Raw genomic sequence first — 143,209 nt, 5'->3', positions numbered from 1 at the left:
TGAGTTAGGTTTAATGTCCTCAGTGTCTTTAGATATATAGAAGTTGAAATATAGGAAAATTTGTTTTTAGTGGGATTAAGATTAAGCTTGTTTGCTCTTTAAAAAAAGATTAAGTTAATTTGTTTTAGTGAGTGAGTTTGTTTTAATTTATTTTTAAGAGAGAAAAATAAGGGGAGGTTGAAGCAAAAGACACAAAAGGATATAATTTTGATGACATGTCAAAAAATTAAGAAGGGGTAAGATTGTATTTTTGGTAGACATTAAATTTTATAATTAGAGAATAGATATATTATTTGTTTAATAACTCTAGATATAAAATTATTGTAGAGACTTATATTGAGGATATTAATCATAGTCTTTTCTCATAAATTATTATTCTCATAGATTATTACACACTTCCATATCCTTTTATATTATTGTAAACTCATTTTGTAAAAGCAATATGTCAAAATCCTAAAATTCTTAAGAAAAGTTTATTTATACCACTATTCTAAATAATTATAAATGGTATATTTAGACATATCTTATATTATTGCTATTCTTTAATACTTATGGAAGCTTATGACTATTTTCTCTTATATCCTCAGTAATAATAAAATATAAGTCTTGTGTACTTCCGCTGCGTGTAACCTAATCTTTTCTCAAATGTGTGTAAGTATAATTGTAGCATTTGAGTTTTTAGTGAGTTACTAAAATTGTGAATATAGTCTCATATCCTATTTTATAATAATAAGAGACTTATCTCACTCATATGATGATAAATTTTTATATAATCATCATACTCTGTCATATAAAGGTTACATATTTATAAAAATCTTTGAAATTTTAATTGAGAAAAGGAGATTTTGTGTTATAAAATTCTTAAATGAAAATTTACATTGTCCTTAATTCTAAATGCAGAATATGTGGTTAGCTACGAAACCCAATTCTTGATAATATCTGCCATTGATAAAATATGTATTTATGGAGGTTTCATATTATCCTTAAGTTACCACTTGTGTTAATAATTCTGCTATGCTCATGTGCAAAGTATGTGGTTGAGTTCATGAAACTCTGTTAGTTAAAATTATGTAACCACTTATGTTGATAACCTTGCACTAATAATTAAGTATCCCACTGTTGAATATTACATTATTATAATATTTTTATATCAGTGATCACTAGTGAGAATCCCACTCACTCTTGTTTATATATATGTGGGATCAGTGGGAGTGTGTACACAACACTATATATTATGAGCTCAAATGAGAAATCTCACTCTTGTTTATATATATGTGAGATAAAGAGAAATGTGTACACAATATTATTCTCGCCATTGCCATATACTCTTGTGCACACTATAAAATATGACATAGCATAAGAGACTTTAAACATAGTCTCATTCTAATATATTGAGATATATATTAAAATTCTTTTATCTCAATAAGCATCATAATTGGATGCTTAAGTCAATTTTGTTGGAATATGCACAATAACTTCTTAGCATGCAAATATATATTGTGCTTCTCTTTTACCAACATTCCACATTTTATGACGTCATAAATAATAAGTACAATGTATAATATCAATACTCCTATCGAGTATGATATTGTGTTCTTGAAGTACTTATAAACTGAGATAATCATAAATGTTCGTTCATTATAGTCATTCTAGTGGCCACATTAATCCATATTTAATTTTCTTTAAACTAAGTGTCTATGTTGATCCATTTCAGAGATTCTTGAATTTCCAATTTTCTTATGGATTTTCATAGTCACATGTTTTGCTAAAACGTGGATTAATTGAATGTCAAAGAACATTTATTGATTTTGACTAAATGTAATTACTCTCTCTTTATAGGCTATCCCTATAAGTAATTACTATTCTTATAGCTATGTGGATAAATGACTTTTATGGAATTGAAAACTCATTGGCAGAACCACTAACCACAGACTTATATAAATGAGTATTGTAACTCATAATGATTTGATTAAGTCTATGATATTTTGGGTTAGTGGGAGTTTGTTATAGCATTTTTTAAAATGCTTGGGCCATTCTTTAATGACACATTCTCTTTAATTCAAAGTGTCACTATAAATTCATCATTTGTTAGAAAAGTGAGTCTTTGATCTGTATGATTTGTTTTCTCTATCGGATTCAATTTCTGCAGCATTAAAGCTTACTTCTCTTTTGAATGATTAGTGCTTTGGCCATACATATATAATCTTAAAATTTAAATTCTTTATGACAAGTGAAATTTTTATTCTTTTAGTAATTGAATATTGTCATCCAAGTGGGAGATTGTTGGATTAATTATTTAGTTAATCAATTATGGATTGACAATAATCAATTATTATAAGTTAATGTCATAATATAAATTATGGTCTATTGTTAAGCACTAATTAGTTGATGAATATGTGTGATTGGACTATTCTTTCTAAATGGACCATGATGGGTTGGACCATTTAGCTAAGCCCAATGAGAGGTCCCTGCCCTCAGCCGTTTAGCTATTTAAACGTCATCCCATCAGACTGTTAATTTGATTTTTCTGAACATTCTGGTGCTAAACGGAATGAGGGTAGTCATCCCTCTCATCCTTCTGACGGTTATCCTTCATCAACCTAATTCAAAGGTACACAGTGTCTTCATCCTTCTTTATTACTACTCATATGCTATAATCTGTATCTAGTAATCTATGGCTAAATTCTAAAACTTTTATCATACTAGTCAGGAAAGGAGAGTACAACAACAAAATACAGGATCATCAAATTCATTAGTGGAAACAGTAGGTGAAGTGAGGGCTTTTGCTTGCAATCTGTTTCAAATAAGACATTATGCAATCCGTTTGATATTGCACCTCATTAAGAGATTCTAGCAAAGCAATAGTTTCAATTTCTAGAACAGTAGCATATTATAGTAAGTAACCTAATTTTTAGCAATAGTTTTATTTACTTTTTGATAATGGTGACATTTGTAGAAAAATAAAATAAAATTGGTGCATTCATGTGAATTCAATAGTTTTTAAAGTAAATAAAGTACAAAGGATGTGATGATATTATATCTTTATAATTTAGATTAGAATGAGAAACTAACTAATCATCCAAGTCGTCATCTTTTAAAGTTTTTTCTTGACTGGAGGTCATCTTTAAAATTTAACAAAAGACTTTATCAAACTATAATCCCCCATCTACTATCTTGCAAAATTTTCCCTTTCCAATTTGAATGTGTTTGGATGGAAGAAGTTCCTAAGTTGTATCGCGGTTTACGAACGTATCCAGAAATTTTAGTAAATGGGGTCAATGATTTCATAAAAGAAAAATTCATTTTAAAAATACTAGTTATTTTTATTAATGTGCTAGTTACAACATTTTTAATGTGCTATTCATTAGTCTTTTAATCAATACTCTTAAAACACTCATTCATGGACGACCCAATACTATAGAAAGTGTAGGCATTGACCCACACTATGTTGAGATTCTTTTTTTCAATAGTACTATATAATTGATTAATGTTGTCCACACATCTAAAACTATTTAATTAAGAGATATTTGACCATCCATAATGGTAGGTGTTTGACCTATTTAGCATCAAGCTAAATAAGCACTTCCATTGTGGAGTGATATTTATTGGTGCTTATAGAGAATGATACCTACCTATAGAAGGACCTTCATGAATTTCATTTAATATTTTCTAATAAAATAAATGAGTGTTTTAGAAATGTAATAGTATAGAGCTATTAGTGGAACCTATTAATAAATTTTGTTGTGGTGCTGGGTTGAAGGAATTGAATGCTTATTAGATATTGACATTAAAAAATTATAAAATGAATGATGTGTACATGGAGAATCCACTTAAGCACCCAAATAGGGGAACTCTATTGTGGATGATCTTAGTGTTATCTCTGTAAGAATGGTATTTATTTGTTAAAATTATCTTTAATATTACATGTGAAAATTGCAACTACTTAAATAATTTTATGTGTTATGTTATCAACAAACTGATGCAAAATCTTTTGGAGAGATATATTAAAATGTTATGCGTATTTTTTTTAACATAATTTTGTTAAAAAGACTAGTGGTGCAAATATAGCGTAATATAAAGAAAAAATTTGAGAAAATAAAATAAAATAATTAAAGACCCAATCTGGAAAAAAAATCAAACTTAACAGAAAATGAGTGTAATTTTCCTAAATTATATATATGAACATCGCAATTATATGAAAAATTCTATTAACATTACTTTTTAAGTCAATTAATTCAGACTATTTGTTTTTTTTTTAAAGGAAATTCAGACTATTTGTGTTGAACATTTTAACTCATCCGTTGTAACTGTGTTGACGGTCAGGTTCATACGTCGTTATCAATGATCTGAGTTCAATTCTATTCAACCCATACGCTCTATTTGTTTTTTGGTTTCGGTTTCGTAAACAGAGCTGTTGAATTGTGTAAGCAGTGTGCGATTGCTTATCATGGACTGGGATGTGAGCTATACACCCTTTGGGGTTGCTTCATATTTGTGTTTTGTCAGATTTTATGCCCCTTCATATAGGACGCTACAATCCATCTGCACTCTATTTGCCTAAAATAAAATAAAAATGTGTTGAACATTTTACATTTGATGAATTCAAAATGAACCAGCTCATTTTATCATTGATCATAGTTGTGTTCACATTGGAGAAAAATCTCTCGTAGTACTGAATGAATAAAGAATTGAATACAAGGTGACCTTATATAGGCGAAGGGGAAATAATTCAGCCAAATAGAAATTCAACAAAATCCTTTAGTTGAATTTGTAACTTCATCTTCAATGGTTGTTAATTTTATCCATATATAAATTTTCTCTTGTTTTTATATTGAACCATATTTAATATTTATGATATTTTTGTATTTATCTTTTTTAAGAAATAAATATCAGTAGTTTAATGACAATTTTGTAAACGCTAGTGATTTTGATTTGGTGTTGTTGTTAGTTATGACTTTACTAGATGATTTGGTGTTGTTGTTAGTTATGACTTTACTAGAAATAAACATTAGTTGTGCACATGTGTTGGCCAACCTAAGATTTTTAATTAACACTTGTGTTTGATAGAATGATTTACTTATAGATTTGTGGTACTTTACTAAAAATAGAATTGCCTAATGTTAGGTTCTCTTATGATTAAGAAGGTTTTGACCTAATCCCCTTCATTTGTATATTGTTTCTCTTTTCTTTTCTTTTCAATATATTTAGGTTGATGTAACCTTATACATCAACCTTTTCAGCAAAAATAAAAATAAAAAATAGGTATTTTAGAAAGAATTATAATATTTTTCTTTTATGAAAGTATTATAAACTAATTTTTGTCCCTATAATCTATTTTAGATCCTCTATTATATGTCCTCGTGAGCTTAACTCAGTTGGTATGAACAATGCATAATATATGCAAGGTTTGGGGTTTGGGGTTAGAACCCCGGCCACCACCAAAAAAGACCCCCTATTATATATACTACATTGTTATTAGTAAAACTTCACATACACCGTTGAGGCATTCTACGTCAAAACTAACATTATACAACTAAAAATACAATAGCCAACCAATTTAAAATTGATGCTTTAGCGAACAAATAAAGTAAAAAATTGGGCAAAAATACAATAAATGGATTTTAAATATATTCATTGGACATTCTTTATTATAATATAATAATAATTATTTAAAACCTCGTCAAAAAAATTATCATAATTTACAAAGAAAACTACATTCAATCAAAACACATTGTAGAGTTTAATTTTTGCCTAAATTAAATCATGATATATTTTAATCATTATATCACGATATATAAAAACATTATTAAAAAGACTCAAAATAAGTCTTGTCTAATGTTAATTGCTTGAGTTTTTTCTTTCTTATTACCATCATTCATAAAATTCATTACTTCCAAGCCTTGTTCATCATTAAACAACTCTACTAATTCAAAAAGTTTAGCGCTATATTTATGTAATTTTAATGTATTTAGACTTCCTTGTCATTACCCCAAAAGAAAATAAACTATGTACGTGGTCCATGCTAGTCTTTGTCCACTCTCATGCATTCATTTATGAAAAATGTTTGTTAGACATTTTAATTGGTGTATATACTTTGAAAGAGAAAAAAACAAGGGAGATTGATACAATATATGTATGATGTGTCAATGATTTTATGAGAATATATCATATAGAGAAGAAAAAAAATGAAGTGTCGAATGAATGTTACTGGACATTTTGTTTGAGAGGTCGATTGTTGTACATTTATAACACTAAAAACATGTACCATAAATTTATTACTTCTGGTTCATGTATAGATAAGAATCGTCGATGGTATAGCCAAAGTCCAACGAAGTACCAGTCTCACCACACAGGGTCCTCGTGTAGGGTAGGGTACTTCCATGAAGAAAAGATACCCGTCGTAACAAGAACCAAAGACAAAGAGCACATGCACATCAAACCAAGTTACCAATTGCCAACTTTCTATCATAGCACCTCAACTCAGGACCCTAGTTTTAGTCAATATATTAATATTTGAGCTTTTTAACAAAGAAATTATATAAATATTTTTATTTTTGAGAGATATATAAATTTTTTTACTTTTTTATTTTTTTAACAAACCAAAATGATATATATATATATATATATATATATATATATATATATATATATATATATATGGGTTATGATAGAAGACACATTTTATGAAGGTGTCTTTTATCAAGTTACTCTATGAGCATTTGCGAAAAGACACCAACTTACTTTTAGGAAAGTGTCTTTTATCAAAGTTATAACTAAAAAGTGAAAACCACACCTTAAGGTGTGACTTGATAAAAGACACCACCAAAGGGTGACTTGTAACATAACCCAATATATATATATATATATATATATATATATATATATATATATATATATATATATATATATATATATATATATATATAGAGTCAGGATCCGTTGACATCAGGTGTCAACGGATTCGTTGACACTAAATCTCATCCGTCTTCATTTAATCCAAAGGCCCATAATTAATTCGTATTTCTTTTTCTTGTGTATCATTTCTCTCACTCACACACAATTAGTGCTTTTAGTGATTAAAAAACTGAAACCGAAAACATGGAGTAATGATACTCGTTATTCTCTTCTGGGAAAATTGTTTTTCTCTTCCCCCACTCCTATGAATATTATCATTCTTGTCTGTACCTCCTTTCCCTCTTGTTTAACTCCTCGTATGTATTGCAGCACATGAAGGAAATTTATGCCAAGCTTATGATAACAATTACAATTGGAGAGGAACATGGTGAGATTGTTGGATGAGTTTGCTTTTAATTTTAGGTGTTTAACCATGATTGAATATGAATTAAAATAATCCTAGGTTTTTTATCGTTTTAAATTATTAGATTCCTTAAAAAAAAATGATTAGATGTCAACAAAATGAATTGTATGGTATTGGTAGAATGGAAAACCCCATTACAATTTTATTATGATTACGGCATAAACAATTAAATCTCAACAAAGTCACCACAAGTTTGGGAAGGGTTGTGGATTGGTTCAGTTAGCATGTAGGAGAAGAGATCATTCTAAACAATAATATCTTGGAAATATTTAAATTATTCAGATATGGAGTATTTCAATTTTGCAGACAAGAGAATAAGGAGAATTATGATAGGATTATGTTTCCAATTTGGGTTTTGTAATCATTAAAACCAATAATATTGTGTGATTGAAAAGAAGGATACACAGTAAATAAAAATGTGGCACTATTATTAACCTTTGATTAAATAAAATCAACGGATGAGATTTGGTGTCAACGAATCCGTTGACACCTGGTGTCAACGGATCCCAACTCATATATATATATATATTCCGGTCACTATTATAAGCAAAAGTTCACTTTTTATCTTCATTCACTAAATGATGTATATAGTCTATATTTAGACTACATACATCATTTATTGAATGAACCTAAAAAGTCAACTTTTGCTTATAACAGTGACCGGAGGGAGTACATACTAACACCAAATCAGTAATCCCTTTAGCACAAGGTGTAACAACTAAGTTTACATCATTATAATGCAAAACCAACCAATGCCCAAACAAATTTAAATGTTTTGCCACCACATATGATAACCAAAAGGAAAGTTAGTATACTTAGCCTTCAACCACCAAAAAGATATCATTTTTACTTTATGTAACAGTTGCATAATTGACCTTTCTTTAAATTTAAAAGGTTTATTATTTCTTTATGTCCACAAAACCCACACTGAAGCGAGTCATAATAACTGTAAGAAATTACAGCGAGCTTGATAACCTCCCGTGGCGTGAGGATATTGAATAAAATGATCCAAAATATGTTGTGGTTCGACAGAGTAAAAGTCAATCCAAGACCGAACTAACTGCCTAAGAGAACTGAATAATTCGCAGTGAAGGAACAAGTGATGAGCTGATTCAACTTGACCGCATCCACCACACAATAGTGATTTTCTTGAGAAATAATGTCGCGTCTAACCAAATTATCCTTTGTCGGCAACCTATTGCGCAGGAGACGCCAAACACAAATAGATACCTTCAAAAGAACCTGTTTATGCTAAACACTATCCAAAATCGCATCGAAAGTATGATCTTCCTGACTTGTGAGCATTTGATATACTCCACAAACAGTTTAACCATCTCCTTGATTTGGAAGCCATTTCCATTTATCTGGAATATTAACCTGTAAAGAGACATCAAGTAAGATAACCCTACACTCGTCCACCATCTCTTCCTCTCAAGAAAACAACCGACGCCGCCATTTCCAAGCTCCTCCCCCTTCACCCTAACCTAAGGAGAACATCTCAGCCACCGACTTTCCTTTAAAATCAGACAAATGGTAAAGCCAACTAAATCTCGCCCTCAAAGGAACCTTACCCACCTATCAGTATAAAAATGAGTATGAACACCATTACCCACCTTCCTTCTCACAGTCTCCTCAAACCAACTATCCCCCTCTACTCCTCGACCAACTCGAATGCGCCCCACCTCCCTCCACCAAGACGAGCAGACACTGCCCCCTGATTCAGACACCGCCCCCTGATTCAGACACCCTTCTGCCACACCATACCGGGCTGCCGACACCTTAAACCACAACACATCTCTATCAACTAACAACCTCCCACATTATTTGCCTAACAGAGCAATATTAAAATCTTTCATCCGCCTAACCCCTAAACTCCTTATTCTTACAAACAGACTCCCAATCAACCCATGCAATTTTCCTATGATCCTCACACTTGCCCAAATTTTTTTATTAAAGATATATTCAATATAGGAGATGATACCTAAGGGAGCTTTGAAGAAGGAAAGAGTATAGATAGACAAAGAAGATACGACAAACTTCAAGAGAATTAAGCGACCACCAAACGATAAATTACAACACTTCCATTCAAACAATCTAGATCTAATACGAGGCAAAATCGGATTCCAAAAAGACAACCGTCTAGCATCACACCAATTGGAAGACTAAGTTCAAAAAGGGCACCATCTCAATTTTACAATTAAGTACTGTAGCCACCTCATATAACCACGAGTCGTTAATATTAATTCCCACCAACATATTTTTGTGGAACTTAATCTTTTGTTGAGTCATTAATATTTATTTTGTTATTAACCTAGTGGTCAACATACACACAAATAAAACACACATTTAGCCAGAGAAAAATGCTACGATTCAAATTCAAATAAAACACACATATAACCAGAGAAAAATGCTATGATTCAAATTCAAATCGAAATTTCACATAAAATATCATCATATTCACACCTATATTACATCAACAAAGATATATTCAACCTCATTTATAAAATGCCATTCAAATAAAAAACTTATTTATAAAATAATAGTAAAAAAGTACATGTATTGATCTATATTTTCCTTTCTTACAAAATATAAAAAAAAATGCACATGTTTCTTGTCTAAATACGATTAAATTCATATATCAATTTTTTTTAGGTGTGTTTTTTTATTTACAAAATATAAAAAGAGTACACATACCAACCATGTTATTTCATTATTATTTTTTTGACCCAACCATATAATATGATTCAAAAAAAGACTCAACCATATAAAAAAACATTATAAAATCATGTTCAATTGTATATTCCTCAAAAACATTGAATGATTGAAACCAACCATCAAAGGTATATACTGTATTAGTCAAAAAAAAAAAAAAAAAAAAAAACCAAACATAGACATAAATAAATACCCCTGGACACAACAAGGATATTTGAATGAACAGAGACTTGTCATAAAGCAAAGCTCTGTAAGATTTTATTTTGTGTCTGAAATCAATCAAAATGACCCAAACCATGGAGGCGCTACGATTTTCCTCCTCCACCACCTCACAGCCACAACCTCATCTCCTCCTCCGTAACCACCGTCACAGAATGCACCACACTACTCTTCACCCTAACCCTCGTTTCAAACCATTCATAACAACCACCGCCGCCGCAGTCTCCAAACCTGTTGAAATGGTTTCTGCTCCTTTTGTTGAGTCTCCGGCGGCGGCTCCTCCGAGGTTGAAGGTTTCGCCGGATTCACTTCAGTATCCACCTGGTTACGTTGGAGCGGTTCCTGACAGGACACGTGGTGGTGATGAAGGTGATTGTGGAGTAAGTGCTATGGGTTATTTGACTAGTATACTTACTTCTAAGGTTTATGATGTTGCTGTTGAATCTCCTCTTGAATTGGCGCCAAAGCTTTCTGAAAGACTTGGTGTTAATGTTTGGCTTAAACGTGAAGATCTTCAACCTGTAAGTACTATCATCATCTCATTTTATGTTCTTGTTCTTGTTGTTGGTATTCTTGAATGTGATTTTAGTCGCTGCAATTATGTTAATTTTTTGTTTTGTTTTGGTCTTGCAAATTCATTATGTCTCTCATGTCGGTAAGCTGACGTCAGAGACTAAGGGTAAGGGTCCGTTTGGATTGACTTATTTTTGAGCTTATGAAAAATAGTTTATGCAAATAAATAAGCTTTCATGTTAATTCATAAGTTCTTACTAACGGAAATTGCATCTTCATAAGCTGTTTTTTCATGAACTACCTTGACAAGTTTATGAATAATACATAAAAGCTTATTTATTTATATGCATAAGCAGTTTTGCATAAGCTCAAAAATGAGCCAATACACACAATTTTTGAATTTTTTGGCACTGGATACAAACAAAAATACTTGCAGTCTAAACAACAAAGAATGCTGTAATTGCAGGGACTAAAATCATATTTAAAATTGTTATTTTTATTAATTGATTTTTTTTGGGTGTTGTAATTGTGTTGATCATTTTGCTTGAGGATATGTTGTTTATGAAATTGTGGATTGTGTAGTTATAATTGATATGAAATTGTGAATTTTGTGATAGGTATTCTCATTTAAGATCCGTGGAGCTTATAATATGATGGCTAAACTTCCAAAGGATGTTTTGGAGAAAGGGGTTATATGCTCTTCAGCTGGAAATCATGCTCAAGGAGTTGCCATGTCTGCCAAGAGATTGAATTGCAACGCCGTTATTGCAATGCCAGTTACCACTCCTGACATCAAGGTATTCATTTATTCTAATTATCATAACATGTTTGTTTCTAGCCACGTGTTTGATGAGTTTTAGTTAAGATTGAATAGATCGAAATCACTCAAGTTTGATCCTTGGCTGAGACAATCATTAACTAGATTTTACTTACCTCATGATCGAAATTCGGACTACTAAACCCCATTTTCCTTAAGAATCGGAGAGTTAAAACCAGAAAATACTTTGTTTGTTACTTGTTATATCTTGTTGAAGAAATTAATGTGGTCAATTGAGATGTGTTTTTGTTTGTTTTTTACCTTTGCAGTGGAAATCTGTGGAGAGGTGGGGTGCTACTGTGGTCCTTATTGGAGATTCCTACGATGAAGCACAAGCATATGCTAAGAAGCGTGCTATAGAGGACGGTCGTACATTCATACCTCCTTTTGATCATCCCGATGTCATTATGGGTCAGGGAACTGTCGGGATGGAAATAGTGCGCCAGATGAAGCGTCCAGTTCATGCAATCTTTGTGCCTGTCGGAGGTGGTGGTCTCATTGCTGGTATTGCCGCTTACGTGAAGAGGATAAATCCAGAGGTTTGTTTGCATGGTGTTGTCCTGATAGGTTTTTCCATTGCACGTGCCTTTGTTCACTTGGAAGAGTTGAGTGATTAACTAAATATTGGCATTTTTAATGTTCACAGGTGAAGATAATTGGGGTGGAACCCACTGATGCAAATGCATTGGCTTTGTCACTTCATCATGGCCAAAGAGTGGTTTTGGACCAGGTTGGAGGATTTGCAGATGGTGTGGCTGTAAAAGAGGTTGGTGAGGAAACTTTCCGCTTGTGCAAGGAGTTGGTAGATGGTGTTGTTCTTGTAAGCCGTGATGCAATTTGTGCATCGATAAAGGTGAGATGCCCTTTCACTTGTGAAAGTTTGCATTCAGAATCTCTGGTGTTGTAAACAGTTTCCACACGCACACACACCACCGTTATCTATGGCAACTACTTCTCTAGTTTTATGAAATGTAAAATTGAGAATTTCATAATGTCTTGTCAAATGAATTTAAATCTATATACTCATTGTTTTGATGCTGGATTAAATTTTCATTTCCATCTATCTTTCTTGACAGTTTACAGCTGATCATAAGTTTAAGTGCAGAGTAATCAAATTGGTTAAGAAATCAATTTGCTTGACTCACATGTGAGTCTGCAAACAATAACAAATTTGGAATTGATTGATGGAGGAGTATTTTTCATATAATCATTCGAACTAGAACTTTTCCAAATCCGAACTTTTTTTTGTTGTGTAATCAAAGAATTATTTAATGCTTCATTGGTTTATATATACTTGGTGATTGATGATGTTTTTTACCTCTCTGTATTATGGCTAGATTTAGTGAAGCGGGTTGGAGAGAGAGCTGGGAGTGGTAGGAAGAACCAATTACATTACTATTTAACCCGTTAACTCCAGATATATTTTTTTTATCTGGTGCCATTAAATCACAACAGGATGATTATAGGTTCGATTCCCCACGGTGCTGATTTCGGTGGGTTAGTCCATACAGAGAAAACTCTGGCTTTTAACCAACCCTCGCAAGGTGGCCGGTGGGATTGGACCCCTCGGATTAGTCGGTTCTTGCGACAGATACTGAGTTTTCAAAAAAAAAAAAAAGGATGCATGTGGTACAATTATATGAATTTGGGTGTTAATTTTACTCTGTACTTTTAAAGGATGTCTGCTCCATTGTAGAAGCTCTATTTGAGTACACAGGTTGCTGAGTTTGTAAGCTGTCATTCGTCCGAATGGAGCTGTTTTGTTTGTATCCGTGAGAATTGGGAATTATTTTCTGCATATACCTTCGAATGTTTTGTACATTAAATGGAAATTGGAAAGCACTGCAGATTATCTAGGACTTGACATTGGTAAACCTTGTTGCAGGACATGTTTGAGGAAAAAAGGAGCATATTGGAACCAGCAGGCGCTCTTGCTCTTGCTGGAGCTGAAGCATACTGCAAATATTATGGACTCAAGGGGGAAAATGTTATAGCAATAACCTCCGGAGCAAATATGAATTTCGATAAACTTAGGATAGTTACTGAACTTGCTAATGTCGGTCGTAAACAAGAAGCTCTGCTGTTAACTGTCATGCCGGAGGAGCCTGGCAGTTTCAAACAGTTTTGTGAATTGGTATATTTTTATACGACTTAACTGTTATTTTTTCCAAAACAGGGTTTTTCATAGTTGAACTGAATTTCTTCTGACCTGGCAGGTGGGGCAGATGAATATCACAGAATTCAAATACAGATATAGTTCCAAGGAGAAAGCTGTTGTTCTTTACAGGTAAGATCATAGAAATAGAGAAGATGCCGTGTCTTTCCTGTTTATTATCAATTTTTGATATATCGTTATGTTCCACTGCTCAGAATATTGACATCTCTCTTGCACAATTTATTAGTTTTCAATGACTTGCATTTTCTGTGATAAAGATTTGTTGACAACTAAGTGTTATGCCAAGGCCAATAATATTTTATTATTCACTGTGTTGGTGTGCAGTGTTGGTGTTCACACGCCCTTAGAACTAAAAGAAATGCAGGAGAGAATGGAAACTTCTCAGCTTGTAACTCACAATCTCTCAGACGTTGACTTGGTGAAAGATCATTTGCGTCACATGGTAAATTGACTTGCAGAGTTCCCTTCATTTTGAATTTTTATAAATTTCATTTTCCCTTCACTATTCCCAACCGCCAAACAAAGTTAAGTACTAAATTCACTATCCATGCTATTTATAAAGCCCATAATATGAGACGGAGAGTAAGTAACAACACTTGACTAAGAGCTGCCCCATTTGATTTAATGGTCTTGTCTTGCGATAAGCCGATAATGTTTACTAAATACGTCACAATAACTGATCCTGTTTTTGTATTTGACCAAGTTTAACTTTGTTTTGAAAACATTTTTCAGATGGGAGCCCGACCTGATATTCAGAATGAGGTTCTTTGTCGTTTTACCTTTCCAGAAAGACCTGGTGCTTTGATGAAATTTTTAGACTCCTTTAGTCCACGATGGAATATCTCTTTATTCCATTACCGTGCACAGGTTAGAATTTGCAACATTCTATTATTCCTCAAGTCAAATACTGCATGTTTTTTTTTTGGTTATTTTTCCGTTGACCAATGCAATCTAATGGCTTGTACTTGCTGCTTTGGACAGGGTGAAGCTGGAGCAAATGTATTAGTTGGAATTCAGGTTCCAAGCAGCGAGATGGAGGAATTCAACGATCGTGCCACCGGACTTGGGTATGACTATAATGTGCTGTCTGATGACCTTTTCTTCAAGCTTTTAATGCATTGATTGATTATTTTAGGCACTTGTCATAAAAAATTACTGGCGGTACGTGCCCATTTATATATTATGTTTTACTGGTAGTTATTATGTTTTATACTATCGGTTATGTTTAAAATTTTGAATTTGGTAAATTGTGTTGAGGGAAATTTTGTACATAAAAATGTCTGATTAAAATGGGTAGTTTTGAAATTTTCTTTAATTATGGTGTAGATTTCATATAAGTTTAAATTTGATAATGATTTAAGTAGCATGCTCTTATGTTTTAAAATTTGAATTTTCTATAAACAAAAAAATAAATTGAATTTGGATTTTTTTGGTTGTTTAGGGTAAATTTATACAATAATAGAGTTACGTTTTTTTTTTTTTTTGAGCAAATATAGAGTTACGTTTATTTTAGAGATAGTCTATGTTATTACATAATTTCAAAGATTGGGAGGAAGAAATGGTGGAAACGGAGTGGCCTCCAACAATGTGACATTTTGACAGGAGGAACTACCACATTTTATACGATGGAACAAAATAAAATCTTCATTGCATTAGTCTACATAAATTTTTGAAGAAAGTCTAATTTTCTTCTTGTTGTCAAAATTGCACAATTGAATCTGAAAGTGTTCTAAGAAATGCAAGTGAGGGACGGACAAATTAGGTAAATAAAAAGTGGACACTATGTCATGTCATGAAACAAATGCAAAGTAATACGAGAATTAGGGTTCGTTTATTAAAGATTATAAAAAATATTTTGATGTTTTAACTATGTGTAAATTTTTAAAATTCATTTTGTTATGCCAAATATTTCTTATATCGAAAATGAAAAGCCATTTTAATTAGCTTTTGAAGAAAATTATTTTAAATTATAAGAAAGAAAAATACAAAACCAATTTTTTATTTATAAATTATGGGTGCGTTTATTTTTCCTTAAAAGAAAAAAAGATTTTCTCAAAAATAATCCAGATGTTTTTTTAGAAAAATTTAATTTAATTTAAATTTGTTTACCATCATAATTTTTTTCTCCAAGAAAGCTCTTACACTTGAGTTTTTTTTTTCTTTTTAAATTCCAAAACAAATGGACCCTATGTTGATAACCATTTTTAAAACAAATACAAAATTGTTTGTTTTTCTTTAAATTTTAATTAAATTATTTATATCCAAATTATTTTTATTTTAATCTATAACAAACAGATCCCTATGTTGATTGTGTCACGGGATGAAAACTTTTGAATTTTAAATTTGGTGTATGCGAAAAGATATGCCGGTTTCTCTAGATGTCACTAGGTTGAAAATAAGCTCTTCAATCTTGTGAATTTGAGTTTGATACGACACATCGAGAAAATATTATTGTTTATTCGATCATTCATCTAACAAGAGGGATTAGTTATTAAATATTAATTTGGTAAATGATTCCATCTTATAATATTAATTTAGTAAATGATTCCATCTCATATTCTTCAAGTTGAGAAACGAGTAATAAAGAAATTTGAAGGAATGTAATGCTCCATTTTAACAAAAACCTAACAACCCTTAAAAAACCAAAAACCAAACAATGAATGTTTTATTATGTATGATCCATTCGATCTAATTTCCATTTATACCATCCATTCTAAAATACTCACAAGTTATATTGATATTTTAGTCATAATATATTTTTTTTTTTCATAGGTTCTCTCAATTGGAGGTACTTTTGTATGAGACATTGTTGGACAATAACTATGGACAACTCTTTCAATCAGAATTTACATCTTAACTTATTATTAGACTAGTTCCTTCTACTTGACCAAATTTCTGATGGTCGTAATGGAAATCGAATATCAGGTTGTTTATTCTTCAAGTAATCATTATATAATAGTTATAATAGCAAACTAAAACTTATGTTAAAGTTATTTTAAACTTGCATATATATATTTTGCTTGTTAATATTCATAATTGAGGGTCCACTTGAACAATCTTCTTCCAGTTGAATTAAAATGTGATAATTGTGACTACTAAAATAAATTGACATTTTTAGTCATTAACAACCAAATTATAGACGCGTTTCATATGTTTATGTCTCTAATTTCTTTGTGGCAATTTTACTAATATATCACCAAAAATGCTACATCATAATGACTCCCCTTCTAAGTCCAATTATTATTTTTAAGTAATTCTACGTGGGTGTGGTTATGGTGCATAAGGAGATCCTTATGCACCGTGCATAATTGCTTTCTACACCCAACATAATTGCTTTCTACATCCCAAGTAAGCCCACTATAAAATCTATTTATTTGTGGGCCTAATAAAGCAACATATTATAATTTTTTTCTTAACAATTTATTTATGCAAATTATTCGAAATAGTTTATTTATGCAAAACATTTTATTAGAATGATTTTTTAAAAACCGCTTATTCAAAACAACTTATTTATGCAAAACAGCTTATTCTAATCTCATTTTAAAAAACAACTTATTCAAAATAGCTTATTTATGCAAAACAGCTTATTCGAAACAACTTATTAGGATCGCTTTTTTTAAAACTGCTTATTCAAAACAGCTTATTTATGCAAAACAGCTTATTTGTGCAAAACAACTTATTCAAAATAGCTTATTTATACAAAACAGCTTATTCTGATTTCATTTTAAAAAACAACTTATTCAAAACAACTTATTTATGCAAAACAACATATTTATGCAAAACAACTTATTCAAAACAGCTTATTTATGCAAAACAGCTTATTCGAAACAACTTATTTATACAAAATAGCTTATTTGTGCAAAACAGCTTATTCAAAACAACTTATTTATACAAAACAGCTTATTTGTGCAAAACAGCTTATTCAAAACAACTTATTTATACAAAACAGCTTATTTGTGCAAAACAACTTATTCAAAACAGCTTATTTATGCAAAACAGCTTATTTGTGCAAAACAGCTTATTCAAAATAGCTTATTTATACAAAACAACTTATTCTGATTTCATTTTAAAAAACAACTTATTCAAAACAACTTATTTATGCAAAACAACTTATTCAAAACAGCTTATTTATGCAAAACAGCTTATTCGAAACAACTTATTTATACAAAATAGCTTATTTGTGCAAAACAACTTATTCAAAACAACTTATTTATACAAAACAGCTTATTTGTGCAAAACACCTTATTTATACAAAACAGCTTATTTCGATTTCATTTTAAAAAACAACTTATTCAAAACAACATATTTATGCAAAACAACTTATTCAAAACAGTTTATTTATGCAAAACAGCTTATTCGAAACAACTTATTTATACAAAATAGCTTATTTGTGCAAAACAGCTTATTCAAAACAACTTATTTATACAAAACAGCTTATTTGTGCAAAACAGCTTATTCAAAAACAACTTATTTATACAAAATAGCTTATTCGAAACAACTTATTTATACAAAATAACTTATTTGTGCAAAACAGCTTATTCAAAACAACTTATTTATACAAAACAGCTTATTTGTGCAAAACAACTATTTTGCACAAAATAAGCTGTTTTGAATAAGTTTTTTATGAGTTAGAGAGAGAAATGAGTATGGATTATGAGTTTCTTTACTGGAACTTTGTTTAACATGTTATACACTGAAATTATTATTGAAACCATAATTATGGTTTAATGGTTTTGATAATCATGTATGTGAAACCAAGATAATTGTGTAATGGTTTTGAATAATGATTAAGATGTTATACACTGAAATTATTACTGAAACCATAATTATGGTTTAATGGTTTTGATAGTCTTCTATGAGAAACCAAAATAATTGTCTAATGGTTTTGCTATGGCTATGGTTTCTGTGAGTTGGTTTCAAAACCATTTTGCTGTGGAAATGGTTTCCGTGAGTTGTACTCCAAAACCATTTTGCAGTGAAAATGGTTTCCGTGAGTTGTACTCCAAAACCATTTTGCATTGAAAATGGTTTCCGTGAGTAATGCTAACACCAGATCCAAACCGGATTGATCATAAACAACACAATTCATCACAACATTCTCAATAATACTAGTTGTTTATAGTATCTATCATATAATATTATTCATCTTATTTAATTTTTGGCCCAATAATGTTCAATTTAATTTAATTTTACTAAAATTAGGGGTATGGAATACTGAAACCATAAGTACGGTTAAATGGTTTTGATAGTGTTCTATGTGAAACCAAAATAACATCAAATTCCTAGTCTTCAATAACATCAAATTTGTGTTCAAACGAATTACAGATGAGAAGTTTGTTGAACAAAAATATTAATTCAAATCCATCTTCATCACCAAATCCATGAAAACATTGCTGAACAAAAATCATTCATTCACAAGATCCGGCTCGTTTTCCGTATTCAACTTCTTAATAGTAGTTGTTCTTCTTCTTCTCGCTATTCATCTTCTTCAAACCCAAATGGGTTGTTTTCCCATTTCAACAATATTTCTCATGGATTTTTTGTTTCTACTGAAAAAGCAGTGTCAAACCCAATCCCAAACCCAAAATCAGAAAAGGGGGAAAATTCCAGGGTTTTAGATTTTTCCCCTTTCTTCCTCTTTTTCGATGCAGATCTTCAATTCATCATCAATCTTGTGTTTCCAGAATTTTGATTTCGATTTCGACCTCTTTCAACTTCATCCTCTTTTTCGATTAAACACTGTGTTTCCAGAATTATGATTTGGATTTGGTTGAATTTGCAAACAAGAAGGATTTTGATTTGAAGAATATGAATTTCGTTTTCTAGAATTTTGATTTAAAGAAGATGAATTGATGAATGATTGAATGGACGGCGAAGAAGAAGAGGAAAACAGAAGAGATCTGCGAAGAAGAAGAGGAGGGTGAAGTAGAAGGGATATGGGTGTAGTATTTTATTCCATGCGCGCAGTTTCATGGTTATACCATGCGCCTTCAGGCTTGGATCATTAAACAAATCTGACGGTTGTAGTGTCTTTATGCATGGTGCATAAGGAAATGCCTTATGCACCATAATTTCAGCCATTCTACGTCCAATTATCTGTTAACCACTTTTCTTTTTAATAATGTTGACCAGTCTTTCAATTTTGAGTGACTCTTTAGATTAAATGAAGAGTAATGATATTTTGACATCCATTTGATGACAACTTTGTTGACAACCTTGTTTTTTTTTACTTCTTATTGGTCAAAAACAATGGAGAGAGAAAAAGGAAGAAAGAGAATAACAACATCATGTGAGTATGAGAGAGAAAGTTGTCCAAAAGTTGTCAAAAAGTGGTTGTCAAAATATCATTTCTCTTGAATAAACGACTTCCACCGAATTTGTTATATAGTGTTCCTAACTGACATCTCAACACCTGAGTCTTTTCAGTGAGAAAACTGAAAACTATAGACAATGACATTAGTTTCTACCAATAAATTCACTATATATTTCAATCACCATCTTTCTTTATGTTATTCCAACATTTTTCTTATAAATTTAGGCTCCTGGTGCAACAAATTTTTTTAGCTCACTTTTACTCAAAGTCAATTTTTTATAGGAACCAAACACATGTTTAACCCCTAATTTAATTAGTAATATAGTATTAATTTTTTAATACAAACAGAAAGACCGACATTAATTTACGTGTCAGTCTACTTTTCTATTGTTATCGTATCTCGTTATAAATCTTTTAGAATAACACACTAAAAATAATTTTGGTAAACAAAAACAAAATAGGCTCCATTTATACTACATTTGTTTCTGTGTTTTTTATAAGTTATTATTATATTTGGTAAATAAAAGGGGGCCTAAGCCACCCAAAAAGAAACCAGAAACCTATAGGAAAAGTAACACCATCTACATCTGTCAACAAGACTTGAGAAATAAAATACGGAGAAAAATAAAAAATCTAAACACTATTGTCCAAAGACAAATTATGCTTTGCAAAACTCTCTAAACAACCTGATTAGCCTATCAGGAAATATGCTTCTAATTCACTTCATCAATATTGTTATGAATCCGATGAATATTCTCTATCAATGTCCGCTGTGGATGGTAGTAATGCAACCATCTTTTAGAAGATAATTTCATTTAAAGAATCTGCAAAAACCTGAATTTCTTGAATCCTCTACTCGAAGCCAACTTCAAACCATTGAAAATTTCCCAAAGCCCAGCTTCCACGACAGAACACGGATGCAATTTTGCTGCATAAGCACAAATAAAATTACCAAAGTCATCATTAATCACTTCTTCGCAAGATGTCAAACCACCGTTGAGAGTAATTGCACCATCCGTATTCAGAGCCACAACTCCAAGCATCATAAAACTCCAACAGGTTGTAGCTAGAGACAATGTTGTAAGACATATTCATTGAACGATGATGTATTTCCATTTCAGACATGAAAATCAGTGAAAAATAAATTGGTTCCTTCTAAACCTTAGATTGTCCCAACTTTACACCAAAAACCATTGGCCAATGAATATCCATAACAATAACAAAGCAAGTTAGATTCATCCACACCCACTCTCTCCAATCCATTTCTTCGAAAATCGTACGATAGAGACGAGAAGCATTCAGATTCAAACATTCTTAACCAAAGAGCAGTCCCGAAAAGCATGAAAATGGTCTTCATTAAGATCTTCATAAAGGGAAAATATAACTATAGTTCTCATTCTTCTATGAACTTTATTGATATAAAGATGAATGGCTTAACTTTCAGAGGAAACACTGGATCCGAAAAAGACCTTTCCAACTCCAAATGAGATTATGTTGTTTTTGGATTTCCAAACTGTTAAATTTGAATTTCCAAATTCTATCATCTACCGAAGTTGTTACTAGGTTGAGTCACGACCAGGTCGCTCTCTTTAAGACGTTTCGTGGCACTACCCAAAGCTGTGCAAGGTAGACTATCAACCACGCCGCCTCCAGGATAAAACAAGCCCAGCTACAACTGTTCGATTAACTACTGCATTGTAGAAAAATCGTTCGAGAATTACACCCTCAAAATATGGCTCAATCGTTTGATCGAAGACACTCGATACGGTACGTAACTGCTCTATACGAAACCGTTCAAATTAATATGGTATTATTACCATTCTATTATGGTACTGAGACCACTCAATTTAATATGGTATTATTACCATTCTATTATGGTGCTGAGACCACTCAAATATGGTGTTACCACGATTCTAACTTCTCCAAAACATCAATATGGTACTACGACCACTCAAATATGGTGATACCACCATTTCTCCTTAAATAGGAAATTATTAAAATAATTTATATACTGTTAAGATCATTCTTTAATTCCGACGGGACATTAGTATTACGAAAAGGGACTATGATCTTAATAGTACTCTATATTCCGAAGAATCATATATTATCGAAGGGACTATGAACTTAAGACCAAGGGACTATGGTCTTGAGAACACTCTTAATACCGAAGGGACAGAAAGGAGTAGAAGCAGAAGAAACTCGCTATCGCAAGTCGGAGGGAGAAGAGAAGAAAAGAATTCCCGACAACTCAATGAAATTCTTTTCGGTGTGAAGAATGAGTGGGGCGAACTTCTCCTTTTATAGGGAGAGTTTGTAACAAAAAACGAGTGACTTGGGGATTAAGTCTGCTTAATCCTTAAGGAAACGCGTTTTGTTTCTTAATTGGATATATCCGGAAGTTTCTGGATATGCTTTTGGATCGGGTCGGATCGTAACAAATTTATTTGTTACGCGTAGCGCTTACGGATAATGATTTAATTAATTAATTAATTAATTTAACATTTTCAAGAGACAAAAAAATATATATCAATTTTTTTGACCCACGACCCAAGCCCAAGCCCGACCCGGACGGACGGCGGCGTCGTTGTCGCGCGTGTGATATATATATTTTGTAAGCGTTCACCCGTTCACAAAATTGGGTACCCCAAGGGCACACCCTTGGAGGTCACTTTTCCCATATATAAACACTTACTAGTTGGGGTGACCCTCCAATGTGGGACATTTTTAAGTCACACCCACACACTAGTTCTTTCATAGTGTTTTTCTTTCCAATTTTTCTTCACTAGAATTAACTAGTGTTCCAACAATCCCCCACTTGACTTCAAAATGGTTTCGTAAATCGTTTCCATAAGATTTGCTAATATACAAAGGTGTCGCCAACAACTTGAACCTTTGCATAGTGGAAGGTATTCTGATTTAACAAGAGTTGCTTACAGCATTGAACTCTATCTCAGACATAGAATCCACACACAAACCTTTTCATAGGTGTATTCTAAAAGCCCGTGTGTTTTAAGGCCCTGCACGTGTATCCCGGTTTTAACGAATGCTCTAGGAATTCTGCCTCGAAATTCCATAGGACCGGCCTAAGTTCCACATTCGTATAGGTGAGTCTATCAAGGGTACTCATGTAGCTGTGTACCCCACTCAACATAGAGTATAGATCTCATTAAGAGTTACTATTACCTCATCCTTCTTTCGCTGCAGGATCATGCTTTCTATATTCTTTCTCTCATAGCATGTTCTACCACTTCATGACTTGTTTTTACCCATTGAACCTAAGTCTTGGGATCTCCAGTCATATAGGTCGGGTTACCATCATTCAGTGGGCTATAGACATTAGTCCCATCCTACTGGATGTTTCTCGGACTTTCTCTCTATTAAGTCCTTTCGTCAAAGGATCAGCTAAGTTTTCATTCGTACGTACAAAATCAACTCTAACCGCTCCATTAGAGATACACTCTCTAATCGTGCTGTGTTTTCGCCTTATCTGTCGTCTCTTACCATTTGTAATAACGATTCTTAATCTTTGCAATAGCTGCGGTACTATCACGATGAATTAACACAGCAGGTAACAGTTTTTCCCATAGAGGGATCTCAGCTAGCAAGGTTCTTAGCCAACTTGCTTCTTCACTAGTTTTCTCTAGTGTTCTCATCTCAGATTCATTCCATAGTGGACTGAGTCAATATCATTTGTTTTAACAAACAACTCCTCTAGTGATGCTCAATGTGCAAACACTAGTCGCTAAATATTCATCTGAAAGATGTTCTATTTTATATCTTATACCATTTAAGTACAATATGTTACTCGTAGTGAAGTAATCTTAGAGTCATAATCTTCTTAAGACACCTCATGACTCTTTCTATAGCATGACAATGCTTCCCATCCGTCTAATAGTAAACTTGCACAAGAGTTTCACGACATCGACAATGTCGGATCTAATACATTCAGTGGCATACCTAAGTGCTGCCAATGATGCTCATATATTCTGTTTTTCTAACTCCATCTCAAGTGTTCTTACACTTGGATCATAATATATGATTGCAAGTTTAATGTGAAATAATTACATTTCCTTAAGATCTTTTCAACTTTGTGAGATTTATCAAAAAAGTTATCTTTTCTGATCTAGTAATCTTGAAACCAAGAATTACTTCAATTTTTTTTTGTCTAGGTCTTTCTTATCAATGTTGTTGATAAACAATGATTTCACATAATTCATAACATGAATCTTTAAATCAAATATGAGCAAGTCGTCTTCATAGAGACATATGATCGTGCAAATATTATTTGTCACTTTCATTCACTTTATACTCATTTGATAACATTAGAATGTCAAATTTTTCATGCCATTCCTCAGGTGTTTACTTTAGACCATACAAATAATTATCTAACTTACAGACCATGTTTTCTTGTCCATGAATCGCAAAACTTTCAGGTTGTTTCTTATAGATTTCTTCTTCTAGTTCAACATAAAAAGAGGCAACTTTCACATCCATTTGGAGTACTATCGAGTTATGAACGGCGGCTAAAGGGACTAGTACTCTTATGGATATTATTTTCGTGACTGGTGAATGAATGTCGAAGAAGTCTATATTTTTTCTTTCTCTAAAACCTTTGACTACAAGGAAAGCCTTGTATTCATCAACCGTACCATCAGGTTTTAGTTCCTTTTTCCAAAATCCAAATACAACCAATTGATTTTGCAACTATGAGACAAGTCAACCAAGTGTCATGTTTTGTTAGAATCTAGAAAATTCATTTCATCGTTTATTGCTTTTTGCCATAATTCAGCATCCAATGAGGATATAACTTCTTTAAGGCTTAATGAATCTTCTTCCAATGTATAAACCAAGTTCATACTCTTTAGCAAATTTAGCTTTCTTACCTCCTTGAGGTTCTATAACATCTTGTATGATGTTTTCATAACTATTTCTAATTACATGAATGTGATTAGATATAGTACCCCCACTAGTTCTTAATTTTTAAAGGGAAATTATTTTGCCCCCACTAATGTCGTGCTCCCATTAGAGCCCCCACTAGTGCCCCCACTATTCTTTAGTTAAAGGGATAAATATTTACATAGAATTCTATGATCACTTTAACATTTAGGTCATAAAACCTATATGTTTCGTTATTTATCGCACACCCGATGAATACATATTCATAGGCTCTACTAGTGAGTTCAACTCTCTTAAGGTCCAAGATCTAAATATAGTCCAGACAATCCCAAGTTCAAAAAATAAGACAAGTTGGATTGTCTTTTCTTCAAAAATTTCTTAATTAGAATTTTTGTTCTTAGACTTGGGTACTCTATAAATTTCAATTTTCGTTATAAAAAATTGAACATTCAAGCATACCAATTTTATTTTTCCAAAGTTCACAGTCATCAATAAATGTGATAAAAATATCATTTTATGAAATTAACACATATCATTATGTTTAGAGATTCATATCCTCTAAATTCTAATTTATATGAACTTTTGATTCATAAATCTTGACTGCAATAAATAAAATTGTTTAATTATATAACTTTGGAATTAAGTCCAAGTTACTCAAGTTTAAAATTAAACACTTGTTCGTGATCAATTTTGATATGTCAAATATTAAAATCACACAACGAATAACATAGAAGGAGAATTTAATTTTTAACATACCATCAAAGTGCAATCTTTTTCCACAAGAGTGCATGGTACACAAGTCTCTCTTTAAGTCTGAGTCAACTCAGTCTTATTCAATAGAAATCTGAAATTCAGATTCTTTCTAATATTTAGAGTAACTAACTTCCGAATTTTAGCACTCCCTTTGAACTAAAATCATGTTAGTTCCTTCAACCAATTAACCAAGGACACAAATTTAAGAATATTAAATCTGCGCATTTTTTTTTTCCAAATTGTTATTGCAAAGTAGTACAAAGCAATTCCACTTAAAGTGACAACCGAATGAATGCCAAGCAATTCCATCTTCAGAAATCGTTTGTCCATTAGCATCCAATCTTAAATAGTCACCAATATAGGATTTGCTGCAAGTGCTGACTTTTTCAATAGCAACGTGTTCTGATTCAATATTTAAAGTAAACAAGCCATGCCGAACATGGCTTCTAATGTCAAATAATATCAACATTGCTCTTCGGTGAATTTTAGCGTTGTTATTAGAAACAACAAATACTTCATCGTTTCAGTCGAAAGATGCAATTCTATAGCTTGATTTATCCTTAATGTATTTAGGGACAACTTAACCTCAATATGTAACTTCTTCGGTAGACATAGCATATAGAAACGTCTTAAAATTGTTGTTTTTGGATTTTCAAACTGTTAAATTTGAATTTCCAAATTCTATCATCTACCGAAGTTGTTACTAGGTTGAGTCACGACCAGGTCGCTCTCTTTAAGACGTTTCGTGGCACTACCCAAAGCTGTGCAAGGTAGACTATCAACCACGCCGCCTCCAGGATAAAACAAGCCCAGCTACAACTGTTTGATTAACTACTGCACTGTAGAAAAATCGTTCGAGAATTACACCCTCAAAATATGGCTCAATCGTTTGATCGAAGCCACTCGATACGGTACGTAACCGCTCTATTCGAAACCATTCAAATTAATATGGTATTATTACCATTCTATTATGGTGCTGAGACCACTCAATTTAATATGATATTATTACCATTCTATTATGATGCTGAGACCACTCAAATATGGTGTTACCACCATTCTAACTTCTCCAAAACATCAAATGGTACTACGACCACTCAAATATGGTGATACCACCATTTCTCCTTAAATAGGAAATTATTAAAATAATTTATATACTGTTAAGATCATTCTCTAATTCCGACGGGACATTAGTATTACGAAAAGGGACTATGATCTTAATAGTACTCTATATTCCGAAGAATCATATATTATCGAAGGGACTATGAACTTAAGACCAAGGGACTATGGTCTTAAGAACACTCTTAATACCGAAGGGACAGAAAGGAGTAGAAGCAGAAAAAAATCGCTATCGCAAGTCGGAGGGAGAAGAGAAGAAAAGAATTCCCGACAACTCAATGAAATTCTTTTCGGTGTGAAGAATGAGTGGGGCGAACTTCTCCTTTTATAGGGAGAGTTTGTAACAAAAAACGAGTGACTTGGGGATTAAGTCTGCTTAATCCTTAAGCAAACACGTTTTGTTTCTTAATTGGATATATCCGAAAGTTTCTGGATATGCTTTTGGAACGGGTCGGATCGTAACAAATTTATTTGTTACGCGTAGCGCTTACGGATAATGATCAAATTAATTAATTTAACATTTTCAAGTGACAAAAAAAAATATATCAATTTTTTTGACCCACGACCCACGCCCAAGCCCGACCCGACCCGGTCGGACGGACGGCGGCGTCGTTGTCGCGCGCGTGATATATATATTTTGTAAGCGTTCACCCGTTCACAAAATTGGGTACCCCAAGGGCACACCCTTGGAGGTCACTTTTCCCATATATAAACACTTACTAGTTGGGGTGACCCTCCAATGTGGGACATTTTTAAGTCACACCCACACACTAGTTCTTTCTTAGTGTTTTTCTTTCCAATTTTTCTTCACTAGAATTAACTAGTGTTCCAACAATCCCCCACTTGACTTCAAAATGGTTTCGTAAATCGTTTCCATAAGATTTGCTAATATACAAAGGTGTCGCCAACAACTTGAACCTTTGCATAGTGGAAGGTATTCTGATTTAACAAGAGTTGCTTACAACATTGAACTCTATCTCAGACTTAGAATCCACACACAAACCTTTTCATAGGTGTATTCTAAAAGCCCGTGCGTTTTAAGGCCCTGCACGTGTATCCCGGCTTTAACGAATGCTCTAGGAATTCTGCCTCGAAATTCCATAGGACCGGCTTCCACATTCGTATAGGTGAGTCTATCAAGGGTACTCCTGTAGCTGTGTACCCCACTCAACATAGAGTATAGATCTCATTAAGAGTTACTATTACCTCATCCTTCTTTCGCTGCAGGATCATGCTTTCTATATTCTTTCTCTCATAGCATGTTCTACCACTTCATGACTTGTTTTTACCCATTGAACCTAAGTCTTGGGATCTCCAGTCATATAGGTCGGGTTACCATCATTCAGTGGGCTATAGACATTAGTCCCATCCTACTGGATGTTTCTCGGACTTTCTCTCTATTAAGTCCTTTCGTCAAAGGATCAGCTAAGTTTTCATTCGTACGTACAAAATCAACTCTAACCGCTCCATTAGAGATACACTCTCTAATCGTGCTGTGTTTTCGCCTTATCTGTCGTCTCTTACCATTTGTGATAACAATTCTTAATCTTTGCAATAGCCGCGATACTATCACAATGAATTAACATAGCACGTAACGGTATTTCCCATAGAGGGATCTCAGCTAGCAAGGATCATAGCCAACTTGCTTCTTCACTAGTTTTCTCTAGTGTTCTCATCTCAGATTCATTCCATAGTGGACTGAGTCAATATCATTTGTTTTAACAAACAACTCCTCTAGTGATGCTCAATGTGCAAACACTAGTCGCTAAATATTCATCTGAAAGATGTTCTATTTTATATCTTATACCATTTAAGTACAATATGTTACTCCTAGTGAAGTAATTTTAGAGTCATAATCTTCTTAAGACACCTCATGACTCTTTCTATAGCATGACAATGCTTCCCATCGACAATGTCGGATCTAATACATTCAGTGGCATACCTAAGTGCTGCCAATGATGCTCGTATATTCTGTTTTTCTAACTCCATCTCAAGTGTTCTTACACTTGGATCATAATATATGATTGCAAGTTTACGGTGAAATAATTACATTTCCTTAAGATCTTCCAACTTTGTGAGATTTATCAAAAAAGTTATCTTTTCTGATAAAGTAATCTTGAAACCAAGAATTACTTCAAATTTTTTTTTGTCTAGGTCTTTCTTATCAATGTTGTTGATAAACAATGATTTCACATAATTCATAACATGAATCTTTAAATCAAATATGAGCAAGTCGTCTTCATAGAGACATATGATCGTGCAAATATTATTTGTCACTTTCATTCAGTTTATACTCATTCGATAACATTAGAATGTCAAATTTTTCATGCCATTCCTCAGGAGTTTACTTTAGACCATACAAATAATTATCTAACTTACAGACCATGTTTTCTTGTCCATGAATCGCAAAACTTTCAGGTTGTTTCATATAGATTTCTTCTTCTAGTTCAACATAAAAAGAGGCAACTTTCACATCCATTTGGAGTACTATCGAGTTATGAACGGCGGCTAAAGGGACTAATACTCTTATGGATATGATTTTCGTGACTGGTGAATGAATGTCGAAGAAGTCTATATTTTTCCTTTCTCTAAAACCTTTGACTACAAGGAAAGCCTTGTATTCATCAACCGTACCATCAGGTTTTAGTTCCTTTATCCAAAACCAAATACAACCAATTGATTTTGCAACTATGAGACAAGTCAACCAAGTGTCATGTTTTGTTAGACTCTAGAAAATTCATTTTATCGTTTATTGCTTTTTGCCATAATTCAGCATCCAATGAGGATATAACTTCTTTAAGGCTTAATGAATCTTCTTCCAATGTATAAACCAAGTTCATACTCTTTAGCAATTTTAGCTTTCTTACCTCCTTGAGGTTCTATAACATCTTGTATGATGTTTTCATAACTATTTCTAATTACATGAATGTGATTAGATATAGTGCCCCCACTAGTTCTTAATTTTTAAAGGGAAATTATTTTGCCCCCACTAATGTCGTGCTCCCATTAGAGCCCCCACTAGTGCCCCCACTATTCTTTAGTTAAAGGGGTAAATATTTACATATAATTCGACATCTTTTAAATTCTATGATCACTTTAACATTTAGGTCATAAAACCTATATGTTTCGTTATTTATCGCATACCCGATGAATACATATTCATAGGCTCTACTAGTGAGTTCAACTCTCTTGGGGTCCAAGATCTAAATATAGTCCAGACAATCCCAGGTTCAAAAAATAAGACAAGTTGGATTGTCTTTTCTTCAAAAATTTCTTAATTAGAATTTTTGTTCTTAGACTTGGGTACTCTATAAATTTCAATTTTCGTTATAAAAAATTGAACATTCAAGCATATCAATTTTATTTTTCCAAAGTTCACAGTAATCAATAAATATGATAAAAATATCATTTTATCAAATTAACACATATCATTATGTTTAGAGATTCATATCCTCTAAATTCTAATTTATATGAACTTTTGATTCATAAATCTTGACTGCAATAAATAAAATTGTTTAATTATATAACTTTGGAATTAAGTCCAAGTTACTCAAGTTTAAAATTAAACACTTGTTCGTGATCAATTTTGATATGTCAAATATTAAAATCACACAACGAATAACATAGAAGGAGAATTTAATTTTTAACATACCATCAAAGTGCAATCTTTTTCCACAAGAGTGCATGGTACACAAGTCTCTCTTTAAGTCTGAGTCAACTCAGTCTTATTCAATAGAAATCTGAAATTCAGATTCTTTCTAATATTTAGAGTAACTAACTTCCGAATTTTAGCACTCCCTTTGAACTAAAATCATGTTAGTTCCTTCAACCAATTAACCAAGGACACAAATTTAAGAATATTAAATCTGCTCATTTTTTTTTCCAAATTGTTATTTCAAAGTAGTACAAAGCAATTCCACTTAAAGTGACAACCGAATGAATGCCAAGCAATTCCATCTTCAGAAATCGTTTGTCCATTAGCATCCAATCTTAAATAGTCACCAATATAGGATTTGCTGCAAGTGCTGACTTTTTCAATAGCAACGTGTTCTGATTCAATATTTAAAGTAAACAAGCCATGCCGAACATGGCTTCTAATGTCAAATAATATCAACATTGCTCTTCGGTGAATTTTAGCGTTGTTATTAGAAACAACAAATACTTCATCGTTTCAGTCGAAAGATGCAATTCTATAGCTTGATTTATCCTTAATGTATTTAGGGACAACTTAACCTCAATATGTAACTTCTTCGGTAGACATAGCATATAGAAACGTCTTAAAATTGTTGTTTTTGGATTTCCAAACTGTTAAATTTGAATTTCCAAATTCTATCATCTACCGAAGTTGTTACTAGGTTGAGTCACGACCAGGTCGCTCTCTTTAAGACGTTTCGTGGCACTACCCAAAGCTGTGCAAGGTAGACTATCAACCACGCCGCCTCCAGGATAAAACAAGCCCAGCTACAACTGTTCGATTAACTACTGCACTGTAGAAAAATCGTTCGAGAATTACTCCCTCAAAATATGGCTCAATCGTTTGATCGAAGTCACTCGATACGGTACGTAACCGCTCTATTCGAAACCGTTCAACTTAATATGGTATTATTACCATTCTATTATGGTGCTGAGACCACTCAATTTAATATGGTATTATTACCATTCTATTATGGTGCTGAGACCACTCAAATATGGTGTTACCACCATTCTAACTTCTCCAAAACATCGATATGGTACTACGACCACTCAAATATGGTGATACCACCATTTCTCCTTAAATAGGAAATTATTAAAATAATTTATATACTGTTAAGATCATGCTTTAATTCCGACGGGACATTAGTATTACGAAAAGGGACTATGATCGTAATAGTACTCTATATTCCGAAGAATCATATATTATCGAAGGGACTATGAACTTAAGACTAAGGGACTATGGTCTTAAGAACACTCTTAATACCGAAGGGACAGAAAGGAGTAGAAGCAGAAGAAACTCGCTATCGCAAGTCGGAGGGAGAAGAGAAGAAAAGAATTCCCGACAACTCAATGAAATTCTTTTCGGTGTGAAGAATAAGTGGGGAGAACTTCTCGTTTTATAGGGAGAGTTTGTAACAAAAAACGAGTGACTTGGGGATTAAGTCTGCTTAATGATTAAGCAAACGCGTTTTGTTTCTTAATTGGATATATCCGGAAGTTTCTGGATATGCTTTTGGATCGGGTCGGATCGTAACAAATTTATTTGTTACGGGTAGCGCTTACGGATAATGATTAAATTAATTAATTAATTAATTTAACATTTTCAAGTGACAAAAAAATATATATCAATTTTTTTGACCCACGACCCAAGCCCAAGCCCGACCCGACCCGGCCGGTCGGACGGCGGCGTCGTTGTCGCGCGCGTGATATATATATTTTGTAAGCGTTCACCCGTTCACAAAATTGGGTACCCCAAGGGCACACCCTTGGAGGTCACTTTTCCCATATATAAACACTTACTAGTTGGGTGACCCTCCAATGTGGGACATTTTTAAGTCACACCCACACACTAGTTCTTTCATAGTGTTTTTCTTTCCAATTTTTCTTCACTAGAATTAACTAGTGTTCCAACAATCCCCCACTTGACTTCAAAATGGTTTCGTAGATTGTTTCCATAAGATTTGCTAATATACAAAGGTGTCGCCAACAACTTGAACCTTTGCATAGTGGAAGGTATTCTGATTTAACAAGAGTTGCTTACAGCATTGAACTCTATCTCAGATATAGAATCCACACACAAACCTTTTCATAGGTGTATTCTAAAAGCCCGCGCGTTTTAAGGCCCTGCACGTGTATCCCGGTTTTAACGAATGCTCTAGGAATTCTGCCTCCAAATTCCATAGGACCGGCCTAAGTTCCACATTCGTATAGGTGAGTCTATCAAGGGTACTCCTGTAGCTGTGTACCCCACTCAACATAGAGTATAGATCTCATTAAGAGTTACTATTACCTCATCCTTCTTTCGCTGCAGGATCATGCTTTCTATATTCTTTCTCTCATAGCATGTTCTACCACTTCATGACTTGTTTTTACCCATTGAACCTAAGTCTTGGGATCTCCAGTCATATAGGTCGGGTTACCATCATTCAGTGGGCTATAGACATTAGTCCAATCCTACTGGATGTTTCTCGGACTTTCTCTCTATTAAGTCCTTTCGTCAAAGGATCAACTAAGTTTTCATTCGTACGTACAAAATCAACTCTAACCGCTCCATTAGAGATACACTCTCTAATCGTGCTGTGTTTTCGCCTTATCTGTCGTCTCTTACCATTTGTAATAACGATTCTTAATCTTTGCAATAGCCGCGGTACTATCACAATGAATTAACACAGCAGGTAACGGTTTTTTCCCATAGAGGGATCTCAGCTAGCAAGGATCTTAGCAAACTTGCTTCTTCACTAGTTTTCTCTAGTGTTCTCATCTCAGATTCATTCCATAGTGGACTGAGTCAATATCATTTGTTTTAACAAGCAACTCCTTTAGTGATGCTCAATGTGCAAACACTAGTCGCTAAATATTCATCTGAAAGATGTTCTATTTTATATCTTATACCATTTAAGTACAATATGTTACTCCTAGTGAAGTAATCTTAGAGTCATAATCTTCTTAAGACACCTCATGACTCTTTCTATAGCATGACAATGCTTCCCATCCGTCTACTAGTAAACTTGCACAAGAGTTTCACGACATCGACAATGTCGGATCTAATACATTCAGTGGCATACCTAAGTGCTGCCAATGATGCTCGTATATTCTGTTTTTCTAACTCCATCTCAAGTGTTCTTACACTTGGATCATAATATATGATTGCAAGTTTACTGTGAAATAATTACATTTCCTTAAGATCTTCTCAACTTTGTGAGATTTATCAAAAAAGTTATCTTTTCTGATCTAGTAATCTTGAAACCAAGAATTACTTCAATTTTTTTTTGTCTAGGTCTTTCTTATCAATGTTGTTGATAAACAATGATTTCACATAATTCATAACATGAATCTTTAAATCAAATATGAGCAAGTCGTCTTCATAGAGACATATGATCGTGCAAATATTATTTGTCACTTTCATTCACTTTATACTCATTCGATAACATTAGAATGTCAAATTTTTCATGCCATTCCTCAGGAGTTTACTTTAGACCATACAAATAATTTTCTAACTTACATACCATGTTTTCTTGTCCATGAATCACAAAACTTTCAGGTTGTTTCATATAGATTTCTTCTTCTAGTTCAACATAAAAAGAGGCAACTTTCACATCCATTTGGAGTACTATCGAGTTATGAACGGCGGCTAAAGGGACTAGTACTCTTATGGATATGATTTTCGTGACTGGTGAATGAATGTCGAAGAAGTCTATATTTTTTCTTTCTCTAAAACCTTTGACTACAAGGAAAGCCTTGTATTCATCAACCGTACCATCAGGTTTTAGTTCCTTTTTCCAAAATCCAAATACAACCAATTGGTTTTGCAACTATGAGACAAGTCAACCAAGTGTCATGTTTTGTTAGACTCTAGAAAATTCATTTCATCGTTTATTGCTTTTTGCCATAATTCAGCATCCAATGAGGATATAACTTCTTTAAGGCTTAATGAATCTTCTTCCAATGTATAAACCAAGTTCATACTCTTTAGCAATTTTAGCTTTCTTACCTCCTTGAGGTTCTATAACATCTTGTATGATGTTTTCATAACTATTTCTAATTACATGAACGTGATTAGATATAGTGCCCCCACTAGTTCTTAATTTTTAAAGGGAAATTATTTTGCCCCCACTAATGTCGTGCTCCCATTAGAGCCCCCACTAGTGCCCCCCACTATTCTTTAGTTAAAGGGGTGAATATTTACATAGAATTCAACATCTTTTAAATTCTATGATCACTTTAACATTAGGTCATAAAACCTATATGTTTCGTTATTTATCGCATACCCGATGAATACATATTGATAGGCTCTACTAGTGAGTTCAACTCTCTTGGGGTCCAAGATCTAAATATAGTCCAGACAATCCCAAGTTCAAAAAATAAGACAAGTTGGATTGTCTTTTCTTCAAAAATTTCTTAATTAGAATTTTTGTTCTTAGACTTGGGTACTCTATAAATTTCAATTTTCGTTATAAAAAATTGAACATTCAAGCATATCAATTTTATTTTTCCAAAGTTCAGAGTCATCAATAAATATGATAAAAATATCATTTTATCAAATTAACACATATCATTATGTTTAGAGATTCATATCCTCTAAATTCTAATTTATATGAACTTTTGATTCATAAATCTTGACTGCAATAAATAAAATTGTTTAATTATATAACTTTGGAATTAAGTCCAAGTTACTCAAGTTTAAAATTAAACACTTGTTCGTGATCAATTTTGATATGTCAAATATTAAAATCACACAACGAATAACATAGAAGGAGAATTTAATTTTTAACATACCATCAAAGTGCAATCTTTTTCCACAAGAGTGCATGGTACACAAGTCTCTCTTTAAGTCTGAGTCAACTCAGTCTTATTCAATAGAAATCTGAAATTCAGATTCTTTCTAATATTTAGAGTAACTAACTTCCGAATTTTAGCACTCCCTTTGAACTAAAATCATGTTAGTTCCTTCAACCAATTAACCAAGGACACAAATTTAAGAATATTAAATCTGCGCATTTTTTTCTTCCAAATTGTTATTTCAAAATAGTACAAAGCAATTCCACTCAAAGTGACAACCGAATGAATGCCAAGCAATTCCATCTTCAGAAATCGTTTGTCCATTAGCATCCAATCTTAAATAGTCACCAATATATGATTTGCTGCAAGTGCTGACTTTTTCAATAGCAACGTGTTCTGATTCAATATTTAAAGTAAACAAGCCATGCCGAACATGGCTTCTAATGTCAAATAATATCAACATTGCTCTTCGGTGAATTTTAGCGTTGTTATTAGAAACAACAAATACTTCATCGTTTCAGTCGAAAGATGCAATTCTATAGCTTGATTTATCCCTAATGTATTTAGGGACAACTTAACCTCAATATGTAACTTCTTCGGTAGACATAGCATATAGAAACGTCTTAAAATTGTTGTTTTTGGATTTCCAAACTGTTAAATTTGAATTTCCAAATTCTATCATCTACCGAAGTTGTTACTAGGTTGAGTCACGACCAGGTCGCTCTCTTTAAGACGTTTCGTGGCACTACCCAAAGCTGTGCAAGGTAGACTATCAACCACGCCGCCTCCAGGATAAAACAAGCCCAACTACAACTGTTCGATTAACTACTGCACTGTAGAAAAATCGTTCGAGAATTACACCCTCAAAATATGGCTCAATCGTTTGATCGAAGCCACTCGATACGGTAAGTAACCGCTCTATTCGAAACCGTTCAAATTAATATGGTATTATTACCATTCTATTATGGTGCTGAGACCACTCAATTTAATATGGTATTATTACCATTCTATTATGGTGCTGAGACCACTCAAATATGGTGTTACCACCATTCTAACTTCTCCAAAACATCAATATGGTACTACGACCACTCAAATATGGTGATACCACCATTTCTCCTTAAATAGGAAATTATTAAAATAATTTATATACTGTTAAGATCATTCTTTAATTCCGACGGGACATTAGTATTACGATCTTAATAGTACTCTATATTCCGAAGAATCATATATTATCGAAGGGACTATGAACTTAAGACCAAGAGACTATGGTCTTAAGAACACTCTTAATACCGAAGGGACAGAAAGGAGTAGAAGCAGAAGAAACTCGCTATCGCAAGTCGGAGGGATAAGAGAAGAAAAGAATTCCCGACAACTCAATGAAATTCTTTTCGGTGTGAAGAATGAGTGGGGCGAACTTCTCCTTTTATAGGGAGATTTTGTAACAAAAAACGAGTGACTTGGGGATTGTTTGCCAAACGCGTTTTGTTTCTTAATTGGATATATCCGGAAGTTTCTGGATATGCTTTTGGATCGGGTCGGATCGTAACAAATTTATTTGTTACGCGTAGCGCTTACGGATAATGATGTTACGCGTAGCGCTTACGGATAATGATTAAATTAATTAATTTAACATTTTCAATTTTTTTTGACCCACGACCCAAGCCCAAGCCTGACCCGACCCGGCCGGTCGGCAGCGTCGTTGTCGCGCACGTGATATATATATATATTTTGATTTTGTAAGCGTTCACCCATTCACAAAATTGGGTACCCCAAGGGCACACCCTTGGAGGTCACTTTTCCCATATATAAACACTTACTAGTTGGGGTGACCCTCCAATGTGGGACATTTTTAAGTCACACCCACACACTAGTTCTTTCATAGTGTTTTTCTTTCCAATTTTTCTTTACTAGAATTAACTAGTGTTCCAACAGATTATCTAAGAGATGAATATTATGGTTGGTTCCCAATATCAGTCAATTATTGATACGTAGAAGCTCTCATCAATGAAGCTCTTTTTGTCCATGCTTCCTCTCATCCTAGTTGCTGTTGTGGGAATTGTTTCTATACTGATTCCTAAAGAGAGAAGATATTGTTGACTTGAGATCTCAAGCGGGGCAGATTGAGGTGAATAGTAATAGTACTCACATTGCTTTCAATCATTCTTTTCTGACACGGTTGGAAGCGTAGGTTATCGAGGACTAAACCTAGATTGAAAGAAACAAGTTTGCGAGCGAAAAACTTGTGAAAATATATGGTTTCAGAATCGATCAGAAATTGAGAAAACTCTCTAAAATACTATTGAATGAATAAAAACGGTCTCTAAACTTAAATACTAGGGAAATAACGAAATCTTAATAGGTCGAAAATCCAAAATAGAAAATAAAACAGAATTTATTAAAATTGGACTAAAATCAAAATACTATGGAAACTCTCCTACACATTTTTTTTTTCTTCTTTTCTGTTTCTCTATTTTAGTGACTGATATTAAGCTCTGTTTATTTTATTTCTTGAGGCATTGCTTAATTAACACTGTATAATGATTTGAGAAGAGATTTCAAGAGCTATGCTCTTTAATTTGGTACCTCAAAAAGAGTAAAGTCTTTAACCTTTATAGTCTTCAACTAAAAACTTGAATTTAGTTAACTGTTTCTATTCAGGAATAAGATTTTTTTATTAATTACTTTTTGATAAATTTTTTAATTTATATTTCAGTTCAATTGTATATTGTACTTTTACTTAATTCTCTCTTCTTATTTTTCATGAGTCTCTTTTTTAAGGATTGATAATTGAGGGATTAATTCGGAGATCTATTCATAATTATACTAATGTTAATGACTCATCTGTGTTGAACAGAATGAAGCTGAAGTTCTCAACATCTCCAAACCTTGGCTCAATAGTCATTACATTAAGTTTAGCCATTAAACAACATAACATGGCACGTTAGATGAAAATGTCTTAATCTAATGACTGAATTTAATGAATGGACTATTTTGATAGACATATTACAATTTCAGGGACAAATTTGCTTATTCACTATATATTTAACTTATCAAGCATCAAATTTTTCCTGCTCTTCACATTAGGTAGTTGCATATATGCACTTAATATCATATTAACGATGAAACCATAGGAGCTATTTAAGAAATGCAAAAACAGTTCAAACTATTCGTTTACGAAGAAGGGGAACCTCCGGGTTTTCACAACGGATCTTGCAAAAGCATATACTCCATGGAAGGGAACTTCATCGAAGCTATTAAGTTGAATGACCAATTTAGAACTGGAGATCCTCTGAAAGCACACGTCTATTTCATTCTATTCAGTGTGTAACGTTACTTCCGACAAAAACAAAAAACAAATATAGATCAATAATTCAATTGATTTGAACTAAGAGTTGTAGAGTGAGTTTAGAAATATTGGGATCAAACCTAATTAAATGAGTTAATGTTGTAGTATGACTCAAAATTTGGATTTCTGAAACTGCCAAAATCGGGGCCCGATTTGGAGAAATCGAGACCCGATTTTGGCTGAGTGTAGAGACTCCTGTCCGGACATTTTTCGGCATTCGTTAAAATCGGTGCCCGATTTCGCGTAGCAGCAGAAAAATCAAAAACATATTTTTGGGTCTGATTTTGTTCCAATTTTTTAGGGATGCTTTTACTATAAATATAGACCTTGTATCAAATAAAAACGTGAGTAGAGAGTCAGAAAACAAGGGTTTAGAAGCCAACATCAAAACTATTGTTTGTAGAGAATTCTCTTGCAACAAACACTAGGGTTGAGATTGATTTACCTTGGAGAAAAATATTAGGATTGAGTCTCTTGGTCATGGGAAGAGATTCAGGACTTTGGGTAGAATTAGGTTTGAAGACCTATTCTTGTAACCCTTTTGATCTCTTTGTAAAGTTACACATCATTATAGTGGAACAGAGAGCTACTCTCTCCCCCAGACTAGGTCAGTATTGGACCGAACTGGGTAAACAAATTTCGTGTGTTCTCTCTCTCTCTCTCTCTCTCGCTGTTTTCTACTTTTGCTTGTGTTTATAATTGTCACCCACGTTGTTTTTTGGTTGCTTGATTATTTTGCTCCACACATCAAGTATTTTATTGGTGTGATTTTTAACGAATTCACAACAATTGGTGCATACCATGGGGCAAGGATCAAAACGATAATCAGGTACCATGAGTTCAAATTGAGATATTGAGAAATTTACCAAAGATAACAATTTTGGGTTATGAAAGGCAAAAATGGAAGCGGTGTTAATACAACAAAAGTGTGAGAAAGCATTGAAAGGTGAATGTGCTTTACCGGTCACCGTGTAATAAGCGGAGAAGACCGAGATGGTGGACAAGGCTAGAAGTGCCATTGTCTTGTGCCTTGAGGATAAAGTTGTGAGGGATGTTCGTAAAGGAACCTACCGTAACATCGATGTGGTCAAAGTTGGAGTCGTTGTATAAGACAAAGTCTTTGACTCATAGGCAATTCCTAAAGCAAAAACTCTACTCATTTAAGATGGTGGAGTCAAAGGCCATCAGGGAGCAACTTATGGAGTTCAACAAAATCCTTGATGACTTGGAGAACATTGAGGTGCATCTTGAGGATAAAGACAAAGCTATACTCTTGTTGTGTGCTCTACCTAGATCTTTTGAATCTTTCATGGATACCATGCTCTATAGCAAAGAAGGCATTGTCACCTTGGAAGAAGTTCAAGCGGCTTTGAGAACTAAGGAGTTGACCAAGTCCAAGGACTTGAGAACTGATGAAAATGGTGAAGACCTAAGTGTTTCAAGAGGGAATGGTGGAAATAGAGGTAACCGGGGAAAGGGTGGTAACAAGTTAAAGTTTAAGTGCTTTAACTGTCACAAGATGTGTCACTTCAAGAAGGATTGTCTGGAGAACAATGGTAACTCCGCGCAAATTGTCTCTGAAGGTTATGAGGATGCGGGTGCTTTGGTGGTATCTCGTTGGGGTGATGAAGAAGGTGATGTCTCTCACCTTAGGACTGATGCTTTATAGAGCGGTGGTCGTCTGGAGAGATGTTAAACACTCAACAACAGCCTGGAGAGGTAGTGGGAAGACTACTCATGGTCAGTTTGAAGAGGTGGAGGTAAGAATACTCATGATCAACCTTTGAGGTGGAGTTTCAAGGTGAAAGTCATAGTGGATGTACGCATTTGCTAGTTAAGGTAGAGAAAACTCAGCTTGAGGTGGAGTTGATGACACCGAGAATGGTATGATTATGGAGACCTTGGGTGCTATGCTCTAGTTGTGAGCAAGAGAATTCTTCAAGAAGACGGAAGGCATTCCGGAGTTTGAAGAATGTATGGCATGACTTGTGTGATTACCTAAAAGATCAAGGGGGATTGGATGCAAGGAGATTTTCAAGGAAGCGAGAGACGTTCCGTGGTTGAAGAGGGTTTGATGTATACTTGTGGAACTACCTAAAATTCCGAGTGTATTTGGATGCAAGGATGGTCTTTAAGAAGGCGGAAGACATTCTGATGGTTGAAGAGGTTGGGTGGAGCAACTTAATGTAGTTGGAAGCAAGGGAAGATGAATCTTGGAGAAAGCAGCAACGTGATTGATGGTTAAATTGACATCATCATAAATTTAGAGTCAAGGTGGAGAATGTTGTAGTATGACTCAAAATTTGGGTTTTTGAAACTGCCAAAATCGGGGCACGATTTAGAGAAATCAGGGCCCAATTTTGGTTGAGTGTAGAGACTCATGTCTCGACATTTTTCGGCGCCCGATTTTACGCAGCAGCAGAAAATTAGAAACATATTTTTGGGTGTGATTTTGTTCCGATTTTTGAGGGATGCTTTTACTACAATATAGACTTTGTATCAGATGAAAAAGTGAGTAGAGAGCGAGCAAACAAGGGTTTAGAAGCCAACATCAAAACTAGGGCTTCTAGAGAATTCTCCGGGCAACAAAAACTAGGGTTGAGATTGATTCACCTTGGAGAAACACTATTATGATTGAGTCTCTTGGTCACAGGAAGAGATTCAAGACTTTGAGTAGAATTAGGTTTGAAGACTTATTCTTGTAACCCTTTTGATATCTCTTTGTAAAGTTACTCATCATTATAGTGGAACGGAGAACTGCTCTCTCCCCTAAACTAGGTCAGTATTTGACCGAACTGGGTAAACAAATTCTGTGTGTTCTCTTTCTTTCCCTCGTTGTTTTCTACTTTTGATTGTGGTTATAACTGTCACCCGCGTTTTTTTTTGGTTGCTGGATTATTTTGCTCCTCACATCAAGTATTTTATTGGTGTGATTTTTAACGAATTAACAATAGTTAATATTAATCTAACTACTAACATTTTTTTTTGACAAGATCTAACTACTAACATTTATCATTAAAAATATTAATCTTCTTTAAAAAAAATTAAAAATATTAATCTAACTGATTTGTATTTTTTTAATGATAAATGTTTTTTTTAAAAGTTTGAAATAGTCCAATCAAAAATAAAAATCTAAATCTAAATAATCAGCATAGTAAGTATATTTCTTCAAAAAAAAAAAAAAACATAGTAAGTATATTGTAAAAAATAAATAAAATTTAGGTCACAAGTAAGTGAAACGTGAATTTCAAATCCATAATAAGAAGTTTCTCTCTCTTCCTCACACATACTATATATACCCGAGTCTCTCTCTTCCTCACTTTTTTTCATTCATTATCAGGTATGTATATGCTTTCACTTCATTCTTTTTCCTTTTCACAAAATACTTAGTTAAAACTCTGTTCATAATGCCGTTCATTTTATGTTGCATTGTTTAATCATGCATGAATGTGTGATCATTTCTTTTTGTCTTAACCCTATGAAAAAAAGGAGGCGGAGTTCGATCATGATATTGAAACTCATTAACCACTTGAGTATAATTACTTGATTCGTAGGTTTTTCGCACAATTTAGTGTACATATGTGATTACATAGGATCATTAGATATCGTTTTTGATTGTTTGTTTTTTTCTTTTTCTTTTCGATTATGACAATAATGCGTGGTTTTACGTGTCTGATTGATTGTTATTCTGAATCCAGATAGTGTGATATTCGTTTACGTTTTTGAAACGGTAGTTTTTATTTGTTAGGAAGGTAGTTTCTTTTTTAGACATTATTTATGTTTTTACTTTTATTGTGTTAATCGTTTATGTTTTTTGTAATATTTGATGCATAATTGAAAAAGCAGAATGTTGTGATACATGTTTGTATTTGGATTGTAATATAAGCTTGTTGTCATTGATTGTGCATTTATATTGTATTGTTAAATACCAAGATTTATTTTACTTATGTCTTGTTTTTTGTGTTGAATTGGCAGATCTTTTTATGATTTCAAGTTTAAGGAGTAATGGTTAAGGAAAAGGTTCATATTAACATTGTGGTTATTGGTCATGTCAACTCTGGGAAGTCAACCACTGTTGGTCATTTGATCTACAAGCTCGGAGGTATTGCAAAGAAGGAAATTGACACATTTGAGAATGAAGCTTCCGAGATAAACAAGCGTTCATTCAAGTATGCATGGGTTCTTGACAAACTCAAGGCTGAGCGCGAAAGAGGTATCACAATTGACAATTCTATGTTGAATTTTGAGACAACCAAGTACCGCTGCACTATTATTGATGCCCCCGGACACAGGGATTTCATTAAAAACATGATTACTGCGACATCCCAAGCTGATTGTGCTCTTCTTATCGTTGATTCCACTCCTGCTGGTTTTGGAGCCGGTATTGCCAAGGATGGTCAGACTCGTGAACATGTTCTCCTTGCTTTCGCTCTTGGTGTGAAACAAATGATCTGCTGCTACAACAAGGTATTCATATTTTCAGCCCTTTTAAAGCTGTATTTTATTTTTTATTTTTATAATTCATTTATATAACTACTTATCATCTATCTTGACAGATGGATGCCTTTGGTCCCTTATCCTTCAAGCGTAGGTACGAGGAAATGTGTATGCGACTTTTCTCCTTTTTGATGAAGGTCGGCTATAAACCAGACGAACTTCAATTTGTTCCCATCTCTGGTTTTAAGGGATATAACTTGATTGAGCGCTCTACCGACTATTTTTGGTACAAAGGTCCCACCCTTTTTGAAGCTCTTGACCGAATCAACGAGCCTAAGAGGCTATCAGACATGCCTCTCCGATTACCACTTCAAGGTGTCTACCAGATTGGAGGAATTGGAACTGTGGCTGCAGGATGTGTTAGGACTGGTGTCTTGAAACCTGGAATGGTGGTGACTTTTGCCCCAACTGGACTGCAAGGTGAAGTGACCTCTGTGCAGATGGACCATGTAGATCTTCCCGAGGCCCTTCCTGGTGATAATGTGGGATTTTCTGTTAAGAATGTGTTTAATGCGCATCTCAGGCGAGGCTATGTTGCCTCAAACTCCAAGGATCACCCAGCCAAGGAGGCCACTAACTTTACATCTAAAGTTATCATCACGAATCACCCTGGCCAGATTGGAAATGGCTATACACCTGTTCTTAACTGCCACACCTCCCACATTGCTGTCAGGTTTGCTAAGCTTCTTGCCAAGATGGACAAGCTTTCTGACAAGGTAATTGAGAAGGAGCCCAAATTCTTGAAGAAAGGTGATGTTGGCATTATTCAGATGATTCCCACCAAGCCCATGGTGGTTGAGACTTATTACGAATATCCTTCACTCGGCCGTTTTGTTGTCAGAGATATGCGTCAAACTGTGGCTGTTGGAATCATCTTGACTGTGAACAAGAATTATCCTAGTGAAAGAGGTAAGATAATTAAGTCCACATTGAAAAAGCAAACTGTTTTGCAGGTTAAGTGTTAAGTCTGCACCATGATCTCAAAACTTTTTTCTGTTTCCTTCCCGAACTGGGTTCTAGATCCAACGGTGGCAGGGCTATTTCTTTTTTCGCTTTATGCTATATTAGTGTCTAGTTGAAGACACCTGAATTTTGTGTGTATTTTTTAATGTCACTTGCATAATGCTCTGATCATTAGTTATTCTTGGCTAAAATTTACATTTGCTAAGTAGGAACCCCCAAATTTACAGCAGTTATCTTTGCCAAATGCCTATATATTTTTTAACTATTAATCTATTCCTACATATTAAAGGAATACATAGTTTTGTTATAGTACGTTTTCTTCCAATCATACCCTTCATGTTACTAGCCATAATTTCATATTTCTTAACCGATTATTCGACTTCATACTTCAAATCAGTGTGAATTAATGCCAGGATATTCAAGGGATTTTCACTTTATCATGCAATTAGCTTTTCTACATGTATTGCCTCTTATCCTATTAACTGTATCAACAAGTTATTTTTCCAAGCAATCATCTAAACATGGTAACAATTTTTTATTTTCTTTATATATTTTTACTTGTATTAATTTGGGCCAGGATGGAGTGTTGAGTAAGCTTTTTTGTTGTTTTGAAAAATACTGTATGGGAAAATGGTATATCTTTAGAGACACATTTTTTGGAATCTTGAATATCTGGCAGCGCTTAATCTCTAACTAATTTTTTTCATTAACCGTTTCCTTTCTTTTTGTGCTCTTGCTGTCACAGATAAGCTTGAGTCACTTCGCATGGAGTTACAGTGTCGAAATAAAAAGCTGATGGTATTATTCTGTTACATCACTACCTCTAAAACTGATTATGTTACATGGTAGTTGTTATTTATGATCTGTCGAGACTGAGCAGCCTTGTTGCATTTAAGTTTTTCATGTTCAATATTGCATCTCCTCTTCGTTATAATAACGAGTTCCTTTTTTATCACATGAATGTTGTTGAGGATGACTCAAAATTTGGTGTTTTGGAGTTTTGGAGGAACAGAGAAATCGTGACACGATTTCGTGAGCGTGGCACGATTTTGGTATGTCGTGAACATGTTTTCTGGATGTTCAATCGTGACACGATTTTGGGAAAACGTGACACGATTTTCGGCTTGCTGGGCAAGTTTTCAGGATAAGGTTGGTCGTACCTTGGGTCGTACGTATCAACCGTGTCACGATTTGGACAAACGTGACACGATTTTGACAGATCTGAAACACGTTTTAAGCACTCCATGACCCATTTTGTTGGGTAAGCTTGGTGAATCTCATGGAAACCAAAGGAGGGAACTTTTAGGGTTTTAGATACTAAAGGTTGAGGGTCTTTGGGTGAGGTTCAAAGCTTCAAGATGTGAATCTTGGAGAACCAAAAGAGGGGGCTCTTGGGAAAAGGGTTGGTGCCTTTTGGGGAAGATTCATGGGGTTGGGAAACACATGAGTGAAGAGTCTTTTGTAAGCAACATGGGTGAGTCTTGTGAAACCAAAAGAGAAGATCCTTAGTGAAATCAAAGGCTAAGGGTTGGTTCTCTTTTGGGGGTTAGATTCTAGTGTTGGGAAACAATTGTAAACACCTTGGGTGAGTGAAAATTCATGAGTGTCTTGTTCATTGGTGAGATTGGGAAAATGGGTAGAAATTAGGGTTGTTCTTTGTGAGCTTGTTGAAGCTAATTTCTTGTAACCCATTTGTATCTCTTTGTAAGAACTCATTGATAGTGGATTGGAGAGATCAATCTCTCCCCCAGAGTAGGTCAAGTTGGACCGAACTGGGTGAACATTTCTTGGTGTTGTTATTTTTCTTTACTCTCTTTATCTTGTTTATTCCTTGGTTGGATTGTGGTTTTGCTATGCACTTGGTTTATAGTTGTTGCTTGTGGTTAATTTTGGTCGTTGGTTGCCATTGATACTTGCTCCACACATCATAGTTTGTATTGGTGTGAAATTTGAGTCCGGAATTCACAACAAATGTGACTTTCCACCTGGTAGTGTAGTCCGATTCTTTTTAAGAAACATTTTGACTTTGTTATTTGAAAGCAGTAGGATTCATGCTTCATCATTTTCAGGAAGAATGCCAACGTGTATCTAATGCGGGGAAATACTTCAGCCTGGACAATTTGAAGGTAAACAAATTTTACAAATGGATTCAAATTCTGTTATATAATATCACTTATGTGCATATAATATCTATTAACGGTTCATGCACTTCTGCATGTGATTTAAAACGTAGTCTGGGTTGTAAATTTGCTTTAGATGTTTATACATTACTACAATTGTATGTTTTTAAATATGCATTGAATTTCAGGAAGCATTTACAAAGAACAATGATGTATTTGGAACATTTAAACTAGAAATTGAGAAGGTAAACTTAATTTCTCATAAATATTTCATTTGTTCTAATCACATTTGCTTGAATCACATATATCGACTTTGATGGGTATAATTCTAAAGTCATCTTCCTTTTTCATCATTGCGGTTAAAATCAGATGGAAAAATCCATGAAGGACCTCAAGGAGGAGAATCAATTCTTGAAGAGAAAATCAGAGGAATCTGATACTATGCACATGGAGTTAGTTGATGAGGTACATAGCTTGTAGTTCCGGTTTTGTTCTTGACCATTTAATGTTCCATAAAAATAAATGAAGGATTTAGTTCATCCGCATTAATTTGGATTTTTGTTAAGATTCTTTACATCGTCAATCAGTCACATCTGTCAAATAAAATCATTAAAAATGTTTGACTTTAAACTTTTTTTTTTACTCAAACAAATTCAACGCATTTCATTCATGATAATATTCCAAATACAATGAGGAATTCTTGTAAAAGTATTGTGAATAGCGTAATTGATAGATGCTTGTGCTAAAGCATGAACATTACCATTTGCTTGTCGTCTAGTAAATACAACTTTGTAGTTGTTTTTGAAAGATAAAGGGGTCCTACATTGAGAGATAATACATTCCAAATCCATAGACACGAGCCAGTTAAGGGTCTGTAGCAGCCCCCATGCTTCCCCTTCACTAGGAGCCATAAAAAAATGAACACCAAGTGGAGAAAGCCCTTTTGAATTGACCTGTTCCATCCCTAAGACACGCTCCAACACCCACGTGCTGTTTTGACTTGAAAATGACAGCATCAATATTACATTTAACATAGCCATTTGATGGAGGAACCCAGCTGTATAATTGTTCCAGATCTGTTCGGACTGGTACACTCTGTCTATTGCGAGCAAACAACCATGAATTCAGCACCTCGCTTGCTCTCGCCATCACTTGCTTAAAGTCCTCTAACTTCCCTTCCCAAAGTTTTGTAGTTCTCCACTTCCAAAGACTCCACAGAAGCATGCTAAAATTGATTAATTTGTCGCCATCAATATCTTGACATACTTTGAAAAAGAGTTTTGCAAAAAGTCATATATGCCAATTCTTCTCCAACATGCTACACTACATGGACATTCTAAAAAGACATGCCAATTATTCTCCATTTCATCATCACATGATACACACCTTGGAGAGCAATGAACACCTTTATGCTGCAATTGAATCCGATTAGGTAAGCAGTTTCGAACCAAACACCAAAGAAAATATCGAACCTTAGAGGGAACCTTTAACGACCAAATACAATTCCCTGTAATTTTTAGATGAGCTCTGTCAATAATTCTCTCCTCAGTACGCACTTTGCACTGTGTATAAACCTCGGTTGTCAAATCTCCAAATCACACTGTCTCGCTCTGTTACATTTAGCAGAGGTATTTCTAAGATTTCAGCTGCATCCCTCGGTTCGAAAATGTTCCTGATTTAATTCTCATTCCAGCTGCCATTTGTATAATTAATAATTTGACTTACAAGCATATATTGAGACTGTGTTGGTGCTGCTGTTTGGACCCGTGGATTTTCCATACATTGGAGCCAAGGATCATTCCATATACTAACGAGGTGGCCATTTCCAATCTTCCACCGATGACCTTCAGCTAACAACATTCGAGAAGACCAGATGCTACGCCAGACATAACTGGGGCCCCATCGCTTCCCCGATAAAATCCCCTCTTGGAAAATATTTAGCTTTGAAAACTCTTGTAACCATAGCATCCCGGTTGGTCATGAACTTCCAACCTTGTTTCCCCAACATTGCAAGATTAAAGCCATGTAAATCTCGGAAACCTAAACCTCCGTACTCCTTTTGCATAGTAAATTTCTCCCACCACATCCATTTAACGCCTTTGCTGCCATTTTTCGAACCCCACCAAAATGAATTCATCATTTTTTTCAATCTCATCTGCAAGTGTCTCACTCTCAGGCATAAGAAATGCACTCATATAATACGATTTAAAAATAGTGTAAAACTTTTTACATGGGGGCAACTAAAAATTAAACTCAAAAAAATTGGAGATTAATTGGCCATAAATCAATGTGTTAGGCACTATTATATAGGCATAAAAACACGTTTTTTTTTCATCTCAATATGGTAATTTTCACTTTTGATCCTTAAAATAATTCCTTCTCATTTTGCTTCTTTCTGTTTTTGAGTCAACAATGAAATTTTATTTCTTATTGTTTGAGCAGTCTCAGCGCTTGAAGAGAAAACAGAAAATGACAGAAAAAGATGAATAGTCACTTCTGGCAGAGAGGAAGAAGAGTTTCGATGAGAACAAGAATAATAACAGTTACAAACAACTCATTTCCAATATGAAGAATATAAATGTGTATTTTTCTAATACCTTGTTTGTATCAGGCATAGTGGTACTGGTATGCCTTTGTTTATTAGCGAAAATTGCATGCAATTACTTAGTTTTGAGATTCTTTTTCGAATATTAATGTCATTTATCTACGTTGGATATTTTAAGAGGTGTATTATTTGAACAATCATTTGTATGATACTTATGAGACAATCATAGATTTACAAAGAAGAATAGATATTGACACGAAAATCAAAGAAATAAAGAGATAAAGGAAAAACATAACGTGACTATGAGAGATAAAATTGTCATAAAATAGTTGTACAAATATCATTTCTTATATTTTAAACGGGTCTCCTTCCAATGATTGTCCAAAACATGTACTCAGTAATTTTGTGTATGTGTCTGTTTGGTGTTTTGGGGGTTGAGAGGAAAATATTTATCAAACTTTATGAAGTCCAAAGCTTTAAGAGTATGGTATGGGGACGGGGAAGGTAAAACTCGTCCCCATCCCTGCCCCATTGTCATGCCTATAGAGATCCTCACAAAGCACACGTCTATTTCCTTCTATTCGGCGAGGCAATTACTTCTGACAAAAACAAATATGCATGGTAACTCAACTGATTTGAACTAAATGTTAAATAGTAAATTTAGAAGAATTGGGTTCAAACCTAATTAAATAAGTCAATATTAATCTAACTACTAACATTTATAATTAAAAATATTAACTAACTGATTTGTATTTTTTTTAATGATAAACGTTGTTGTAAATTGATTCAAGAATTGGATGTTGAAGTTTTGGAAAAATTGTGGCACGTTTGCAGGGCAACGTGGCACGATTGGATGGTTCAGGTCCGGGTTGCCACTGGAAAAATCGTGGCACCATGCAGGAGGAACGTGGCATGATGCAGACAGATAAGGTATAGTATTGTACTATTAACTGCTCCATTGTGGCACGATGGCAGGAAACGTGGCACGATGTTGCGTGGGTCTAAAAACTATTAGGCTTCATTCTTCAAATTTTGTGTGTGGCTTTGAGAGAGAAACTTGAGAATGCAAAAGAGGTAACTCCAGGGTTGAGTGTCTTTGTAGTGAAGTTATCTTGGGTTGGAAAACATTGTAATCACCTTGGGTAGTAAGACTTCACCATTGGAAGTATCAAAAAGCTTCCTTTTGCGTTTTCTCTTAGGATTCATTGAGAGTGTAGGTGACTTGAAAAAAGGATAGAAATTAGGTTTTGTTCATTGTGAGCTCTTATGCTAATTTCTTGTAACCGTTTTGTATCACTTTCATTTCATCTTAGTGGAATGGAGAGTTGCTCTCTCCCCAATAGTAGGTCATATTGGACCGAACTGGGTAAACAATCTTTGATGTGTTTGTTATTTTATTTCATTGCTTATCTCTATTGCTTTGATCATGCTTGTGGTGTTGTTCTACACGTAGATTTAGGTTTGTTTTTTGTTGTTGTTGTTGCTTGAGGTATTTTGGCTCATTGGTTACTGCTCTCTTTGCTCCACACATCTTTGTTTTCATTGGTGTGATTTGTCCGAATTCACAACAAATGTTTTGTTTTTACAAAAGTTACAAATAGTCCAATCAAAAATAAAAATCTAAATCTAAATAAATAAACAACATAGCAATTTATATTGTAAAAAATAAATAAATATATAATTTAGCGCATGAGGAGGTGGAAAAAGCCGCATGAGCAAGTGAAACGTGAATTTCAAACCCATAATCAAAAGATTCTCTCTCTTCCTTTTCTCAAAAAAAAAAAAAATCCTCACACATACTATATAATTCTATCATTAAAAATATTAATCTTCTTTAAAAAAAAATTAAAAATATTAATCTAACTGATTTGTATTTTTTTTAATGATAAATGTTTATTTTATAAAGTTTGAAATAGTCCAATCAAAAATAAAGATATAAATCTAAATAATCAGCATAGTAAGGGTGCGTTTGTTTCAGCTTTAAAAAAATAGATTTTGTGTCAAAAGACTATATAGATTTTAAAAAGAATTTGAAGTTATTTGTGTTTGCCTATTATCCATAAAATTCTATTTTTTTTAAAAAAATGAGTTCTAACACGCACATATGTTATCTCCTTGTTGAAAAAAAAATAGATTTTGAAAAAAACTAATCCTAATAGCTTTTCATTTTAGGGTCAAAATAGATTTTTTTTTTGATAAAATGATTTTTCTAAAAATCCTAAACAAACACTTTAAAATAAAAAAAGTAATTTTTTTAAGAAAAAAAATAGATTTTTTTTGGAAAAAATCTGAAACATACGGGCCCTAAGTATATTGTAAAAAATAAATAAAATTTAGTTCATGAGTAAGTGAAACGTGAATTTCAAAACCATAATAAAAAGTTTCTCTCTCTTCCTCACACATACTATATATACCCTAGTCTCTCTCTTCGTCACTTTTTTTCATTCATGATCAGGTATGTATATGCTTTCACTTCATTCTTTTTCGTTTTCTATTTAATCAACCATTTCTCAAAATACTTAGTTAAAACTCTGTTCATAATGCCGTTCATTTTATGTTGCACTGTTTAATCATGCATGAATGTGTGATCATTTTTTTATCTTAACACTATGAAAAAAAGGAGGCGGAGTTCGATCATGATATTGAAACTCATTAACCACTTGAGTATAATTACTTATTCGTAGGTTTTTCGCACAATATGTGATTACATAGGATCATTAGATATCGTTTATGATTGTTTTTTTCTTTTTCTTTTCGGTTATGACAATAATGCATGGTTTTATGTGTCTGATTGTTTGTAATATTTGATGCATAATTGAAAAGGCAGCATGTTGTTATACATGTTTGTTTTTGGATTGTAACATAAACTCAATTGCATGCCCTATTTATGCTTGTTGTCATTGATTGTGCATTTTTTGACTTGTCAGAATGTTGTGTTCTTGCTACTATTTTATTGTTGAATACTGATATTATTTTACTTCTGTCGTGTTTTCTGTGTTGAATCGGCAGACCTTTTTATGATTTCAAGTTTAAGGAGTAATGGATAAAGAAAAGGCTCATATTAACATTGTGGTTATTGGTCATGTCAACTCTGGGAAGTCAACCACTGTTGGTCATTTGATCTACAAGCTTGGAGGTATTGCAAAGAAGGAAATTGACACGTTTGAGAATGAAGCTTCCGAGATAAACAAGCGTTCATTCAAGTATGCATGGGTTCTTGACAAACTCAAGGCTGAGCGCGAAAGAGGTATCACTATTGACAGTTCTATGTTGAATTTTGAGACAACCAAGTACCGCTGCACTATCATTGATTCCCCCGGACACAGGGATTTCATCAAGAACATGATTACAGGGACAGCCCAAGCTGATTGTGCTCTTCTTATCGTTGATTCCACTCCTGCTGGTTTTGGAGCCGGTATTTCTAAGAATGGTCAGACCTGCGAACATGCTTTCATTGCTTTCGTTCTTGGTGTGAGGCAAATGATCTGCTGCTGCAACAAGGTATTCATATTTTTAGCCCTTTTAAAGTTGTATTTGATTTTTTATTTTACTTATTTATTTTTATAATTCATTTATATAACTATTTAATATCTATCTTGACAGATCGATACCTTTGATCCCCTATCCTTCAAGCATAGGTATGAAGAAATTGTGGAGCAACTTTCATCCTTTTTGAAGACAGTCGGCTATAAACCATACGAAATTCCATTTGTTCCCATCTCTGGTTTTGAGGGAGATAACTTGATTGAGCGCTCTACTAAACTTGACTGGTTCAAGGGTCCCACCCTTCTCGAAGCTATTGACCTAATCAACGAGCCTAAGAGGCTATCAAACAAGCCTCTTCGATTACCACTTCAGGATGTCTATAAGATTGGAGGAATTGGAACTGTGGCTGCAGGATGTGTTAGGACTGGTGTCTTGAAACCTGGAATGGTGGTGACTTTTGCCCCAACTGGGCTGCAAGATGAAGTCGTGTCTGTACAGATGGACCGTGCAGATCTCACTGAGGCCCTTCCTGGTGATGATGTCGGATTTGCTGTTAAGAATGTGTCTAGTGCGCATCTTAGGCGAGGCTATGTTGCCTCAAACTCCAAACATCACACAGCCAAGGAGGCCATTAACTTTACATCTAAAGTTATCATCATGAATCACCCTGGCAAAATTGGAAATGGCTATACACCTGTTCTTAACTGCCACACCTCCTACATTGCTGTCAAGTTTGCTAAGCTTCTTGCCAAGGTGGAAGGGTTTTCTGACAAGGTAATTGAGAAGGAACCCAAATTCTTGACGAACGGCGATGGTGGAATTATTCAGATGATTCCTACCAAGCCCGCGGTGGTAGAGACTTTTTCTAAATATCCTTCACTCGGCCGTTTTGTTGTCAGAGATATGCGTCAAACTGTGGCTGTTGGAATCATCTTGACTGTGAACAAGAAGGGTCCTGGTGAAAGAGGTAAGATCACTAAGGCTTTGTTTGGGAGTTTGGAGGGGAGGGGAGGGGAGGGTTTTGGAAAAAAGGAAGGAGCAAGTGGAAGAAATAGAAGACATTGGGAGGAGAGGGCTTTGGAGGTTAATTTTTTACTCATAATAAAAAATCCCCCTCATTTGGGGGAACTCAAAAATTGTATTGAGGGAGGGTTTTGGGGGGTTATGGAGGGTTTATATGAATTTTTCAAATTCAATCTATGTTGTTATAATATTCTTAAAATTAAAAGTATATTAATCATAAGTATTAGTTTATCATTATCTAAAAAAATTGTTCTTTCAAAAAATGTGAATTTTTTGTCCATTTTTCTATATATTTCCAACCCCCCAAAGCCCTCCCCTCTCTTCCCATCCAAACTCCCAAACAAAGCCTAAGTCCACATTGAAAACAAGAACTGTTTTGCAGGTTAAGTGTTAAGTCTGCACTGTCAAACTTGCATAATGCTCTAATAATTAGTTATTCTTGGCTAAAATTTACAATTGCTAGGTAGGAACCCCCAAATTTACAGACGTTATCTTTGCCAAATGCCTATATATTTTTTAACTATTAATATATTCCTACATATTAAAGGAATACATAGTTTTGTTATATTACTTATTCTTCCAATCATACCCTTCATGTTACTAGCCGTACTTTCATATTTCTTATCCAATAATTGGACTTCATACTTCAAATCAGTGTAAATTAATGCTAGGATATTCATGGGATTTTCACTTTATTAAGCAATTAGCTTTTCTAACGAGATTGACTGCATTCATATTGCTTCTACATGTAATGTATTGCCTCTTATACTATTAAGTGTATCAAAAAGTTTTTTTTCCATGTGATCATCTAAACATGGTTACAATTTTTTTTATATATTTTTACTTGTATTAATTTGGGCTAGGATGGAGTGTTGCGTAAGCTTTTGTGTTGTTTTGAGAAATACTGTTTGGGAAAATGGTATATCTTTATAGACACATTTTATGGATTCTTGAATATCTTGGCAGCGTTTATTCTGTAACTAATTTTTATTCATTAACTGTTTCCTTTCTTTCTGTGCTCTTACTGTCACAGGTAAGCTTGAGTTACTTTGCAGGCAGTTACAGCGTCGAAATAAAGAGCTGATGGTATTCTTCTGTTACATCACTACCTCTAAAACTGATTATGTAGTATATAAGAATGACAAGATGTTTGATGCCTCAAAATATTTTATCTTTCTTATATGCACTAATACACCTTGATGAATTCTTAAGCTCTTTCGACTGAAGGGATTTGATTTTTATTTTCAGCCCCTTATTAGTTATTTCACATCCTTCCAAAGTACTCCCTCCCTTCCTAGTTAATTATATCTTGATTTTCTAAAACACTCATTGTTTTGAAACAAAAACGATATGTTTAAACTACCAAAGATTCGGAATGAAGGGGGTACTTCCGAAATCTTCCTGGCATCATATTTGAGCACCTTTTTAGTTTCTAATTCACTTTCCTAATCACCCAAAAGGTTCGTTCTTGAGACACCTATTTGGACGTCCAATGGCCACATGTGAATTTTTTTTACCGAATAGATGTACTTCAACATGATTAACTGATGAATTTTTGGCGATATATAGGCCTCACATTTGCATATAGGCCACTTAATCTGCTCTGGAAAATATTTTCGGGATTCTTGCTAGTCATTTTTTGTGCTCCGTCTCTGTCCCTCCTCTTTGGGAAATTCTTGTTGATTTGTTATGAAGGTTTTGGTACCGAGTCTCAAATTTCATGTCATTGTGTGTAGTATTTGTAATTATGTTTACATGTTAGGTAAATGCTCTTCCACCTTCAAGAATGTCTGTCACCTAATCTCACTATTGTACCTTTTTTCCTGGATTTTTGATGTTCTGCTCGCGGTTGTTACATGGTAGTTGTTATTTATGATTTGTCGAGAGATTGAGCAGCTTTGTTGCATTACGTTTTTCATGTTCAATGTTGTATCTCATCTTTCTTATAACGAGTTCCTTTTTTTTTATCACATGAATGTGATTTCTACCTGGTAGTGTAGCAGCTTCTTGTTCATTTTACTAGAAACATTTTGACTTTGTTATTTGAAAGTAGTAGGATTCATGCTTTATTATTTTCAGGAAGAATGCAAAAATGTAATTACTGGGGCGCATAAAATCACGCTGAACTATTTGCTGGAGGTAAACAATTTCTATAAATGGATTCAAATTCTTGGTCATATAATGTCACTTACGTGCATATAATATCTATTAACGGTTCATGCACTTCTGCATGTGATTTGAAACGTAGTGTGGGTTGTAAATTTGCTTTTGATGTTTATACATTATTACAATTATATGTTTTTATGCATTGAATTTCAGCAAGCATTGACAAAGAACAGTGATGTATTTGAAACAATTAAACTTGAGATTGAGAAGGTAAACTTAATTTCTCGTAAATATTTCATTTGTTCTAATCACATTTGCTTGAATCATATATATCGACTTTGATGGGTATCATTGTGGTTAAAATCAGATGGCAAAATCAATGAACGAACTCAAGGAGGAGAATCAATTCTTGAAGAGAAAATCAGAGGAATCTGATACTGCGCATATGGAGTTAAGTGATGAGGTACATAGCTTATATTTCCGGTTTTGTTCTTTGACCATTTACTACTTCATAAAAATAAATAAAGGATTTAGTTCATGTGCATTGTTTTTTTGTAGAGATTCTTTAGATCGTCAATCAATCACAACGGTCAAATCATTAAGTGTTTGCCTTTAAACTTAATTACTTCTCAAGTCACACATGCTTGGTTGTGATTTACAAATAGTGTAAAACTTCTTACACGGTGCCAACTAAAAATTAAACTCAAATAAATAAGAGATTAATTGGCCAATAAATCAATGTGTTAGGCACTATTATATAGGCATAAAAAACATATTTTTTCGTCTCAATATGCCAATTTTTGCTTTTGATCCTTAAAATAATTCCTTCTCATTTTGCTCCTTTATGTTTATGAGTCAACAATGAAATTTTGTTTCTTATTGTTTGAGCAGCCCGAGCGCTCGAAGAGAAAACAGAAAATGGCAGAAGAAGATGAATAATCACTTCTGGCAGAGAGGAAGCAGAGTTTGGCTGAGAACAAGAATAATAACAGTAACAAACCACTCATTTCCAATATGAAGAATAGAAATTTGTATTTTTCTATGCATGCAATTACGTAGTTTTGAGATTCTTTTTGCAATATTAATGCCATTTATCTACATTGAATATTTTAAATGGGGCAGTCCTTTTCCTTTTCATGTACTTCATAACAACCTTCCAATGATTGTCCAAAACATGTACTCAATGATTTTGCGTATGTGCGTGTTTGGTCTTTTGGGGGTTAAGAGGAAAATATTTATAAACTTTATGAAGTCCAAAGCTTTTAATGCGTGAAACAATAAATTAACAATGCACAAATTTCTAATGCTTTTAGGAAAAAAATCAACTAAAGACAAAAAAAAAAAATATTTATTTCAACTTTATAGGTTTAACAAGTGCATAGCTTAAAACTGGATGCTCAAAAATAAAAAAGTGCATAGCTTAAAACTGGAATGAATATTTGCCATTTCGTGGTCCAACAGACGACTCAGCAATTAAAATATTCATGTGGCATGCTCCAATTAGCATTATGCTATTTCAATAAGCAAAACTTTTAAGACAAATTCTACAAACGGTGGAAACATGGAAACTAAATATTTACTAAGAAGTTTTATTCAAAAAAAAAATATTTACTAAGAAGTTGTCAAAAAAATTATTTTTAAAATTTAAATAAGAATTAATATTAAAAAGTTGCAACTTTATAGGTACCTGAATATATTTAACCCTTGTATTTATTAACCTTCCATTGAATTCACATAGCAACGTATTTGAACTACATTAACTATCTAGTATAATGTCAAATTTGTGTTAAAAAATTATTTTCACATAATTCATAGCTACATAATATACAAGCTAAAAAAATACAGAAATGATACTACAAGAAAAAAGACATATACCAACGGATGTTTATAGCGACAGCCAAAAAAACCGTAGGTACAGAAAAAAAACTCATTGACCATAGGTATAAATATTCCAAAAAAATAATAATTTAAAACAGAAAGATATCACAAAATGGAATGAGAGAGAGCGATGCCGAAAATATTTGGTGAAACTTTCCCAAAACACTCATCCCTAACACTCAAATTTCTCCCAAATTTGTCTCTCCCCGGATCATATCCACCCTATCAATTCACTCATGTTCTCCACTCTTCACAAACCTATTTTCATCTCTGTTCACTCGCCAATTTGCGAGCTTCAGTTTGACTCAGTTCACAAACCCTTGTTCTTCAACCTCCATGAAAGTAGAAAATAAGGTTGTAATGTGCATAGCTATGAAGAAGACAAAGTATGCGAGAAGAAGGAATTTTATTATTCACGAAATCCAAGTATTACAACGGAGTACCATAGTTTTATATACATAGTCTTATATAGAGTGCAATCAACAACTCTAACTCAACTACAGTTACTAACTAACTATATCTAACCAATGTACGTAGCTAACTAATTTTGTAACAATAGTTAAACAAGTTGCATTTCTTATGGTTACTTGCTACATTACGCAAGTAACATCTATAACTCTAACTAACTATCCTTTAACAGATTGAACCCCCTTATCCTTGTTAATTGTTCCAAGCTTGTTTTGCAAGGTGTTAAAACGACCAAGATGTAATGGCTTTGTCAAGATGTCAAAAACTTGTTCTTTAGAGAATACTGGTGGTAGCAGATGAGTCACTCCTGCTTGCAATTTGTCTCCAACAGCATGAAAACCAATTTCTATGTGCTTAGTTCTATCATGGAATACAAGATTGGCAGCTATATGTAGTGCAGATTTATTAGTGGATGTATATAATGTTTCACAATTTTCTGTAAGGGTATACTTGTAAAAATATTTAAAAAGTTACAACAATTAATGATTGCATTAGTTTTTATATTTTTTTGTTTTTCTTCTTATAATACGGACCGGAAGGAGTAATAAATTTCAAAACCCATCAACACCAATCTGCATTCCAACAATTTATATCTTCATAGAACAAATTATTAAAACAAATAACAAAACAAGCACATTCCCAACATTTTGGGAATTCAACAACGGAAGCAAGTAATTTAAGGAGGATCAAAACAAGCTCTCGATACCATGTTAGCAATCTAGTGTTTCTTAGAGAAGAGATAATAACACAAAACGGCTAGGGTTTCATATGATAACAATAGCAAAACTTAAATGGACTAGACTAACCTAGAAATATAAAAGTTCCAATAGCTTAAGCCAAATATTTTATTATCTAACAATAATATGATGGTAAAACTTCCAAAAGTTTTGGACAAGGGTCATATGCTCTTCAGCTGGCAATCATGCTCAAGGAGTTGCCTTGTCTGCCAAGTGATTGAATTGCAATGCCTGTTACCAACTTACCACTCCTGAGATCAAGTTTCATTCGACTTAATTCATATATTTTTTTACATTGTCAATCAATGATAATTATCGGATCTTAAAAACATTCGACTTTAATCATAAAATTCTATGAAGTCACATATATGATTAGTTGTGATTTGTTGATAATGTAAAACCTTTAATACTGACTACTGAATGTATCAAAATTAAAACTCTTATTTTACTTACTTTTCATATCTTGTTTCTTTCTTGCTATATCTCGATGAACTAATTTTTTTTAAAAGATCTCGATGATGAAGCACAAGCATATGCTAAGAAGCAGGCTATAGAGGATAAGAGGATGGCCGTATATTCATACCTTCTTTTGCTTATCCCGATCATTGTGGGTCAGGGTCTCAGGGAACTGTCGGAATGGAAATTGTACGCCAGGCGAAGTGTCCAGTTCATGCAATCTTGTGTGCCTGTGGGTGGTGGTCTCATTGCTGGCATTGCCACCAACTTGAATATGACTAATCCACAGATTCGCTTGCATGATGCTGTGCTGATAGTTTCTTCCATTGTGTGTGCCTTCGTTCATTTAGAAGAGTTAAGTGATTAACGGACTACTGGCGATTTTAATGTACACAGGTGAAGATAGTTGGAGTGAAACCCACTGAACCAAATGCATTGGCTTTGTCACTTCATATTGGCCACAGAGTGATTTTGGACCAGGTTGGAGGATTTGCAGACGGTGTGGCTGTTAAAGAGGTTGGTGAAGAAACGTTTCGCTTGTGCAAGGAGTTGGTTGATGGCATTGTTCTTGTAAACGTGATGCAATTTGTGCATCGATATAGGTGAGATACCCTTTCTCTTGTGGACATTTGCTTTCAGAATCTCTAGTGTTGTAGACAGTTTTCACATGGTACATGCACACACACCGCGGTTATATATGGTAACTATTTCTATAGTTTTATGTAAATATAATTGAGAAATTCATAGTGTGTTGTCAAATGAATTTAAATCTATATTCTCATTGTTTTCATGATGGATTAAATTTTTGTTTCCATCTATCTTTCTTGACAAATTGGTTCACAAATCAGATTTTCTTGACGATTTGTGAGTCAGCAAGCTATAACAAGTTTTTAAATTGATTGGTGGAGGATTATTTTGCATATAATTACTCAGAACTAGAATAACTTTCAAAAATCCAATTCCAAACTCTTTATAGTTGTGTTATCAATGAATAATAAAATGTTTTACTGGTTTATGTATACTTGATGATGTTCTTGTTCTCTTTGTAATTTGGTTAGGTTTATGTTAATTTTACTCTCTAGTTTTAAAGGCTGTCTTCTCGATTGCAGGCATTCTATTTGTCTGTCATTAGCTGTTGATTGTCCAAATGTAGCTCTTTTGTTTATATCCATGGTTGTTGGGACTTATGTTTCTGCATAAACCTTTGAATGTTTTGCATTGAATGAAAAGCACCGCAGATTCTTTAGGACATGACATTGGTAAAGCTTGTTGCAGGACATGTTTGAAGAAAAAAGGAACATATTAGAATCAGTAAGCGCTTTTGCTCTTGCTGGAGCAGAGGCATACTGCAAGTATTAAGGACTCAAGGGGGAAATTGTTATAGCAATAACCTCCGGCGCAAACATGAACTTTGATAAACTTAGGATAGTAGCTGAACTTGCTAATGTTGGTCTTAAACAAGAAGATCTTCTGTTAACTGTCATGCCGGAGAAGCCTGGCTGTTTCAAACAGCTTTGTGAATTGGTATATTTATACGACTTCGCTTTTATTTTTTTCAAAACAGATTTGTTCATATTTGAACTGATTTTCTTCTGGCCTGGCAGGTAGGGCAGAAGAATATCACAGACTTCAAATACAGAGATAATTCCAAGGAGAAAGCTGATGTCCTTTACAGGTAAGATCATAGAAAAACATAAGATGCCTTGTCTTTCCTGTTTATATATTATTATGTTTCGCTTTCCAGAACATTATCACACCTCTCTTGCACAATTTATTACTTTCAATTACTTTCATTTTCTCTGTTGCAAATATATGTTGAAAATTAAGTGTTATGCCAAGGCCAATTTGTGTTAGGGTTCACACACCCTTAGAACTAAAAGAAATGCAGGAGAGAATTAAATCTTCTCAGCTTGAAACTTACGACTTCTCGGATGATGTTGTGGTGAAAGATCATTTGCATGCGGCATGGTAACTTGGCGTGATGAACTCTCTTCACTTTGAGTTTTATAATTTCCCTTCACTATCCTCAATCACCAACTAAAGTAAGCTACTAAATTCACCATACATGCTATTCATTTGTATTCCATCTAGACTTCTCCTGACATGAATTAATATTCGAGTGTAAATTAACCGATATTTTTGTTCCCTATATCTCACATTATGTGTCTTGTTTAGAATATATATTTATCTCATTTTTTGTCATTTTAGATTACCAATGTCAATTATTTTTTTCCACCAATATTCTCTTATTTATCGTATTTCAATCTATCTAAATATTCCACTAACTATTACTATTAAAAAGAATACTATAGTAAACTAGTATACTCAATTTTTTTTTATCAGGTGTGCATAACTTTAAACAGACCTTAATATAAGGCAGAGAGAAAGTAACAATTCACGACTAATAGCTGCACCATTTGATTTAATGGTCTTGTTTTGTGATAAGCCGATAGTGTTTACTAATAACTATTTTTCTATCTGACAAGTTAACCTTGTTTCAAAAATATTTTTCAGATGGGGGTCCAACCAGAGATTCAGAATGAGGTTCTTTGTCGTTTTACCTTTCCAGAAAGACCTGGAGCTTTGATGAAATTTTTGGACTCCTTTAGTCCGCGACGGAATATCACTTTATTCCATTACCGTACACAGGTGGGAATTCACAACATTCCATTATTCCTCAAGTTAAATACTGCATTTTTTTGTGTACTTGTAATTATTCCATTGATGAATGCAATCTAATGGAATTCTTGTACTTGCTGTTTCTGACTGAGTGAGATTGGAGCAAATGTATTAGTTGGAAGTCAGGTTCCAAGCAGCGAGATGGATGAATTTAATGGTCGTGCCGCCAGACTTGGTTATGGCTATAAGGTGGTGACTGATGAACGTTTAAAACGGCTTTTTATGCAGTGATTGATTATTTTTGGCACTTATCATTAAACATTAGCGGCAGAACGCACTGGTCTGTCTGGTTTTTTTTTTTTTTTTTTTTTTTCCGGAGTATTGATTTAGGTAGTTACTACTTAGTTTCTATTAGTTGTCATAGAATGACTATATATAGTTCATTCTACACAAATTGTAATCAATCAATTTCGTTCTATCAATTTCAAATTGTTTATTTCTCTCATTTTATTATTATCTTTGTTGGGCTCAACCATATTTCTCAACACGGTATCAGAGCCATGACATCCACCATGAAGAATAGATGATCGTGATTTTATTTTGTTTGTCATCTTCTTTTTACTTGGTTTTTGGTTCTGCCACTAAACTCTCAATCTCCGCCATCTTTTTGTCTTTCGACATTTGATCTTCTTATACTTAATCTTCATTCCTAGAACATTCAAATCATAAAGTATAGGATGTAACATCAAAAAGGCATCTTTCGGTGAAACCTACCTACTTGCAATTCCAATTTTGTTGAGCCGCTACAGTACCTCTACTTTGCTACCTCATCAAATTCAAAGACTATGCATTTAGTCCAATTCTGAAGAAACTTTTTTCTATGGTTATACAATATTCATTGGAAATTTAATGTTCCCAAGATGCTTGGAACTCTCACATCAAGAAACTTCACAACAATGTTCTATTTGGAGGCGTTTCACAACATATATACAAGATGACATTCTAGTGGAAGATTTGTTATGAGTGAGAATGTTCTATGCTGTCTTATTTTCTTGCCAAATTTGTTTTCCCACTTTCTTGTTGAAATTTTTCATGCACCCCAAAAATATGGTGGTATACTTCTTTGATAATTTCTTTACTCATTATTGGCTTTCTTGTTTCTTCCCTCATTCTTTCTTTTCTTGGTCCTTCCACCCTATGATGGTTAACCATTTTTCTTTCTCTATATGCTTCTACGCTATGGTTGTTAAGCTTTTTTCATTCTTTATATGCTTCTATGTTATGGTAGTTAAGCCTTTTCATTCTCTATATGCTTCTATACCTTATGATAGCTAGCCTTTTCATTATCTATATGCTTCTATCCTATGATAGCTTCGCCTTTTTCATTCTCTATATTTTTCTATCCTATGGTAGTTAAGCATTTTTCTTTCTATATGATTTTACCATATGTTTATGCTTTTTTCATTCTATTTGTGCGTCTACTCTATGGTAGAAAAACTTTGTTAGCCCAATTTGACATTTGTTGGTCCAAGATCAGCATTTAAAGATCCAAGATTAAGGTTCTTGATTCTATTGGAGTGAGTGTCGTGGAGATTAGAAGATTTCAAAATGCCCAAGTTGGTTGGAGACTTCTACGAACTATGCACTTCGGCCACTATCACTTTCTTCACCAACATTTTATTATTAGCCGATGTAATTACAACTTGTATATTTTTTCTCATGAAATTTTCATTAATTAGTTACATTTTATTTTTCTCCTGGACTGTTTTTGATCTACCCAAATTGAAAATGTTAATCCACACTTCCAACTTATTAGGGCGGTTAGATATAGTTTGAGATTTTTTAGTATCGATTAATGTAGTTACTAATTAGTTATGCGAAAATGGAACAAAGGAGAACAGTAATGCCCATGACCTCCTCCCCTCTAGGGCTACCCACAGTAGAGCAGAAGCGGTCGTGTTGATAAACATCTACCCCAAACCAGGTCTTCACCTGAGGGCAAGACAGGGAAGCTAGATAACCTTGGCCGGTCATGCTTTCTAATGACGTTCATGAACCACGCCCTCCATGGCCGCATAAAGTCAGAGGTAGGACCTAGATCTTGGAATACACCTCGATAACAAAACTGACAGCCCTTGAGGTAAACTTATCTTAAAATAACAAGCAATAAATCTATTTATTATGCATAATGTAAACATCGGGACAATAATATAAGAAACAAAATAAAGCATAAACAAGAAACACAAGTTGTTCAGATAACATACACGTAAGTAATTCATCGATTTGGTTGTGCCACGTTAGTCGTTAACAGATGCGTAAGCATTCTTTAACTAAGTTGGATGAAAGGGCAACAGTGCGAACATTATATGATTTAAGGGAGCAATGTGAAATTAAAAAAGATCACAAATGTAATTTGACCATTTAAAAAGCTTAACATTATATACATACTTTACAATTGACATGATCTTAAAAGATTTATGCAAGAACTTTATAAATTGTCGAACCCTTATTTTTAAACGGCCATAGCAAAAGGTAACCAAGTTTATCAAAAAAGGTTCTAGATATTAAAAATGAACCGCAAATAGAAAAATAAATAAATTAGGAAAACAAATGGTAATTCCTTAAAAATAAAGAAAAGCAAAAGTTGCACTATGTAAACCCCAGCATAACGCTGTATATGCATATTAGTTAAGTTACTTCCTTTTTTGACGGAAATCAGTGAGGGAAATTGGCTGGTTAATCAACTTTTAGTGGTAATCATTTTTTCAGGGAAAACATATTCTCTCTCCTAATTTCAACATTTAAATTCTCACTAGAACGCCGACCCGTGCAACGCACGGGTCTCACGGGCCGGAATAATTTGATACATAATAAAACGAATAATTAATAAAGTTTTTAGTCCCTATAAATATATCAAATTTAGTTTTTAGTCCTCGTAAATTTTTTTGATAGATTTTGGTTTCTATAAAAAATTTCAGCACGTAGTTTAGTCCCTATTAAATTAAAATTTATTTAATTATGCTTAAAATTTTAAATTTTTTAATGATCTGTTACATACTTGTTTAAAACATTATAAAATGTTCATTCGCTTAAACACATACTAAGCAAAGGCAAGCATACTAACTTGGTTTTATCAATCTGTACTTTTAATTTAACATGTGAATGCGTGGGATCTAGTTACTCAAGCCAAATCAGTATTGGGTTTTCTTCATCAAGCATACCAACTTGGTGAATGACTATCTAACATTCAGAAAAATATTAACACCTTCCGGAGGTAAATCTAAAAATAAATTTCGTACATTTAGAGGTCGAAGCGCTAATAAAAGACAATGATAATAAATTGTTGAATTAATACTTATGGCAATGAATAAATTTATTTAGGTGGACTGGAAAAAGAGTCCTTAGCTAAGTAAATATAGCCGACACAGCAACTTGAAGAAAATTAAAAACCAAACTGTAAAAAACAAAAGGAAAAAACACAGATTATTTAATGTCTGATTTATGCAGATTGAAGGAATTCGATAACAAAGCAAACGGCTCTAGCATTCGAGCAAGCTAAACATCTTTGTCGTCCTTGTGCTCAATTTTGACACGAACAACTCTGGTAGGTTTTGTGGCCGACGTCTGGCTAGCTTCATCATCATCAACAGCCACATAGTCAATGCTATTAGAGGACCTCTTAGCACCTGTTTTGGTGGTTGGTGTGTCAATCACACATGTATTGCTGCATGAGTCCTCAGCCTCTGGTACATCCTGCAGACATTGGCGGCAAACAATTTGATCAATTGTGTTACGGATTAAACCTTTACGGACTCATGAAAGATTAATGTAATAATTACCATCTGAACATTTGAATTGTTTGGCGCAGCACAATCCACACTAAGCTCAACAACAGATCCATATTAATTGTATTTGTTTCTCTACTGACTTTAGTCTCGTAGAGCTAACGTGCCTGCATGCACCTTCCATTCCACCGTAAAGACTCATCGCCACTGTATCAGAACACTTTTCACCACTGTTGCCTCCATCGATTCCTCACCGAACAGATCAGTTACCATACATTGATTGATTAGTAACTAATTTAGTAAGGGAACCATAGTTTCAATTATAAAATTAAAAATGTATACCAAAAATTATATTAGGAGAATACCAGCACACATATTTGTTAGCAAACAAATGAATAGTCACGTAACCGTTTAAAATTCCAGAGTAAACTTAAAAATGTCGTGATTTTATAGGAACTAAACATATTTATTTATAAACATAAAATTTCATTAGATATAGATAAAGAAACTATAAATTGTAATAAGTTAAATATAAAGTATGTAAATAAATTAAAAATTAAAAATATAATTATGTCTATATATACTATATTTTATTACCGTGTTTTTTAAATTCGTTTAAATATTATTTTAATTAATGGTTAAGAAAAGGGAAAATTTCTTATACGATATTTAGTGTGACAATAACAATAGTTAAATATCATAGTAATATGAAATCATGAATATAAATATGATAAAGGGCGACAACGGATTATACCCATGTTGGAGAATCGACTTAAACTAAACAATTTTAGAAGCTACTATGCATGTGTTTGATTATGCGGTGACCAAAATTGAGTTTGATTGAATTGATTTTATATATTTTTTTTGAAAAATAAAAGAAGGATTATATTAATTGGAAATGGATCCCAAATTTCTTTTGGATTTTCTTCTACCCAAATCTTATTTAAAAGACTTAAACGCACTTTTGGCCCCTAACTTTATCATAGTTGCAATTTTGGTCCCCTATTAAAAAAACCACTTTTTAACCCCCTAAGTTTACCCTTTTTTTCAACTTTAAGGTCCCCTTAATCTTGACTCTATCAACGCCCACGTGGCTCATCACTTAAGTGAGTTGGACGCCACATGCATTATTTTTCAATTAAATTTAAAAGAAAAAGCCACATGTGTATATTATAAAGAAACAAAAAAGAAAAAGGTAATGGGAAGGGGCGCACGTGACAATCTTCATCTAAAACACAAACAACGATGTCAGCAGTTCAACATCTTACAACATGAACAACAACAAACCACTTATTATCAAAAGAAAAAAAAAACTATGGTCCTCTTTAGAAAGAATTTATCAGGCCACACTCATGCTTTCTCACCTACCATTTCTTCTTCTTTTTCATGGATAAGAAAATTCAAGGATGAAGGTGACATTCACAGCCATGGTCATGTGTATTTATAGCTATACCGTATGAAAGAAAGAAGTAACAAACAACACCTTTGTGTTCTTAGTAAAGTGGATGAAAAAATGGGGGGAAAAATTAGGTTTAGGGTTAGCTTTACGGATTAAGCATTTACCACGGTTTAGGGTTTATTTTTATCGAGAGAAACAGGTTTAGGGCTTCGTATATATAACCAAAATATTTGCTTCATAAAAAAAAGGCGAGGATAAGAATAAAATTTGTGCGATGCATTTTTTTAGATGGAATTTGTTATGTTAAATTGCAATCGTAAAAGTGTAGAAAATATTTGTTTCAAAAAAAAAAAAGGAGGATACGAATGAAATTTGTTAGGTTAATTTTTTTTTTTTTTGAAAGGGAAATTTGTTAGGTTAATAATAAATAAGGATTCGGATGGCCAAAACTATAGGAAAACAAATTTCGGATTTAAGTGAATTGATAACAAATTTCGGATATGACCAAAATTATAATTAGAGATAAATATGAAATAGTTGTTTCGGAAAATAGAAGAGATAAATACGAAATAGTTGTTTCGGAAAATAGAAGAGATAAATATAATATGATCAATGGCTAAAATTGAATGGCGCCTAAATGCGCAAGATCCAATGGCTTAGAAAAGTGGATGAAAAAATGGGGGGAAAAAATTAGGTTTAGGGTTAGCTTTACGGATTAAGCATTTACCACGGTTTAGGGTTTATTTTTATCGAGAGAAACAGGTTTAGGGCTTCGTATATATAACCAAAATATTTGCTTCATAAAAAAAAGGCGAGGATAAGAATAAAATTTGTGCGATGCATTTTTTTAGATGGAATTTGTTATGTTAAATTGCAATCGTAAAAGTGTAGAAAATATTTGTTTCAAAAAAAAAAAGGAGGATACGAATGAAATTTGTTAGGTTATTTTTTTTTTTTTTTGAAAGGGAAATTTGTTAGGTTAATTATTAAATAAGGATTCGGATGGCCAAAACTATAGGAAAACAAATTTCGGATTTAAGTGAATTGATAACAAATTTCGGATATGACCAAAATTATAATTAGAGATAAATATGAAATAGTTGTTTCGGAAAATAGAAGAGATAAATACGAAATAGTTGTTTCGGAAAATAGAAGAGATAAATATAATATGATCAATGGCTAAAATTGAATGACGCCTAAATGCGCAAGATCCAATGGTTTAGAAAAGTGGATGAAAAAATGGGGGGAAAAAATTAGGTTTAGAGTTAGCTTTACGGGTTAAGCTTTAGTAAATAAGATAAGATGCATATATTGTTTTCTCTCTCTTAATGGTGTAACCCTAAACAAAAAAGAAAAAGAAAAAAAACCTCTTTATTCTTTAGCTACTCATTCTCTACCATCTTTCAAGGTAAAACGTCTCCTATTTGGTTTCAAGTTTACGGAGTAATGGATAAAGAAAAAGCTCATATTAACATTGTGGTTATTGGTCATGTCAACTCTGGGAAGTCAACCACTGTTGGTCATTTGAACTACAAGCTTGGAGGTATTGCAAAGAAGGAAATTGACACATTTGAGAATGAAGCTTCCGAGATAAACAAGCGTTCATTCAAGTATGCATGGGTTCTTGACAAACTCAAGGCTGAGCGCAAAAGAGGTATCACAATTGACAATTCTATGTTGAATTTTGAGACAACCAAGTACCGCTGCACTATCATTGATTCCCCGGACACAGGGATTTCATTAAGAACATGATTACTGCAACATCCCAAGCTGATTGTGCTCTTCTTATCGTTGATTCCACTCCTGCTGGTTTTGGAGCCGGTATTGCCAAGGATGGTCAGACTCGTGAACATGCTCTCCTTGCTTTCGCTCTTGGTGTCAAGCAAATGATCTGCTGTTGCAACAAGGTATTCATATTTTCAGCTCTTTTAAAGTTATATTTGATTTTTTTATTTTTATAATTCATTTATATAACTAATTATTATCTACCTTGACAGATGGATGCCTTTGGTCCCCTATCTTTCAAGGGTAGGTATGTAAAAGGGTAGGTATGTAGAAATTGTGAATCAACTTTCATCAATTTTGAAGAATGTTGGCTATAAACCACATGAAATTCCATTTGTTCCCATCTCCGGTTTTAAGGGAGATAACTTGATCGACCGCTCTGATGATCTTGACTGGTGGTACAAAGGTCCCACCCTTTTTGAAGCTCTTGACCAAATCAACGAGCCTAAGAGGCTATCAAACAAGCCTCTTCGATTACCACTTCAGGATGTCTACAAGATTGGAGGAATTGGAACTGTGGCTGCAGGATGTGTTAGGACTGGTGTCTTAAAACCTGGAATGGTGGTGACTTTTTCCCCAACTGGGCTACAAGATGAAGTTGTGTCTGTGCAGATGGACCGTACAGATCTCACTGAGGCCCTTCCTGGTGATGATGTGGGATTTGCTGTTAAGAATGTGTCTAGTGCGCATCTTAGGCGAGGCTATGTTGCCTCAAACTCCATACATCACCCAGCCAAGGAGGCCATTAACTTTACATCTAAAGTTATCATCACGAATCACCCTGGCCAGATTGGAAATGGCTATACACCTGTTCTTAACTGTCACACCTCCCACATTGCTGTCAGGTTTGATAAGCTTCTTGCGAAGGTGGACAGGTTTTCTGATAAGGAAATTGAGAAGGAGCCCAAATTCTTGAAGAATGGTGATGGTGGCATTATTCAGACGATTCCCATAAAGCCCATGGTGGTAGAGACTTATTCTAAATATCCTTCACTCGGTTGTTTTGTTGTCAGAGATATGCGTCAAACTGTGGCTGTTGGAATCATCTTGGCTGTGAACAAGAAGGGTCCTGGTGAAAGAGGTAAGATCATTAAGTCCGCATTGAAAAAGCGAACTGTTTTGCAGGTTAAGTGTTAAGTCTGCACCATCAACTCAAAACTTTTTCTTTTTTCCTTCCTGAACTGGGTTTTAGATCCGACGGCACAGGGCTATTTCTTTTTTCGCTTTATGCTATAATAGTGTCTAGTTGCGGACACTTGGATTTTGTGTGCATTTTTTAATGTCACTTGCATAATGCTCTGATCATTAGTTATTCTTGGCTAAAATTTACATTTTCTAAGTAGGAACCCCCAAATTTACAGCTGCTATCTTTCCCAAATGCCTATATATATTTTTTTTTTTACTTTTAATCTATTCCTACATATTAAAGGAATACATAGTTTTGTTGCGGTACTTTTTCTTCCAAACATACCATCCATGTTATTAGTAGTACTTTCATATTTCTTATCAAATTATTTGACTTCATACTTCAAATCAGTGTAAATAATATGCTAGGATATTCAAGGGATTTTCACTTTATCATGCAATTAGGTTTGTAATTGAGCACTTGAATGGTATCTTCTCAATTCTAATGGGATTGACTGCATTGCTATTGCCTCTAAATGTATTTCCTCTTATACTATTAACTGTATCAACAAGTTATTTTTCCAAGTGAGTAAGCTTTTGTATTGTTTTGAGCTATACTGTTTGGGAAAATGGTATATCTTTCTAGACACATTTTTTGGAATCTTGAATATCTAGCAGCGCTTAATCTGTAACTAATTTTTATTCATTGTTTCCTTCCTTTTTTCGCTCTTGTTATCACAGATAGGCTTGAGTCACTTTGCAGGGAGTTACAACATCGAAATAAAGACCTGATGGTATTCTTCTGTTACACCACTACCTTTAAAACTGATTATGTTGTATATATAAGAATTACATATGTTCAATACCTCAAAATATTATATCTTTCTTATATGCAATTATACACCTTGATGAGGCACCTTTGTATCTAAATTCTAAAGAAGGGTAACATACCCTGTCCATTTTCATGTTTAGTTTATAACCAGCTCTAGTGCAAAACTAACATCCAACTCACATAAGCACGTTACCTAAAGGCGGGGCAAAAGTGAAATGCTTAAGCTCTCTCGACTGAAGGATTTGATTTTTAGTCCCTTATTAGTTATTTCCCATCCTTCCAAAGTACTCCCTCCCTTTCTATTTATAAGTAAAAATGAGTCGATTTTTTTTTATGTATTTGGTTCAAAATGTCGACCAAATAAAGTAATTTTGTTTGATCCATTTTTGCTTATGAATAGAAATGTATTTGAGTTTGATTTTCCCATCCTAAGGTTGGTGGTTTAATGTTTTTTGCACACATATTAAGAAAGAATCTAATTTATAAATTCTCAATTTTCATTGAAAAGAGGAAACAAACTCCACTATAAACAATCTCTTAAATACAAATCATCTTGATTATATTTAGGGGTATAGTTGGAAAACAAAGGTTAATTATATCTTGATTTTCTAAAACACTCATTGTTTTGAAACAAAAATGATATGTTTAAACTACCAAAGATTTGGAATGGTGGGAATACTCCGAAATCTTCCTGGCATCATATCTGCACACCATTTGCATATAGGCCACTTAATTTGCTATGAAAAATCTTTTCGGGATTCTTGCTAGTCATTTGCCGTGGTCCGTCTCTGTCCCTCCTCTTTGCGAAATTCTTGTTGATTTGTTAAGAAGGTTTTGGTACCGAGTCTCAAATTTCATGTCATTGTGTGTAGTGTATGTAATTATGTTTACATGTTGGGAAAATGCTTCCATCTTGAAGAATGTCTGTCACCTAATCTGTACTTTTTTTTCCTTGATTTTTGATGTTTTGCTCACGGTTGTTACATGGTACTCATTATTTATGATTTGTCGAGAGATTGAGCAGCCTGTTGCGTTTAAGTTTTTTGTGTTCAATGTTGTATCTCCTCTTTCTTATAATAACGAGTTCCTTTTTTATCACATTAATGTGACTTCTACCTGGTAGTGTAGCAGCTACTTATTCATTTTACTAGAAACATTTTGACTTTGTTATTTGAAAGTAGTAGGATTCATGCTTCATTATTTTCAGGAAGAATGCAAATATGTATCTACTGGGGGGCATAAGATCAGGCTGAACTATTTGCTCGAGGTAAACAATTTTTATAAATGGATTCAAATTCTTGGTCATATAATATCACTTATGTGCATATAATATCTACTAACGGTTCATGCACTTCTGCATGTGATTTGAAACGTAGTGCGGATTGTAAAATTGCTTTAGACGTTTATACATTACTACAATTAGATGTTTTTATGTATATGCATTGAATTTCAGCAAGCATCGACAAAGAACAATGATGTAATTGAAACATTTAAACTAGAGATTGAGAAGGTAAACTTAATTTCTCATAATATTTCATTTGTTCTAATCACATTTGCTTGAATCATATATATCTACTTTGATGGGTATAATTCTAAAGTTATCTTCCTTTTTCATCATTGCGGTTAAAATCATATGGCAAAATCAATGAAGGAACTCAAGAAGGAGAATCAATTCTTGAAGAGAAAATCAGAGAAATCTGATATTGGGCATACAGAGTTAGTTGATCAGGTGTGTAGCTTGTATTTCCGGTTTTGTTCCTTGTAAGAGTTAACTTAAAATCAGGTTCAGAATTCAGAAGCAACGTGCCACGATGGAGAGCAACGTGCCACAATTGGTGGTTTCAGATCCTGAGGCAAGCACTGCAAAAATCGTGCCACGATGGAATCGTAACGTGGCACTATGGTACGCTGAAGGAAATAAAGAAAACGTATTTTTCAGTGGAGATTTGTTCCATATTTTAAGGGGGTTACTTTTACTATAAATATAAACCTTGTATCAGATGAAACAGAGAGTAGAAAACAGGGTTTAGAAGCCGACATAAAAAACTAGGGTTTATAGAGAATTCTCTTGGCAACAACACTAGGGTTGGGTTTGTTTTCGATTCACCTTGAACAAAACACTATTAGGATTGAGTCTCTTGGTCACGGGAAGAGGCTGGGACTTTGGGTAGAATTAGGTTTGAAGACTGATTCTTGTAACCCTCTGACATCTCTTTGTAAAGAAACTCATATCATTATAGTGGAACGGAGAGCTGCTCTCTCCCCCAGAGTAGGTCATCATTAGACCGAACTGGGTAAACAGATTCTTGTGTTCTCTCTCTCTCTCTCTCTCTCTCTCTCTCTCCTCTCTTGTTGTTTTATTTTTGTTTGATTTATTTTTGTCATCCGCTTCAATTGATTGCTTGGTATTAATTTGCTCCACACATCAAGTTTTTATTGGTGTGGTTTTCACATCGAATCCGCAACAATTGGCGCCCACCGTGGGGCAAAGGTCAAACCAATAACCAGGTATCATGGGTTCGAAGTGGGATATTGAAAAGTTTACCGGTAGTAACGACTTCGGGTTGTGGAAGGTAAAGATGAGGGCAATTCTAATTCAACAAAAGTGTGTTGAAGCACTAAAGGGAGAAGCACGGATGCCTGCGCATCTGACACCTATAGAGAAGACGGAGATGAATGATAAAGCAGTCAGTGCTATCATTCTGTGTCTTGGTGATAAGGTGTTGAGAGAGGTATCAAGGGAGACTACTGTTGTGTCTATGTGGAATAAACTTGATTCATTGTACATGACCAAGTCCTTGGCACATAGACAATGTCTGAAACAACAACTCTACTTTTACCGAATGGTGGAGTCAAAACCTATAATGGAGCAACTGACGGAATTCAATAAGATTATTGATGATTTGGCGAACATAGATGTAAATCTGGATGACGAGGATAAAGCCTTACACCTACTATGTGCTTTACATAAGTCCTTTGAGAATTTCAAGGATACAATGCTTTATGGCAAAGAAGGCACTATCACTTTGGAGGAAGTTCAAGCAGCTTTGAGAACCAAAGAGTTAACCAAGTTCAAAGAGTTGAAGGTTGATGATAGTGGAGAAGGCTTGAATGTCTCAAGGGGGAGAAGTGAAAACAGAGGAAAGGGGAAAGGCAAGAATTCCAGGTCAAAGTCTAGGTCAAAGGGTGGTGATAATAAAACAAAGTACAAATGTTTTCTTTGTCACAACTATGGTCACTTCAAGAAGGATTGTCCGGAGAGAAAGGGCAATGGAAGTGGTAATCCATCCGTTCAGATTGCAAGTGAAGAGGAAGGTTATGAGAGTGCTGGAGCACTAACTGTGACAAGTTGGGAACCTGAAAGGGGTTGGGTCTTGGATTCTGGATGCTCTTATCACATCTGTCCGAGAAAGGAGTACTTTGAAACTTTGGAGCTGAAAGAAGGTGGAGTTGTTCGCCTTGGTAACAATAAGGCTTGCAAAATTCAAGGTATGGGTATTATCCGTCTCAAAATGTTTGATGACCGTGATTTCCTTTTGAAGGATGTGAGGTATATTCCTGAACTTAAGAGAAATTTAATATCTATAAGCATGTTTGATGGTCTAGGATATTGTACTAGAATTGAATGTGGTATGATGAGAATTTCTCATGGTGCATTAGTTATAGCTAAAGGGTCTAAAATACATGGTTTATATATTTTAGATGGTTCCACTGTTATAGGTCATGCATCGGTTGCTAGTGTAGACACTCTAGACATAACTAAACTGTGGCATTTGAGGTTAGGTCATGTCAGTGAGAGGGGTTTAGTTGAACTAGCTAAACAAGGTTTGCTAGGGAATGAAAAATTGAACAAACTAGATTTCTGTGATAATTGCACTTTAGGCAAACAACACAAGGTGAAGTTTGGGGTGGGTGTGCATAAATCTAGTAGGCCTTTTGAGTATGTTCATTCGGATCTTTGGGGTCCAGCATCTGTTAAAACTCATGGGGGAGGTTCATATTTCATGTCTATTATTGATGATTATTCTAGAAGGGTATGGGTTTACATTCTGAAGAATAAAAGTGACGCCTTTGAAAAATTTAAAGAATGGCATACACTTGTAGAAAATCAGATTGGAACTAAACTGAAAGTGTTGAGAACTGACAATGGCCTGGAGTTTGTTTCAGAGCAGTTTAATGAGTTTTGCAGGAAAAGAGGTATAAAGAGGCATAGAACCGTGGCATACACACCTCAACAAAATGGTCTTGCTGAAAGAATAAACAGGACCTTGTTGGAGCGTGTGAGGTGTATGATGTTGGGAGCTGGATTGTCCAAGAGTTTCTGGGGAGAAGCTGTTAGTACTGCAGCATATTTGATTAACAGATGTCCATCAACATGGATAGATCTCAAGACACCTATGGAGGTTTGGAGTGGGAGACCGGCAGACTACTCCAATTTGAAAGTTTTTGGAGCTTTAGCATTTGCTCATGTCAGACAGGACAAACTTGATGCTAGAGCTGTGAAGTGTATTTTCATGGGTTATCCAGAAGGTGTGAAAGGTTACAAACTGTGGAAGATGGAACCTGGAGGATCAAAATTTATTATAAGCATGGATGTTACTTTTGATGAGACCCGCATGGGGATGAAGTGCAAAGACCTGGATACAAGCTCAGAAAGGGGAATAGAGAAAACTCAGTTTGAGGTGGAGCCTACCACTGATGAAAGGGAAGAGGAGGATGAGACTCCAATACCTGATGAGAGTGAAGGCCAAGAAACAATTGATCCAGACTATCAGCTAGCAAGAGATAGGGAAAGGAGAAAAATTAATCCACCTGATAGATACGGTTATGCTGACCTCTTATGTTATGCTTTGAATGCAGCTGAAGAATTGCAAGACTCGGAACCAAAGAACTTCAGGGAAGCATTAGAAAGCAATGAAAACAAGGACTGGCTGAAGGCAATGAATGAGGAAATACTTTCATTGGAAAAGAACCAGACTTGGAAACTTGTTTCATTACCTAAGAATCAAAGGGTAGTGGGAAGCAAGTGGGTGTTTAAGAAGAAAGAAGGTATACCAGGGGTCGAGGCACCAAGGTATAAGGCAAGACTTGTAGCAAAGGGTTTTACTCAGGTGGAAGGAATTGATTACAATGAAATCTTTTCACCGGTGGTAAAACATTGTTCTATAAGAATACTTATGGCGATTGTTAACATGTATGATCTTGAGTTAGAACAAATGGATGTGAAGACCGCATTTCTACATGGAGAGTTGGAAGAAACTATCTATATGCAACAACCAGAAGGTTTCGTGGAAGATAATACAAAAGTGTGTTTGTTGAAGAAATCTTTGTATGGGTTGAAGCAAAGTCCAAGGCAGTGGTATCGTCGGTTTGATGAGTTCCTAGTAAAGGCTGGTTTTGTGAGAAGCAACTATGATAGTTGTGTTTACATGATGAGAAGAAATGAGAAAGTCATTCTCTACCTTCTCCTTTATGTAGATGATATTCTTATGGCAAGTTCTGACATGCAAGAGATTCAGAAGCTCAAGAAAAGATTGAATGATGAATTTGAGATGAAGGATCTTGGTAATGCAAAGAGGATACTTGGTATGGATATCATAAGGGACCGAAACAAAGGTGAGTTGTTCTTATCTCAGCAAGGTTACTTGAGGAAAGTGGTGGAGTGGTTCAGAATGAAAGATTCTAAAGTCGTTGGCACTCCTCTTGGCCATCACACAAAGTTGTCAATAAAGCAGTGTCCTCAATCCGATGAAGAGAAAAGCAAGATGGAGGGTACTCCCTATGCAAGTGGGGTTGGAAGCATCATGTATGGTATGATTTGTAGTAGACCGGACTTATCCTATGAAATAAGTGTGATAAGTCGGTTTATGGCAAATCCGGGTCAAGTGCACTGGCAAGATTTGAAGTGGGTTTTGAGATATTTGAATGGGACTTTGAAAGGTGGTCTGAAGTATACAAGGTCACAACTAGGAAGGGATGCTTTGGAAGGATATGTGGATGCGGACTATGCAGGTAATGTAGACACTAAAAAATCTTTGTCTGGATTTGTGTTTACATTGTTCGGTACAGCCGTAACTTGGAAGGCAAATCAACAATCAGTTGTAGCTCTTTCAACAACTCAAGCAGAGTACATAGCCCTTGTTGAAGGGGTCAAGGAAGCCATATGGTTGAAAGGTATGATTGGAGAAATGGGGATTAGTCAAGGGTGTGTGAAGATACATTGTGATAGCCAAAGTGCCATTCATTTGGCAAATCATCAGGTCTATCATGAAAGAACAAAACACATTGACATTCGTTTGCACTTTGTTAGAGACATGATTGAGACAAAGGAGATCATGGTGGAGAAAGTGGCATCGGAAGAAAATCCAGCTGACATGTTCACCAAATCATTACCAAGATCAAGATTCAAGCATTGCTTGGACTTGATTAACTTCATTGAAGAATAGATGAAGGTTGGAGAGAGCAGCAAGGTGATTGATGGTTAAATTGGCATCATCACTGATTTGAAGTCAAGGTGGAGAATTGTAAGAGTTAACTTAAAATCAGGTTCAGAATTCAGAAGCAACGTGCCACGATGGAGAGCAACATGCCACGATTGGTGGTTTCAGATCCTGAGGCAAGCACTGGAAAAATCGTGCCACGATGGAATCGTAACGTGGCACGATGGTACGCTGAAGGAAATAAAGAAAACGTATTTTTCAGTGGAGATTTGTTCCATATTTTAAGGGGGTTACTTTTACTATAAATATAAACCTTGTATCAGATGAAACAGAGAGTAGAAAACAGGGTTTAGAAGCCGACATAAAAAACTAGGGTTTATAGAGATTCTCTTGGCAACAACACTAGGGTTGGGTTTGTTTTCGATTCACCTTAAACAAAACACTATTAGGATTGAGTCTCTTGGTCACGGGAAGAGGCTGGGACTTTGGGTAGAATTAGGTTTGAAGACTGATTCTTGTAACCCTCTGACATCTCTTTGTAAAGAAACTCATATCATTATAGTGGAACGGAGAGCTGCTCTCTCCCCCAGAGTAGGTCATCATTAGACCGAACTGGGTAAACAGATTCTTGTGTTCTCTCTCTCTCTCTCTCTCTCTCTCTCTCTCTCTCTCTCTCTCTCTCTCTCTCTCTCTCTCTCTCTCTCTCTCTCTCCTCTCTTGTTGTTTTATTTTTGTTTGATTTATTTTTGTCATCCGCTTCAATTGATTGCTTGGTATTAATTTGCTCCACACATCAAGTTTTTATTGGTGTGGTTTTCACATCGAATCCGCAACATTCCTTAAAATAATTCCTTCTCATTTTGCTCCTTTCTGATTATGAGTCGATAGTTTCTTCTTGTTTGAGCAGCTCGAGCGCTTGAAGATAATAAGGGAAATCGTAGAAAAAGTTGAGCAGCCTGAGAGCTCGAAGAGAAAGCGGACAGAATAGTTAAATCGGTCACTTCTGGCAGAGAGGAAGCAGAGTTTGGCTGGGAACAAGAGTAATAATAACAGTAACAACTCATTTCCAATAAGAAGAATATAAATGTGTATTTTTCTAATACCTTGTTTGCAATTATGTAGTTCTGAGATTATATTGCAATATTAATGTCATTTATCTACATTGAATGTTTTAAACGGACAATCCTTTTCCTTTTCAGTTTTCATGAACTTTACAACATCCTTACCTTGAGAGCTTCCAATGATTGTGCAAAGCATGTACTCAATGATTTTGCGTATGTGTATGCTTGGTGTTTTGGGGTTAAGATATCAAACTTTATGAAGTCCAAAGTTTTTAATGCGTGTCATGTAAGTAATAAATTGTCACTGCACAGATTTCTAATGCTTCGAGAGCATATGGGTTTTCTATCATGTGTAAATTTGCACATGTTAAAAAGTTTAAAATAAAAATTTTATATTGAAACTTGTATATTTAATATTAAATATAAAACTTTTGAATAAATAATTGTTGTTTTTTTAAGAAAAAAGTTGCTACTATTAGTTGTTTTAACATGTTCTGGACCGGTCAGAAGACCACACGCTAACACATGGCCAACTTACACCGCGTTAAGGCTCCGCGCCTGAGGGAACACGCCAGCTTTGATGTGTAACGCCCTCCCTTTTATTTAATTATTTTTATTAAGTTAGAATTTATTTATGTGATTTAATTATTTATAAGAGGTGTTAGTATTTTATTACGTGGCATATTTCTATTATTTATTAGAATATGAAAATTATTAGTGTAAGTAGAATTGGGGGTTAGAATAGAAAGGAGATTAAGTTGTTGGGCCCAAATAGATTTAGAAAGAATAGAAAGGTTATAAATAGAGGAAGCTAGGTTGAGAGAATAGTTGACAACGTACGTTCAAGTTTTGGAGAAAAGAGGAGAAAAGCCAAGAGAAGAAGAGAAGAAGAGAGAGCTGTGATTTCTGCAAAATTAAGGTAAGGGTGAGACTAACTTGCTTTAATATTAAGTTGTAAATCATTAGATTACATCTAACAAAGTTGGGGAGAGTTTGTGAGATTAAGAGGATTAGGATTTGAGTGAAGAATTGAGGATTAATGGATGAAAATTGTTAGATTGATGTAGAAACTGTGAACAGTCCTTAGATAATCCGTAGAATGAATATTGGAATAGTTTTGAGGTTTAAAACATATGATTAGATGAGAATTCGGTGAGTTTAAGAATTAGGGTTTATGAGCGATTTTGATGATTAGATGATGAAGAACCGTAGAATTGATGAGAGAATCATGAACAAACCTTAGATATCCTATATGAATGTTATTAGAAGTAGTTTGATGGTTAGAAACATGAGAATGGATGAAAAGTTGAGATTCTGAGAAAAAGTGATTTTAAGTGTTTTTGAGAAATAAGTGATTCTAGGATAAGCTGTTTGATTTTTCAGTAAAACATGATAGGATTTGTCGAATAGAACGCGTAGGCGAAAACGGAATCGAATTCGGAGTAACGGTTAGGTTTTTACGGACGAAATGGTGAAACCGAAAAAATGGGACTGCATAGGGCTGCGTCGCAGGTGGGCTACTGCCTTCCCACGCCTGGGCGCAGTTTTCCACGCCTGAGCGCAGCAAGGCAGCCCCTCATGGGTGACTGCTTGTTGTGCTTTCGTTGCGTGCTGTCAGAACTTCGATTGTTGCGTTCTTGTGTCTTTTTCACCCGTTTTCGTGTTGAATTAGCTCTCGGTGTAAACATGAAAGTTGTAGATAATTGAGTTAGCTTGGAGTGACTAGAAAATTATGTGTAGATTTTGAGTTTTGATGAAAATAGTCCAAGTGGGTCTTCAGAAAACTTTAAGAAAACTTAGCATAACTAATCCCAAGTTAGTCCAAAAACTTATGGTTGGTTTCCCAACTTCAACTTAAGTATTATGGATTTAGTTGAGGTGTTTTATGAGTATTTGGCTTATGTCTCATTGATCAAACTTGATTTTCTTTTGAAGAATGTTTTGGACTTTGATATGAATGTAATTGATTAATGTATATGTGGTTATTGTTGTTGATATGTTGGAATACATTATGTGAGTATTGTATGATACATAATATTATGATGTTCTATGATGTTAAGTTGATATGTTTCATTTCTTATTGATGATATGATATTCTAGCACTGTTATATGCTGCAATTGTTGTTGTTTGTTGCTGCTGAATCTTAGTGAAGATGTATAAGTCGGTCTAAGTTGTCATGATTTAAGAAGTTGTCCATTTTAATGGAATTGTATAAGATGTTCACGTTGTTGTCCAAGTTGTAGGAAGATTGTGTCGTTGCATAGTCAGTGATGGGAGCTTAATGCCCGACAGGTTCTTTATGACCTTAGCGATGGGGGCTTAATGCCCGACAGGTTATTTATGACCTTAGCGATGGGGGCTTAATGCCCGATAGGTCCAAATATGACCTTAGCGAAGGGGGCTTAATGCCCTGGTGGTACCACATGCATATTGAAGTTGTCTAAGTTGTTGTTGAAGTTGTCTAAGTTGTTGTTGAAGTTGTTGTTGCATTGTAGAGTCGTCATAATTAATATTTGATGATGTATGCTGATGTTTATGAATTAGTAATTGATGTTATATGATGATGTTTACATCTATAATTAAGATGATATAAGATGAAGTGTATAACTAATGTAGGAGATTAATGATGCTAGTTAATGGAGTATAAGATATGTTAATGATGTTTAAGTTGTTGAATGTACTTTATATGATTTATATGTTTAATATTATTGTTTGAGAAATCTCACCCCCTTCTGCTTGAAAATGTTGCCCTTCGTATGGGTAACTTGCAGGTATTAAAGACTAGAAGTGTTCGTGAGTGGACTCCTCACTTGTGTCTAGGTGCTCTGATACGTAACGGGATGAGACTTACTTTCATATCTATTCCTTACGTGTCTTTTATGAACTTTTTATGAATAAGTATTGAACCAAATTATGAGATTTTCTGATAAGGCATGCGTGCCAAGACTTTATTCATGTCGAACTATTTCCGCTGCGTATTTCCAGACTTTTATGATGTTGAACCTGGAAGGATATTTATTAATATCTATTTTATGACTTTAAAGTAGTATATGACATTCCGTTTATGATTTAAATACTCTGATTTAATATGAAATTTTTATGTTGGGAAAACGGGGTGTTACGTGATGCACCACATCACATACAAGCATGTCCACACGCAAGGATAACGCTAAACATGTCATCTAACCGTCCCTAATCACACGTTGCATAACCCGGAGACGGTTATTCCCAACGCGCGCCTATATAAGGGTGACATTGCTTCACCCTCAAGGTATGATTCATTTTTCACAACACTTTCTACACACTCTTTCTCACTTCCATTACTGACTTGAGTGTTAGAGTGCTAACGTGCCTGCAGGCACCTTTCGTTCCACCGCAAAGATTCATCACCGTCGTACCAGAAACCGTTACTGTCATACCGGAGCACTTTTCGCCACTATTGCCACTCATTCATTCTAGCCGGACTGATCATTTGGCGCTAGAATAAGGGGATCGTTCGCTAACCGCTGCGGTCTAACGATCCTCCACCGTAATCGTTTTCTGTTACACACTCGTCCGCCGTAACCGTTTTCAGTTACACGTTCCTCCACCTCAACAGTTGACAGTTACTGCTCCCTTCTCCGAAGTAATGGTCGGAACTTGTAGGAGAGCCACCGTGAGTCGCTCCTCCACCGAGCAAGAATCATGTCGTGCGATTCATATCCTCCAAGATTGAACGATTCTGATTCTCGAACCGATGAATCCTAAAGGAAAAATGACAACAACGCTATCCCCTACGCTACGGTCAACGCTCGTCCTTATGCATCAATGAACGTAACACTCCTTCCTTCACCTCCTTCGCACTCGGAGGACGTTCCTCTGCCTCCACCACTCCTTCTGGTTACTCCACCGTCAGAAACGAACGAAATCTTGACGAATCTGGTGAACTTGCTCCAACAGCAGAATGATAGGCTTGAACGCGTGGAAAAAAATCAAGAGAAGATTCTAATGGAAATCACCACACAAATCAAAGAAGCTCAAAGGAACAAATGTCATACATCACTGGTGGCGGTAGACGACGCCGTTTCGATTTCGGCGAACTGCCAAAAAGGCGGCAAGAAGCCTCCTGATGACTCAGACAAAATAAATTGGGGTATTGTATTTATGTCAAAAATTGGGTTTCAATATCATTTCTCAAAAAAAAAAAAAATACATATGTTATCCCAAAATAAATGACCATTTTACTTTTCAAGTAATACTCCCTCCGTCCCATAATAACTGATCCATTTGCAAAAAAATATTGTCTCAGAAAAATTGATCCATTTCACTTTTCAATACAATATTAATTACTTTTTCCAATTATTACACTAATTAATACTACTTTCACCACTCCTAATTCAATATATTCTACTTTGCATTTATGATAAAGAAGAATGCACCAATAATTGATAAGGGCGCTCAAACCCATTTTTCTCTCTCTTTCACTTATACACTTTTTCTTAATAAGTGTGAAATGAGCCAAGGGCTCGGTTAAAATGGGAGGGGGGGAGTATTAATTAATTTTTTTTTCAATTTTACCTTTTAATTAATATATTTTCATCACTCTCATGTCAATATATTATACACTCAAAATAAATAAATAAATATATTCTACTATGCATTTATAATAATAAAATTACACCAATATATAATAAATGATAATTTAGTAAAATGTCACCATTTCTAATTTATTTATACATTTCTTAATAATCACTGCGGTCCTTATTATAAAAAAAATAAAAAATATTCCAAACAAAATTTCGGTCACATCTACAAGAAAATTTAACACCTTTTAAACTCCAGCTATTTTTTTTTTTTGAAATAACCTTTTAAACTCCAGCTATTGTTTAAAAGAATTTGTTATCCCTCGTTTAATATTTGTCTTTTTAACGTTAAGGAGCAGGCCCGGCTTTGGGGGAGTGCAAGGTGCTCAACCGGGCCGGACCTCCAAATGCTATGGGTCTTTTAAAAAAAATTAAGTGTAATACCTACCCCCACTTAAATAATATATATATATATATATATATATATATATATATATATATATATATATATATATATATAGGGTTTTGCTACAAGCCACCCTTTGATGGTGTCTTTTAGCAAGTCACACCTCAAGGTGTGATATCCACTTTTTAGTCATAACTTTGCTAAAAGACACCTTCATAAAAATTAGTTGGTGTCTTTTAACAAATGCCAATAGGATAACTTGCTAAAAGACTCCTTCACAAAAGGTGTCTTCTAGCAAAACCCATATATATATATATATATATATATATATATATATATATATATATATATATATATATATATATATGTTTCTTTCTTTTCTTTCTTCAGTACATGTTTGAGTTTTTTATAGACTATAGTTCTTCTTTCTGTACATAAATTTGATGTTACCAAACCACCCCCAATTTGTATAATCACTTAATTAGTCCATTTGGAAAGCTATTTCATCGAAAGAATCACAACAATCATTTTCTTCTTGTATAAACCATTCGTTTTCCCTTTCCCACAACGAAGTGACAAATCCAACCGACATCGTTATGTAAATTTCACATCTTTTTCACTTAATTCTTTTTTATTTCGTTTCATGTTTAAAACTTCTTCTGATTCTGATTTTTGTAATGAAGCTTAGTTACACACAAAAAATATGTTTTTATTTTACTAGGGGCTTATTATAAAAAGAGAGCCGAGCCTCCTATTTCATATGAACGACCCTGTTAAGGAGTGTACTTAATGTTTAACAATCTTCTATAAAAGTATATGTGTAAAACTGTTGAGAAAATTACAATAATTAATAATTATTAATTTTGATGTTTTTTATTTTTCTCTTATAATAAAAAGTAAAAACAGAATAGAGCGTGCGTGGATAATTCATTGTGGAGTAATCAACGGCAACTTACACGCAGGGACAAATAAGAAAAAGACGAAAATGTACAGGGCAAATGAAATTTGGCAAGTTATGTTGACAAGGGCAGAAGCGGAAATTGCAGAAGTTGCATGCAAATGCGAAACTCGTATATTAAGGACGCAGTCTGAGGACGCTTGGCATAAAGATCGTCATATGCCAGTTTGCCACCTTTTTCCCGCTCCATTATTTTCATTAAGGTAAGGTTAACCGAGTCAATATCCTCTCCATTTGTTTTCCTCTCCATTTCCTCCATTTAGAGAGATAAAGACACAAAAAAAATAAAAAATAATTAATGATGATGAGACACATTTAATGATAGAACCCACCACCTATTTTTTGTGTCTATCTCTCTCCAAATTGCATCTTCCATTTATTTTTATAAATGGAGAGGATCTTAACCCAGGTTAACCGGTGCTCCCGAAGCACTGATTAAGAAAACAAATGTAGTAAAAATTGCATTGGAACTTATATTGTCAACTCCTCAAAAACATAAAAAGTATTATTTTCATTTTAAAATTTCTTTTTTTAAGTTTCTTAACCTGTGCCCCGGAGCACCGGTTAACATACCCTTTTAATTAAACACTTTTTTTTACTAAATAATTTTAATGATATATAACTTTTTCTATAAAAATTAGCTAATATATTTTTTATATGAATAAATAGGTAATTAATTTAATTCCTTTGACCGTTTAAGATTGGTAAAATTATAAAATGTTTTTCACTACCAAAAAAAAATTATAAAATGTTTTTGAATTCAATGAATATTCACTATAAAATTAGTCCATTGAAGACAAGTTCAACCACTATTGCTCAAAATAAATCAAGTATCTGTACTCAAATGGTTATACATTTTATGTAAGATCAAATTGATTAAGAGTTCTTTGTTTTGGTTCTCCACTAAACTCTAGATTAATGAGAGATTAAGAGTGTTAATATGCCAACCCAACCCCAACAAACACCTCAGTTCTTTGTTTTGGTTCTTTGTCTTTATTAGTCTTAGTCTAACGTTGTAGAAAAAGCAAAAGAAGAAAAAAGACAAAACAAGGCAACGGAACATGCATGAATTTTGGTGCTAATTAACATCATCTAAAAGTGAATTTCATGCATGATTCTACCTTGTGGTAAAGTTGGCATTTCTTGTCCATATTCTTAAAGGGGTTGTCTTATCTTATATCAAAATGTGTAATGGTGAATGGAATTGTTGTACATTGAGAAGTGGTTCAAAAACATCTTCATCAATGAAGCTCTTTTTGTCTATGGTTCCTCTCATCTTAGTTGCAGTTGTGGGAATTGTTTCTATACTGAGTCCTAGACAGAGAGAAGAGATTGTTGATTTGAGATCTCAAGCGGTGCAAGTGGAAGTGAATAGTACTCACATTGCTTTCAATCATTCTTCTTCAACACTTCCTTTTCAGGCAATACAAACATTTCAACAATCTGTAAGTACTCTTTTTCTTCACCGTTTCTGTGATTGGTTTTCAACTTCTGTTTATTCTCTTTACTAAATAATCTAACTTAACATGCACTGTTAACTATGCAACTTTTTTAACACTAAAAAACTAAGTAACTTTTGATAAATTTCTTATTTTTAATTTCTTAATATGTAACTTAAACCAATGCTTAATTAGCATACATAACCTTTGTAATATTCGTTTAACTCCACTTGCTTTTTCAATGAATAATTTGAGAAGAGATTTCCAGAGCTAAATTATTTAATTGCTACCTCAAAAAGAGTTAACCTTTTTAGTCTTTAACTACCTTTTTCAATATTCAATTGAATATTGTGCAGTGCTATTGCTTAATTCTCTCTTTTTTATTTTTCATGTGCCTCTTTTCTAATTAAGGATTTATATTTCAGGGAGTAATTTGGAGATATATTCATAATTATACTACATGTTATATGTTACTGTATCCAGAATTGAAATTTAATTCTAAATATTTATTGTACCAAAGAAAGAAATCTTACTATTTAAATCATTGACTAATGTTAATGACTCATCTGTGTTGAACAGAATGAAGCTGAAGTTCTCAACATCTCCAAACCTTGGCTCAACAGTACTGTTCCATTGAATGAAACTTATGCAGCTCATCCAAGATTGAAGCAACAAAGAAAGTTCAGCATCTTAGATAGAACAGAAGCCGGTCTGTTAAATGCTCGAGCTGCTATTAGAGAAGCCAGCTATAGGAATCAAACACAAGATCCAGACTATGTTCCAATAGGTCCAATGTATTGGAATGCAAAGGCATTTCACAGGTACATTAATTCGCAATCTATTTAGACTTTACACCACTACCACGTCTATCTCTAGGGACGAAATTGCTTGTTATAATTTCGTTTGGTAAAAGCCTATGAGTTGCCTTGACTTTAAAATTTGGGAAAGAAAAAGTATTTCGGAGCCTTTTACAGTTTTGCCAAACAAAATTATAAGAGTCTTCATCTATAGAGACGTACTAGTGATATGGAGTCTATGTGGATTGTCTCATCTTCTTTTAACATGTCACATGATATTGTCTAACGACTGAATTTAACGAATGGACTATTTGATAGACGTATTACAATTTCAGGGATGAATTTGCTTATTCGCACTATATTTTTAACTTACGAAGCATCAAACTTTTCCTGTTCTTCACATTAGACAGTTACAGATATGCATTTAATATCATATTAACCATGACCTCTTTACAAAATTGCCATGATTGACAGGAGCTACTTAGAAATGGAGAAACAGTTCAAAGTATTCGTCTACGAAGAAGGGGAACCTCCAGTTTTTCACAACGGACCTTGCAAAAGCATATACTCCATGGAAGGGAACTTCATCCATGCTATTGAATTGAATGACCAATTTAGAACTAAAGATCCTCAGAAAGCACATGTCTATTTCCTTCCATTCAGTGTGGTAATGTTGGTCCGATTCGTTTATTTAAGGGACTCTCGTGACTTTGGACCTATAAGAAAAACTGTCACGGATTATATCAATGTCATTGCAGGAAAATATCCATATTGGAATAGAAGCCTTGGAGCCGATCATTTCATGCTAGCATGCCATGACTGGGTGAGTGCCTCACTACTAATTGATAAAGTTTTAATTATGTTATTGGTACAAGCAACGAAGTATCCACCAACTTTTGTCGATGACAAATCTTCATTGGAGAACCTGGTTGGCAACCTTTAGTTGAGTCTCCCCTCGTAACCGTGCTTAAGAGACCAGGGTTCAATTTTATTTGGATGAATGTAATGTTGGTAAATAACAAGAACAAACACTTTGACAAATGAATAATGTTATACTAATTTGTCAAATATTTTTCTTGTGTTTAATTTCAGGGGCCAGAGACTTCATTCTCAGTACCTTACCTCCACAAGAACTCCATTCGTGTACTATGCAATGCCAACACCTCGGAAAGATTCAACCCTGCAAAAGATGTTTCATTCCCTGAAATCAATCTCCAAACAGGTTCAATCAACGGTTTTCTCGGTGGACCGTCAGCATCTAAACGTCCGATTTTAGCTTTCTTTGCAGGAGGACTTCATGGTCATATAAGAGCCATTCTTCTGGAGCATTGGGAAAACAACAAAGATCATGATATCATGATTCAAAAATATCTTCCAAAGGGTGTTTCTTACTATGAAATGCTGAGAAAGAGCAAGTTCTGTCTCTGCCCTAGTGGTTATGAGGTGGCTAGTCCAAGGATAGTTGAGGCAATTTACACAGGCTGTGTTCCTGTGCTTATTTCAGATCATTATGTTCCTCCATTTAGCGATGTTTTGAATTGGAAGTCTTTTTCTGTTGAGATTTCGGTTGAAAATATTCCTAAGTTGAAGGATATTTTGATGAGAATTTCTCCAACACAGTATATAAGAATGCAGAGAAGAGTTGTACAGATTAGGAGACATTTTGAGGTACATTCTCCACCAAAGAGGTTTGATGTGTTTCATATGATACTTCATTCTGTGTGGCTTAGAAGATTGAACTTCAGAGTTCATGATGATCAATAAATAAATTCTCCTATGTCCTAATTGTGACCATGTTTGACAATTTGCTTCATACAGTTGGTGTCACATTGCCAATGTAATATGGAATGATTCTATCTATTTACATAATGTATATCATGTATGAAAACTAGTATTATGGAAATTGTGCAGTTAGTCCTTTAATTGTTGCACCAAACACTGATATTTGCTGCAGGCAGACATGAAAGAAAGTTATGGTTTATGTTCAAGCTCAAACTATTCAAATTAAAGAACAGCATAGCTTGAAAGGTTAATATGAGAAGAACACGCCTATTTTACTAAAAGCATATATCCATGTTATTTAATGTATAGTTACTGCTGGCTTACCACTTGATATGAAGCTTGTACACAATTTGTTGAAATTTGATGGATATTTATAGTGTTCTGATAAATATTAAATAGTTAAGTATCAGAGAAAACTACAATACTCTAAAGTTTTTAAATATATTTAGATTGTTTAATAATGCCTAGATAACTGGTAGCTTATAAGATTTTTCAACACTATAATTTGTTGATTTAATGTTAATAATATTCTGCACTTCATTATATCTCTCTTCAAATAATATTTTGACAGATAAATATTAGTATATGTTTTTATAGTATTTTCTTATCACCAAAGATTAAATACCAAAGTTTGAATTCAAATCATTTACTTATTGTCCCCGTGAGCTTAGCTCAGTTGATAAGGACAATGCATAATATATGCAAGATCTCGGGTTCAAACCCCGGACACCACCAAAAAAAAATCATTTACTTATTTCAACTCTTTTAACTTTTATCTTAATCTAGTTGAACTATTTAACCCCTTATTTTTGTATAAGTTTAATTAGTATTGTGTTTTCTCCTCTCCTAATTTCTATGTTACTAAATACCATTTCCTATACTAAATACAAAATTCATCCATTTCCTACTAGAGAACTAAGGAAAGAAAATCAATGAATCTTGTTAACCTTTTCTCAACTCAGGGCCTTGTCTTTCAATGTAGGAAAAACAATACCTTTAATGTACGGAATGTAGTCCAATAGACTTTAAAAAGAGTGAACCAAGTGTCAACAAAGAAAGTGAGCCAAATGTCACCACCAAATAGCATTTCATAGCATCGTGTTCCATGTCCTCAACATGGTTGCCACGTGTCAACCAACCGACCTTTCCTGCCAGGTGGTGCATTTTCTATACTCACGTGTCACTCACCCTTTCATTTCATCATCAGTCATCATATTCTCGAATAATATATAACCTTAAGCACTAGCACCATTCATATATTTATATTATATGTACAGGCTCTATACTACAACATAACTTAATAAACAAGCTCACTCATTTCAATCTTATCTTACTCGAAAAGAAACAGAAACACGCAACAAAAACAACTTCTTCAAAATTCAATGGCATCAAGACAACCAAGACACGTTGAAGAAATCAGTGTAACAAAAGAACACGGTCTGAATGCTCAACAACATGATCAGGACAAGCCCGGTGTAATTGGGTCTGTGATGAAAGCTGTTCATGACACCTACGAGAATGCAAGAGAAGCTGTAGTTGGCAAAAGGGAGTCAACAACAGAAGTCCATGTTTTCGACAACGACGATCGACTTGCTGGTGGTGAAGTTAGAGACATATCAGCCAACCAATCACGTGGTGTCTATGACTCTGCAGCTCAGAAAGCAAAGGAAACAAAAGACGCAACAATGCAGAAAACTAATGAGTATGCAGGTTATGCAGGAGAGAAAGCAAGGGAAGCTAAGGACAAAGCTGGGGAGTACAAAGACTATACTGCAGAAAAGGCGAAGGAAGGGAAAGATGCTACCATGAATAAGATGGGTGAGTATAAGGATTATACGGCTGAGAAGGCGAAAGAAGGGAAGGATAATACAGCGTGCAAGATTGGTGAGATGAAAGACTCTGCTGTTGATGCGGCGAAACGGGCTATGGGTTACTTGGGTGACAAGAAAGAGGAAACTAAGCAGAAAACTGCAGAGACAGCAGAAGCTGCTAAACAAAAAACTGCTGAGACAGCAGAAGCTGCTAAGCAGAAAACTGCAGAGACCACTGAGGCTGCTAAACAGAAGACAGTAGAAGCAAAAGACAAGACCAAGGTATCTTCAATTTGTTCACTACAAAAAAAACTTATATATTTAACAAATTTGAATTTATGGTAGTATGTTTTTGATGTTTGAGATATTTATTGATTTTTGGTTGTGGAATTTGGACATGGATAATGCAGGAAATGATGAGTGAAGCAGATAAAGAGGCAAGGAGGAAACTGGATGGTGGAAATTTTGGAGGTAAAGGGTTTGGAGAGGAAACTTGGAGGCGTGGAAATGAGGGGGTGATCAGAACGAAAGATACTCGAACCGGGGCGGTGGCGGAAAGGCTGAAAGCGGCGGATCAGATGACCGGTCAGACATTCAATGATGTGGGACCTTTGGATGATGAAGGGGTTACTCGTGTGGGACTTCTTGATATTAAAAAGAAGTGATTTGTAGTATATCATGTTTTATGAATGATGTGATGAATCATGAAACTTGTTTGTTTAGCTTTTGGTTGGTTTGTTAAGTTTATATGGAAACAGAATACTATTTGGTTTTCTTTTCTCTTCATATATGTATCTAGTGTTTTGATATGGATTGTATGAAACATTTACAAAAAATAAATTATGTGTTTGGGATTTAGGTTAATGTATAAGTCAGTGTTTCTATTTTGAAGTCCAATGGCGAGGACCTGACTTAACAATTCTTGTGTGGCCCTTTAGCACAAGTAAATTAAAGGGGCTTTTAGTCAACAAGGGCTATGATACCTTGGTCAACCTAAAGCCCCTTTAATAGAAATGCAATTGCTATTTAGCAGAGATAGAGAAAAATGGTATAATAAGATTAACAAATGAAACAAGTAGATTAACAGTTCATGCTTTTTATCCTCTACCATTTTAGATGAAGAACAAAACAACCAGTAAAGTTTTATCTTTTTCTTCATCTTTCGCTCTTGCTCTTTAAAGGCTTTACAATGAACCAAGTTCCAAGGGTTTAGTCACTGTGTTGAGTCATACCATTTGAATCACTACTCATGGAGGTTGAATGAGGGTGAGGAGTGAATTCCAGATTGTGAGATTGCTGCAAGTGGTGGGCAAGAGAGATGAAGAAGAGTGAAAAAAAAATCATGTGTTGAGTGTCTATGATAAAAGCATGTTCCTTATTAAATCTAATGGTCAGAAAAAACTTTCCCATGGTGGGAAACAAGTATCCTTTCCCATACTAAATGCCACCCAATAATCTCTCCATCTCACAATAATTATCTCTTTAGCATTTTTTCCTTATCTCAAAATAATTGTCATTTTACAATACTAATGCATCATTTATTAATTTTTTCCATTGTCATACCCTTTTTAATGAATTTCATTCAACTTAACTACTCCATTAACTACAATTAATAAGGGTATCTTAGTAAATGATATTGATTTTACCATTGAAATCAACACAATTAATCATTTTCTTAATAATCGTGCACAAACCTTAAACGACTATAATTTAGAGACGAATGGAGTATATCTTACAAATTGAGAATATGACTTTCCAAAAACAATGTTGACTTTCATTAGGGGTGGCAAAACCGGCCCAATCTGTTGGGTCGGTCTGTTTAGCTCGCTATTTTTGACGAGTTGAGTCGAAGTTTTTAACTCGTTGTCTATAGATGGCTCGTTTCGCTTAAATTGTTGAAAAAATGGGGCGAACTTGTGGCAGGGTGGGTCGGTCTGCTTAACTCGTTTTTCTTTTTTCTTTTAGACTTATTTTTATCTTTTTGGATTTTTTTTTTTTGGATTTATTTTGGTTGTTGGATTTGTTTTATGTTGGCATATTTTCATTATTTTGCTATTAAGTATGATTTTGAATTCAACAATTTATTAATTCTCTTGTTTTTTTGCCACAAATTTATTCGTTGGATATTCTTTTATATTTTTTATGATAAAAGCAACATAATTTTTTGTAACAATTAACTTGTAAAAAAAAAATTAAAAAAAGTTGTTTTTTCCCTTTAAAAACAAAGTTTTTTGTTTGGCGGACCGGTCCGTCAACTCGTTTGTCCGCCATTAAACGGGGCGGGGTGAGATTTTGGACTCGGCCACCAAATTTGACTCAGTTCGTCTCGTCTCGTTTTAAACGGGCTTACACGAAGCGAGCATAAACGGGGCGTACGGGTCCGCTTTGCCATCCCTAACTTTCATATTGATATGCGGAGGAGATTAAAATTAAAGATGAGTGCTAGCAACACTCTCTTTTGGACACTCTCTCTAACACTCACTCTCTCATTGGGTTAAATCAATGTGGGTCATACACTTTGGAAATGAAACTCACATAAAGTGGTGAGACATACATTGATCTTATCCAATAAAAGAGTGAGTGTTAGAGAGAGTATCCAAAAGAGAGTGTTGCTAGCATTCCTCGGAACCATTGTCATGGATACATACACATGAATTGATTCCGTGTTTAGACATTGGGTCCAAGCAGAATCGTTCTCTATAGATTATATGATTCCATGTAATCTTGAAATCATTGAATCAAGGATGGTTAAACTCGGTGGTTTGTTTTTTATTTATTTATTTTTTAGAAAAATATCCATTTTTCATTTTTTTAAAAAACCACTTTTGTCATTTTTAAGTGTTAGTTTAGAATTTTTATAAAAATGATTTTATCAAAAAATAGATTATTTTTACTCAAACATAAAAAGCTATTAGTATTGGAAAATAAAAAATAGAAAAATTGCATTGAGAAATGGTGGAAAGTTTCATCTTTTTAAAAGTCAAAAAATAGTTGATTTTAATGCAAACTTACTACGAAAACTTGATCTCAGAGTCAAATCTAAAAGAAAAAAACGCTCTCTTCTCTCTCCTAACAACCAAACCGCCTTCATCTTCTTCAATCCTCCCATCCCAAAATCCAGACCTTTACTACAAGATGTAGCCATATTGATGGTGGTGGGGAGCTAGGCCTTCACGGCGGCTTCACCAACACGCACCAGCAGGGGTTGTCGGTTCACGTTGCTCTCGACTAGGGATGGAAATGGGCTAGGCCGGGCCGGGCTTTGTAAGGCCTAAGCCTGGCCTGCTTCAAAAATTATAGGCCTGAGCCTGGCCTATTACCCGTCATAGGCTCATTTTTAAGGCCTGATTTGGCCTTTTTAAAGGTCTGATGAAGCCTGAAAGCCTATTTAAAAGCCTATTTTACACTAAAGTCTAGCAACATCTATAAGCCTACTACTAAATAGGCCAAAACATATGAAGGCCTAAAACACACGAATATGTGTGCTACTAAATAACGAAATCTTACGAATGTCTAATCACACAACTATATGTGGTACTAAATAACTAAATCATATGAAGGGTTGAGTTTATGAAAAAATCTTCAACAATATCAATAATGAAAGATATATTATATATAAAAAGCTTAATAGGCCGGCCTGACAGGCTTAATAGGCTTTTTTCTAAGCCTTAGCCTGGCCTATTTAAGTAAATAGGCTTTATATAAAGCTTGAGCCTGGCCTTTTTATTAAACGAGCTGGGCCGAGCTAGGCTTTAAATAGGCTAGACCGTAGGCCCCTGTCGGGCGGCCTGGCCCGTTCCCACCCCTACTCTCGACATCACCACCTCTCCTTCCCGATGAATTCAAAAGCCCCCCTTTTCAACCCTCGCCGCCGGCGATGGGTGGTTTGTTGCGAGCTTCATCTCCGGTGTTCTCTTGCTCCAGATCTACTCTTGGTTCGTCGTCGTTCTTTGTGTTCGTTGCCGTACACAAGTTGGTGTTCTTGAGTTGTTGCTAGCTGGGGTTTAGAAGCAAAGGACGGACTGCTCTCCCTCGTCGGATGTTTGGGGGTTGAGGTCGTCGCTGGCGCCGCCGCTTTTCGGGTGGCTTTTTGTTTCTGACAGCTGTTTGTGCTTTCTGTTTTGTTTGTGTGCTATGATGTACTGTTTGGTTGTTGTTTTTGTGTTGTTTTCAGGAAGATGAAGTTGGTGGTGGTTTGATCCGGATCTTGGTTTAATGTTAATCTTAAATCTGGATTTTCTTGATTTAGGATCTGGTTACAAAAAAGTTCTGTTTCATTTGTGTGGATTTGATTCGACAGATGTTGCTCGAAAGACTTTGGTGCGTAGTCGCTCCGTGTTGGCGGTAGTAGTCTTTAATCGCACCTTCAGAACTGTTTCATCCGTCATTGGTTGTGCCGTTGGCGGACTGTGTCCGTCATTTGTTCGTGATATGGACTTCGATTTGATTGATTTGGCCCGAAGGGCGCTTTTGGCTAGGTGAAGTTTTTATTAATAAGAGTAAGGAAGAATAATTGAAAAATAATATAATCGACAAATTAATCCACTTGAGTTGGTTGGTTGGTGGTGACGCGTGTTCCTCCGATGATATGTTTGATTCTCTTTGATACCAATTTAGATGGAATAGTTTAATTTAGTTTATATATATAATCGACAAATTATACTCTATCATCCTCAACGATGGGTCTTCACCATTTAAGATCCAGTACCTAATATGTACTCCATTGAGGGAGAAAACATTTGGGGGTCTTCTAAGACCTAGAGTTAAGACTCTCAATTTTTAAGTGGATCCCACAATACTTTTTATTAAAATAATATGTTAATGTTGAAATGTAGATGATGAAGAGTTATTTGTGAGACCTATTTAAACCTTTTGTTAGAGTGTCTGAATGACTGAATACTTATTAAATAATGTTATTAAAAAATTATAAAAGAATGGTGTGTTCACGTGCTCAAAATTGAGGGTCTCCGTCAAAACCAGAAAATGGGCAGTAAAATATGAACATTAAATACCAAATTAAAAATAAAAAGAGTGAACCATCAAATTCGTCCCTGAATTTTCACGGGTCGGCCAAATTCATCCCTCAATTATGCGAAATATCAACTTAGTCCCTGAATTTGTCAGACGTCCATCAAAAAGGTCCCTCCATCCAAGTGCTCCGTTAGCCATGCTGATTTGTCGCCCTGCATGTTGTGTTGTCTTGTACGTGTGGCAAGAAGGAAGCCACGTGTTCAAGGACTAATTTGATTGATTTGGAAAAAGTTCAGTTTTCACTTTTCAGTTTATTTTTTCTGCTTTTCCCATTTTGCCCCTGCATTACCCATACCTTCTTCACATTTCAGTCAGAAACATCAAAAACGTCCTTGACCGTTCTCCTTCCCGCTAAAACTTTCTCCATTCTCACCCCTCCAAAATCATCATCATCTCCGGCGATTCTGACGTTTTTGAAGTTTCTGTGTTCGGTTGTGATTAAAGGTAACCCCTTTCCTGTTATTTATCAAGTTTATGTGTTTGTATTCACCCTGTTTTTGTCCGTTTTTAAGTTTTAAGTTTTGGTCATTTTGTTTATTTTGTTTCTGTGATCGTTGATGCTTGTCTTGTTCTTTGTTTGTGTTTGTTGCGTTTTAGAGACAGTTGTTTTGATTATTCGTTTCAGGGTTGCTAATATTTAGGCTTATTTGAATTATGCCCCATAGTTGGGTTTCTTTTTGCTTAACTTGCCGTTTAAGACTTATGACTTGTTAATGCCCCATAGTTAGGTTGCTTTTGCCTATGTAATTTCTCAGACTTATGACTTATGACCTATGACTTTTGCCTATGTAATATTTCAGTTTCAATTTGTGTGTTCTGCCTTTTTTAGTTTATTTTGTACACATATGTTTCAAGGATCAATTTGATATCTGATTAAACAATTCACGGACTTATTTGATGGTTTTTTAATATAACGTAGGGATCTATTTGATAGATAGAGAAATAATTCAGGGACTAATTTGATGGTAATATTATTACAGAAAGATTACATTTCTTAATCATCTTCAACCTCTTTTCATTAGTTAAACAAACCTTTGGCAGAGGGCAAGCATAGAATGGCCTTCCTGGGTTTTTGAAGTATTGGATTTTCTAACAACACAAATTCTAGGACACCAACATTCAAGCACTCTCACAACACCATTAAACTTGGAGCTTGAAGATGAAGCTCGACTTTCATAACTGGTTTTTCCCATATTCCCACCCCCATCATTTCAGATTCAATTTCAATAGTTTTGCTTCAAGAAATTTTAAGGATTATGGCTTTCAGATTCAATACGAAAAAATAGGGTTTGAAGTTTTTTGAATTGGGGCAGAACTGGACCACTTATTATTGGAGGAAATTTTGGTGATTTTAGAGTGTAGATTGCAGATTGTGTAATTAGGGTTCCAATTTTATACAATTGGGGAAGAGCCGTTGGGGAAGAAAAGAGCCATTTGGGAAGAAAGCCAAACCATTTTCTGCAAATCAATCAATTTAGTCCTTCAAAATGTTTGTTATTATTGGCCAAATTAGTCTCTGCCTACGTGGCGTCTGACATGTGAGAGGTTAACGGCCACGTCAGCCCCGTTAACGCTCCGTTTGAACAGAAGGACTAACTTGATTGACATTTAACAAATTCAGGGATTAAATTGATATTTCGCATAATTAAGGGACGAAGTTGGCCGATGACGAAGTTGATGATTCAGTCAAATAAAAACAAATGAAAGCCTGCATAAGTAAAACTTTTATTTTTGACACTCCGAACCCTTTCATTTATCTTTTCACGATTTTGTTCCACCTATTTCTACTTGGTGTGCTTTGAATCTTCTTCGCGCCGTTCCTGCTATCTCACTTTCAGGGTCAGTCAACTCCTTGCCGCTATCCGAGATTGACTACCTATCACTTATGAGGTTTGTTTTCCTCTCCGTAAACCAAATTTCAAAGAGAAGAGATGGCTGGGCAATCGAACCATGAACTTTCACTCTTTTCATCAGAGGAGGTATGGATGAATGATAATTGCCATATACAACTATGTTGTTATTCACATTGTTTCAGATTATTAATATATTAATTTTTTTTTTCTCAACTAGCTTGAGTTCATCGCTGAAGACGAGATTGTGGACATCGTGACTAATCTCAAAATGGATCCTCTCTGTCTCATCTCTGTAAGCAATTACTCATATCTCAAACACATCAACATTAGTTCTTATTTAGACACACATTTGTATTATGTTATTTAGGTTTTTTTAATGACAATTGCAGGGAGATTTCGGTCCATTTACTCCGCAGATTGTTACTCAAGTACCGCTTTGGTTGGCAATTGCTCTCAGGAAGAGAGGCAAGTGCTCCATTGTCCCTCCTCAATGGATGACTGTTGGTAAGCTTCCTTTCTTATTTTTTTCCCCACAAAACGGTTTACAATTGCAGTTTTTGTTACATAATGTTGTGAAAAATTAGGGATAAATGTGGTTGATTTGTGGAGTAGAATTTAAAACCTTCTGCAATCTAACAATCGGAATGTTTTAGTTGGTGGATAAGGCCATACATTTTTGTTCCAATTACTTTTATGTTATCTTTGTATTTATTTTTTATTCAAGGCCCTTTAACTGCAAGCATATGTCAGTATTCTCAAATTACTGCAATAAGCATAATTGGATTTTAGGAAACCACTTTTGTTTTGCAATGTGCGATTTAGTACAAAATGTTGTCAAATAACGTAGTGAAGTTTGAACAAATCGTTGTTTTCTAGATTGACAACACTAGCTTGTATTTTAATTCTGATTTGGGCCTAGGTATTCAACTATTTGTTGTTGTTTTTTTGTTTAAAACTATTGTTTTATTTTTCTTGTTTTTGCTTATGACTATTAATCAGCTGGTTCTTTTAAATTTTTCTGTCCTTTCGGTGGTCTACATGTGGACAGTAGTACTTAGATGCTTTGATCTTTTTCCAGTTTAAAATTTGTTAGTTTGAGTAATAAAGACTTAATATTTCTCCATAACATCTGTTTGTAACTAGATAAGTTGACACAAGTGTTGGAGGCAGAGCGAAACTCCCAAGAGATGTCGGAGCATTTGCCATTTCATTATGTAGAAATTTCAAGACTTCTTTTTGACCAGTAAGTTTAGAGACAAATGATATCTTACTCTGTTTTTACTCAATATCTTATTTTACTATGTTAACTAATACCTTCTATTTTTTATTTTTAGTGCACGTGACAACATTCCTGATGCATACATGGTGAGTTCAAAGAAGTTTAACTTTCCAGAAATTTCCAGAAATATACCGCAGGATTTTTCTTCTGATGCTTAGCTTATTTCTCTTGTGAAGGTGAGGTCTCTAATTGAGGACATCAGAGATGTAAGGTTTCATAAAGTTGAAACTGACTTGGAGGCATTAAATGGTCGTACAATAGCTGTGAAGGTAAAGTCTCGAATCTTTTTGGCGGTACAGTGGTTGTGAATGTCTGGATTGCAGCTGTGATTTGACGTTTTTTTTATATATAAGGATTTAATTTTATTAGTGTTGTGTTTTTTATTTTTAGTTGCTTTTAAGATTTCAAACTAGTATAGTAATTACCCGTATTTGATTTGATTACAAAACATATTTCAAGTTAAACTATGTCACAATTAAATCTCCTTTTTGTATAAACCATTATTTACACTTGAATAGAAGGCAAGCGGGCAACAAGTTGCGCCGCTAGACCTTTTTGGATGGCAAAACCAATCCTCGTAAACACAACATTCATGGACCTAGGAGACATGACATTGCTATGCATGACCTTTTAAACTCTATGTAGAAGGTCAACAGCCTCGTAAACTTGATTTTGGTCTATTCTGGAAGAGGTAGGTTTAGGTTCTGTAGTTAAATTGTCTCATCTCATTTATGCTCCTGCTACCAGATTATTTTAAAGAAAGTTCCACTGTAATTAAATATGATAAAACAAAAGGTGCAAAGGACATAAAAGTTTGGTGATTAGCTTAGCCCAAGAATCAAATCCTCTGCATTCTGCATCCAGAATAGATTAGATTCTGAATCTTATAGTTTTATGCTCCATATCTCTTTCATATATTAGGACATTTTAAACTGAATGTGACAGAACTCGTAAAATCAAGATAATTAAACTGTATTTTATTGAATGATAATGGTGAGCTCAAAGGCTCTACAATATGGTGGAATAACAGAAATGAAAGGATAAACCAGAGTATGAACACTCCTACCAGGGCACAATGCTCCTAACCAGAGAGAAATCTCTCCTAACCATCTTTCTAACAATATTTCTCAATGCCTTACTCACTCCCCTGCCCTCTCTTTTATAATAGAAATATCCCTAAAATCAAGGAAATATCTCAACTGACTCTATTTGGGCCAAGGCCTAAACACAGAGTCCTATAAGAATGCAAGCCTCAAGACAATTTTATCTCTAAAAAAAAGTGTCACTAGGTGATAGAGACATTGAGTTAATGCCAAAGTTTACATTTGATAGGTCAGTTTATGTTGTTAAGAGGTTAATCTGTTAATTATTTGTTAAGAGTTAGTTGTTTTTTTTTAACAAGGTTAAGAGTTAGTAGTTACGTAATTAGGTGATAAGGGACGCTGCCTATAAATATCTGGGATCCCCAGAGAGCGATCTATCATGTCATTTGTATAGACTTTGGGCCTTTTGGTGTTTGGAGAGTCTAGAGTCTCTCGAACAGGGGCGGAGCCACGTTAAGCTATATGTGGGCTTGTGCCCCCACTAATTTTTGAAAGTTTCTTCATGCATTAGATATATACACACACTAATACACATATTATATATTTATGTATAATATTTACTAAAGAAAGTTTTACCAACCATTCCTAAAGATGTTATGGAGCCTTTAAACAAAAACGCTTGGCTGCATCTCTCAACACCTTCTGTTGTGTTGGTTTCATTTTCCTAATAATTAATGTATGATGATTATGTAATGTTATATTATGGAAAACTTGAAGGTTTTGAATCAAAATGTGTTATTAATCTTTCTATTAAAATTACAAAAACAAACCTTAATTTTTATTAAGCATTTTGATTTTTAAATGTGTCTTTAGTTGGTTAAGCTAATCTTTATATATATTTTTCACTAATCAATTTGGTCTATACAATTAATAACAAATGAAACATTTGAAGATGTGCTCATAGTTTTGATAAAATTCAAATATTTTAGTGATAACACATCACATATTTAGAGACCAAAATGACTACTTTAAATTGGTATCGGCCTCTAAATTAGTATTGTACATCGACGTCTATATTGTTTAAGATCCAAATTATTTAAGATGATGGTTATGCTACAAATTTATATATATAGTGCCCCCACTATTCAAAGTTTCTGGCTACGCCACTGCTCTCGAATACTCCATGAATCATTTCGTCAACAGGGATCTTCTCTAATTTCTTGATAATTTCCTGATTTTTTAAGTTCTATTCCTTTTTTTTAGAGTGTTTTGGCGTGTGACGGAAAATTTGGCTGGAAAATACATGCTGTTGGTCTTGTTACATATCTGTTCATTTCTCTGCTGACATTTTACATCATAATTCTTGGTATGTTGCAGATTAAAAATTTATCTGCAATGGAAGTGAATATTGTTCGCCCATTTATTGGGAGAGCTTTACAAGCATTTTACAAGCATGATAGTCCAGACTTGAACCCAGACCCAGAGAGAGTTTCGGATAGACGACCACAAGTTGCCCACAATGCCCCAAGAGTATGTTTGTTTGATATACTCATGTTTCATGCACTAAAAATTAAACATTTACTTATCTGCCATGTACTTTTTGTGCGAGTTTAATTAACTATACGTCAATAGCATAAACATGTTTTACAGAGACGTTCAATCATATTCCACTGTCTTGTCATGTCAAAATGTGTTCTTTCAGAAAATGTTAACTAAATTGTGATTATATAGATGTCTACATGAAACTTGTTCACACTATGATTGTAAAGTTATTTAAATTTTATTTATACTCGATTTCTGCAAAGGTATAGATACATTTTCACTGGCCCACTCATTTTTTACATCCAAAGATGTAAAAATTCAATATAATTAATTTTAAATGATGAAAGACAAAAATGTTTTGGTCTATCATATATATATTCTTCCAAATGGAATGGTTTTCATGCAGCTTGTATTTGCTTTTGCAGAGGCAACTACGAAGATAATTATGTATAACTTGTTTGGCAAGAAGGCTTCTAATTTGCTAAATCTGACTTGCTTCAAAGTTACATCTGTACTTAAGAAGTTCATCGACTCCCATGTACTTCTCAAATAGGTAGCTTGTGACTTTAGTTGAATCTTCTGAGACCAGCGTTCTCTCCAAATCTTCAGATACAACGCACTTCATAGGGATTTAACATAGTTGACCCCTTTTCAATTTTATGTAGTATGAGATATAAACCTTGTGTGCGATGTAAACAATTATATGAAGGAGAGAAGTCGCTACTGTTTATTATTGAATTGAAGTGCAACAAGTTTCCATTTCCAATTTATGGACTAGAAGGTAAATACATATTTATTTTTCACAACTATGTAAGTTCATCACACAACCAGCAATAAACCTGGTCCAGACTCCAGACCTTGCTGATTAGCCTTGTGACAATGTCTCTAACAAAGTTGAACATGTTTTCTCTGCTCAAGAATACCACAATTTAGTTTTCCAAAACCAAGAATGCTACAAATCAAAAGGCAACATCAAACATTAACGAATCAGTTAAATTGATAACATCTTCAGGCTTCACCGCTTCATGATGCTAAATTTAACAGGTTGATTTTATCCTATATAATGTAAATTATCCAAAAACACACAAATAATGACAAAAATACTTAAGGTATCATTGAAGATGCACCATTATTTAGAAATTGTTATTTGTTCCAATTAGTAGCTCCAACCTCTATGGTTAATACAGATCCTCGAGAATCTCTATTTTCTAGTTCTAGATAAAAAAAAAATACTCGCAAAGGAAAAAAAAAAAAAAAACTAAGGGTCCGTTTGGTTCGAAATTTTTGGAGGGAATGGATGAAATGTTTTAAATTTTGTGTTTGGTTCAATTTTTACGAGGAGAGTGGAGCAGAATTTCTCCTATACGAAGAAAGCTATGAACATAAAATTGGATTCAAGAGAAGAAGAAGGTTGCAAAAAATTGTGAAAAAAACGTGAAATGAAAGAAATAAATAAAATTTGAAAATAATTATAATATGATTATTTAGAACTTTGTTTCCGAGGAAATGAGTGGTTGGAAAGTAATGGATAATTTTGCAATTGAAATGCCCCTCGCAAAAATGAAAATGCCCCTCGGAACTGTGAAAAACTCGTCGGAAAATTTTAGGGTTAGCCTTTATAAATTCAGCCCCAACACCTTTTTTCCTTCTTCTCTCTCATTTTTCACTCCACTTCTTCCAGCTGCCGCCACTCACTGGTTAGTACTGTTTCTTTTTATAATCATTTTATGAGCAAAAAATGTTAATTGTTGAATCTTTGTATCATATTTTTCAGCTTGTTACTATTTAAAGTTCATATGTCTCAATGTGGTTCACTGTTTAGATAGCTAATAGTTTAATTAATGTAGTTGATTTTGCTTCCCATGAGCTTGTCTTAAGTTAGAAAGACAATTGGATCTCTCTTATTTGAATGGGGATGCCCAAAACCTTGTACTGTCAGCTATCTATCTTTTTAAATCAAACTTATCATTCTAAAAAATAGAAAAATTAAGATGTTGATGAAAATTTTATCTTTTTTGTCATTTTGGTGGACTTGAATTGTTATTTTTATTTAGAACTTATTGTTATTGTTTTGTTGAAATGTCATTATCATTGTATTGCACAATAGATAAACATGTCATCAGGAGGAACTAACCCACCCAATGATAAGGGGAAAGATGGTGCATCCACTACTACTAGACCTACTGTTGAGCGTACTTGCAAGTGGCGCACTCATCTGGCTCCTCAACATGTTTTAGACCAGCTTGTACCTATGCCGCCGACTAAAGATACACAGACGTGGAAAGATGTTGCATCCACTACTACTAGGCCTACTCGCGAGGAAATTCGAGTAGACAAGTCTATACCTATGCCCACGACTGCACATACACAGACTCCATCTCCTCGTACATATGCTCCGCCTCCACCTACCCATACTTCATCAGCTGTGTATCCACAACATGCCTATGCACCACCGAAACATACACCATCAGGATACACACTACCACCTATTTATCCACCACCTACAAATCCGTTGTCGGGTGGACTTTCACACAAACGGCCAGTCAGTGGTAAGGGGAAGGGTGTCGGATCCACTACCACTAGTCATTCTCTCAAGGTAAGTCGTGTAGTTTCTAGTTCTACAGACCAATGTATAGCTGCACCGACAACTGCACATACACAGATTCCATCTTCTCATACATATGCTCAGCCTCCACCTACCCATACTTCATCAGCTGTGTATCCACAACATGCATATGCACCACCGAAACTTACACCATCGGGATACACACTGCCACCTATTTATCCACCACCTACATATTCACATCATGCATATGCTCCATCGGTGAATCCACCACCTACAAATCCATTGTCGGGTGGACCTTTACACAAGCGGCCACCCAGTGGTAAGGGGAAGGGTGTCGGATCCATTACCACTAGTCATTCTAGCAAGGTAACTCCTGGAGTTTCTAGTTCTCCAGACCAATTTATACCTGTGCCGACGACTGCACATACACAGATTCCATCTCCTCGTACCTATGTTCCACCTCCACCTACCAGTTCTCAATCTCCATCTACCCAATTTCCATTACATGTATATCCACTAAATGCATATGCACCATCGACATACGCACTGCCAAAATATCCACTATCAAGTGAACCTTCAAAGAAGCGTCCACCTAGTGATAAGGGGGAGGATATCGCATCCACTACTAATGGTCGTTCTCGCAAAGTAACTCGAGTAGTTTCTGGTTCTCCTTTAGACCAGTTTATACCTATGCCGATGACTGCACATACACAAACTCCATCTCCTCATACCTATACTCAGCCTCCACCTACCCGTTCTCAGTCTCCATCTACCCAATTTCCATTACTTGTATATCCACCGCATACATATGCACCACCGGCGTATACACCGTCGACATCCGCACCGCCGACATATCCAACACCTACATATCCACTATCAAGTGGACCTTCACACAAGGTACCACAATTTAGTTCCATGCCCAACCCAGGATTTCAAGGAACACAAGGAACTCCATTAAAGTCTAGTCATCCTAAGCCATCTCAGCGTCCGCCTTATCAGGCTGGTCAAGATGGCATTCATGATGCTGAGGGGATTAACATGTTTGATGATGGAAGACACGTTATTCAACCTTCCACTAAAGGGTAAGTCTGTGAATTACTATTTATTTTGATTGTTGTTAATTATACTTTGTATTGATTTATTAACATGGTATTGTTAAGGCTTTTGCCTTCAAAGCCGAAGACGAAAAGCATTTCAGCAAATATACAATCCCAACATAAAAAGCCACAGACAAAATGTAGGGATGGTGACCTAAATGATGACGATAGGGCAAAAAAATTCAAGGTTTTTAGTGTAAGTTGAAATAATTATCTTAACATGTGATTATTTTATACTCATTTCTGATATATAACATAGCCTATTATATTTTATGTTATATAAAAAATACAGGAGAAGTGTACATGGCATGACAAGCAGAGTGATCAGATTCAGAATAACTTTCATGTGAGAGCCTCGCGTGACTTGTCTGATATGTTGAGGGAAGTTCGTCTTAAGGGTCAGTGCCCACATTGGATAGGCGAGACTGTATGGCAAAGTTTATTGGAGCATTGGAGTTCCGCTAGTTTTCAGTTGACCTATGCCAGAGAAAAGAGAAACATGGCATCAAAGAAAGGGGAAAGCCTACAGAAAAGAGGTTCCATCAACACAACGCAACACGTAACTCAAATGGTAAACTCCTTAACTAGTTCTTCTTTATTTATTTTGGGTAATCATAATTATAGTTTCTTTATCATTTATGTTTGCTTTATAGACTAAGAAGTCCAAGAGGAGTTCAAACGTGAATGGGCTTCATAACGATACTCAGATCATGAAGGAAACTGGTGATTATGCAGATGACCATTCTAGAAAGAATCAGGTAATATCATACTTTTATAAATATATGTTGTAATTTGTTTTCATATTTTTATTTTATCTTTGTTATTTGACTCTTTGTATGGTTATTCATTATAGGAGAAGTGTGAGGCGAGGAAGTCTCAGACTAGATCTCAAAATAATTCAACTTCTCCATCTATGAGTTGTAACCCTGCTAAGGATGTTGTTGCCCCCCTTACCACTTGTTCGGGTGTAGTTGGAGGTAAGAAAAGGAGTCGCTTATATGATGATGCCGTCAACTACAAGAAAGGGGCCATGAGTCTTAATATTCCTTTGGATAATGCAAGAGCATCGTTAGCCTGTAGTGGTAGGGAGTTGGTTCCCAATTTGGTTGAGGTTCTACAAAGAACAGTGACTTCTAGTGAAGATCCTGTTCGAAAACTACGGAAACTAAAAAAGATTATGAATTCGCAGGGGGAATTGCTGAAGAAACGGACAGAGGGGCTAGAAGAGCTAAAAAAACGTCTGCAAAAAATGAAAGAGGAGCGAGAAGCATTTGAAGAACGTGTGCGAAAATTATTCGCTCAAGACCATGGACGTCACCGCCGCCTCCAACCTTCTGATCATGAGTCTACTTTGGTGGGCAATCAAGACGTTGATGTTGGTGCCGATGATGAATGATGGTGCTTCTAGACATTATTAGTTTGTCTTGTTTATGTTTTTTTGGCACAATTTGTTTATGTTTATTTTGTTTCGACTATTATCATGTACGAACCCCCCTTCCATCTGAAAAATGATGGCATAAACAGATTGCAGTAACAAAATACAGATGCCAAAATTATACCAAACCTGAAATGGGGGAAGAGGATCTTCCGTTAAAATGTTCACAACTAACTGGTGTTTCATTGTTTATAGAAGAAACCTGACATCTAATTATTGTCATTATCGTAAACTTGTAAATTCTCAACTCTAAAATCATCTCAGGTGTCAAATTGGCAGGTTCAAGAATGTCAATACTATCACTTCTGGCAGCTATTGATATGATCATGCAAGTCAACTGCACTTTACCAGAAAGGGATATTTTAAACCTCGATTCCTTTGAAAAGAGGTCAGTTAATTGTTGTCGCTGATATAATTTCAGTGCAATAAAGATTCTAAATTCTAAATTAAGTGTTGAATGTTAACAAACACTAAATGTTTCAAAAAATTATCATTATGGCCATCCATAAGTATAACATTCAAAACAAATATATAACAGTTTCTGCAGTTGTGAGAAGTGACAAAACTGCATTATTTGGTATTCTCCGCTGTACTGTCTGCATCAGACATACGCTGGTAATTAAACAGAAATATGAACTTAGGCGACATTGATATTAAAGATTTGTTCTTATTATCTGAATTTGTGTAATAAATGAGTTTTTTTAAGTGATAGGTTCTCCTACTTCACATAAACAAAACTATATGTAAACTTATAAATGTTTTTTGTACAACTAAAGGATGATAAGGAGATACTCTTCAAGTTAGATTCAAATGTCATGTTCCAAAGCTACTTTAAACTTCTATTCTCTGATTAATGGTTGATGTATCTTTGTTAAAAGAATTTAAAAAGAGAACGGTATGAATAATGTGCAATCTGCTAATTAGTACATTAAAAGAATGAGTTTGCTGAATAATGGCATAGTTTATTAAACAAACTTTGAGTTAGCCTTTGCATTTACTACAAGTCTACAACTTTGTGCTGCTAATTTTGTAGTTTATGTCACAAGCAATGCATAATATATAGAGTGTATTATTAAACCAAAGCAAAAGTCTTGTTATTCCGATTCTAATCATGCTTTCATGTATTCTTCTTGGACACTTGTTTAAAACGAAATATACAATTTAGTCTTTGAATGATAGTACTTGTGTCACTTTGATCTCAGAGTAATCACCCTAAACTTACAGACCCTACACAAAGTAGGTTAGTATTGTCAATCTGCATAGCTGAAAATAGCAGTTTGTTCAAATTCTACTATGTTATAGTGCTATAGGCGCCGCAAAAGCCGTTGTTTGACGATATTTTGTACTAAACAGTGTATCGCAAAATAACAGTGTTTTCTTCAAATTTCATTATGCCAGGTTTTTGCAAACATGAAGGGTGGCAGTGAAATTACCAATAGCAATGACATTATGTGAGGTCAGTGTAATTATCCGTCTTGTAATTTTGTTAGTGATATCAATATTCAATTTGATATCTGATTTGTGTTTGTGCTTGTAGTTCTGTCATGTGTTTTCAACTTCAATTCAACATGTAAGTTATGCATGTAAAATGTAATGTAGGAAACTGAAACCACTCATTTTGCCTTTTAATTTCAATGATGAGAAACTGAAACCCATGTATACATGTTTTGGTTGGTCTGATGGCTCGTTTTAACCCATGTGATGTGAACATTAACCCCAACAAGATTTGATCAAAAGAAAGAACGGCGGTTTTAGTTATATCAACTTGTTAAGTGTGGAGCGACTAATGCAAGATGGTTTCACTATTCAAATGAAGTAGAATAGAATGCAAGTGTGTGATACAAAACAAAGAATGGTGATTCAAGCTCATTTAATAATTCCAATTTAATTATAAGAAATTTATATATAAATCCCAATTGAATCATTCATTTAATACCTTATTTTGAACTTTTAAAATTAATAGCTATAGCTATGGTGTTGAAAATTGAAATTGATTATAAGAAGAAGAGAAAAAAAAAATGATAAGTATTTTATCGAGCTTCTTTATCCGGTTTAGTGGCTAGTGAAAGTGAATGTTCAAATTGAAAACTAGCAGTGATAATGATGAATATTTCATCGTAATAATTATAATCCGTGATAATTTATAATTTATTAAAAAAATAATTGAAAGACGAAATGACAACACAAGTTTCAGCTTAACATTTTCAACATTTTTATCGGTTGAACTATTTCTTTACTCCAACCTATATTTCATTGTTTCATAATTATGGCCAATGATAAATTATAATTTATTAATTTAAAATTTGAACTATAAATTTAAAGAAAAATGCTGGTGAAAGAAAATTTCATGAATCCATCATGATTAACTATGATCGGTTACTTAGAGAATCCACAATAAAGCTCCCTTTTTTTTTTGAGAGAGAGAAATAGAGCTCCCTCTTACAATGTTTAAATGGGTCTCGTGTGTATACATCACGCAATTAATAATTGATACTAGTACCTAAACTTTCCAACTCAATACGTAAGTTTTTTTGTCCCACATCAGATAGATGAAACTTTTGATGAGAGCTTTGAAAGAGGAGGCACTCCTCACCTCATAAGTCTGTCTTGTGAGGTTGTATTAGGTCCAACCACGATTTCTAACATAGTATCAGAGCTTGTCGAATTCAAGGGCCACGTTGGTGAGAGTTTAGAAAGAGGATGCATTCCTCACCTCATAAGCCGGTATTGTAAGAATGAGTTATGAGAAACTTTGACCAATTTTAAATGTAGGGAAATGCTAATCGGTGCCCCCGACATTGGTTAATGATGCTAAAAAAGGTAATTATATAGTAGTTATTACATTGAAAACTTTGTAATTAATACTAAAAAAGTCAAAATAATTATCTTTTTTGGCATCCTTAACCAGTGCCCGGGGGCACCGGTTAGCATGTCTTAAATGTATTATTTATTTTTTTGGCGGTGGCAAGGTTCGAACCCCGGACCTTGCATATATTTTGCATTGTTCATACCAACTGAGTTAAGCTCACAAGGACGCCTTAAATGTATTATGTTAAAAGAAGTTGTGACCTTATTTATCATGGGAGAATATTAAAAGTAAGTTGATGTAATCAGAAGTAATTAAAATAAGGGCATTTCTGTAATAAATTTAAATTTATAGAAGTATTAAATGAAAATAACTATTTTCAAAATGTTTCTTTGGGTTTAATGATTTATGTGTTTTGTTTCTTATAAAAAGAACCGAGTGAGTATTTTATCGTTAACAGATAATGGGTGCCAACATAGTTGAAATATATTTATTCATTACTTTTGCACACTATTTTCTAATTATAACAATAATTATATTTCAAATTTTGATCTTTAATTAAAGAAAATAAAAAAACCAATTAAGAAAAAACAATTAAGAAATTGTTGAGTGGAGAAGCTCCCTAAAAAAAAAAAAATAGAGAAGCTAAATATGGCATGATCGGAAGGCCTTTATGACTGATTGGCTGTTTTTAATTCAATAATTATGGAGTTTTAATGTATTTATTGACATTCTATTTTGTAATTACGCATTGGCTAATGCACATTTAAGGCAGGGTGAAATGTCATAGAATATTGACATGTGGCCTTTTATTTGGGAGGTCTTGGAAGAGACCTCAATAGAATAGACGATATGCTTTGAATTTATTTTACAATTTTTTTAAAGGAAACTTTTTTAGAGGAAACTTATTTGTTGTTCGTACCCATATAATTCACATCATGTATCACTTTTTGAGATTGGTTCTTAAAATTATCTTTAAAAATATTACTAAATGAGTGTCGCTTTAGTCAAAAAAATTTGTTTCAAAATGAGTGTCGCTTTCAGTTTCCAATGCAATAATAACTTTTTCTTTTCAATTGTACCTTCCAATTAATATTCTGCACACTACATCCAAAGTATTACTTTTAAAACTAACCAATAGTTAATAAGGATAATTTGGTAAAATAACCATTCTCTTTCTCTTAATCATTGTATTTCTTAATATGTGTGTAAACACCTAAAACGACACTCATTTTGAAACGGAGGGAGTAATTTTATATGATTTGATTGGATTTATGTGGTAAAAAAGTTACCCATAATCTAAAACAAATTACAATCAATTCCGTCAAAAAAGAAATTACAATCAATTCCGTAAGAAAGAATCCTATATAAACTTATACTACCTCCGGCCTTAATTATAAGACCTTTTTGAGAAAAAAATTTTGTCCCTTTTTATAAGACTCATTTGCTATTTTCAATTACATTAATTATTTCTTTACCACCGTACCTCTATTTATTTTGCATCTTTTTCTTCAATCAATCATAAATATTATGTTGAAAACATAAACTAACTCTCTCTTAAGGATAAAATTGTAAAAACAATAGTAATTATAAATAAATTTAATATTATTTCCATCTTTATTAATTCCCGTGATTTTAGTAAAAGGGTCATATATCTAGGGACGGTAGTTCAGTTGGTATGGACAATGCATAAAATAAAATATGCAAGGTTCGGGGTTCAAATTCCGGGCACCACCAAGAAAAAATATTCCAATTCCAATTGAATATAAATCAATTCTGTACGAAAATCAAGTCCACTCCAAACTATATCCCCTCAAATAAAAAAGACCACACTATATAAAAGTCAATATTTCTTTTCCTTTTTGGTACAATATAGAGTCAATATTTCCAATAATATAGAGTCAATATTTCCAATCTCAGACGTGCAAAATTTCAACTATAATTAAAAAAAACGTACAAATTGAATGGATTAATCTTCTCAATATTTGTTCAAAAAGTAAAAACCTTGTTCAAATCTTTATTAAAAACAAAACCTTATTCAATTCCATATTACACTCACTAATTTGCTATTAGTCCTCTTTTGATTTTGATTGCTACGTTACTTCTTTGCCTCTGCAACAAATAAATAGCCATCACTGCATAAACCAAACACACACACACACGCACAACGTTAATTTTTGTTTTTGTTTTTGTTTTTCTCATCACCATGACAATGTCCACAAAAAACTTCATAGTTTATCTAGTATCATGTTCCTGTCTTGCTACTCTCTCTGCGTTATTTCTCATCCATAACAACCAAAAACCATCATTCTCCTTGTTATCATCATCATCAAACTCTAACCGTTATGGTTCTGGAACAGATAGAATTTGGCCTGTAAATTTTTCTTACTCTTTTTTTTTTTTAATGTGTTATTGAAGGCATGAATGTATATATGTTTATGTTTATGGTTTGTGTGTTTATTATGTGCAGGAATTGGAACCTAGTTGGAAACTTGTTTTGGCTACAGTTATTGGTTTTTTTGGATCAGCATGTGGAACTGTTGGTGGTGTTGGTGGTGGTGGCATTTTTGTTCCTATGCTTAATCTTCTTCTTGGTTTTGATACCAAATCTGCTGCTGCTCTTTCTAAATGTAATAATAATATTTTTTTATAGTAGAAATCGAACTCGGTATTTCAGGGTTTATAACATTCACACACACCGATACTCCATGGTATCAGTGTGACTAAGTAGTAGGAATCGAACTCGGTACTCCAGGATTTACAACATTCACACAAACTGACCTTTCATGGTATCAATGTTTCTAATTAGTAGGAATCAAACTCGGTATTCTAGGTTTACAATACTAGATGGTATCAATGCTTCTAATCAGAATCGAACTCGGTACTCTAGGGTTTACAACACTCGCACACTGACACCGTTGATATTGAAGTTTATTCTTTTTGACTATGTGATGTTTTTGAGAAATATATTGTTGATTGAAATTTGTGACAATTTTTTTCTATTTTGTTATTGCGGAATTGATTTTAGGTATGATAATGGGGGCATCAGCATCATCAGTTTGGTATAATTTGAGAGTGGCACATCCAACAAAAGAGGTGCCAATATTAGACTATGATTTGGCTCTTTTGTTTCAGCCAATGCTTATGCTTGGGATAACTGTTGGTGTTACTCTCAGTGTTGTTTTCCCTTTTTGGCTTATCACTGTCCTCATTATCATTCTCTTCATAGGTTTGTATAATCACTAAAATTGTTTTCTTTTTCAAATGAGTCTATTACACTGTTTTATTCATTTTTCTAGGAAACAATATTTTATTTTTATTTTTGTGCAGGAACTTCTTTAAGGTCATTCTTCAAAGGAATTGAAATGTGGAGGGTAGAGACTCTTCTCAAGGTCAACATTTCTTGACTAGAATTGACTAATGGATATATATATGCAGTATGCTTATAATAAGTCATCAATCATTAACTCAAGTTTTTAGGAAAAGTAACTATCTACCTTTTTCTCTAATTTTTGTTTTCTATTTTGCAGAATGAAACTGCTAAGCAAGCTACTTTGGTTAATTCTAATGGAGAATTTAAAGCAGGTATACAAATTTCCACAATAGTGGTTATCTTATCTTTGTATAATTTTAAAGATTTAAAGATAACATCTCATGCTATATTATTGTTTCCTGAGATTTGCAGTTCTAGTCGACACGAAGCTTGAGCCATTGATCCCTAAAGAAAAGAAGTCAACTATGGTATGTTCTATAGCAGATGATAATTGTTTTCATTTTGATGTATTTAAGATGAAATTAATCTTTCTCATCTGAAACCCTTTCAGCAAATTCTCTGTTTCAACCTTAGATGGAAGAGGATTTTAGTGCTTTTGGCTGTGTGGTTTTCTTTCCTCCTTATTCAAATCATCAAGGTAATTTTCCCTCTCACTATAAGAGCTCTGTTAAGTGTTTTTTGTTTTTTTTTTCTTTTTTAAAATAAAACAGTTTATTGTTGGTTTGCAGACTGATGTAGAGGCCTGCAGTGTATGGTATTGGGTGCTCTTCGGCTTGCAGGTACGATTACAAAATTACATAACCAAACATATTATGAATTGCAGTAATGATTCGCGATCAGATGCAACTTTAGTTATTGTGAATACATCAAAAACCTTGATGTGACGGTCCAAACTTTGGTCATAAACCTTTTCTTAAAACTCTATAAATGCAATGTGGTTAGACTTTTCTAATTGCCATACACATGTCCATTTTCTGTTTCAGTTTCCAATTGCATTTTTGGTGTTTGGCTTTGAAGCAGTCAAGTTGTACAAAGATCACAGAATGAGGATGGGCACAGGGAGCCTAGAATACATATGTGAGGCATCAATAGAATGGAGTGCTACGTCCCTTGCATTTTGTGCAATGAGTGGTATTGTAGGTGGAATTGTTGGAGGCTTACTTGGTTCTGGAGGTGGATTTATTTTGGGGCCTCTTCTCCTTGAGATAGGTGTCATCCCTCAGGTACACTATATGTTCCCTCTTTTCAATTTTGCTTACCAATGTTGTTGATCGGATAGCAACAATAGTGGTTTGTGCAAATTCCATTACACTACACACTAAATCGACACTCTAGCCGCAATTGTGTTGACCAGTGTTATCAATTGTGAATCGTTGAAAATAGTGATATGTGCAAATTTCGTTATTGTTCAATGATACGCGATTTAATAAAAATGTTGTCACGCTGCAGCTATGATCCCTTTTAATTGTGTTGACCAGAATTTTCAATTGTCAATTGCGAAAATAATAGTTTGTGCAAATTCTGTTACATTACAACGCTCTAGCCGCTACACTATAGCTACAATGTGATAACATTTTTGTACTAAATCGTGTATCACTGAACAACAACTGTTTATTCAATTCCATTGCGCTGTGACGCTATTGCATTGCTACAGCTTCTATTTGACAACACCGGTGGTGACAAATAAAAAACTTGACTTACAAGTATGCTGATAATTTAAATTGCAGGTTGCTAGTGCGACAGCAACATTTGTGATGATGTTTTCATCATCTTTGTCTGTTTTTGAATTCTACATTCTCAAGAGGTTCCCTATGCCTTATGGTAATCTTCATCAACTCTTCAAAGCTTAACTGGATCCATTTTCAATTTAATTGGCCAGTACAATATTATAACACTGGTTCCCTATGCCTTATGAATTTATTTGTTTGCAGCATTATACCTCATCACAGCGTCTGTTTTGGCTGGCTTCTGGGGACAGTTCTTTGTTAGAAAATTGGTTGCATTTTTTGGGAGGGCATCAGTCATTGTATTCATCCTCTCTGGTGTTATTTTTGCCAGTGCTCTCACCATGGGTAATAATGGAAACATACCTCAATTTGTTAGTATCTATAAAATGATTTTTGCACAAATATTAATATTACATTAATGTTATACATTTTTATTTCAGGTATTGTTGGCACTGAGAAGAGTATTGAAATGATACACAACCATGAGTTCATGGGATTCTTGGGATTTTGTAGCACTTAATTAATTTAGAGTAAAGTAGGAATAGCAAACAAAAGGAAAATCAAGGGTTCATAGATGTTGGTTAATGTCTGTTGACCAACATTGAATATCTATATCTCTAGGTAATCTTTTTTTAACGACGAATATTAGTGAGTTAGTGATTACGTTAGTTTTCAGGATTGAAATTTTGGACCGTATGCTGAACTTTTTTTATATCTACCTAGCTACTTGGGGCACTTTATCTCCAAGTAATTAGTAACAATGCTAATTTTCCTTCTTATCTGTGAAAATAATTTTGTGGTTGAGTAGTGATAGCTGATGTCATATTTTGGTGTGGCATTTATTTGTTTTTGCTTTCTTTTGTTGGTTGTGGAGTTTGGTTGTTTAACTTTATGTCAGAGAGAAAATAACTGAATTGATATAAGATTGCTTTCAGTATAGTTGGATCTTATAAAGATCAAGATACCTATTGATATTATCAAAAAAATGGGTGGTCCAAATAAGTTAAGAGCTGAAAAAAGTATATATTGTTCAGTGTGCTTTTGGACTAATGGATCTTACAAATGAACTAAGAAATGGAAAACTTAGGAGCTTAAGAATATACTTTTCTCATTCCCTCCAATTTTCTAGTTTAGCAGTAACATGTGGTGCTGGTCTGGGGATCAGGTTGCCACAGAGATTTCATGGTCCTGCTTTTATTTAGCTACTTGTCTGTTTGCCATTTGCCAATTGAATGAACCTAAAATTTTGTATGGATCGAGATTATTCCTTGTATGGGAATTTATGTACGATGTTTCTGTGGTTGGAAACTTGGATGCTTGTCCCTTACTAGTATACTACTGATTGAGTAGCTCATGATGTGGACATTGGTGGTTAGTACTACTTGATTTTTGCCCCTATTACTAGTACTTGTTGGATTTGAACTTATCCTTTCATGTTGATTAATTTTCTCATTTATAGCTCAAAATAAGGTATTGATATAAAATCAATAATTGATAACATGTAAACATGTAAAATTAAATCTTGAATGTGTTAAAAATATTAGCAATTGAATTTCTTATCAATTGTTAATATTTCATTGTGTTGGAATATAAAGTGTGAGCAAGAGTCTAGCATTTGATGAAAGGATGTTGAATAATATATAACTTCGTGAGAAAACTCATAGATCAATGCTCTTAATAGCTCTTAATTACTACAATATAACCGTGTGATAATTATGATAATAATAGTGAAAGAATTATGAACTACCAGCTGATCAAACATGCCCGCTGCAAGATTGGAGTATCGTCAATAGTTTTGATCTTGTTTCTTAGATGTTGATGACGGGATTTTGAGAGAGGTTTGGTGAAGCAATCAGCCAGTTGATCAATGATGTTGACATGTTTGGTACACAATTGGTGAACAAAGTGAACATCAATGGAGATGTGTTTCATGTGTGGTACACTGAATTGTAAATAAGATAGATAGCACTCAGATTGTCACAATCAATAGAGTGTTGAGGAAGAGAGGCCCAATTTAGTGAGAAGAGAGTTTATTCAGGATGCAGTACTGGCTAATGCTTTGTACTTAGCCTTGGTGGATCTGCTCTTTGCTTCGATGATTTCCACGAGATGAGGTTGGAACTATAGTGGACAGTGTGAGCAGATGCGTAGTCATGTTTATTATCACTCCAATGAGTATCCCTCTATGCATGAGTGTAGAAGAATTTTGTTTCTGAAGAAAAAGGCCGTGAAAATTATACCTTTGAGGCGGCGCAGAATCCTATTTAAAGGAGTCAAATGAGTGGTAGTGGATCTTTACATGAACTAAGAAAGTTTATTAACAATGTATGCAATGTCAAGTCATGTCATGGATAAGTATTGGAGAGTGTCTATGGTGCTACGATAGAAGGCACCATCGGTACTTGTTGAACCTTCAACTTTAGTTAAGGAAATGCTTGTTGATAATGGAATGAGGACAAGCTTGGCATCAATCATTTTTATTCTTCCAAGAAGCTTTGCATACGTTGGGAGAGGAACAAGTCAGTGGAACTTGGAATGACTTCTGCACCAAGGAAGTTCCGTAAGGGACCCAAATCTTGAATGAAAAATGAAGTTACAAGGCTTGTTATGCACTCATGTATTTTGTCAATAGGGTTTCCTGGGATGATAATATCAACGACGTACACTAGAGTGTATAACACCAAAGCCTTTGCTCCTGAGTATGAATAGAGATGAATCAGATTTTGAATTAACAAACTAAACTTACACAATATTTGATACCAAATTTGACACCAAGTGTGTGGCGCTTTGTTATGGTCATATATTGACTTCCATTTACACCATATGAGATTATTGTTATGCGGCCCTAGAACTAGATCCCAAGTTTGTTGTTGGATTAGGGCATCAAATTCTTTGATCATGTCATCACTCCATTCACTTCTTTTGAGTGTTTGGCTAACACAGGTTGCCTCAACTGAGACTGAGAGAGGTTTAGTGGTAAGAAGGTATTTGGGGTTTGGTTTGTGTATTTGATTCATTGCTCTTGTGACTAGGCAAAGAGACACTAGTTGTCAACTGAAATTAGAATTTTAAGAAGTATGTGTTTGAGAATTTGAAGGAGAAATGGGTGAATGAAGTTGTTGAAGAATGAGAGGGTAGTGAGATATGGGAAAAGAGGGATTAATTTGGGATGTTGGAGAGGTTAAACTCGTAGAGGGAGACACAAAGATTTTTTGAATTAAATGGGAAGATTAATTCATGAAAAAGAGTAATAATATTTATACAACAATTTTTTTTTTTGAGAGATTTATACAACAAATATGAAAAGTTGAACAATTATCAAAAAAATATGAAAAAATAATAATAACAAAAATAATATGTCTAATAAGGTCTTTAAAGATGTGGCTCAGTAGTATGAATTGGAACATTGAACTTATATTATGTACGAGGGCAAGGTACAGATATTGCTACTAACAATTTTCTCCTTACCCTATCAAATTAACAATTAAGATTTATATATCCATATCAGAATATGTAAATATTTTTTTTATTTTTTTTGAGGGAAATATTTTTTATATTTAGTATGTATATTTATTAAAATATGTAAATATATTTTATATGTAGTGTGTATCTTTTATATTTGCTAACGTCTTGATAGTTAAATCAATACCGATATTTACATACTAATGTATCATTTTACTGACTTGACTATCAAAACATTACCAGATATAAAAGATACATATTAAATGTAAAAGATATTTACTTATTCTAATAAAGATACATATTAAATATAAAAGATCCTTTAAAAAAAATTATAAAAGATATTGACATATCCTAATAATCCAAACTGTTAAGTATATAATTCTTTGCAGCTCTTGTCAAAAAAAAAAAAAAAAAACTTTGCCGCTCTTCCTCACTTTTATTTTCTAGTTTGGTAAAAAAAAAATTGACAGATAGTTTGGTAATTATATATAGTGAGGAGATATGTTATTGAACAATCATTTTCCGACACCTTATGGGACAGCAAAAAATATACAAGGCAATCTGGGTATTCGCACTTTGCATATCATTTATGGATGAGGGTAAAAGTTGATTGATTTTACTCTCTGCAAAACAAATGGGGGATCCAGAGAGTTTGTTGTTGATGATTATGATGATGGGATTGGGAAAGATTATGTGAGAAAAAATCTAGTGTTGAGCAACTATGATAACAATGTATTTTTTATTTGATCTATCGGTAAGAAAGTAACTTGACCATGATAGGGATGTTTATTATTATCCCGATGCTAAATGCCACCTATCTAGATCCGCACTTCCAAATAATTTTTCATGAATCTATTTTTCTTTAAATAGAAGTGTTCATTAAAAAGAGATGATCTTGACCCGCAAAATAGCATCTAAATTTCATTCTCATTTGTGCCAAGAGTCCATTACTGGGTTCTATGACAGACCCTTGACTTCCCCTAGATTTTTTGTTACTCAAAAGGAGGGGGGAAACTAACAATACAAAAGCAACACTTGATTATAACAAAATTGTTAATTATAACCCCCCTCTAGCAGGCCCTTTTCTGCTTTCAACTTACCTCTTACTACGATACTAATATTGAAAAATGATTTGAAGAAATGAAGAATAATTCAGAGCATGTCAGCAATGTTTTCATATATCAAGAATATCATTCGGCACAAGAGTACATACATGACAATGAACAACTGTTCACAAACAAGTCAATGCTAACAAGGAACAAAGGCCATCATCACATCTTTGACAAGAGAAACAATCAACAGGATACATCATAATTGTATTCTTAATGGTAAGAGCTCATGTTGTATCCTTATGGTGATGTCTGGCAGACACAAAGGAACTAGCTGGCCCCTAGCTTTAAACAAGTACAACCCCATCCAATCCAGCATTTCCAAAAACAAGCCCTGGAAACAATTCACACGCACATCATTGGGCATGCGGAGAACATAAATACAGTCAAGTCACCCAGGAAAGAGCTCTATCAAGATGAACTACTTGCAGCTGCCTTGGAATACTTTCTTTGATGGAGAATGCATGAGTGGTTTAGAATCTGAATTGATAGCAATGTTTCCAATTCCAGCCTCCATGGCCTCCCTCTCATCTTTGTCCTTGTTCTTCTGGTCAGAAGTAGCAGTTTCAGCACCAGGGTTGTGATTAGAAGAAGGCATTGATGGCTCCAAAAGACGGGGACCTGCATTCATCCACGGATGTTGCAGGCATTGACCGGCTGTAGGTCGTTTCTCAGGAACAAAGTCAAGGATAGAAACCAAAAAGTCACTCATGTCACTTGCATCTTTCTCATTAAAATCGTACTTCTCCATAAGCACTTTATTTAAGGGCCAGAATCGCAACCGACGGATATGTCTCAAATCACCATATCTATTGAAGAAATCCCGGGAATAACGCCCCCCTAGTGCAATCTGAGAATTATAATCCAGACCCGAGTTAACTGTGAACTAATGATCGTAAATGAAAAGAAATGGATGGAAGAAATTTATTACCTTTCGCGGCATCATTCCAAGAAGTTCCATCATTAATGCTAAGTGGTCCTGAGATAAATTAAAGATAGAGCAAGCTTACATCAGACATTAATACCATAACCAAAGCACAAATGCGAGTAAAAATTATTTCAAAGTTTAATTAAAGATAGAACTAACATAACAAAAGAATCCACATGGCCACTCGCCAGAAATGCAAGTTATTATGTTGAAACTGGAATGCATAAGCACAGATCCAGTAAGTAGCATCAAAAAACAGGACATAAACCAAACCATTTCCTCAACAAAAAAATAATCAGCCTAAATTAATTGATTTGCATTATATATTTTGGTGTAAGTGTGTTTTTATCCATTAGTAAGTTCGAATTTTACTTTATCTAATACTCAGTTCAGGTAGTTAACCAACAGACATCACACAACATCCTCATTTGGACAGATATTTTTCCAGGCATGGTTGTCGAATTGCAAACTATAAAGTTGGTTTTCCATCTCATGGATCATAATATTCGTGACTAACTGTTATCTGTAGTATAAAAATCATCTTTTCGAACTTAAATGATTTTAAAAAGTGACAAACATTACAGTTAAAACAAGATGTTCAAAGTACAACAAGCTATGAGCTAATCAAGATTTATGCATTCCATTCTGGAAATAGAGGATTGCTGCCATTACCCGTTAAACTAAAGGAAGATAATAAAGTTGGATTCTCAAGACAGTGATGGGCATCAACAACAACTGTGCCTTATCCAATCAAGCTGGGAAATCAAAATTTCCATAAAATTCATTTAGAAGAGAATGGTGGGAAGTCATTCGTGGGGGGAAGGCTAATTTAGTTTTGCTTGATTGTTCTGAAATATGAAATAGCAGGGCTTTTCCTCCTTCCCCTCTCTTTCGCTTACAAATTAATAAATAGGGATGGGAAAATCAATCAGGATTTTCCAATTGACTCTCAAGTCTGACCCAAATCATTTCACAAATTGACTAGAATTACAGGATAAAATTTTTGGTGGATGTAGGAGTATCATCCACCATTTTGACTCCCTCAGAGGATGACTTGCAAAATTAAATTGTGAATTGTGAAATTCTGGCAACATAATTACGAAGGACTTGGGATAGTAGAATAGGCATCTGCATCTTGTGCAGGACAGTTGCCTCGACTTGTTTCTGGTCTGCCTCTCATGGTTTTTGTTTCTGGTTAGCCTCTCATGGTTTTTTGTTTCTGGTCAGCCTCAACTTGTAAAACAAGATGGCCGCCTATCCCTTTCCACTTTGAGAATGTGTGGTTAATAACCATGCTTTTTACTCTAAGGAGAGGGTTCCCCTTGAGTTATCCCCTTATCCTGCTCCAGCCTAAGACAACAAATGACAGCATACAAAACACAAGGCCATAAAAGCTTTGTCCTCCTTGCTTATGCCAAACTGTGAACTTAATCAGAAACTACTCCAAGAGAAAACCCAGGCCAAGAATCATCAAATGCATACCTAAAATCTGGGCTTTATAAAATGCAAGCCCTAAAATTTGCATCATTCGTCTTCTATTCATTTTGACCCACTCAACCTTAAATTCAGTACATGGAAATGTGGTTTCTTAATTTCCATTATAGTATAGTATCAGTACTATCTTTTTATAGAACCCATTCTAGTATTTTCAGATCACATAAACTAACATGCTATTCATCAATCAACATGCAATCACCCTAATTCTATAGGAAAATCTTACTGCCACTGAAGCAGAGTGAGAAAGAGTTTAACCTTATGTGCTTCTTATCATTACCTACCACCTTAAATACATCCCATTATCCACCCATAACTAAGTTTAAACCTCACAATAGAGCTTTTTAGGTTTGTTGAAAACCTTGAGAAATAATGATTTTTCCATGTTTCCAACTATGGCACCAATTCTCTATTTGTCTCATTAGCCATAATAAGGTCATCTAATAGATAAATTCAAGTAGGTTCTTATCCTGGAATCTTCAAAACATTGTAAAAGGGCAATGTATAAAAGATCATTAATTGCACACATTTGTATTGAATAGTCTCCCATTCTAGTACTTACAGTTATGTTTTATTACAAACTCATCAAAACACTCCCTACTTACGTCATTATTGCTAGAAATGTGGTGACAACCCGTGGAAACGCATGGATTCTGCCTTTATAAAAGAATTATTTTTTTAGCTCATGTACCTTTTTGACAGAATTTATATTTGACTTTTCTTTGATGTTTGGCGAGGGTCATCTTTATAACATTGTTTGTACTTTCTATCAAGACTGGATAACTTTTCTGTAGTAAAATTCAAAGAAAAAAAATTCCCTTTTATCTCTCTGTTTTAGAAGACGGCCTATTGTCTCTTGAGATTTTTTCTTCCCTTCTTCTAAAACTCATTTTTTCCAACATAAATAAAAATTTAACCACATTTTTTAAAATACAAATTGAATTAGAAACTTCCAATACTCATCATTCACATTTAACATTTGAGATAGTCAGCTTATGCTTCAAAATTCTCCACAATCAGCGTTGCCAGTAGCAGTTATATGCGGCCAACACATCACCTTCACAACAAAAGTCCCCTCATATAAACAAGAAAACGTGAAAAGGCTAACATTATGAATAAGGCATGGGATGTTACATAAAATGTAAAGCAGCAGACATTTCATTCAGAGAGCTCCATAAATGATTTTGATGCACGCCCTGGCTCTATGTGTAGCATTCCATGATATTTAGTCCATTCCCAATTCACAAATAGTTAAAATTTTAGTTTTCGGTTAACAGAAGTTTTAAAAAATGCTTTTCCAGCATATGGGTTTTGCTTCATTGTGTGGTTGGTTTAATTGGGGTTTTTATGATATTATAGCTTTGTATTACAGGATTCATTAAAATTTGAATTCCTATCTACATTAAGTAGTGTATCTGTATGTGTTATTTTATTAAAACCTTCAAAAACTTGGACAGGGAAAAGTTTACACATAGATAACCCTTTCAATGTGAACAACTAAATAAAACACAGCAGCCATAAAATTAATCAACTCCAGCAACTTATTAACACAGATAATATTTTCACTATACAGAGTTGGAGTGATGACATAAAAACATAAAACATATAAATACATAAATAAAAAAATTCTTACCTCATCCCTATCAAAGTTGTCCCCACTATGAGGATCAAATAATACGTCTCCAGTTGCAAGCTCAAAACATATGCAAGCAAATGACCAAAGATCTGCAGATGTAGAATATTTTGATCCAAGGATAACCTCCGGGCACCGATACTGTCTTGTCTGAATATCATTTGTAAACTGTTTATATGTCCAGCAAGCATTACCAAAGTCAACTAACTTGCACTTGACATCAGCTGAGGCAAGCAGTTTCTGTCTCACTGTGCGGCTTCCTCTTCTGTTGCCCTGCTCTTTTAACTTCATTCCATCCGCATCCGATAACCTACTAGTGCCAGCAGAACTAGAAGCTTGTTCTCTTGCAGAACTTGCATTCGGAGATGATTCTACAGCACCAGAGGTTTCATGATTACCATCAACTCCTTCAGATGCCTCCTTCTCAGCACATCCATGAGCTGCTTGCTTGGCTTTTCTCTTAATATTTTTCTTATGATTCTTAATAAAATCTCCATTTGATGTTTTAGTGTCTCTTGCAGTCGTTGACTCCAGCATAGCCTTGTCTTTACTATTAGGAAGAATAAGAGGAGCACCAGATTTCCTGGGATCCTTAGACGGATCAATTGTTGATAAGAGAAGGATATTTTCGGGTTTTAAGTCAGTATGTATGATAGAAAGCTGCTTATGTAAGTAATCCAATCCAACCAAAATATGAAAGCATATCTCTTTAACCATATTGATAGGCATTCCGCGATAATCACTATACTTAATAAGAGTTAAGAGGTTATCCCCAAGATACTCAAAAACCATACAAACATGCTGTCCATTTGGACCAGAATGCTTGAAATGGTCTAAAAGCTTGACCACACATTTTTTATCATCGGTGTCTCCCTCTGCAATCTGTTGCAAAATCGTTATCTCATCCAGGGCAGCCTCTGTGTAATGCTGAGCACTCTTCTGAACTTTCAAAGCCACGTATCTCTGCAAATCTCCACACACAAAAAAGCAAAGACAAACTAATAATGTGAAAAAACATGTCAAACCAAAACAATAAAGCCAACAACGACAAATAAAAACTGTCCAAAACACAAAAAAGCAAAGACAAACTAATAATGTGAAAAAACATGTCAAACCAAAACAATATGGCCAAAAACAAAAGATAAAAACTGTCCCAATGTTTGGATGAACAGTTAATTTCCAGCTTATAACATAAACTGATGATAAGCGCTTATGTATGAATCATTTCTACAACAAAAGATAAAAGAAAGTTACTTTTTCCCATATAAGCTATAAGTCGTTTTCATAAGCTATCTTAGAGAGGTCATGAAAATAAGCTGAAAACAGCTTATGAACATGCCGTAAGTTGTTTTCACAGGTTCTCTCAATCAGTCTCAGAATTGTTTATGTCAATAGATAAGTTGAAATAAGCCAATTCAAACAAGCCCTTAATCCCTAAAATTCAAAGCATTATTTTCTTCCTAGATATAAATTAAATTGCTCAATACCCAAATTGTTGCTCAATCCCTAAAATTCAAGGTATTCTATTCTTCCTAGATAATAAACCAATGGCTCATTTAGATTGGCTTATTTTTTTAGCTTATGCAAAGGAGCTTATGTAAATAAATAAGCTTTTATCTATTATTCATAAGCTTGTCAAGGTAGTTTATGAAAAAACAGCTTATGAAGACACAGTTTTGGTTAGGGAGAACTTATGAATTAACACAAAAGCTTATTTATTTACATAAGCTATTTTTCATAAGCTCAAAAATAAGCCAATCCAAACTGCCCCAAATCACTAAATGGCTACCCAGTCCCTAAAATTCAAAGTATCATTTACTTAATCCCTCAAATTGTTCAACCAAAAACATTAAAAAAAAAAAACTTTATAAAAAAAATGAAATTTGTGATTAAATAAATATAAAAAAAAATGTAAAAAGAGAAGATTTTTAGGGGAAGAAGAACGAACAGAATGATGGGAATCCCAAGCGAGCCAAACAGTGGAGAAATGACCCCAACCAAGCTTGCTCTGAACGACATAACGACCGGAGCTGAAGGTATCGCCGATTCGAACGGCGTGGTAGCCACCGCGACGGTAATCTTCTGTGCCTTCGTCTTCGGAGGTGAAATCGCTGCTTTCGGTGGTGGTATCGTCGTGTCCGCCACCCATTTGTTTGACCCAAAAAAAATTGTAATTACAAGTGAGAGTGAAAGAAAAGAGAAAATTGGATTTTTTCAGAAACTTTGCTTTTTTGCCTTCGCGGTTAATTTAATTGAATAATTCAGTAAGGTGTCATCTTCAACTATAAATAATTTGATCCTTCATCATCCTCATCATTCACCACTCCCATATACTACACCCATTATTTATATTATATTATATTATATTATATATTAAAATTTATGGATTTTTTTAAATTATTTTTCATAAAAGTTTCATTAACTTCTGTTTGACACCTTTGCAGATGAGATCCTTTTGATTTACTCTCTCTCCGTTTTAAAATAAATGTCGTTTAATATTTTTAAACACATACTAAAAAATACATTAATTAAAAGAAGGAGATGTGTTATTTTACCAAATTATCATAATGAACTATTGATTTGTTTTTCATCAAAGAAAAAATAATATTTTGGAAGTAGTGTATATAGTATTAATTGAAGGGTGCGATTGAAAAGAAAAAATTATTATTGCATTGAAAACTGAAAGTAAAGTGACATTCATTTTAAAACAACCTTTTTTTTGTTAAAACGACACTCATTTTAAAACGGATGGAGTAATATACATTTTATATGCGGTTTTTAAGTTAGATGATTATAACAAGTTAATCATTTAAGTTTTTTATTACATAGTTGTCTTCCATTATTCAAAAAAAAAATAGTCTGGTTGTCTTCTTTAAAAAAAGTTAATTAGTTTGTCCAAATTCACCTCTCACAAAACTATGGTTCATAGATGTCTTGTTTAGTTTTGATTTGAAACAAATCGGTTGATAACCTAATTTACACTATCTCCGTCTTAAATTATATGACGTTTTGGACATTTCACGTGTATTAAGAAATGTAATTAACTTTATATGAAAAGTTTTTTTTTTTTTTTTACAAACGACGATGCATAATATATGCAAGGTTCAGGTTCAAACCCAATCACCACCAAAAATATAATTACGGTTAAAGACACACATATATAAATGACTACGACTTGTTGACTGTATAAAAACTTTTTGTTGCAATGATGAATATCGTCATGTGTTGCAACTTATTAACCATCTATTTATCACGTGTTTATTTGAACACAAATCATTGTTAATGGATCATATTATATAATTTTGCCTACAATACCATCGTCCAAATTTTGGACCGTTTAAGATTATATAAATGGAAGAGTTGTGTTATTCAAACAACCATTTTGATGACAATTTTTGTGACAACCATAAACTTAAAAAAAAAAATGAAGCATTGACACAAAAACTAAAGCAATAGAGAGAAAAGGTAAAAACATAATGTGAGTACGAGAGGGAAAGTTGTCAAAAAATAGTTGTACAAATATCATTTTTCTAATTTGAATGCATGCCCAATATTAATTTAGATTAAATAATCTGAAATGTCGCAAACTACGTTTAAAATTGTGATTTACGAGGTTTGACACATTTCATATTATATAATTTGAATTGTGTTGAGAACACCGAAAATAGAAAATCTGTCATTAAATCAAATTCTACAACAACATAAATTAAACATAACAATTTCAACAACATAATTTCAACAAGATAAATCAACAACAAAATACAAAAATGTAAAACAACATAAATAAACACAAGTAAGATCACGGGTCAGTCAAACTAAATTATTCATATGGTATATCCACGCAAACCCTGGTTTCTTCGTAAGTCTTGTGCCGAATCAAAATTTTCTAAATATCTTGTAACGATCTGTCCAAGAAAGCGTCTAACTCGATCACCCTATTTGAACTATATTAACTAAATATAGAAACCATGTTTCTCACATGGTCGTTATTCCAGAGCTTCATTTGGTTGAACCTGGCGTTTCTGTTTGAGTCGATCGAAGAACAACGACATTCAAGACTATCCACCTTTGTTGTGTCTTTGTGGATGAGACGATCGTTAATTTGGTCCAATTGATCCTTCAAGTCAGATAGGTTGACATCAACACAGATAAGTGTTCATGGTTTAATGGTGTAGATTTGCAAATGAACCAAACATACCAATTTATAAAAGGATTTGTGTCGTGGACCATAAAAAAGTCATGTATTTGATTGGTTCATATTACATAATATGAAGTGTGTCAAACCATTTAATGCTCCCGTTTTTCAATTGTATGGACATGTTTCAGGTTATATAATCCGAACTAGCCAATTATTGTATTGAGATTGTATAATCCCAAACATGGTCAATATGTGGACGACATTGTAACATACGAGGTTTAGACGGTCAACAAAGTTCGAATCAAAATTTCCTGAATATTTTAATGTAAATATATTATGAAATTCTGTTTAATTAATAAATTGTTATGAATTACTAAAATCCGAACGTGGTAAAATAGTCAGAGTAGAGGGCACGCGAGAAGGATACAAGGTGGGAGAAGAAATTCTCTATGTATACAATGAAAACAAATTCTGATGGGCCTATTCTTAAAGCCCAGAACAGACGAAAACCCGAAGAGAAATGGAACTATATAAACATATAACTCACAAGGTTTTCTGGGGTTTCTGGCACCAAAAACAGGGCAGGAAGAGGAGGAGCGAAGAAATCAAAATCCAACAGCAACATGGTTCTCAAGTATGTTTTCTCTGATCTGATCTGTCTTGTTTTGATTCTATTTCTTTCTCTTGTTCCTTCTGCAGTGTTGTTTACGATTTAGAATTATCAAAATTTAATGTCGAATTTATATAGTTTGGTTTGAATTAACATCTTTTATTGAAAATGAAAATGGATTAGTTCGCTATAGTCTGTTTGAGATTATTGGTAGAAATGTGACATCATTAGCTAAAAATCTGTATAAGTTAAACTTTATTTTTTTAATTATTGAAATGTTGTTAGTGATAATGATACTTTTCTTATCGTAAGTAATGGATGCATTTAACAAATGTGTTGATGGGTATTTTATATTTGTGTGTTAGGACCGAATTGTGCCGATTCAGTGGTGCCAAGATCTACCCTGGGAGGGGGATCAGATTTATCCGTAGTGATTCTCAGGTAATATTAAATTGGCAGAGATTGAAGTTTGTTATTGGGTTTTGAATCTGATGTGTGCTATGATGTTTTTCGTGATTCGTTGCTTATGTGATGGTTTGTGTTTGTTGATTTTTCAGGTTTTCCTGTTTGTCAACTCGAAATGTAAGAGGTATTTTCACAACAAGTTGAAGCCCTCAAAGCTTACATGGACTGCCATGTACAGGAAGCAACATAAGAAGGTGAAAAGTTCTACTTAAATCACTTTTGCATATTTGTATGTCATAGAAACCATATATTCCGTAGCAAATCTGTTGTATTTAAGGTTCAGATTGACTTATTTTTGAGTTTATGAAAAACATCTTCTGCATATAAATAAGCTTTTATGTTAATTCGTAAATTCTTACTAATGAAAATTGTACCTTTATGTTGTTTGTCTCATAAACTACCTTGACAAACCTATGAGTAATACATAGAAGCTTATTTATTTGCATAAGCTCAAAAATAAGCCAATCTATTCGGGCCCTTAGTACGTAAACCAAAATTGCCATCTAATAAACTTCACTGTGAGGGGAATTATTTTTAGACCTTTAAGCTGTGAATTCATCCTTCTGATATTACTGTACAATGTACTATTACATATATAATACTTGGAAGCAACATAAGAAGATGAATATTAATATTTGAGATTACTTTGCATAGTTGTATGTGACAAATTATCATCAATTGCTAATCAATTGTACTTGTAGCTTGTATAACCTGATTATCAAAGGAACTTTTACTATGTGACAAACTTTTGTTGTACTTGTTACAAGTTTTAATATCTTTAAGCTGTAAATTTATATTTCTGATTTACCTCAGGATTATGACGAAAGTTATACCACACACATCTAAACATGTTACTATGCTACTTGCCTTTATGTTAATTTTTGGTGTAATTTGAAGTTTTGGTGTAATTTGAAGTCGTAGGATTATGACGGAAGTTATAACACACATCTAAACATGTTATTCTGCTACTTGCCTTTCTGTTACTGTTGGTGTTACTATGCTACTTGCCTTTCTGTTATGATGGCTGCATGCTTATTTTTATGCGTACCTGTGAGTGACAGGATATTGCCCAAGAAGCTGTGAAAAAGAGGCGTAGAGCTACCAAAAAGCCGTACTCAAGGTCTATTGTTGGTGCTACTTTGGAAGTTATTCAGAAGAAACGATCAGAGAAGCCAGAGGTTCGCGATGCTGCCAGAGAAGCTGCTCTTCGGTGTGTTTTCTCTCTTATTTCTTGCATGGAGTAGATACAACTGTCATTAATTACATCATCTTTGTTCTTAGTCTATATGTACTCTTGGTTTTTACATATGAATAATTGCTATTGCTGTCATTTCTCACCATCTGAAGTCATTATGTTTTTTTGCAGTGAAATTAAGGAGAGGGTTAAGAAAACAAAGGATGAGAAGAAGGCGAAGAATGCAGAAAGTCAAGCCAAGGCACAAAAATCTGCTGGAAAAGGCAATGTTTCCAAGGGTGCATCAAAAGGTCCTAAGCTTGGTGGTGGAGGAGGGAAACGTTGAACCCTTAGTGTTGTTTCCAATTTTGGTTAGCACTTGAATAGAGTTTTGAGACTTTTGCATCGATATTTTTTTGTTGGATCAATCTTGTATTCTACTATCTTGTCAAACTTTTGTTGGAAGATTTCCTAGTTACTGTTTAGATTTTTCCGTTGAGCAAATTTTAGTTCATGTCAATCCTCTTCAATACTTGCAGTTTCTTTTTAACAGTGCATGCTTGACAATCATTTGTCTTTGGTTATGCCACACATTGGGGATTTTTTTATGACTAAAGCCCCTGAATATTGGCGAAAATAGATCATGGGTTTTTTGATCTACCTAATGTTTTAACTTTTAATATCATATAACTACTCATTATGAAACATTAGTTTCAAATCATTCAGAACTAACCTATATTTCTGGTAAGAGATAATTATTCACTCTGATGTGTGAAATTTGGATTTATAAACTGATGTGATAGCTCATTCCTTTTTTGAAGTAATGATTTGGTTCTTTTTAGGAGATAGGGTTCTCGAACATTAGTTATTCTTATCATCACTATATGATACTAGTAGGTTTGCGTAACAACCCTTATCTGAAAGTAGTTCATTTCCTCTGGATTTTTTTTGTTGCCCCTAAATAGTTTGTCATTTTTGTTGCCCCATAAACGTGAATTGAATGTCCAGCTCTGAATAATCCAAGAGATGGTGGGAGTGTGTCCATGTTGAGTCTGCTGTAACTGTGTACCAACTTGAGAATGGCTTCAGGGTAAAGAGATGTGGCTTGTTTGACTGCTTGCATGTTGTGAGAGATAGGGGTTGAAACAACATGAAATGTATTTCTTATTCAGATGTTTGAAAAGCAAGTATTGTTGGATAGTAGTAAAGGCTTGCGTGAAGCACTTTTAATCATCAAATGATGTGCTTGAGCTTGCCTTTGTTGTCTGTACTAGGTTTGTGTCTGTAGTAGAGGCGTTTGTTGTACCAGTAACACTTAGTTGTGGAAGAATAAGGATGAACCAGTGCAAAGTATTTTAGGGAGAGTCCATGCTATTAGAGTTATTGATGTGCTATTGTCAAATATGAGTTGCGTTTGGTTGGATTTTTTCAAAAAAAAAAAAAAAAAAAACTTTTATCATTTTGAAGTGTTTGTTTTGGATTAAAAAAAAAAACATTTTTTTTATTCTAAATGAAAAGCTATTAGGATTAGTTTTATCCAAAACTAGTTTTTACAAATGCACCCATAATCACAGGCTGCATCCAATAGAGTGGAGGGAGTTTGGGGGTGGGGGAGGTCTACAAGTGGAACTCTCAAGTTCAATATGTAGATGCTACATTGCCCGAAGGTTCTAGGACAACCATTGTGGATTGCTTTGCTTAAGAGATTATGGGGATCATTTTGTTATGGCTTATACTTAGGGGTTCACCGTAAGAAATAGTGAAGTTGTCACTCTTCTGCTTGCATTGATAATTCAAATTCTTCGTGTAGCTTGAGAAAATTGGTGCAAAATGAAGCAATCTCTTAAATTTCCATTAATCACCCAGGAAAAACGTGAAGTTGTGTATATGATGTAAGGAATAAAGATCATTAGAAATAGTAGTACCAAACAATGATATATATATATATATATATATATATATATATATATATATATATAATAGTACGCAACAGTTAAGGATTTCATGCAATATGGAAGTGACTTTGATTGATGTCTGCCCTGACAGCCATTTTATTTACCAGCAATAATTTATCCTACTCCTAATGTCAGTTCCTAAATGCTTTACCATCTACTATTATCGATTCTAATCCATACTACAACCAGTAAAATTAAATAATCTCAGACTCACATAAAACTGTTGTTCAAACTTCAAACAAAGATTACTTAATAATATAATTAAGGGTGATAGTTATAAGGTACAGAGGCAGGCCAGTAGGGCAATAGTGGAACACTGTTATTAATGTTATAGTCCTCTAAATTGAAACAACAGTTTCCTTCATCAATGTTCAACTGTTGATGAATCTTTCCCTTCACCTCTCTGTTGGAGCAACGTAGAGCTGCCTCTGATGTGCTTTCTACTGTTTCTGTTTCTTCCACTGACATTTCTGTATAGTAACCTTGCATTCTACCACAAGAGTTACCTTGTTCTTTCAACATAGCCTTCAACTTCACAACCTGAACAGGGAACAACAAATTTATATATGTAATTTGCATGGATTAGCATAGTATATGTCACATGTCTAGTTCAAATTTAACAGTAAAACCAATTAAACTCTATTTTACTTTAGACAATAGTATTAAATATTAAAGTAGCATGGTATCTTCAAAGTAGCAAAGTATCTTCAATTTACTTCAGATTATAAAATCATGAAACAAAGTTGCAGTGCTATGGATTTTTAAAATAAACACATACATACATACATATTGGTAAACCGTGTCTACAAAAGAGACATGGTAGAGAGACATACAATCACTTTGAAAGTTTACTTAACACCAATAATATAAATAAGAGAAAACTGATCAACTTTATGAGTTTATGGATTCACGGTGAGTTTGCAGAATCACAAATCACATTGTGCAACCATGATTTTAGTTACGCGTTTGAGTTTCAACAAAATTACAGTGTCACCATGATTTCATTAAGGGTGTCATTTAGTTTACACCATCAAATAGAATGCCCCAACTTACACCACTAAAATAACACATTGTAATAACTTTTTCATCATAAGATCCAGACCGTTAGAATAAATTTATAATATATCAATGACTTATATTGAGGTGGTGTAAGTAGGAGTAATATATTTGATGGTCCAAACTATATTTTGCCTTCATTAAGTTCACCGAAAATAAAAACATATACTTCATTGTTGAAATATAGTCAAACTTTTTACCTCCTCATTGAAATTTGGACTACCGTAAGGATTATGACAAAATAAATAAAAGTTGACCATTTTAAATTTTTTTTACGTAAAAACCCAATATCAACACCATATATTTATACGTTTTCGATTTTTTTATTATTTTTCTTTCACCTTAAATAATTTATTTTTCTCTTCTTGGATCCGACGTCTACATGGTATTGTTTAACGTGTGTTTAAATAGAGAAATACTTAAATGGATACAACCACAAATGAAATCCATTTAGACACACACAAATACTTACCATTTGATTATTTAAAATAACATATTATTTAAGTGTTTTTTGTTTTATCTTTTTTTCCATTTGTGTATGCGCCAAAATAAAGTTATTTGCGCTTGTGTCCCTCATCTAAATAACACAGCCGTAACCATTTAGGTATTGTTCATTGACATATTTATCATGTTTTTTGTTTTCAGCATATAAAATATTCACTATACATGCATAGTATATAGTATACATATTACATATGTTAACGTACCTCATCCTGAAGCTGCTGTTTTTCCTTGGACACAACCTCAAATTGGTGTCTAAGTGAATCATACAAGTGTTCAAGTTGCTTGGTCTTCCACCTAGCACGCCTATTTTGGAACCAAATAGCAATTTGACGAGGCTGTAGCCCTAACTCCTTGGAAAGCTTCATCTTCCTTTGAGGGTCTAGTTTGATCTCCTCTTGAAAACTACTCTCCAGTGATTCCATCTGTTCACTCGTTAATCGCTTTTTCTTTTCTTGCAAGTTCCCATACTTCATCATTTTCTCCATTTCTGGGAACATTGTCTCTGTCCAGTCTTGTTGTTTCACTTCCATCATTCCTTAACAAACACACAAAATATTGTTTTAAAGTTTAGGACACTGATACACCGATAATAATATACGAGAATGAAAGTCATTGTATGTAGTTACATGTGTCGATATCACGTTGGACACTGGCACGCGCCAAACATTCGTAAATTTTGAATGAATGTTGACCAAGCTATATATATGCCAGATACAGCAAAAAAAACTATAGATACATGGTTAGACAGAAAATATATATAAATTTTGTCCATAAGTTTAAATATAGGGTTACTAAATTACATTCTAGAAGTTATTAGGTGCAATGTTATGATGATAAAAAGATGAATGCAATAGAGTAGCTAGTGTTGTGATGATAATTTTTACCTTGATATGAGCATTGGTTGTAGTTGTAGAGGAAGCTTAAGGAAGACTCTGGTTGAGGAACAAAGCTTCTTGTGTTTCCATTCCATTCCATAATTATCTATCTGTTTCACTCCCCTTCAACTGGAACTAGTCTGGCCTATAAGTATAACTTATCTGTGTTTTTGGTAATGGAAAGGACCACTAAGAAGATAGTGAGAGGTCAGAGCTTCCTGTAGCATGTTTAAGTAGCTAGGTTTAAGGGAATTTGATTACAAAGTAGGGTACTCTGTGCCCTAAAGAGAAAAAGGACAAAAAAATATTAATAAATGAAATGAAAAATTGAAATTGTAAATATCTGTTTACTTCTTGATTTGTGAATGATTGAATATATTGTTGAGTTATGGCCTTCATTTGAAATTCAATTATATATGTCGGCGATTGGTTCTCAGTCGTGAATCATGAGATATGTTGACAGAAGCACGATGAGCCACCGTGACTTATTGATTGTATATCGTTGTGCCGTGTAATTGTGTTTTGTTGCGTCTCGAAACAATTCAACGTTACAAAGTGTAGTCTTTATAAAATCAGGATGATTCACCATGATTATGACAAACACATCGTGATACTAAACATGCCCTATATCATATTAATAATGTGTTTGCTTTGAAATGGTTTATTGCACAACTATAACATCCCATATGTCATGTATCTCTTAAAAAATTCATTTACTTCATAATAGTTATTGTTTTGAGTGATAATGTATTTAGTGTAGCGTGGCAGTAGAGTTCTGAAAGGGGAGTGAAGAGTAAGAGTGAGAGTGAATTGGTGAGCAATGGTTCCTCCATATACTTCACTTTTGGGAAGCAACAAAGTTTTTGTGTTTAATGCTGAGACCGTATACTAGCTAGGGCAGACAGTAAGGACAAGGCGTGAAAAAGGGGAAGGCTTATGTCAGTTTGGCCCCCCAAACAACCTTCAAAGGGGACCATATTTGATCATACTCCTATGAATTCCACTCCTTTTCTTTTCCTTTTTTATTTTGGAACCTACAATCCTACAATCACACCCAAAACTCATGTTTCACCTTACTAGCAAGACTATTCACAAAGTTAATATGTGTGCACATTTGCAAAATGGGTAAAATTAAGAATAAATTTTCATTATGGTCCTTAAATGTTTAAGGCAGCGTGTCGTTATAATCTCTAAATGTATTGAAATGTCGGTAAGACTTAGCCCAACTGACATTGTTGATATTGTTAGATTGAATATCTTCCTCGAATATTGTGGGACTCAAATAGACGACAAACTCCCTCCCTAAGAGTTTTAACGCTGCTGCATGCTCAAGGCTGGATTCGAATCTCATGGCCTTGGTTAAACTAGAAAAGACCCGTGTCATCTCATCTAAACGCTTTTGGACGGTTTAAGTGGTATTTGTCACTTCATTTACAAACTAAAAAATTTTATTAAATGTATTACAAACTATCTATAAGTGTGTCTTTTGTCCTTGAAAAAAAAAAGTGTGTCTTTTGTTGTAATTTCATGAGTTAATTAAAATAACCAACGTAATCTAAGATATATTTGAAGATCAAACTAACTAATGAAAAGCACATTTAAAGACCAAATTCAGTAAGAATTTTCAAGATATTCGATACCAAAACGACTATTTACTCCTAAAATTAATTAAAATGATTTTCCAAAATGTGAATTGAAAACCAACCAACATAGTAAAACTTATTTGGCTTGAAAAGAGAGTGTGTAACCAGACCAGTACACAAAACCTGCAACTACTGGTGTCTTCACATGAGACAAATAAAGTAAGGTAAATTAACTTAGGGATCATCTCTCTGTTGTTTTAACCTCTCCTATCCCTTTCACCGTAATTATAACTTGCCAGTGTTACAGCCAAGAAAAGGCTGATAAAATCTAACTTTCACTTCTCTTGTCTGTCTCTATATAAATCTGTTTCCTTTCCTGCATGAAATTGGGATCTGGGTAGGGCTTTATTTTATATTTAAAAAATATATATTTTGAGATTATGCAAATGCAATTGATTGTGTTTGTTGTAGTAGGACTAGGACTGATTAGACTGTGTTTGGTTGTACCTTTTCCAGAAATAAAAGCAATGGTTGGTTGGAGCTACAAGAAAGGCTTTTGAGCCTCAAATGTGACAAAGATGGATAAGATAAAGTTCAATTAAAGAATCAAAGTTCTACTTGTGCATATTTTAAAATACAATTAAGGTGTCAAATGTTTAGGAAGCAATTTCAGGAAGAATAATACAACAACATATAAATACAAGGAAAAATTGTAACTAAGCTGCCAGAAATTTAAATATGATAGCAGCTTCAATTGTAAGAGTAGCCTCCTAGTAATTAAAACAATTCAAACCAATGCTGCTGGATTGAAATTGAAATAAATATGAAGCATGTCATGCCACTCTTTAATCACTGCCACAACCACATTTTAAAGTGTAACTTATGTCATAATCATCTGCACTAAAGTAGTAACAACTAAATTCTGTCACCATTAATCTTTTCCTGCTCCTAATTTACTAGCTACATCATAAACCAGTGAAAACATCAGCAATATGAGTCATTTTGTTGGAAATAATACATCTCTTTCCTATAAGAAATGATATTTGAACATCCATTTTGTGACAACTTTTGCTACAACTTTCTCTCTCATACTCACATTATTTTTTACTTTATCTTTCTATTGCTTTGATTTTTGTGCAAATATCTATTTTTTCTTTACAAATTATGGTTGTCCCCATAAGTTGTCAATTAAAGAATGTTCAAATAACACTCCTCTAATGTTTATTTATAAAAATACATTTTTTTTTGGATACATTAATAACATTACATTAAGGCTTATATAACCAATTAGACCAACTAACTACTAACTAATCTAATGTAAATAATTTTTACTTCTCTAATCCCACAATTTGGGAAATACAAAAAGAAATGTATAAAAAAATGAAACACCTAAATCCAACGACTGAAAAATGCTTAATCATATTTTTTTTATGGAGATAAACAAAAATGTCAAGTAAGCTAAAAAAAATGAATTTTGAATGTTTAACTATCCATTTTCTTTATGGATAAAAGCTAAGATGTTAATTAGGCTAAAAATGATTTTTGTTGCATGAATATCCAAGATCTTTATAAATAGAAGTTAAAATGTCAATGAGATTAAAGAAAAAATTTGCTTGACTATCAATATTTTTTTTTATGAATAGAAGTTAAAATGTCAATTAAGCTAAAAAGAATAATTTTTGCTTAACAATTGTGAGCATCACTCATTTACTTTATAGGGATCTTCACCTGCAATATTAGAGGTTTGAATTTCAGTTTGTCCCTTTGACAAAGGTTTACTTTAATTAAGCATTGACTATCCCTGACCTGGGGATTTGTTAGAATTTTTTACTCTAACTCACATAATAGGAGTGTAACATTAGTGGGCTCTTAAAGTGATTTTAGGCATAAGAGATATTCTCTCCTTTTATTGTAAGTGCTGTTTAAGAATAATGTGTAGCACTTTATAAAGAAAAAAGAATTAATTATAATGATTTTGATAGTAAAATAATGTGCTAAGATTAAAATATCCACATTAATTAAAGTACTTAGGTGGATTATTAGAAGAGTAATTTCAACACTCTCTCTAACACTCACTCTTTTATTCGATGAAATCAATGTATGTCCCACCATTTTGTGTAGGTTCAATTTTCAAAGTGTAGACACCTAATGATTTAAACCATTAAGGGAGTGAGTATTAGAGAGAGTGTTCAAAAGAGAGTGTCGCTAGCATTACTCTTATTAGAATATTATCGGAAAAATTTATAAATGTTGTAATGGTATTCAAAAGTATTAAGTAAATTTGGTCAAAAAAAAAAACTATCCCACAAAAAATTTATAAAATGATTGGCCTAATTGGCTTGGGACAATGTCCGAAAAACCACAAGTAACTTCTTAGACTCAAATTTTTCAACATTCATATTGTCTAAAATATCTATAGCATTAGACTTTTTCAATGAATAGTTTCTTGATTGAGAATCCTTAAAGAGTGCCCTCAAAACACTCGTTAGCGAAACCCTAAACTTGAATATCTCTATACCACGGAAAAAAAAACTAATCAAACTTATGAAAATAGTGGAATAATCAATCAATTCGGGACACAGAAAATAGTGGAATACTATCTACCTTTTTTTCTGTCAAACTGATAGAAAATTAATGGCATGGTAAATAAGGGAGTAGAAATTATTGAACAATTCGAAAAATATGAGAACCTTGAGCATTTAATTATAGTTTAACCATATTAGGAGGCAAAAATGGTCAAAGTTTTTACTGAAAAGTGCAGTAAACTATTTCATCAAGACTGAAGGTGTGTAAGCAATTCTTCTGCGGTTCCATACTATTTTTGTGGTCACTTTTGTTCTATATGCTTATGAAAGATAAATATGGCACAGTAGAGGTGAAAAATTTGATCTATAGGGTAAAAGTTCAAGGGTGAAGACTTCACAGTGAAGTAATTTACAAAGAGATTAAATATTGTTGTCTTGTGTAATAGTATGTCAGAAAGAATAGTTTAATTTATATAAGAGCAAGCAAATCTATTGGTCCATTTTTACTCTGATGTTCAAACGTTTTAGGGAAAATGTTAACAAGGGAAAATGTTAATAAGTGTCTCTTAAGCACACTTGTTAAAAAGTCTAAACCATAAATTCGCATATTAAATAGTAGGTTAACCACTTGAAAATGATAATAGTTGTGATTCGTTGGTCCCAATCCGATCTGCTATAACCAAATGGAAATATATAGAAGGAAGGAACGGAAGCATGAAAGAAAGAAAGAATGTTTAGTGACAAGAATGTCCGGTGAAATGTATTGTCCAACCGAAACGGGAAGGTGGAGTGTCTAGTCCAACCGAAATAAAAGACTTTGAACGGTTGTTAAACTCAATATATAGAGTTTGGAAAATAATCAAGCATAAATATTGATGATTGAATCATTGATGTAAGGTCGGTTTTTTGAATTTGGATGCATTGAGCAAATCATGAGATAGTGTTTCTATAAAAAATTAACAAAACAAAAAAAAATACACAAAGATAAAAGAAATGAACCAAAAGATTATGCACATTTTTATTTGACATTGTGAAAAAAGAACACAAGTATGAATCTTTGAAATGTGAATCATGTGATGTGGCTTTAAACTAAAATTCATGCTCCAAAGTCTACGCTCAACACTTGAGAATTTAGTAACTAAAGAGATATGTTTTACACAATAATGGCACACATGGATCATAATTCAATGTTTATATTCATAAACCACTATAAAGAGACTTTCACTTCCTCCTCCTCCTTCTCCAAGCAATCATTTGATTATTTACTATTATATCTATAAAAAAGAATTGCATGAACGGATCGTTTGCAACCTACTCTTAAGAGGCTATTATATATATATATATATATATATATATATATATATATATATATATATATATATGATACAAACACTTATGCTTTTGCATGTTGTCGAAAGTCAATGACGTGTGTTATTGTGTTAACAAAATTGAGATGAAGAGATTAGAGATTAAGAATTAGAAAGAATACACATAAACTCGGATAAAATAATATTACAAGAATGTTAATATATAAGAGATAAAAATCTGACTCTTAAGTTATTCATGCTCTGTATCATTATCCTAATTTTGGTGCCCTAATCATGGATGTAATTGATTTTATTCAATATTTATTTAATTTTGTAATACCCTTATAACTTTTAATATATATATATATATATGCCCCTAGAAATATGGTGTCCTGGGCTGCCGCCTTCTTGGTCCATGCTTAGGGCCACTCCTGCATTGATGATATTAATGATTCCATTTAAAACCATGGTCAAGCTAACAAGTGCCCTAAAGACTTTATTTAAGGAATCTGTTAGAGAAAATTGTGTCTTGAAAATACAAGTCAATTTGAAAAATTGTCCTTTTGGCATTTAGAGTAGTGGGAATCTCTCTAATTTGAAAACTATTGGTTGGTGATGCTTAATTTTTTTTTGTTACATTTAAAAGATGTACTCCACACTGCAAGGACTTTCCATAAGGTCATACATCTGGGTGTGTTTGTTTCAAGTTTACCAAAATTATTCCTAGGAATAACATTCCTTGGAATATAAAGATGAGAATCTTATTCTAAGGTATTTAGAAAAAATATGTTTAGTCAACTTTATAATATTTCTAGGAACCATAAAAATAGGAATTATAATAGGTAATTACATATGAAATTATTCTCATCTCCATGAGAACTTTATTCCCACCTTTTTTTTTGGGAAAATTTTTCTATTCCCAGGAACATTTTATACCCAGGAATAAAATTAAGTAAACTTCTAACAAACATAGTCATATATATTTCTATCATTTTATTCTCATGAATCAACAAATATAAACAAACACACCCTTACTATTCTCTTTCAAACACGTTTAACTATGAGTTCTGATAAGACCTGATGCATTACTATTGGTATGATCACACCTTGGTTGCCCTTATTAAGTTATTACCCTTTTAATGATCTATTTGAAACTTAAAAACTTAAAAAACTTTAAATAGGTGCATTAAATTGACAACTTAAATAACCAATTTAAAACTTAAAAAAACTTGAAGGACCTATTAGAAACTTTAAAAAACTTAAAAGACTTATTCGAAACTTAACAAACTTAAAAGACTACCTAAGTATTTTTGTACTTAAAGAATCGAAATAGATATTTTGCCTTCTATCTAAATACATCGATGTTTAATTAAAAAGTAATTATTTCTATAGAGATTATTGGTATCTTATAAACCTGTGTGTATCTCTTTTTCAAACTTTTTCATATTGATTCTGCGTCTCTTTCCAAATTTCTTTGCATGTATCTCTTTTCAAATAAAAAAAAATGAAAAAGATTATAAATCGAGGAGATCATAACCTTTAACATGATCCTCAATTTTAAGAGTTCGGTGGACCACCACTAATCACTTGCTATAGTCGATTACTTTTTTTTCATAGCATTATTTCTTTTCTTTTAAACTTGACTTTGTTTAGGACCAAAGCTTATTGTGTCTTTTAATTTTAATTTTTGTTCTACTTCTATGGCCCTCTTCTACACCCATCATATTTCATCAAATTATTTTCAACTTCTATCTTGTCTGCATCTTGACGAGACCCAACTTTGTTTTCATATGTTGAAGTATATGTATCTTGTTTGTCCAAGAATAAAAACAATGCTTTCAAATAATAAGAGAGTTAGGTTAGATTTGCTTCTTGTTTGGCATGCTGTTATTTGAACTATTTGGGCATCCTGGAATGACCTTATTTTTGCTGGTGGCTTACTCCGAGAGGAGCCAGTGGTGGATAGAGTGAAACTCTTAGCTTGGAAGTGGTTCTTGGCTAAGTGTCATGCTAGTTCTTGTTCTCTCTATGAGTGGGAGGTGCAACTCGTCCTGTGTTGGAATCGGTAGGGTTTTGTGGTGGTTGGCCTTCTTGGGGGTAGCTTGCGGGGTTAGGTGGGATTTTTCTTGCCCATCCCTTTTCGGTGTGGCTTTCAGACTGCTCTCTTTGTTTTTCTGTTACCTGCAGGTGTTTGCTAGGTGTGATGCCGCCTCTTGTTCTCGGCTTTTGGTATTGTTTTTGTGTTTCTTTTGTTGTTGTTGTTGTTGTTGTTGTTGTTGTTGTTGTTGTTCTTTTAGGGTGTTTTTTGGCTGCGCCTCCGGCCTCGCGTGTGGGGTTTGGGGTTTTCTCCACTGTGGTGGTTTTGCTGGAGCTTCGTATAACAACTCTCTTCGTGTATATTGTACTCCTTTTTTCGCATATATATATATATATTTGCCATTCAAAAAAAAGATAAAAAGTAACCGGCTATATCAGGTGAATTGTAGATACTGTCGATGGACCATATAATGGACTCCTAATGACAAAAAATGATATTGGGATTTTGTCATTTTTTAGTGTCAAATTAGAATAAAAGTAGGTAGTTTATGTTTGTCTTATTTGAGTTTTGTAAAGAAATCGCTCAAAAAGTCATGAAAGAAAGAAAGAAAGAAAGAAAGCCTTGAAGCCATGTAAATCCACATGAATCAACACCTTTGTGAACGAGTTATGCTTTTTACAAATTTATCATTGATGATGTTTGGTGCATATTCATTATACACATTCTGGTGAAAAGAAATGGAAGCAAGAGTGAAGAAATCGAAGAGTCAACTACTGCCCATCTCGCATTGCAGGTTATGATTGTGGAATAATGACAATCAAGTGACTTAAATCCAGCTATTATTTTCTTCTTAAATTTATAACTGTTTGTGTTCCTATTGCTAATTGTCAGTTACATAACCAACGGCCAAAATGATTTGTTTTATTGAGCATGCATTAGTTAGTATATAAAACTACTATTTGCTAAAACGTAGGGGATGTAATTGAATTAGCTTGGCACAAATAATAGTTGGTATCTATAAAGTCATAAACATAGAATTGGAGGAGGTAGCATTGGTCGATATAAAATAAACTTAGTGTTTTTCTTTCAACCTACTCTCAATTATTCTGGGCATTGTTTGTGAAGCTCCATCGTGTTTGGACTCGAGTGCACGAGTTCAGACACGCAGTTGTGTAAACCTTGGGGAGCGAAACCGGACTTGGGTTGCACCAGAGGTCCACCGGAAATTTGCTTTCCGGGCAGTGGTCTAGGCCACGGCCCAACAACTCTCTTCTATCTTTCCTTAACTCTCTCAATTCTAGTTTACTCTTAATATTTTCAACAATCTGAAAGCAAATTTTATTTATTTTTATTTGGAAATATTAACGTTGTGATTTTTCTATGTATCATATTGGTTCGAATTGCATGGAAAGAATCACTTGATACCCTCATCAAATGGATGTTAAAGAACGTTGTAGGTGAGAGTTCATATGAATCGCCATCTAATTTGAGGTAAAAAGATGAGCTTAAAGTCCAAGTAAGTGCTTTAAACTCAAGGACATGTATGTAGATATATTTTTGAATCTAATGATAAAAGAATTTTTATGTCCATGATTGTCAGAAATTATATAAATATGTTTTGGCTTGGTGATAAATTATAATTTCTATGTGGTGATAGTTTTGATTATAATTTGAGATGTGTCTATGAAAGTTTGATACCTTAAATTCTTAATAGTGATTCATAGGTTTGAAACCTCCATGGTATACTAGAAGTTGTTATAGTTTTGTTTGAAAATCTATGGAACTGTTTTTGTGGGATTTATAATACAAGTATAGGCACAAATTTGATTATCTATAAGAAGAAAAAAAATCCCTTATAGGTTTCAGAATTTTCTATTGATATTTTTTGTGGCCTCAAATTTCTAATGTTTAAAGATCTTTTATTGTTTATTTAATCTCATAGACTTATGATGATTAACAAAATTAAAAATGAAAATATGGGTATCATTATGGGCGTCTGATTGGCTATCCATAAATCTCTCATAATCTTTCGAGAGTGTGTTTGCATGCATGAATAAAATTATGAAATAATTTGATTATATTGCATCACATGCTAGAAATATTTTGAGTAGAATCATTGATGAATTTATATGGTCATATATAATTATTTTTTACTTACATGTGGATATGAAGACCTATAAAATAAATTATAAGTATACGAAAAGTATTCTCAATACCTAAATTGTTTAAAATGTGGGGGTTATGAGAATATACTTTTTATCATATAAACATTATTATTTTTGCTTCTATGTATATTATTTTTCAACATGTGCAAAATGTAATAAACTTATATTATTGAGCCAAGAGGAATTAAAAGTTTTAGAGAGAAAAAAAAAAACTTTGGCGTTGATTTTATTACATTATCTTTTAGTGGAAGGAGAAGATGTTGATAAATTATGGATAAAAACTATGCTTAAGATTATTTCACTATCCATGAGAATGTTTGGGTTAAATAAAAAAAAAATTAAAGGAATGGGTTAACCAATGCTATTTTATTGTTACTTAAAATAAAAATAAGGCATTAGAAGTGAACTAAATTCCATGGTAAATATGGTTTGAAAATAGTGAATATGCCTTAAGGTAGCAATATCATAGATATCAAGTGGAATTTTAATAGATAATCTCTCAATTTGAGTGTGAGATAATTGATTGTGTTGTGTATTTTATAAATTATATTAGATGCGACATTGCATGTGGTATAATGAATAGATTGAGTATATAGACTCATGATTTCAATGGTGATTATTTGAATGGACAATCATGTTGTCTAAAATATCTAAAAAGTAATTTGGATATTACATTTTGACGATTGTCTATCTTAGAAGGATTTTATATTGTAAATTGGATCTCCAATAAGGATGAGGTGAGTTCCATTGCGAAACACTTATTAATTTCATGATGATGTGATATTTTTGGGAATAAATAAGCA

General features: G+C 33.9%; 11 protein-coding genes, 2 long non-coding RNA genes and 2 pseudogenes across 21 annotated transcripts; 12 read left to right on the top strand and 3 right to left on the bottom strand.

Moving 5' to 3' along the window:
* The first annotated feature begins 10,246 nt into the window (after positions 1-10,246).
* Positions 10,247-16,761, top strand: OMR1 (L-O-methylthreonine resistant 1). The gene is made up of 10 exons (XM_085724280.1): positions 10,247-10,770; positions 11,380-11,559; positions 11,849-12,118; positions 12,226-12,432; positions 13,465-13,713; positions 13,796-13,866; positions 14,080-14,197; positions 14,488-14,622; positions 14,737-14,822; positions 16,528-16,761. The coding sequence occupies exons 1-10, from the start codon at positions 10,315-10,317 to the stop codon at positions 16,610-16,612; spliced, it is 1,857 nt and encodes a 618-aa protein (XP_085580406.1). The 5' UTR covers positions 10,247-10,314; the 3' UTR covers positions 16,613-16,761.
* A 25,805-nt stretch (positions 16,762-42,566) lies between these two features.
* LOC146955846 (elongation factor 1-alpha-like) lies at positions 42,567-48,970 on the top strand. Its single transcript, XM_085724271.1, has 7 exons — positions 42,567-43,118; positions 43,208-44,057; positions 44,857-44,909; positions 46,181-46,237; positions 46,420-46,476; positions 46,601-46,696; positions 48,674-48,970. Exons 1-7 carry the CDS (start codon positions 42,657-42,659, stop codon positions 48,719-48,721), a joined length of 1,623 nt encoding a protein of 540 aa, XP_085580397.1. The 5' UTR covers positions 42,567-42,656; the 3' UTR covers positions 48,722-48,970.
* A 2,642-nt stretch (positions 48,971-51,612) lies between these two features.
* On the top strand, positions 51,613-56,587 carry LOC146955845 (elongation factor 1-alpha-like). Its single transcript, XM_085724259.1, has 7 exons — positions 51,613-52,277; positions 52,380-53,229; positions 54,319-54,371; positions 55,365-55,424; positions 55,605-55,661; positions 55,759-55,854; positions 56,283-56,587. Exons 1-7 carry the CDS (start codon positions 51,816-51,818, stop codon positions 56,328-56,330), a joined length of 1,626 nt encoding a protein of 541 aa, XP_085580385.1. The 5' UTR covers positions 51,613-51,815; the 3' UTR covers positions 56,331-56,587.
* Positions 56,588-58,600: 2,013 nt separating this feature from the next.
* Positions 58,601-61,969, top strand: LOC146955844 (threonine dehydratase biosynthetic, chloroplastic-like; annotated as a pseudogene).
* Positions 61,970-64,991: 3,022 nt separating this feature from the next.
* LOC146955843 (uncharacterized) lies at positions 64,992-65,444 on the bottom strand. The gene is made up of 2 exons (XR_015011988.1): positions 65,389-65,444; positions 64,992-65,302 (listed from the first exon to the last, which is right to left on the bottom strand). It is a non-coding gene; the product is annotated as an uncharacterized LOC146955843 (long non-coding RNA).
* A 2,735-nt stretch (positions 65,445-68,179) lies between these two features.
* Positions 68,180-69,655, top strand: LOC146955842 (elongation factor 1-alpha 1 pseudogene; annotated as a pseudogene).
* A 2,456-nt stretch (positions 69,656-72,111) lies between these two features.
* On the top strand, positions 72,112-78,091 carry LOC146955841 (uncharacterized). Its single transcript, XR_015018005.1, has 2 exons — positions 72,112-72,204; positions 77,823-78,091. It is a non-coding gene; the product is annotated as an uncharacterized LOC146955841 (long non-coding RNA).
* A 6,856-nt stretch (positions 78,092-84,947) lies between these two features.
* Positions 84,948-88,127, top strand: LOC146955840 (putative glycosyltransferase At5g03795). The gene is made up of 4 exons (XM_085724138.1): positions 84,948-85,348; positions 85,922-86,163; positions 86,614-86,962; positions 87,232-88,127. The coding sequence occupies exons 1-4, from the start codon at positions 85,088-85,090 to the stop codon at positions 87,901-87,903; spliced, it is 1,524 nt and encodes a 507-aa protein (XP_085580264.1). The 5' UTR covers positions 84,948-85,087; the 3' UTR covers positions 87,904-88,127.
* Positions 88,128-89,184: 1,057 nt separating this feature from the next.
* Positions 89,185-90,518, top strand: LOC146955839 (uncharacterized). 2 transcript variants are annotated; one of them, XM_085724129.1, is made up of 3 exons: positions 89,212-89,914; positions 89,948-90,014; positions 90,143-90,518. In XM_085724129.1, exons 1-3 carry the CDS (start codon positions 89,304-89,306, stop codon positions 90,395-90,397), a joined length of 933 nt encoding a protein of 310 aa, XP_085580255.1. In that variant the 5' UTR covers positions 89,212-89,303; the 3' UTR covers positions 90,398-90,518. The 2 variants fall into 2 exon arrangements, with proteins under 2 accessions (XP_085580245.1, XP_085580255.1); XM_085724119.1 differs by having other exon boundaries at positions 89,185-90,014.
* Positions 90,519-96,481: 5,963 nt separating this feature from the next.
* On the top strand, positions 96,482-101,260 carry LOC146955838 (DNA replication complex GINS protein PSF2-like). The gene is made up of 8 exons (XM_085724244.1): positions 96,482-96,742; positions 96,834-96,908; positions 97,006-97,120; positions 97,760-97,859; positions 97,951-97,981; positions 98,072-98,164; positions 100,316-100,468; positions 100,906-101,260. Exons 1-8 carry the CDS (start codon positions 96,695-96,697, stop codon positions 100,921-100,923), a joined length of 633 nt encoding a protein of 210 aa, XP_085580370.1. The 5' UTR covers positions 96,482-96,694; the 3' UTR covers positions 100,924-101,260.
* A 732-nt stretch (positions 101,261-101,992) lies between these two features.
* LOC146955837 (uncharacterized) lies at positions 101,993-107,034 on the top strand. 7 transcript variants are annotated; one of them, XR_015017989.1, is made up of 9 exons: positions 101,993-102,177; positions 102,588-104,128; positions 104,207-104,339; positions 104,436-104,714; positions 104,797-104,901; positions 104,997-105,225; positions 105,333-105,541; positions 105,843-105,966; positions 106,977-107,034. XR_015017989.1 is itself a non-coding variant. In XM_085724198.1 (7 exons), the coding sequence occupies exons 2-6, from the start codon at positions 102,594-102,596 to the stop codon at positions 105,537-105,539; spliced, it is 2,595 nt and encodes an 864-aa protein (XP_085580324.1). In that variant the 5' UTR covers positions 101,993-102,177; positions 102,588-102,593; the 3' UTR covers positions 105,540-105,541; positions 105,843-105,968. The 7 variants fall into 7 exon arrangements, 4 of the variants coding, with proteins under 4 accessions (XP_085580324.1, XP_085580344.1, XP_085580330.1 ...); XR_015017985.1 differs by having other exon boundaries at positions 104,997-105,541; positions 105,858-105,966; XR_015017990.1 differs by lacking the exon at positions 106,977-107,034 and having other exon boundaries at positions 105,858-105,966.
* A 3,502-nt stretch (positions 107,035-110,536) lies between these two features.
* LOC146955836 (sulfite exporter TauE/SafE family protein 4-like) lies at positions 110,537-114,192 on the top strand. 2 transcript variants are annotated; one of them, XM_085724227.1, is made up of 12 exons: positions 110,537-110,758; positions 110,855-111,014; positions 111,413-111,613; positions 111,715-111,776; positions 111,915-111,969; positions 112,070-112,125; positions 112,209-112,295; positions 112,387-112,437; positions 112,642-112,881; positions 113,386-113,479; positions 113,590-113,730; positions 113,826-114,192. In XM_085724227.1, the coding sequence occupies exons 1-12, from the start codon at positions 110,591-110,593 to the stop codon at positions 113,903-113,905; spliced, it is 1,395 nt and encodes a 464-aa protein (XP_085580353.1). In that variant the 5' UTR covers positions 110,537-110,590; the 3' UTR covers positions 113,906-114,192. The 2 variants fall into 2 exon arrangements, with proteins under 2 accessions (XP_085580353.1, XP_085580360.1); XM_085724234.1 differs by lacking the exon at positions 113,386-113,479.
* A 3,806-nt stretch (positions 114,193-117,998) lies between these two features.
* Positions 117,999-124,329, bottom strand: LOC146955835 (uncharacterized). Its single transcript, XM_085724178.1, has 4 exons — positions 123,960-124,329; positions 122,012-122,974; positions 118,888-118,935; positions 117,999-118,806 (listed from the first exon to the last, which is right to left on the bottom strand). Exons 1-4 carry the CDS (start codon positions 124,158-124,160, stop codon positions 118,378-118,380), a joined length of 1,641 nt encoding a protein of 546 aa, XP_085580304.1. The 5' UTR covers positions 124,161-124,329; the 3' UTR covers positions 117,999-118,377.
* Positions 124,330-126,706: 2,377 nt separating this feature from the next.
* On the top strand, positions 126,707-128,918 carry LOC146955834 (large ribosomal subunit protein eL24-like). Its single transcript, XM_085724169.1, has 5 exons — positions 126,707-126,783; positions 127,125-127,200; positions 127,317-127,418; positions 128,286-128,434; positions 128,591-128,918. Exons 1-5 carry the CDS (start codon positions 126,773-126,775, stop codon positions 128,742-128,744), a joined length of 492 nt encoding a protein of 163 aa, XP_085580295.1. The 5' UTR covers positions 126,707-126,772; the 3' UTR covers positions 128,745-128,918.
* A 1,480-nt stretch (positions 128,919-130,398) lies between these two features.
* On the bottom strand, positions 130,399-132,983 carry LOC146955833 (putative homeobox-leucine zipper protein ATHB-51). Its single transcript, XM_085724163.1, has 3 exons — positions 132,798-132,983; positions 132,117-132,448; positions 130,399-130,893 (listed from the first exon to the last, which is right to left on the bottom strand). Exons 1-3 carry the CDS (start codon positions 132,886-132,888, stop codon positions 130,615-130,617), a joined length of 702 nt encoding a protein of 233 aa, XP_085580289.1. The 5' UTR covers positions 132,889-132,983; the 3' UTR covers positions 130,399-130,614.
* Positions 132,984-143,209: the final 10,226 nt, after the last annotated feature.

Source organism: Medicago sativa, chromosome 1, assembly GCF_051527215.1.
Source record: "Medicago sativa cultivar Bolivia chromosome 1, Bolivia_mono, whole genome shotgun sequence".
Lineage (NCBI taxonomy): Eukaryota > Viridiplantae > Streptophyta > Magnoliopsida > Fabales > Fabaceae > Medicago > Medicago sativa.
Note: the sequence above shows the minus strand (reverse complement) of the source record. Positions and strands in the feature narration are given on the sequence as shown.

What these genes read in the sequence shown, in the direction of transcription:
- LOC146955839 (XM_085724119.1), top strand. Translation starts at nt 89,304, where the DNA reads ATGGCATCAAGACAACCAAGACACGTTGAAGAAATCAGTGTAACAAAA. An exon ending in AAGCAAAAGACAAGACCAAG is followed by an intron (nt 90,015 to 90,142) that starts GTATCTTCAATT and finishes TGGATAATGCAG; the next exon opens with GAAATGATGAGTGAAGCAGA.
- OMR1 (XM_085724280.1), top strand. Translation starts at nt 10,315, where the DNA reads ATGACCCAAACCATGGAGGCGCTACGATTTTCCTCCTCCACCACCTCA. An exon ending in TTACCACTCCTGACATCAAG is followed by an intron (nt 11,560 to 11,848) that starts GTATTCATTTAT and finishes TTACCTTTGCAG; the next exon opens with TGGAAATCTGTGGAGAGGTG. An exon ending in CAATTTGTGCATCGATAAAG is followed by an intron (nt 12,433 to 13,464) that starts GTGAGATGCCCT and finishes ACCTTGTTGCAG; the next exon opens with GACATGTTTGAGGAAAAAAG.
- LOC146955836 (XM_085724227.1), top strand. Translation starts at nt 110,591, where the DNA reads ATGACAATGTCCACAAAAAACTTCATAGTTTATCTAGTATCATGTTCC. An exon ending in GGGTAGAGACTCTTCTCAAG is followed by an intron (nt 111,777 to 111,914) that starts GTCAACATTTCT and finishes TCTATTTTGCAG; the next exon opens with AATGAAACTGCTAAGCAAGC. An exon ending in TCCTTATTCAAATCATCAAG is followed by an intron (nt 112,296 to 112,386) that starts GTAATTTTCCCT and finishes GTTGGTTTGCAG; the next exon opens with ACTGATGTAGAGGCCTGCAG.
- LOC146955845 (XM_085724259.1), top strand. Translation starts at nt 51,816, where the DNA reads ATGGATAAAGAAAAGGCTCATATTAACATTGTGGTTATTGGTCATGTC. An exon ending in TGATCTGCTGCTGCAACAAG is followed by an intron (nt 52,278 to 52,379) that starts GTATTCATATTT and finishes CTATCTTGACAG; the next exon opens with ATCGATACCTTTGATCCCCT. An exon ending in CGCTGAACTATTTGCTGGAG is followed by an intron (nt 55,425 to 55,604) that starts GTAAACAATTTC and finishes ATTGAATTTCAG; the next exon opens with CAAGCATTGACAAAGAACAG.
- LOC146955835 (XM_085724178.1), bottom strand. Translation starts at nt 124,160, where the DNA reads ATGGGTGGCGGACACGACGATACCACCACCGAAAGCAGCGATTTCACC. An exon ending in CTTGGGATTCCCATCATTCT is followed by an intron (nt 122,975 to 123,959) that starts GTTCGTTCTTCT and finishes GGAGATTTGCAG; the next exon opens with AGATACGTGGCTTTGAAAGT. An exon ending in ACAACTTTGATAGGGATGAG is followed by an intron (nt 118,936 to 122,011) that starts GTAAGAATTTTT and finishes AATTTATCTCAG; the next exon opens with GACCACTTAGCATTAATGAT.
- LOC146955837 (XM_085724198.1), top strand. Translation starts at nt 102,594, where the DNA reads ATGTCATCAGGAGGAACTAACCCACCCAATGATAAGGGGAAAGATGGT. An exon ending in AAAAATTCAAGGTTTTTAGT is followed by an intron (nt 104,340 to 104,435) that starts GTAAGTTGAAAT and finishes TAAAAAATACAG; the next exon opens with GAGAAGTGTACATGGCATGA. An exon ending in ACCATTCTAGAAAGAATCAG is followed by an intron (nt 104,902 to 104,996) that starts GTAATATCATAC and finishes TATTCATTATAG; the next exon opens with GAGAAGTGTGAGGCGAGGAA.
- LOC146955838 (XM_085724244.1), top strand. Translation starts at nt 96,695, where the DNA reads ATGGCTGGGCAATCGAACCATGAACTTTCACTCTTTTCATCAGAGGAG. An exon ending in CACTCTTTTCATCAGAGGAG is followed by an intron (nt 96,743 to 96,833) that starts GTATGGATGAAT and finishes TTTCTCAACTAG; the next exon opens with CTTGAGTTCATCGCTGAAGA. An exon ending in TCAAGACTTCTTTTTGACCA is followed by an intron (nt 97,860 to 97,950) that starts GTAAGTTTAGAG and finishes TTTTATTTTTAG; the next exon opens with TGCACGTGACAACATTCCTG.
- LOC146955846 (XM_085724271.1), top strand. Translation starts at nt 42,657, where the DNA reads ATGGTTAAGGAAAAGGTTCATATTAACATTGTGGTTATTGGTCATGTC. An exon ending in TCAGCCTGGACAATTTGAAG is followed by an intron (nt 46,238 to 46,419) that starts GTAAACAAATTT and finishes ATTGAATTTCAG; the next exon opens with GAAGCATTTACAAAGAACAA. An exon ending in ACATGGAGTTAGTTGATGAG is followed by an intron (nt 46,697 to 48,673) that starts GTACATAGCTTG and finishes TTGTTTGAGCAG; the next exon opens with TCTCAGCGCTTGAAGAGAAA.
- LOC146955834 (XM_085724169.1), top strand. An exon ending in TTATCCGTAGTGATTCTCAG is followed by an intron (nt 127,201 to 127,316) that starts GTAATATTAAAT and finishes TTGATTTTTCAG; the next exon opens with GTTTTCCTGTTTGTCAACTC. An exon ending in GCCAGAGAAGCTGCTCTTCG is followed by an intron (nt 128,435 to 128,590) that starts GTGTGTTTTCTC and finishes GTTTTTTTGCAG; the next exon opens with TGAAATTAAGGAGAGGGTTA.
- LOC146955840 (XM_085724138.1), top strand. Translation starts at nt 85,088, where the DNA reads ATGTGTAATGGTGAATGGAATTGTTGTACATTGAGAAGTGGTTCAAAA. An exon ending in TACAAACATTTCAACAATCT is followed by an intron (nt 85,349 to 85,921) that starts GTAAGTACTCTT and finishes TGTGTTGAACAG; the next exon opens with AATGAAGCTGAAGTTCTCAA. An exon ending in AATGCAAAGGCATTTCACAG is followed by an intron (nt 86,164 to 86,613) that starts GTACATTAATTC and finishes CATGATTGACAG; the next exon opens with GAGCTACTTAGAAATGGAGA.
- LOC146955833 (XM_085724163.1), bottom strand. Translation starts at nt 132,888, where the DNA reads ATGGAATGGAATGGAAACACAAGAAGCTTTGTTCCTCAACCAGAGTCT. An exon ending in CAACCAATGCTCATATCAAG is followed by an intron (nt 132,449 to 132,797) that starts GTAAAAATTATC and finishes GTGTTTGTTAAG; the next exon opens with GAATGATGGAAGTGAAACAA. An exon ending in AACAGCAGCTTCAGGATGAG is followed by an intron (nt 130,894 to 132,116) that starts GTACGTTAACAT and finishes TTCCCTGTTCAG; the next exon opens with GTTGTGAAGTTGAAGGCTAT.